The sequence below is a fragment of the Notolepis coatsorum genome (assembly GCF_963971535.1).
Source record: "Notolepis coatsorum genome assembly, chromosome: 8".
Lineage (NCBI taxonomy): Eukaryota > Metazoa > Chordata > Actinopteri > Aulopiformes > Paralepididae > Notolepis > Notolepis coatsorum.
The window spans coordinates 95,448,030-95,592,208 of NC_140172.1; the positions used below are offsets into that span (position 1 = coordinate 95,448,030).

Below are 144,179 nucleotides of genomic sequence, written 5' to 3' on the forward strand. Positions count from 1 at the left end.
GGTGCTGAATCTAAATCTGCTGTATACCAAGCTCAAAAATGTCAAATAAGGCCTCAAAATTGAGAAATCCAACATGGCCGCCAGCACCAGGCCCTCTCTCCACAAAAACAGGTGCTAAACCCACAGTTTTTATTCTACTGACATGAAACTTTGCACAGAACATCTGCACCTATGGAGGAAGAAAGTAGGAATATAGCGGGGGTGCAACCATGAGTAACAGGGTGTTTTTAACTGTCTAATTGTAATCTTTGTATAGGCGAGGATAAAAAAATGACATTTCTTCAGTGTTTGCAGGAATACTACAGCAATTTGGTAATAACTGTACAGTGTTGGACACCAACATTAGAATCCCCAAGTCTTAGCTTTCTTCAGGTACCAAGTTTATGCAAGTAGCTCTTATAAATCTGGATATATAAGCATTTGAATGTAAGCATGCTGTTTTAGGCGAATTTTCAAAAAATTATTGTGGGGCTTAACACTTTGATCGCCATGGGTTAAATTCATAATTTACCATCCCTCGCCAGCTCTATTTGTCTATGGAGAAGTTCCCCTTCTTTGCAGGGCTATAACTTTTTAAATTCTATTGCTAAATTGCCATTATTATGGCCCATTCAATGTCCTATATGTATTGTTCAGGGTGTAGCAACGTTAAACTTTTTCATTCACATATTCATACTAAAATATGGTCTAAAGTATAAGTATGTTTTTATCGTTTTCTGCAGCTTTCTCCAGAACTTGATTTATAGCTCCAAATGCATTATATTGATGATGAAATACAGTTTGATAGCAATCGGCGCGAGATAAAAAATTTCAACTGGACGTGGTTCTAGAAGTTACTACGTATCATCTGATGTTGACCGGATGGGCGGGGGATAGTTTATAATTCCGTGGGCAACGTTATACCATTCATCTAGTGTGGGTCATATGTTCATCAGATCAGTTAGTATAGAAGACGTTAGAAAATAACGTTGAAACTCACCGTGGCTTCCTCGCGCCGCTGGCAGATGAGCGTGGAATAGAATTTTTTCTATTATGAGATGGAGAAATGCCCGATCCATTTCCAGGTTGTATAATAGTATATACGTCCAAATCATGTTGTTTTTTCGAGTTATTTGCACCGATCGATGTTCACTGTGTAAAGACGGAGTCTCTCTAACGATAGCGAGTGCCCGGACCACATATGGATGAGACCTTCCGGTTCAAAGGGTGATTTCCGGTTGGCGATCTGCCGATCGGCCACCAGATGGCGCTCTTGAACCGCTAGAGAGTTGAGTGGAGCTTTGCAGTGTGTCTCAGGGCTGCGGAGGGGAAATATGATTTCGATCACAGATTTTTTAAATATTGATATCAAAGACGAGTTACGGCGTCTTCGGCAGAATGAGCATGGCTAGGAATGACGTGTAAACCCGTCATCGGCGATCATAGTGTTAATGAGTTAAGTGTGACTACACAAGGTACAAACCTGAATTAAATGTGCTTTTGTAAGTTTTCTTACATACATCAACAAGGACGTAGTCACACCGGAGATTCAAGAATCCATACTTGGCGCAGAACACTTTGGACAGGCACAACTGAACATGTCTGTGGACAAACGTTTGTGTGTGACCAGCACCTGAACCTGAAATCACCCATTCGAAAGAACAAAGCCAAGACATTTGCCTCTTTGTATGAAGTTGTGCAACTTTCCAAGAACAAGCAAAACACCATCAAAGTGGACAGGCTCATCACAGCTTACAGAGCAGGTCGTAAGGTAAACCTTGACAATATCCTCCAGCATGAGCTCATGCCCATCCCGCCATCTCTGGCCACAACTAACGGGAGTCTACATTCCACCAACAAGTCTGTGTTAGCAAATATACTGACGAAACAAGTTAAAACCCCTGCAGATCTCACCCTTCAGGGACCCAGCTGCCTGGTCATTGATGGCCAAGCTCTGGTAATGGCACTCGGAAAGCCACCTGACACTACAACATTTGGTGACTATGCCAACAAGTTCACTGACACCGTGTTGAAGATGGGAGCAAAATACCAGAGGGTAGATGTCGTCTTTGACAGATACCATGACCAATCCATCAAAACAGGCACAAGGGTGAAACGCAAACAGCGCCACAGACCAGTACATCGTGAAATCGTGTTAAACTTCAATATGAACAGGCTGACTCTAGAGCTATGTGGCAGGGCCTCAGAACGATGACCGATTACAAAGGCACCTCCCTCAAACTGAACAGTGACATCCAACTGGCAAATGATCTCAATACCTTCTATGCGAGGTTTGAGGCTGGGAATAACAGCACCAGCCTACAAACCACTGCAATGGAGGGGGGGGGGGGGGCACTGCTGATGGAGACTCAGTGTTCAGGATAACAGAACATGAGGTGAGGAGGACGTTTAAGAAAGTGAATATCAGGAAGGCAGCAGGACCGGATGGTATCCCCGGCCGCGTCCTAAAAGTCTATGCCGACCAACTGGCCCCGGTATTCACTGACATATATAACCTGTCCTTAGAACAGGCTGTCTTCCCCACCTGTCTGAAGAAGTCCACCATTATCCCTGTACCCAAAAAATCCAAGCCTGCTTGCCTCAACGACTACCGCCCTGTAGCTCTCACCTCCATAGCCATGAAGTGCTTTGAGAAGCTAGTGAAGGGCTACATCTGTTCCTCCCTCCCCATCAACCCAACAGGTCAACGGAGGACGCCATAGCCCATGTGCTGCACACAGCAGCATCACACCTGGACAAGAGGCAGGGGAACTATGTGAGAATGCTATTCATCGACTACAGCTCAGCATTCAATACCATAGTCTCCTCCAAACTCATAGCTAAGCTCAGGGACCTGGCCTTGAACTATGACCTCTGCCAGTGGGTCTTGGACTTCCTGACGGGCAGACCCCAGGTGGTGAGAGCAGGCAACTGCACCTCCTCATCCATCACTCTCAACATAGGGGCCCCCCAGGGCTGTGTCCTGAGTCCCCTCCTCCACTCCCTGTACACACATGACTGTGTGGCACAGCGGAACAACAACACAATCATCAAATTTGCTGACGACATAGTAGTGGTGGGCCTGATCTCTGCAAACGACGAGAGGGCCTACCTGGAAGAGGTTAAGGTTCTAGCGGGATGGTGTCAAGAGAACAGCCTCTCCCTGAACGTCAGCAAAACAAAGCAGATGATTGTGGACTTTAGGAGGTTGGGGTCAGGGACTACAGCCCCCTCAGCATCGATGGGGCACCGGTTGAGAGAGTGAACAGTTTTAAGTACCTCGGAGACATATCCGAGGACTTGACATGGACCACACACATTGACAGTGTTATCAAGAAGGCACGACAACGCCTCTACTTCCTTAGGCGCTTAAGGAAGTTCAACGTGAGTCAGAAGATCCTCAAGAACTTCTACTCATGCACAATAGAGAGCATCCTGACTGGCAATATCACCTCCTGGTTTGGGAATAGCACTGCACAAGACCACAGCAGACTACAGAGAGTGGCCCGTTCAGCCGAGCGCACAATTGAAGGTGGGCTTCCCACCCTCCAGAACATTTACAACAAGCAGTGCATGGGCAAGGCTAAGAGAATAATCAAAGACCCCAGCCACTCAAACAACTGCCTCTTTGAACTGCTGCAGTCAGGCAAGCGATATCGGAGTCTCATGGTAAGCACAGAGAGACTCAGAAGGAGCTTCTATCCCCAGGCCATCAGGATGCTCAATGAATGAACAATGAACAATAAGCAAACCATCAACACACCCACAGCGCACATACACTCACTTAAATAAACAACACACTGTAGCACCCACTTTACCACTTTAGATACACTTTACACTTTATATTTATATTATTGGTAAGGAAATTGCACATCATTCTCATTCCTTATTGCACCTCACCACTACAAGGTGGCACCACAAGCTAAGCTATACCTCACCATTTTTGTACCAGCTGTACATACTATATATATAGATACACTGAACAATTTTGTTGTTTACACTTGTTTACGTACTTGACTTCTTGACTTTCTATTTTATACTTATTATACTTATTTTATACTATCTTAATTATTATCTAGCACACTCAGGAGCAACACAGAAAGAAACATTTCATGCAAAGTATTCTGTATTATGTATGACGACTAATAAAGAAACGTGAACATTCACTTATATTGATATGGTAAAATCTTTTTATTTTATTATATTATAATCTATTCTATTCTATTCAGCATTGGATGAATCATGCAACTGCAAGACACCTGCGACACCTGCCTGAATACGATTGATGACTGACAATAAATTACTGTACCTAAGCTACTGTACGCATATTAAGGACTATCTAATTTGCATAAATGGCATGTTGATTAAAAAAATTCAAGAGAAAAGAGTTTGATGAATAAATCCATGGCCTGGGATCATCCTGCTTTTCTTCTTATTTGGTTGATGAGTTATGCATCAATAACGACCACCGTTTCTGCTATAAATATGAGTTTCAAGCAACATTTTCTCAACTGATCTAAAATCAGGATATGATTTTAAATTCCTCATGTATGCAAACATATAAAAACACATTTCATTCATGTTTCTACCTTGTTTAGTCAAAAAGATATGCACTTAAATAGATTTCAGCCTGGCACTGGCGGCCATGTTGGATTTTGAGGCCTTATTTGACATTTTTGAGCTTGGTATACAGCAGATTTGGATTCAGCACCCCTTAACACCCCTAGAAATGTTGTGTACCAAAAATAAACACGAAATGCCTTCAGGGTTATGATTTTCTGAAAATGAACCCTGTCTAAAAGAGATGTCCAAAACTTTTTCAGGGTATCTGCGGGGTATTAAAAAATATTAAATAATACTTTAATAATTCATTCTCAATTTAAGGCCTTGAAAGGTATTACAAAGTCTTATATTTCATTTGCACAGGTATTAATTTTTTTTGGGGGGGCAGTCTGGCTGTTGGGAAATGAAATAATAATAAATGATTATATAAATAATATATGAAATGTTTTTGTATCCAAGTTGTTGTTTTTTGCAGGGCTACCGGGAGCTTGGTGCGTGTTATGTACTAGAGGCCTAGTCACTCCTGTGTCACCAGGGCATACAGGTGAGGGCTGCCAATTAGCCAATTAGTGCTGATTGGTTACCTGCTGGGGAGCTTCAAAGGCAGACCCAGAAACACACATGCACGGTCTGTGCCTAGTGAAAGAGCTGTCAGGTTCTTACAGTCCTTGTCCGTTGGGTTACCAGTACATTAGCTTATAGTTATATTAGTAGTTCCTTGGTTTAGTAGCATTTTTGAGTTAGAGCACAGGGTTTTGGTGTTGATTACACATGGGTTGCGTACCCATGAGCCAGGGTCGTAACAGTTGGGCGCTCATCCGGGATCTTTTACCCCTAGAACTTTGTTTGGTGATTTTTTTTTGTGTTGCACGGGGTGTCATCGTATTATGGTTTGGGTGGTGTTCGTTACATATGGTGTAACGTGGGGGCTGAGCCATTTTCATCAAACAGGTGAGTATGCCGTATTTGTTTGTAATTTGATGTGACTACTTATGCTGTTAAAATATATAGTTTAGTAGGCACCACATGTAGATAGGGATATTATTTTCTGGTTGTTGGTTAGCGTCCGGTGCACCACGTACTCCTGGGGCGGTCAATGAAATGATTGTATATGATCTTTGACTGGTAGCAGGTGTGGTTGAAGAAAGTTAGGTCTACAGGGCATTAGTTTAAGGGTAGGTAGATTAGGGCGGCCAGGAAACACAGGTAGTGTGGTAGGGCTTGGTTTAGTGTTTCTTAGGGTAGACATGTGGTAGGCCGGTGTTTTCTGCAGTTTAGATGTAGAAGCATATGTGGTCACATCAGGTTAGAAGGCGCACCTGTTTGGAATATTTTGTTGGATTTATTTTGTTTGTTTGAGTGTTTGGTGAGCATACCTGGTAGCACCTAACACCCTGAGTGTATGACACGTCTATTTGGGGTGGGTGTTGTTTTTTTTATTTATGTTTTTTTTTGCGTCCTTGAAATGTGCGCTCCGTAGCACACATTGCCACCGCGTCCCTTTATTATTAGTGGCTTTGGCATTCTGTATGGTTCTTCAGTGGTTTAGTGTTTCTTTGGTGGCTCGTTAGGTGGATTGTGTGTGTGCTAGGGTGCTTTTTGCAGCTTTTTGGTGACTCTAAGGTGAACGGGTTGTGGCGCTGGTGCAGAAAAGATGGCTTCCGTTAGGGATTTTGTGGATCACCCTTCACATGACATATTGGAGAGGTTTTCAAAGGAACAGCTTCTCGAGCTTGCTGTGCACTACAAGGTCGAGCTTACTCCCAGTGAGAAACGTTTGAAGCCGTCTGCCTTGAGTGCTTTAAGGGTGTTACTCATTAGAGAGCAGGTGCTTGAGGAGAGGGTGGAGGAGCCTCCTTCATCTGGCGCGTCTCCGCTATTACCTGGTGTAGAGGGTGAGTGGAGGATTAGGGAGTTGGAGTTTAAAGAAAGGCAGCTAGAGCGAGAGCGTGAGGAGAGGAAAGAGGAGCGTGAGCTTAAGGAGAGAGAGAGGAAAGAGGAGCGTGAGCATGAGCGTGAGCGTGAGATTAAGGAGCGTGAGTTTAAGGAGAGACAAATGTTGCTGGAGCACGAGCGTGCGCAGAAGGAGCTTGAGTATAAGCATGCTGCCTTACAGGCGGGTGCTCTGCATCCAGAGTCACGTTCCGGGTTTGATGTAGGCAGGAATATCAGGATGGTGCCACCATTTTTTGAGAAAGACGTGGAAAGATATTTTCCCCTTTTCGAACGGGTGGCAACCACATTGAAGTGGCCTGATACCACCTGGACACTGCTGCTGCAATGTGTTTTGGTTGGTAGGGCACAAGAAGCCTACACTGCTCTGTCCCTTGAACAAAGCGCTGATTATGAGCTGGTTAAAGCTTCCATTTTGAGGGCTTATGAGTTGGTCCCTGAGGCCTATCGTCAGCGTTTTAGAGGTTATCGTAGGTCCGAGGGGCAGTCTTATGTTGAGTTTGGAAGGGAGAAGGAGAACCTGTTTGACAGGTGGTGCACTTCTCAGAAGGCAGAGTCAAGAGAGCAGTTTAGGCAGTTGATTCTCCTAGAGGAATTTAAAAGATGTGTTCCTGATACCGTTTCCACACATCTAAATGAGCGTGGGGTATCGAAGATAGGCGACGCCGCTGTCTTCGCCGATGAGTTTGTGTTGACACACAAGTCCGTGTTTTTGGAGGACTACCGTGTTGAGTCCGGGGATAGGCGTCCTGTTCAGGGGGGCCGTTTCCCAAAACCTGTGTCTGCTGGTCAATTAACTTCACCTCCTAGGCGGGGTGGTTCTGCTGGTGCATTCCCAGAAGGGATTATCTGTTTTTACTGTAAGGAACCTGGTCATATCGTTGCTGGATGCCCGGTGCTTGAGCAGAAAAATTTCAGAACCGTGGCTCTGGTAGAAACCATATGCAGGACGCCTATGCCAACGTTAGATGGGGATGGGGAAGGTATCAAACGTGTGGACAAAGAGCTCGAGGGTTCCTCAAGGTTTAGGATGAATGGATTTGTTTCCCTGACTAATGCACTAGAGTCCAAACAGGCTATAACAATTTGGAGAGATACCGGTGCTTTTCAGTCCCTCATTCTGGAGGGGGTTTTGCCATTTTCATCAAACTCTTCTTTGCATTCCGATGTCGTTGTTCAGGGCTTTGGGGGTGGATTTGTGGATGCACCTTTGCATGAGGTCACGCTCAATTCTCCCTTAGTATCAGGCAATGTTGTTGTGGGGGTATGTTCTCACATTCCCATAAAGGGGGTGTACTTCATTCTAGGGAATGATTTGGCTGGTGACAAAGTGTTGGCTACTCCGGTTGTAACTCCCATTCCTGTGGTTTCTGAGGTCTCTAATGAGCTGGCACAGAAACATCCAGGAGTGTTTCCGGTGTGTGCTGTGGCACGAGAAATGTCAAAGGACAAAAGTGATGTTGTTGATACTTCGACTTGGGACATTACACTTAGTGACACATTCTTTGTTGAATTAAAAGGTGCACCTGTTGAGAATTTTGGAAAGCACACTGTGGATGTACCTCTGCATAATTATTCTCTTGGTTGTGGTTTTGTGTTAGGCCCGGTGGTGAAACCAGAGTTGACAGGCGTGCCGGAGAAGCATGCGACAGGAGATGATATGGCAGCGCAATGTCTCAAGGTCTTCCCAGCCTGTACGGTGGCTGAGGCCACGAACGAATTGGAGGAGGAGTGTGGGAAGGATGCTATGAGAGGTGCTGTTTTTTCATGTGACACCGTTCTAGTTGGAGGGGCTACTAAGCTTGATTTAGGCTGCCAGCCTTCCCACAATAGCTCTATTGTCCCTAATGTTTCACTTGTGGGCAGGGATGGTCCCAGTATGTCAGTTGATGATTCTGACATTGATCCACATGTCCACACTGATTCTCTGCCATGCACTAGGTGTGATGGTCAACCTAGTTACCTGTGTCCTGTGGAGCAGAAGCCGCCTTCGCGACCTGGTCTGTTGAGTGGCAGCCATTTTGATTTTGATCAGGACAAAGTTATTTTGGGTGACGCCATTTTAGATGGTGTTCCAGACGTTATGCTGGCTGTCGTACTGCCAGGTTCCCGGTACACTGGGGCTGTACCTGAGGCGGTACAGCCTACTCTGGATGTTCACGGTGTGCAGTATCCTGAACTGCCAGTGCCAGGTGGGATGGATATGGGTGCGGTGGTGGTATCAGTGATTTATGGTTTTGTTGTGCTGTGGTCTGTTCTGTTAAGCGCAGTTCTCAGGTTGATTTTGGTTTGCAGTATAATTTTGACAGATCGGTATCGGTGGTCGTGTTCGACAGGGGCCGACCCGGTTCTTGCCTTGAACCATTTTTATGTTTACGTTGGATCCTCCAGTTTGCCCCTTGTTGTGTATACAGACCATAACCCTTTGGTTTTTCTTCGCAGCATGGTGAATTCGAACCATCGTTTGATGCGATGGAGTTTGTTCCTCCAGGCGTATAGCTTGGATATTCGCCACATTCGTGGGAGGGACAACGTGCTAGCAGACGCCCTCTCACGATCATAGTGCCAGTGTTTGTGGTACCCGTTATCGCTGTTGTGGTAGTGGCCCTGACAACTAAGGGGTCACAGTTGGTTTTTGTTTTGTTTATGGGTTGTTGTGTAGTGGTTGCCTCTTGGGCAACCAGTTTGGTGGGGGAGGTGTTATGTACTAGAGGCCTAGTCACTCCTGTGTCACCAGGGCATACAGGTGAGGGCTGCCAATTAGCCAATTAGTGCTGATTGGTTACCTGCTGGGGAGCTTCAAAGGCAGACCCAGTAACACACATGCACTGTCTGTGCCTAGTGAAAGAGCTGTCAGGTTCTTACAGTCCTTGTCCGTTGGGTTACCAGTACATTAGCTTATAGTTATATTAGTAGTTCCTTGGTTTAGTAGCATTTTTGAGTTAGAGCACAGGGTTTTGGTGTTGATTACACATAGGTTGCGTACCCATGAGCCAGGGTCGTAACAGTGCGTCTGACGAGAGCTTGTATGGAACACACGATAATTTAAATGGGCAGTGCAGCCAGTTCAGTGTTTATTGATTTTTTGCTAGTATGGTCGTGAAATTGGTATTAGATTTAGCTCTTAAGTGGTATTAAAAAGGTCTTAAAGTCTTAGGCCCCGTTTAGACGAGCGTTTTGTGAACAGAAACCGCAAAAGTCATCTTGCGGTTTCACTTTTAATTTTACGTTTAGACGAGCGTTTTGGAGTGGAATTCTCCGTCCAGACGACGCTGTAACGACGGAGACCCGCTGTCACACGATTGGCGCATATGTCACATGACGTGCTGTGAAGACCCGCCCTACTCTGCCTCTGATTCGCAGACTGTGGATGGGGAATGTGATTGCACCAAAGCAGAGTCACTCACAGACAGTGGGTCCACTCACGCCGCGGGACAGATTCTTGTGTATTTAACCCTTTCACTGCCACACGACAGCCGGTTGTGTGATAGTAAAGGGGTAACCTTCTGTCGTGTGGCAGTGAAAGGGTTAAAAGTACTGCCAATGTAGCCTTCAGGTGATCTCCGTTGATATAAGTCAGACATACTTGCTTTGTTTACGTCTCGGCTACTGGCGCATACCTGCTACCTGTGACGTAAGCAGTACGCGCGACCAGAGCCGTGACAAACCTTTCGTCATCGTTTTAACAGATTTATACGGTTTGACAGTTTAGACGAAAGCGTAAAGCTTTTGCGTTTCTAGGAATTCCACCCTGGAAGGTAGTCTCACTTTTTTGCGGTTTCACCCCGTAAAAACGCCGTTTCCGTATAAACGAAAGGCACATCCGTAAAAATATTTTTGCGGATTCACCTGCTAGCGTTTCCGTCTAAACGGGGCCTTAAATTGAACTTGTTGAAACCTGCAGACACCCTGATTTTGAATCATCACTATCATGTTTGAAAAGCACAGTGCAAGGTTCCCACAGACATTGCTAAATGAAATTCAAGGACTTTCAAGTACTTTCCTAAGCACTATTTTCATTTTAAAATGATACAATTCACTTTTAAATGCTGTTTTTTATATTAAAAAAAATCTGATCCAATATTTTTTTTTTTTTTATATTTTTTTTTTATTATTGCAAAACAAAAAATTATTAAAAGTCAGTACTCAACACACAATGCATAATGAAACTTTCAGTAAAGGTGGTTATAATATATGCAAGTACAGAAACAGGATAAAACAAAAATAGTCTATAATAACATTTTAGCCGTATACAGTGTATATCCAACGAAATTACAATTATATAAATGTTAGTATATAATATACCCCTAATACCTATTTTCTAAAACCCTACACACATATGCTCCAGCTCAAACCCCCCCCTCCCAGACCCCCTCTTGGATAGTACCTCCATTATCCCTCACTCCTAACCAGACACCACCATTATAAGCTAGCTTTTATTCTCTCCACCACTTCTAACCACATTGATATTTTGGATTCATTGAGCCCCAGAATTCTTGCTGTAGATATTTCTTGATATATCACATCAAGATATGTAAGAAACCACACTTTTCGGCACATTTTTTCCGGTTGAAACCAACGTGATGCGATCAGTTTATGGCTTAAAACCAATTTCCGACAATTAGTTACACTTTAAATAAAAACAATTCTATTTCTTGATTTCAGAACAATTTGATCATGGAAGAACAAAACTTTCAATGTGAATGGTTGATTTTAATTTCAAGGACTTTTTAAGCACCTTGTTAAAACATTTGCTGTTTTCAAGGAATTCCAGGAATTTAAATCAAGCACTTTAATTAAGCACTTCAAGGACCTTGTGCGAACCCTGACAGTGCTACATACTGGGCATTGTGTTATGTACCAAGAACAAGTACATTGATGTGAATTGTTCCCACAAGCCATAAAACAGCTCTTTAGTTGCTCGTCTCTTGCAGTTGAAGTTCACTGGACTGAAGTGTGGATCCTCGTGCTGTTTATGTCTCTGGTTTGTGGGCTGATTAGAGTTTATTTACACACAGTATAACCTTTAAGTAAATAGGCGGGTCAATTAATAACAATGGCAGCAATTATAGCTTCTGTCGGGCTACAAAAAGCTATACCCTGCAGAATCAGGTTTGGGTTTGGACAGAGTGGTTTTTGGGTTGGGTTGGGTTGGGTGAGGTTAACATGTTCAGGCCTGCGTCAATCTCTTGCGTCAAAGTGTTCTGAGCAGCTTCTTCTTCTGCAATAAATAGGTATGAAGCTCCATCGCTTCTTCTGCGTCCAGCTCAGATGAAGGTGAGGTGTGTATCTTTGTCCACACCATAGTTCTCCTTGTGCTCGTCAAACAGCGTGCTGAGCGCATCCATGTACCGTTGGTGGAGGATGTTGAGGTCCTCTACTGTAGGCTTCTCGTTCTTCACCACCTTGATTGGTTTTCCCACTGCCAAGAAGGTCAAAGGGCAGGATATTAGGGTCAACATCATTGTACTTTTATGATTCTCAATATCTTAACAATTTGTTTTGGTTGTATGCCTACTGCTTATCTAAGCGATGAGGATGTTTATCGGTGTGTGCTAGCAAAAAACCCAGACAGACTATGTCCTTTTTATAGGGTGTTGGTTGCAGCAGACTGATGATGCAAGACTCAACCCAGAGTTCACTCTCTCCCTCCCTTTGGCCTTTTAACAAATGGACAAATTCTGCTCTCTCTGGCCAATACAACTCTCATTTACAGTTTATTGACATTAAATAGTTTTGCCAAAACCAACAGTTGGTTGTGAAATACATACATATTGATCTCTTTTAGTTTCCCAGCGGAACTAAAGCAAGATAGCCAGGCTCTGGGAAGAACAGAATTGTAACTGGCATTACATAATCATGTAATGATTTCAGCCGTGCTGAAATACAACTGTATTTCAATAGTTACAGAAAACAATTTGGGTGGGACTCTATTACAAATTTTAATCGAATTAATTCGAGACTTTATAATGAATCAAAATTAATCGCATATCAATATTTGATGCGAAAAGCAACACTTTTCAATTAAAATGAATTTTGGTATACGAGTAAATCAATGAATATACATTATACATATATTTAAGCAGCAAAATCCTGTATTAGCTACTACACAGACCAACAGATCAATGACATTTTTAACAACGTTTTTAAACAATTTTAGGAAATAATATATATTATAGCGCAAAGGACCTTTTGTAAACTCAAGCACTTTCGAGGTAAAAGTTAAACACAGTACTTTCAAGTACATTCCAGAACAGTTGACCATTGGGAAAAAAAACTCTTGATTGATCTCAATTTCTCTTATTTTTTATAATTTTTTTATGAACAAACCAGACTAAGAAAAAAAGTAATTTGCAATTTATTATACTTTATACTTATAGCACATGAGTCTGGTCTCCTTTGAAAGGTAACATTCTTACACAATAAAGAAAAATCATCATGCGATTAAATGCATAATTTTTTTTTACTTTTTAATTCTTTCTGTAGTTAATTAATCTAAATTAATGCGATAAAGTCCCAGCCCTAAAAAAATGCATCTACCGGGGACAGATTACCGATAAAACATGGATTATTTTGAAGGATTACATTTTTTATTAAAGAATATAAAATAAATAGTTTATATTTTATTATATTAACAAGTTTGAATAAGAGTAGGGTAAAGGCTTTGTGAAAACACCCAACGTCTAGTAACGTCGCCGACCGACTTTCCTGAAGGAGGGCGAAATAACTGAAAACTTAAAGGACAAACAGAACCCAACTGCTCCTTCAGATCCCCGTTTCCAGACAGCACAGAGCATGATTTAACCCTTTCACTACTGTTGTGAAGGGCCAGATTAAACCGAATATATATATTTATTTATATATATATATTTAATTGTATTTGTATATTCTCTAATATTCCCTGATATCCCTTGTATATTCCTTGTACAATATGCATTGAATAAGGCCAAGTTCGCCTACCATCGGTATTGAGACATCGTGTATATTAATATTTGAATAGTCATATTTGGCACTATATCGTCGAGTTGGACGTAGTCTATTAAGCTAATAATAGTCTGTTAATATATAGTGCTTCGTGCGGTGAGAATACTACCGTAGTCAGTACACCATCGTTTCGGGCAGAGAACTGGCTGCTTACCCAGGGTGGTTGACCCCATGTGAAGCTGCACCCGAGGAGCCCCAGAGCCGACGAGCGAGTGGACCTGTATACCGGATTATTCTACCGACGACAGCCCGCCTTCCCAGGCACGGATTATGCTTTGTATACTTTGATTATTCCATGGATAAAGACCCCCGACACTGCCGTGTGTTGGAACCCCCCCCCCCCCTGGAGAGGACGCAAGGTGAGGAGACGCTCTGCAAGACGAGGTCGCTTCACGTCTCTCCCCCGTGGACCGGAGAGAGCCGGCCCACAAAGAGTCCACCTGCTTTCATCTGTGGTCCAAGGATCGCCGGCGCATTGAACGGCACTACAGTGGGTTCACCTGGGATACCCTTGGCCGGACGAGGCAGCCGGATTCTACCCCCCCCCCCCCTCCTACTCCTGTCGGCTTACAAGCGACCGGATTAACCCCCCCTTAGTGTATCTAGTATATAATCATTAAAGTATCATTGCTGTTATTCCTTAACTATTCCAGGTCGTATATTTACCACCTGCGCCATCAGAGATTGGACATTCTCTATTGATATACCGACGAATACTCTTTGCCATAAAAGTGCATACTATTTCAATTCATAAATGTAATTAAGTGATTAAGTGCTTGCTCTACACACCATTGCTGTGTAGTAATAAACGCATACTTCGACTTCGTACATTTGTGTTGGATCCGTTTCATCTACGTGAGAGTGTTTATGATAATATATTTATGCCGTGTACTGGGTGGCCGAATATTAAGTACAAAGGTAGTGGTAGTAAGTATCATATCTAGTAATACAGTCAGGGAATTGTACCCCTCAGTTACAATTGGTCCTTCGAGCCGGAGGGTAATCAGTGTAATATTAATATAGTGTTATTAATATTGAAATGGCCTATGATGAACACTCCACGAAACGATCCTCCTAACCAACGCCCGCAGCGCGAACGACGGCTCCCTCAGTACTTAGAGGCTTACGCTGTCAGTCAACAACCTAGTCCTCTACTAACAGTAAACGCGGTAAAACTAGAAAGTAAAAGTATGTCTAACCCCAACGCCCAGACTACCCCGACCATAGAGGCCCCTACGGGCTCTAATGTAACTGACCAAGTTCACGGTGGGGACCAGTGGGAACCAGACATGACTTCACACCCCGCCAGTACTGAAGAAGTAGTCCCCGATGAGTCCCGGGAGGAATACAACGCTACCGAGAGAGAACTCGGCACGGAAGAAGACGGGGAGAGCACCGTGGAGATAGAGCTCCAAGGCTCCGCAAGGAGTACCCCGAGGGAAGGCTCCCCTATACAACCGCCTTCTCCCAGCGAGGCAGAGAGGACCCTACAGCAGGCCTTCCTCATCAGCCTGAACGCCGCTGCTGAACGCGACCGACTGCAGATCCAGCAGCGAAGCGAACACGAGCAGATACGTCTAGAAATAAGACGCATTCAGATGGAAGAGAATGTGGCCCGAGAACGAGCCGGTGCTCAACGGGACGCAGCGCGCGACAGACAGCAGTCGCAACTAATAGAACAGCTGATCAGACGGACAACACCCTCTCCCTCCGCCAGAGGCTCCAGGAACTCGTCTAGACACACCTCCAGGGCGGCATCCCCTAGCCGAGTAAACAACCCTGAACTTGACCAACAGACGAGGTCTATACCCCCCACAGACCACCTCCCCCCACCGGTCCAAGCGAGACCTAGCAACCGGGAAGGAGCAGCATATCCTGTGGAGAGGCTAAACCAGAGACTACAAGCACTGGATGACCTAACTGAAGACGAAGAGGAAGAGGAGGAGAACCACGCCCGAAGACAGCACAGTACTCTACCGGACCAGGAGGTCCGGTACAGCCCAGGCTATACTCCCGCGGAGCTGCGCTACAGACCCCCGACTCTATACACGGGTGAGCACGACGCACGACCCGCACCGAGGAACAGCACCTGGACAAGCGGGCCATGGTACACTGCCGGTACCAGCCCATACCAAGGAGCGGGAGGAGACTCGCCTAGGAGGCCTCTCCCCCAACGCTCGCCGATGTATCCACAGTCAGCGTCATACATTGGCACGCCTATGGTACCCGACTTCACCCAAGAGAACCGGGCCCAGTATACAGAACTCCGCATGTGTCTGGAGACCATGTTGGTGGATGTATTGGATGAACTCCACAAATACGCCATCCTACTGAAGCACTTAAAGGTGCCCCGCGCACATAATATAGCGCTCGCCTACGCGACTTCCACCACCCCATACACAGCAGCGCTGGTAGCACTGGACCAGAGGTATGGGCGCATATGGGATTACGTGATCCAGGAGATCCGACACATCGACCGCTTACCCCCAGCAATAGACAATCGAGCACTGGACGACCTGTCCATCAGAGTGCAGTCCCTGGTAGGGATGTTGGGAGCGCAAAGAGAGAAGGGGAGGCATGAACTTTACGCCAACTCAAATGTGGAAAGGATTCTGGAAAAGCTGCCGCCCGCTCGTCAGGAGCGCTTTAGGCGGCAGAGGGACCACAGAGACCCGAATGGCCCCGAACCGAACCTCCTCGATCTAGCAGACTTCCTGGCGAGAGAAGTCAGCAGCCTACGGCTAGATACATTCGGACGGAGCACCCCTGGCTCCAGAGAAGGAACCAGACGACTAAATGATGGAAGAAGATCGGTGACTGTGATGCACCAATCGGAGTCAGTACCGAGCAGCAGGAGCCACAGTACCCCCTCCAGAACGGAGAAGTGGAAGATAGTGTGCCCCTACTGTGAGAAAGAACACTGGCTAGCGCAATGTGACTCCTTCCCCAAGCTGAACGCGGAGGAAGCAGGTCAATGGATAAAGTCCAACAAGCGCTGTTTTCGCTGTGCGCGCTCACACATGGCAGCCGAATGCCGCTTAAAGAAAAGGTGCACCAAGTGCGATGGAGCCCATCTGGACATACTTCACGACAGTAACAGACGGCGCCCTTCACCCGCACCATCCAGCCGCAAAGCGAGCGTCATGTACATCGATCCCGCCAGCAGCAGTGGAGCCCGAGTACTCCTAAAAGTAGTGCGTGTGACACTAAGCTACCAGAATAAAGTCCTGGACACTTACGCCGTCCTCGATGACGGGTCAGAGAAGACCCTGCTACTCGCCTCCGCTGCGGCCCAGCTAGGGCTGCGGGGAAGCGAAACCCAAATGACAATTCGGACAATAAGACGAGATTTGAAGACGATAAAGGGCGAGAATGTCTCATTCTCTATCGCAGCAAGCGGCCAGCCTGAGCGACGGTACCAGATTGCAGACGCTTTCACCAGCCAAGAAATAGGACTGTCGCGGTACACATACCCCGTCGCCAAGCTGATGGAGAAATATGTACATCTGCGCAAGTTACCGATCCCGCTCATAGACAATGCTATGCCGACCCTGTTGATAGGCTCCGACCATGCAGACCTCATTGTCCCGATAGACCGGGTTCATACCGGACCCCGAGGCTGTCCTGCAGCAGTCGAGACCCGTTTGGGATGGACTCTCCAAGGCCCGCTCGCCAAATCTCTCAACCGAAGTACAGCCACTAGATGTCTCCACTCCCGAGTCACAGAGGGAGAAACCGCACTCCTGCAACACGTAGAGCGGCTATGGACCTTGGAACAAATGCCCTTTAAGAACGGAAAGAAAGACATTCGCTCTAAAGATGACATTTACGCCATTCACCTCCTCGAGACAGGGACCAAGAGAGTCCCGGTCAACGGCGTGTTGAGATACGCCACGCCACTCCTGCGGCGAGAAGGAATGCCTACTTTCCACGCCAAGACAGACGCCACAGAACGGTACCTGCTGAACACGGAGCGGCGCTTAGCCAAGAACCCCGCCCAAGAGAGTGTATACCGCGCTGAGATTGAGAAGCTCATCACAGCGGGACACGTCACAAAGATGGACATTAAAGAGGCTGACCAGACCACTGAATCGTGGTACGTGCCCCACCACAAGGTCCATCACAACGGTAAAGACCGCATAGTATTTAACTGCAGCTACCAGATCGGATCCCAAAATCTAAATAAAGAGTTACTGCCCGGTCCCACACTCGGCCCCTCCCTACTCGGCGTTCTACTCCGCTTCCGCCAGGAAAAGGTGGCCATCAGCGGGGACATTAAAGGAATGTTCCTGCAGGTGAGATTAGTAGAGGCGGACAAGCCCCTGTTACGGTTCCTATGGAGAGAGAAGCCAGGAGATGAGCACCCAGCCATCTACCAATGGGAAGTCCTCCCCTTCGGAACGACGTGCAGCCCCTGCTGTGCTACATTTGCACTACAGAAACATGTAGCAGAGGACCCAGCAGCGGACGAAGAGGTCCGACACAGCGTAAAGAACAGCTTCTACGTAGACAACTGTCTACAAAGCCTTTCAACCCAAGAAGAAGCCGAGGCTCTCCTGATTAAACTCTGCGCCTCATTGATCAAAGGCGGCTTTGATCTCAGGCAGTGGGCCAGCAGCGATCCGCTAGTACTGCGCAGCCTCTCCTCCGAGGACAAGGCAGCCAGCAGCGAGACCTGGATGGCTACAATCCCGGGAGAAGCCCAGGAGATGACCCTGGGATTGGTGTGGCGATTCAAAACAGATTCGCTTCACTACAGACACAAGCCCCTGACTACGGAGCAGGGAAGGCCGGCGGCGGCGCCGACCACCAGACGGAGTGTGTACACAACACTCGCCCGACAATATGACCCGCTAGGATGTATTCTACCGTACACCACCAGGGCAAAAATGATTGTACGAGCATTGTGGGACAAGGACCAGGGCTGGGACGACCCCATTTCCGCACACCTTGCATCCACCTGGAGAGAGTGGGAGATGGAGCTCCACTCACTCCCAGGCGTTAATATGCGCCGAAGCTACTTCCCACCCACGGTGAGGCCAGAGACATGTAAAATGGACTTACACGTCTTCAGTGACGCCTCAGAGGTCGCATACGGATCAGTAGCCTACTTACGGGCCCAAGACCAGGGGGGAGAGATCTACACAGCATTTGTCCTCGCCCGCTCGAGAATAGCCCCACGCAAGCAACAATCTATCCCACGTCTAGAGCTCTGCGCAGCCCTAGCCGGAGCGCACCTAGCCACGCTCATCCAACGTGAGCTCACCATACCGGTGTCTAGAACAATCCTGTGGTCAGATTCCACGACGGTACTCGCCTGGATCAAATCGGACTCATGCAAGTACAAAGTCTTCGTGGGAGTCAGAGTCACCGAGATTCAAGACTTAACCGAAGAGTTAACCGGAGAAACAGAGTGGCGCTACGTTGATACAAAACAGAACCCAGCTGACGTCATCACCCGGGGGATCCCCCTGGATGACCTCACCCGTCGCAATGTCTACAGTGACGGCCCCGCATTCCTAAGACTCCCGGAAGGACAGTGGCCCATGCCTATCCCGAGGGAAGCAAGTCCAGAGGAGGTGGAAAATAAGAAGTCTGTGTTCTGTGGATTGAGCACCGTAGCCTCCACCGACCCTAACATAGACGATTGCACGTCCATAGAGAGTGCACAACAAAGAACATTCCTGCGGTACCACCCGGAGTGCAAGTCCCCCGCTGATATGTCAGCAGCTAACTACGAGGAAGCAGAATTGCTTCTACTGCAGCGAGCCCAGAGAGACTCGTTCCCCGATGAATTGGCCTGTCTACAGGGAGGAAAGCCCGTCCCATCCGACAGCAGATTAATTCATCTGGCCCCCGAGAGCGACGCTCATACCCTCATCAGAGTGGGTGGTCGCCTACGCAGAGCCCCCAATCTACCGGATGACATTAAATACCCGATCGTATTGAACAGCCGACACAAGGTCACAGAGCTGATTATAAAGAAATACGATGAGGATGTACATCACGCAGGAGCAGAAAGAGTCTTCGCGGAAATCAGACGTCGTTACTGGATCCTACAAGGAAGAGAGGCGGTACGACGCTTCCAGCGAACATGTCTAGACTGCCGCAAGTGGCGCGCGCAGCCCAGCATACCAAGGATGGCTGACCTTCCTCCATGTCGCCTCCGAATCGGTGACAAGCCATTCCACTCAACGGGTATGGACTGCTTTGGCCCGCTGCACATAAAGAAAGGAAGAGGAACCGAGAAGCGGTGGGGTATTGTATTCAAATGCATGACCACCAGAGCGATACACATCGAGCTTCTCCCGACCATGAGCACAGACTCATTCCTTATGGCCTTCCGAAGATTCACATCACGGAAAGGAAGACCGTCTACCCTATTGTCCGATCATGGGACAAACTTCAAAGGCGGCGAAAGAGAGCTGAGAGAGAGCTTCCAAGCTATGGGCCCAGAACTTAAGACCCATCTCGCTCCGGCACAGGTTGATTTCCAATTCAACCCCCCAAACGCACCCCACTTCGGTGGCACTTGGGAACGAGAAGTGCGCTCCATAAAGACAGCCCTGTACGCAGTACTTGGGGCCCAGACTGTGGCGGAAGAAGTCCTAATGACAGTCCTCACGGAGATTGAGGGAGTACTTAACTCGAAGCCCCTCGGATATGTCTCCAGTGATGTGGCGGATATCGACCCAGTTACCCCCAACACACTCCTGATGGGGCGGCTAGATCCTGCATTACCCCAGACAATGTACCGGCCTGAAGAAGCGAACGGCCGACGAATGTGGAGGTACAGCCAAGTATTAGCCGACAAGTTTTGGAACAGTTTCCTACTGCACTACCTACCGTCTCTACAGACCCGCCAGAAGTGGGTAAAGGAGAGAGACAATTTGACAGAAGGAACAGTCGTCATGATTATTGATCAATCACTGCCCAGAGCTATGTGGCCGGCCGGCCGCGTAAGCAAAGTGATCACCGGTGCCGACGGCAAGGTCCGAGCAGCTGAAGTGCTCGTCCAGGGTCGCACTTACACCCGTCCCGTGGCGAGGCTCATAGAACTGCCTCGACTCCCAGACACAATCGATGATGACCATGACCCTACAACCCTATGACTTTGTGAAGTTGACTGACCCCTACAGCAAACCCTTATGTGTAAATAGACAACGCGATTAATCTGTCTCTGTTTAACTGATTAGGTCTGGGACCTATTCAGGGGGTGGCTGTTGTGAAGGGCCAGATTAAACCGAATATATATATTTATTTATATATATATATTTAATTGTATTTGTATATTCTCTAATATTCCCTGATATCCCTTGTATATTCCTTGTACAATATGCATTGAATATCCATTCTAGCCTACTGAACATCCCATAATAGTCTCCATTCTACTATTGGTCGAGACCTTGGTGCCAGGCTGCCATACCCCTCAGACCCAGTTCAAACGTACCGCTCCACATGTACGAACAAGTCCTAGTTCCGCGTAGGAATCTGGCTACCGCACCACTAATGGGACTATTTGTTCATAGTGCGTATATATACTGCGCTACTAAAGTAGGACTTTCTTTTCAGTCCAGTTTCTTACCCTCCAATAGAGTCACAGACGTAAAGCCTCCCCGCGACGCCACGTGTGGGAGTAAGGCCAAGTTCGCCTACCATCGGTATTGAGACATCGTGTATATTAATATTTGAATAGTCATATTTGGCACTATATCGTCGAGTTGGACGTAGTCTATTAAGCTAATAATAGTCTGTTAATATATAGTGCTTCGTGCGGTGAGAATACTACCGTAGTCAGTACACCATCGTTTCGGGCAGAGAACTGGCTGCTTACCCAGGGTGGTTGACCCCATGTGAAGCTGCACCCGAGGAGCCCCAGAGCCGACGAGCGAGTGGACCTGTATACCGGATTATTCTACCGACGACAGCCCGCCTTCCCAGGCACGGATTATGCTTTGTATACTTTGATTATTCCATGGATAAAGACCCCCGACACTGCCGTGTGTTGGAACCCCCCCCCCTGGAGAGGACGCAAGGTGAGGAGACGCTCTGCAAGACGAGGTCGCTTCACGTCTCTCCCCCGTGGACCGGAGAGAGCCGGCCCACAAAGAGTCCACCTGCTTTCATCTGTGGTCCAAGGATCGCCGGCGCATTGAACGGCACTACAGTGGGTTCACCTGGGATACCCTTGGCCGGACGAGGCAGCCGGATTCTACCCCCCCCCCCCCTCCTACTCCTGTCGGCTTACAAGCGACCGGATTAACCCCCCCTTAGTGTATCTAGTATATAATCATTAAAGTATCATTGCTGTTATTCCTTAACTATTCCAGGTCGTATATTTACCACCTGCGCCATCAGAGATTGGACATTCTCTCATAAAAGTGCATACTATTTCAATTCATAAATGTAATTAAGTGATTAAGTGCTTGCTCTACACACCATTGCTGTGTAGTAATAAACGCATACTTCGACTTCGTACATTTGTGTTGGATCCGTTTCATCTACGTGAGAGTGTTTATGATAATATATTTATGCCGTGTACTGGGTGGCCGAATATTAAGTACAAAGGTAGTGGTAGTAAGTATCATATCTAGTAATACAGTCAGGGAATTGTACCCCTCAGTTACAACTACCACACTACAGACGGTTAACCCTTTCACTACCACACTACAGAAGGTTAACCATCTGTAGTGTGGCAGTGAAAGGGTTAACCTTCTGTAGCGTGGTTGTGAAAGGGTTAACCCTTTGTCGCGTGGCAGTGAAAGGGTTATTAACTTTCTGTATTGTCGCAGTGAAAGGGTTAACCATTTTGGTAGTGTGGTAGTGAAAGGGTTAAAAAAACATTGTGTTGCAGGCGTGTCACAAATTTCACTGAATGGGGTAAGTCCAATGTGTATCCTCCTGCTAATCGTTTACAGGCTAATGTACTTTTGTACATTGTGTGTGTGTGTGTGTGTGTGTGTGTGTGTGTGTGTGTGTGTGTGTGTGTGTGTGTCCGCCTGCCTGCCTGCCTGCCTGCCTGCCACCCACCCACCCACCCACCCACCCACCTGGGGGAGAGAGAATCTAAAGCTGCAGTTATGGACTTTGTGGTGTCAAAGGCTCTGTATCTTCTACATTATTCTATTTCTATGGTTATGGGCTTTAGGCTACTACAGCAGTTTTGGACTTTGATTGATTGATTGAAAACTTTATTAACAGATTGCAGAATGGGTACAGTACAGCTCAATACATACAATTGTTAAGGGGATGCAGACCAGAGAAAGACTTTCGTCTTGTTTACATCAGGGTCCCCCATTTTCAATTCATCATAACCAGGGCCGCCTCAGGGGGTGTGCGAGCAGTGCGGTCGCACAGGGCCTCGCGGGAAGGGGGGCCTTGCAAAATAATATTAAAAAAAAAATTTATTTATTTTTTTTATTTTTTTTTTTTTTTATTTTTTTGCGAGGCCCCCCTTCCCGCGAGGCCCTTTTTCATCACAGACCTAAAATCTAGTTTTGCTTATATGCTTATATATTTCACATTAGACACGTTTGTAGAATGTGTCTGACTTCCTGCCTCTGCGGCTCTGCAGACTGCAGTTTTCCGGTTTCTGCGGATTTGCTGCTCTACAGATTTTAGGATAGTGTTTCCGGCCCGTCCGCCGTAATACCAAATAGAAGAAGAAGACACGACACGAGGTAGATAATTCAGCGCTATTCAGAGGAGCGAGGCGAGTGGATGTCTTTTCAAAAGCCGCATGGATCAGAAGAAATTACACCGTGGGCCAAGAAAGTCTCCTTCCAACTTTACCATTGGCGCCGGATTGATACTGCGTTATGGTGAGTCAACCTATGATTATATTCCCGCCGTGGACCTATGCTCTCTTTCTCTCTCTCTGGAGCCAAACTGGTCGACTAGCTAATATAGTACTACTAGTAGCTAACTGTGTGTGCCTGGTGTCAGCGCCTGTATTGCTTTTCTCATGTTGTAGTTTCAGTGGTAGTGCGTTAGCTCATGGTTAGCGACAGCCGGGTTGAGCTAACTGGCTAACTGATAGCATCAAAGTAACGTGCGCAGCCAGCAGCTAACGTCGTAGCTAGCTGCCGGCTAGCTGCCGGCTGCGCACGTTACTTTGATGCCATCAGTTAGCCTAGGCTAGAGTTAGCTGTTAGCTTGTGCTACGAGTCGACCATTGACATTAGCCGTGAGAATAGCAGGGGGTTCTGGCTTATTTTGTCCCGCCAGCGAGAGGCCTTTCGTCAACGTGGAGACCTGTGTTGCGGCCTTTCGCCCTGCGTTCCTTTTGTGCAGGTAAGATTAATGAAAATGTCATGACATTACCCCACTCTTCCTTCCTTCCCCTCCCGAATGTTTTGTTAATAACGATGTTTTTTTCCAGGCAAAACATATGCTACTTCACAACATTTGGAGATACGACATGTGCTGTGTGTGAATGTCTTGGTCGCTTGTGTAGCTTGGGTAGCGTTGGGCCGTTGGCCAAAGCTGTGTGTGGCCTGGTGTCACAGTACCTGGCTAGCCTATTTAGCTGATGTCGGCCATTGGCTCCTTGCTGCTTTGGTTTCTCTGGTATAGACCCTCTTCTTGTTGGATTTAAGTGTTGATCTTTGTCCTTTTGGATCTCTCATACATGCTCTAGTCTCTCTCTAACACACACACACATGACAAACACACATGTTCTCTCTCTCTCTCTCTCTCTTTCTAACACACACAGTCTGCCTATGGTGGCCTTTCTCGATGGCTAGGCTGTGCTCAAGGATCTTCAGTCACAGTGCTCAGGTATTCTGCCACTGTGTACTCTCTGTTTAGGGCCAAATAGCATTTAAATTTCTTTCCAATGTGTCTCTCTCTCTCTCTCTCTCTCTCTCTCTCTCTCTTGGATTTAAGTGTTGATCTTTGTCCTTTTGAATCTCTCATACATGCTCTAGTCTCTCTCTAACACACACACACATGACAAACACACATGTTCTCTCTCTCTCTCTCTCTTTCTAACACACACAGTCTGCCTATGGCGGCCTTTCTCGATGGCTAGGCTGTGCTCAAGGATCTTCAGTCACAGTGCTCAGGTATTCTGCCACTGTGTACTCTCTGTTTAGGGCCAAATAGCATTTCAATTTCTTTCCAATGTCTCTCTCTCTCTCTCTCTCTGTACACTGTATATTGACTGTAGAACGGGAGCTCTCTCTCGCTCTCTCTTTTGCTATATGTTGACTGTATCATGCCCCGCCTCGGGCAGCGCTATTATTTAAGAATATGTTGACTGTATAAAAAAAATATATATATATATATATATATATATATATATATATATATATATATATATATATATATATATATATATATATATATATATTTTTTTTTAACCTTTTTTTGGGGGGGGGGGGGGGGGGGGCTCGCGTTAAATCTCGCACAGGGCATCGCATTTCTCCCAGGCGGCCCTGATCATAACATATATGATGGTATCGCGGTACCCGGTATCGCTATCAGCTCTATCGTGAATTTTTCTAAATGTTCAGTTGCTATTGCATGCACTCATCTGTGTTTCACTACACACATGAGTGCATGCTTACCAACTGTCAGTCTGCAACACTACTATCACCGACATCTAAGAAGGGAGATCCCCCCTTGAATGGCCCTTCTAAGGTTTCTCTCCTCCACACTGCCTGTGGGGTTGGGTAGGAGGGGTGGGTGGGGGACACTGTACAACTGTACTCTGTACATTGGGATATTGACAAAACCATACTTGGTAATTTACTGTACATTGGAGGGGGTTGGGTTAGGACATTTACAGGGTCCAGTTTCGAATTGCAGTCTCCCGTAGGTGTTCTTTGAAAGTGATTCACATTCCTTTACAGCTTTGGGTAGGGCGTTCCACATTGATGTGGCATAATTGCGAAACGTGTTTAGTCCCTTGTTTGAGCCGAATCTGGGTTTAACATGATTTGTGGAGCTCCCTCTGGTGTTGTGATCGTGGTATTCACTGACCTTTGGGAAGTATTTTGACATGTACATGGGTACCTTGGTCGTGTAGTGTATCTTGTAGACCAGGCCCATTGCAAGTTGTCGTCTACTCTAAGCCATCCTAGGCTGTCAAAGTGGGCAGGGGTGAGGTGGGTTCTAGGAGTAAGGTCAAGCAGTAGTCTGACCAGTTTGTTTTGAGATGTTTGTAATTTTGTTTTTAGTGCCTTTGAGGTGCTTTGGTACCATGAGGTGCAAGCATAGTCGTAGTACCCTTGAATGAGTGCTCCTGCCAGAGTCTTAAGGGTATTCTTGTTTACCAGAGAGGAGATCCGGTACAAGAATCGAGTTTGTTGACTTTTTTTATTACATTGGATGCCATTTTGTCACAGGAAAGATTTGCCTCTAGGATAGAACCCAGGTAGGTAATTTCCTCTTTCCTTGTGACAATTTTGCTCTATACATGGACTTTATGCTGATGGGCAACTACAAGGTCACTTGAGGGATTTTGAAATGCCCGGGGAAACTATTAACTCTTACAAGTCTCCTGGCCTATCAGTTTGTGATAGATTATTAGTTACTGGGTATTTCAAAGTACCTCATATTTGGTACCATTTTGAAGCTAACAACTAGGGCTTTCCAATGATATAAAATAAGTGTATGATTATCATCATTTGTATTATTATGATTCATATGTAGTTGCACTTGAACTTGTTGAAATTAAACTTTGAAGATAAACATTTTCAAGCACTTTCCTTACTTGTTTGAAATGTATGTGAATGGAATGTAGACAATCTTGTTGGCAATATAGAACAGCTGACAGATTAGAAATAGCATCTATTGAATTAATTAATGACAACTATACACTACTTGTGATTTTGCCATGTGTATTAATAGTTGTCTTATTATGTATAGGTTACTAATAATTATTTAATAAATATGAATGAACCCCAATCCCAGTTTTTACAGTGTACTTACCCACTGTATGGATGGGTTTCCTATAGGGCATAAGGCCAAAGGAGTACTGGAAAATGCCACGTGCGTGGAAGAGAGGCAGGGAGATACCCATGATGCTCTGCAGCCTTTCCTGTACCGATCGAAGCCATGTGCCTTTTGGGTTGTCCACTTGGTCATACACCTCGTTCTCTCCAAAGGAAAAGGCTGGCACCAGATGAGCACTGAGAAGAAGATTTGTTTTTCATTTTAGCGACATGACCCAGTGTTTCTATTCCTCATGTCAAAAACATCCTTAGCACCTGTGTCTACTTATAACTATCTGTAAAGAAGAAAAAAATAACTTTGTTTTAACATGTATTTCCAAGAGACGCACAAGTGTAGTTTAGATTATCTACAAACTACAACTTGTAGCCACATCATAGACGGAGCTATTTATTAACAATAAAGGGTAATAAATGGCTCTGGTCGTAGCGTCATATACGTCATCATAGGTACCTAGCCAACCAACCATCATGCTAACATATTGCTGCTAGCGTAGTGTTAAATGAAAATAAGCTAAGGTAGCTAGCGGTTAGTTGTATGCTTGAAGGGGACTAGTGACTTCTCTGGAAATGTAGTTTCATAAAATATGAGTAGAATATCCTAATTTCAGCCTTAAATGAATACATGATTATCACAATTTCTTTTTTTGTATTATTATTTTATTATTATTTATTTTGAAAACATACTTTATTTTTTACGGATATAGGGTTGGGTACTGAATTCGGTACTTTTAGAGGTACCGACCGAATTACGTCGGTACTACCGAGTAGCAGGGACGTGCACAGGACTTTAGAGGGGCAGGTGCTCAAAGGCTGAAAAGGGCACTACACTTGTGTGTATATATTAACCGAGCGTGCGTAGCGCGCAAGCACGATTTTTAAGGGCCCTTTTCGGGCGGGGGACCCCCTTTTTATGCTTTTTGGGGGGTTTTGGTGATCAAATATTGAATATTGAACTATAATAATCAGTGCAGGAGCTCACTTATCCTTGAAAGACACTTTTATCACTAACTTAAAAGGCCCATACATCTCCATAAATGTTCAGGGGGGAGGGAATAAGTGCTTACCCTACAGACCCCAAGAAGTGCTGTATATTCTGTATTGTTTAATATAAATGCATTTTTTATTCCAATCCCGATTTGTATTTGAGATTCCCAAATCCCATCGGACTTGACTTCTTCGTGTCCCTCAATGAGTGTAATACCAGCATTCAACTGTATGCGCCACAGCGGTTTTATCATCATTATCATCACCACCCACGCTATGCATAAAATATATAGGTCCGCAGAGAGGCACGCTGAGGAGGCCGTGCAAACTGCAATGGAATATGGGGCATCTCTCTCTCTTTACCTAATATTTTGATTCTATCCTGACATTTTTCAGTTGGAAAGGCAGTCTATATGCGTAACGGTAAAAAAAAAAAATAACATGGCCTCTACAGTATGTGTGCACGTGCCTGCCGAGTAGCGATTCACGTTAGATCAATCGGTGCCACATTTCGGTACCTAAGACTCACCCAGTTAGAAAATAATCCGAATTCCAATGACGTGCAATTGTCATTTCATAAGACACAGACCAGCGCGAGCAACGGGCCCAATGTTTCTAACATGCTTGGCATCCTCGCCATTCCTGTATGTCCACATCGCGGCAAAACCTTAACTAACGTTAGCCGCTAACTAACGTTAGCCGCTAACCCTGGAAACGCTCACGGCGGAGTGACTCCACAACACCAGTTCCATTAGACGAGGAAGGGGGGTGGGGGGGTGTTATATTGACAAGGCTTGACAACCGAGGTTCAAAGATAACTTCACATTATTGGCCTGTTCGTTTGTATATCAACAAGCTTGGCAACGCAAACTAATGACATATTAGTCTAATCAACGCAAGCGAAAGTCTGAGAAAGTCATCAGCAGCTTGGGGGATCAGCACCTTGGACAGTTCCGGGGGTTGGACCATGCACAGGCCTTCTGAGCTCAAAATACCACTGTCGACTTGGTGGTGTTGATTTCATTGCAGCTTTTCTCCGGCACGTCCAGTTAGTCTTTCATTGGATTGGCATGTCTAATAATGCTGTTTTGAATACCGGTAGATGTAGGCCCGTCCTCTTTATCTATCCACTCGTTTATGGTTAACGGGTACGTTAAATCAAACATAACGTTGTCCGCGGAGTAGGTCATGTTGACACAGTTTCCGTTTGATGAATGGCAGTTAAAACTTTCTACAACATTCTAAAGCCAGCGCAGTGGTATGTATATTCATGGTGATTTAACCGTGAGTGTATCATGAATATACTCACGGTTTAGAACGCTCTCGACCAATCACAATGCGTGGTCGGAACTACCTGTTATAACAACATTTAATTTCATTATCTGAAATATTCTAAAATCATTAAGTCATTAATGCCTTTCTCCCTTTGTGTGTGTGTGCGCGCACGTCCCATCTCTGGTCTTAGGAAAGACCAGATGAGGTCAGAGGAGTTTGATAGTATTTACTGAGGATGGCCAGATAATGTTGATATTTAAACTTAAAAAATAATAATACATAATAATGATCATGCAACATAAAAAAATCATTGTAGGAACGGTTTGGGAGAGGAAGGTAGGGAGGGGTTTTAGTTTGTGTGGTGTGATAACAATGTTGAAATTGAGAAGTTTAGACTTTTAGTTTAGTTTTACAAAAAAGATATATATATATAATAATGAAAGTACTGAAAAAGGTACCATTGGGTAGGGCTGTACCGAATAGTTCGAAGCTTCATTCATAACGTTGACATTTGAATTCTAAATCAACATTCTAAATATTTTTCTGTTTTTTTTTTTTTTTATGTGTATTCATTCTGTTTAAACCAATGGGGGTTTTCTTCACAGTTGCAGATACAGATTATGCTACACTAATATTATACTATTATAGTATATGACTTGTCATAAAAATGTAAATAAAACATTTGTAATAAATGATGTAGCCTATCTGCCGAGCTTGGCGCTCGGCGCTCCATCAAGACCAAGATCAAGACCAACCGTGCCCTTATTGGATTATTTATGTTGATGAAACTGACGAGTTATATTCATTAAATAAAGTTGATTTAATAAAAAAAATTACAAATTTTATCAGATTAATCACTTTATTCAAAATGAGGATTTTGTTTGAGGATATTTAAAATGATTAGTATTATTATTTTTTATGATTACATCATAAAATATGATGACAGACATTCAAAGCTTCATTTGAAAACTTAAATGTAAAAAAAATGATATTCGGTACAGCCCTACCATCGGGTACCGGTATCGATTCCAAATGTGAACGGTACCCAACCGGCCAACCCTACCGTTTACTGTAAAGTTCTCCGAGGCACATTGGTGCAATGTTAAAGTGAAGGTATTTTCAACCAGGGGGTGTGACTATAATGGAATAACACTTCTACGGTGTAGAGATACATATCTGGCTGCATGTTCGTATGGGAACTCCCATGTGAGGACCTTGAACGAGGCTCTGTTTCAGGAGGCTATACGAGTAGACATTAAAATCTAAATGCTGAATAGATAAGACACAGTATACTGAGATAAGCCACAAAGGGAGAGATTACACACCATCTCTACCAGGAAAAAACATCCTGCCATCTTCTGACCCTTACCCAGTTTCCATGGCCAATTTGATGAAACCCTTCTTATTGGCTAAAAGCACATTGTAGGTCCCGGGGTGGGCGTCGAGGGCCTCCGGGGCTCCGCCCACTGCTATCGTCACAGCTTGGCCTCCACTTCTTTGACGGAGCAGATAAGCGGCACTGTCTTTGTCAGAGGGGCACAAACCTGGAACACACGCAGTCAGGCATATTTAACACTATGACAGTGGATTGATTAACCCTTTCACTGCGACAATACAGAAGGTTAACCCTTTCACTGCCACACGACAATGCCAAAAAGCCTCCCTAATAATTACAGCCGTCTCGGCATTTTAATTCAGTGATGTGTTTGGATTTACACTTCTCCTAAATCCTGAATTCAGTGATGTGTTTGGATTTACACTTCTCCTAAGTCCTGAATTCAGTGATGTGTTTGGATTTACACTTCTCCTAAGTCCTGAATTCAGTGATGCGTTTGGATTTACACTTCTCCTAAGTCCTGAATTCAGTGATGTGTTTGGATTTACACTTCTCCTAAGTCCTGAATTCAGTGATGCGTTTGGATTTACACTTCTCCTAAGTCCCACAGCATTCTACCAACAACATTATATATAACATATAAGGTGTGCTGAACTTACTTTAACCCTTTCACTACCACACTACAGAAGGTTAACCTTTCACTACCACTACAGACAACCGTCTGTAGTGTGGTAGTGAAAGGGTTAAAGAGCAAGTTCAGAATTTTGGACCCCTATTTCCTATTCTATGACATTTCATTGTCAATGTCTTTTTGTTTTGTTTTTGTAGTATTTATAATATGCACTACATTGTCTAAAATCTCTACAGGTTTTTTCCCCCCCTCTGGTGTTTTTGTCTGTATTTGTCAATTGTGTCTTTGTAGAGTGACACTTAAACATAAACGTCTCTTCTCTTCTCTACTCTACCCTCTGGTGAGTAGGAAATGGTGGTGGTCCAGAATTCTGAACATACCCTTTTAATATATAATATATTGAACTACTATACATCATAGTCGCTTCATAGTATGAAATTGAATGAACTAATACTGACAATATTATGTGACCTTGGAAATACAAGGTTCTATTTGACATTTTGGTAAAAACTGAGTTATTTGTATAACGTAGCTCTACATCCAGGTCTCTGGGATGTGAGCACTTTCAAGCTCAATATATCAAAGTGACTGTGAACATACAGTAGAATAGATAGAACCTTGCTAAGGAACAGCTTGGAGTACATTTGATTTCCTGTTCCGGTGTTGTTCACTAACATCAATAAACTTAAATCTAATTATTTTTGGTCAAGTTGAAACCATCTATATAGAATCTTTCAGAAGAATTCCATTGTTAATAATAATAATAATAATAATAATAATAATAATAATAATAATAATAATAATAATAATAATAATAATAATAATAATAATAATAATAATAATAATAATAATAATAATAATAATAATAATAATAATAATAATTCATTACATTTATATAGCGCTTTTCTAGACACTCAAAGCACTCCCCACAATGTAGGGTGGAAATTGCCTCCTTCACCACCACTGGTACATTACATTTACATTTACATTTTGTCATTTAGCTGATGCTTTTATCCAAAGCGACTTACAAGTTCTGTACGACAAGTCAACAGGAAGGGCACAACTCTATCAGCTGAGTAACAATGTTCATCAAAGTGTTGAGTGCTACAGTGTAGGTTAGTATATTAGGACAAGTGCATGACAGTAAGGTTAGTTAGGGTTAGACTTTTTTTTCATATATTTTTTTCATTTCAGATAACAGTTGAAGAAGTGCGTCTTTAGTCGATGGCGAAAGATTGGACTGGTTTCGGCTGTCCTAACTGGTGGGCAGTTCGTTCCACCATTGTGGGGCAAGGACACTAGTAGCACCCAACCTTGGGCTACGCAGGCTCAATGGCTACCATACACTGGCACCAGGCACACATCACACTACACAATGGCTGAACAGCCTGGTCCCAAGTGCATTTCAGTTATTATATTAGCAAATACATTGCAACAGAAAACGTTTGCCCTTTTCTCCCAATTTCTCCCCAATTTGTTGTTGTTATGCCAATTCCCTGTGTGTGTGACGGTCCTGGTCATTGTGTCACCCTCTGTCTGGTCTGGGGATGGTGTAGACTACCACACATGTCTCCTCCAATACCAACCGCTATCAAGCATTTGGGAGAGAGCGTAATGCGAATGGAGGTTCACGCTATATCCCCCAGCCCCCCCTCCCTGCTGAACAGGTGACAGTATGAGTCGCTAATGCAAAGACCACAGGACTAATACCCACTTCCCACGAACACTGCCAGAAATTCTGAACCCGGGTCTCTGCGGTGGTAGGCAAGTGCTTTTACCTATACACTGGGGTGTAAAGTACTTGAGTAATTGTACTTCGTTACAATACTTAATTAAGTACTATTTTGGGGGATTTGTACTTTACTCAAGTATTATTAGGTTTGTATACTTGTACTTTTACTTTACATTACATTTCAGAGAAAAACTTTTTACCCCTTACATTTAAAATGCAGACCTACAAAGTACAAAGTACAAACCTCACAGGTCCAACCATTTTAATTAGTATATTTGTTTCTCTGGCCTAACTAACGTTAACGCTATTAATCCTGCGGCCGCGCTTTATTTAAAAACAGCCAATCAAATCCCCATCAATGGAAAATTAACCCGCCCATACCCCTGCTGATTGGTCCTTGTGCAAGACTAGAAAGCAGGGATATTTGATTAAACACCTGCTATCAGAAGAATAGACAAGTCAGAAAAAAGGTTTTAACTTTTACTTTTTAGTACTTAAGTACATTTAAAAGTAGAAACTTTTTTACTTTTACTCAAGTGTGTTTTTAGCCAGATACTCTGACTTTTACTTGAATAGGATTTTGAGACGGTAGGCTACCCATACTTTCACTTAAGTATCATTTCTGGGTACTTTCTACTACCCAGATGCCCACCCCAAAAAGGTCTATAGTTTGACTCGGTACACAGTTGTGATTAAATCAGTTGCCCTGACCTGCCCACATGATGTAGTCCCTGAAGAACGGGGCTCTGAACCACAGGGGCAGCATGAGCAGGTAGCTGGTGAGGCCGGGGAACAGCTTGTCGTAGCCCGTGGCGGGGGTACAGAAGTTGGTGAAGGCTCCTGCCACCAGGACCCCGTGAGGGTGGAAACCAACCACATAGTTGTTCCTGGGGTCTAGGTCGGCCGTCTTGATCAACTGGGGATGGGGGGGACAGAATGTCAAAGTCAACTTTATTGTCATTTCCCAGAATGTGCAAGACATACAGAAACATTTAATTACGTTCCCCCCTTCCCATGGTGTATATAAAAACATCTAATATAAACATAAAGTAACATATAGGACACTATATAAACATAAAGTAACATATAGGACACAATGTACACACGCAATATACAGGACTATATACAATATAAACGGTAGCAATTATTTTTTTATAAATATAGAGGTAAAAGAGAACTTAGTGCAAATCTTCTAGCAGCAGCGGTACATTTAAGCATTACATCACGCACAGGAGTGTGTTATACGAATTAGATCATGCCTAGGGGTGGTTGTTAGGCCCGACGCGCAGCGGAGGGTCGTTAGACCCCCCTAGGCATGATCTAATTTGTATAACACACGACTTCAAGTGATGTAATGTTTTTTATACAATGGCCGAATTCACCCAACCTTATTGCTATAGAATAAACACACAGTAATTGAAGCATAATGAAGATTTATTCACAAAACCATCAGCAGAAAAAGTAGGTAAAAAAATTTAATAATTGCCTCCATGTCTAGAAGCAGAGGGAGGTTGCTTCAAAGCATGCCATCTAACAACAAACTTCATATAAATCCTGCAATGTATTATTGTTTTGACAATGGGTCATGACAAACCAATTACATAATCCAACATTGTGTAAACAACTAACATATTCCAGTTAACTATCTTTTTTATTATTATTTGTTACGAATATATCCATACAAAAAAAATGTTTTCGGTTGTGGGCGGGTTCTGGAGTCACGTGGAGTGTGTTATACGAAATAACAACCGGTAACTTCACTGTTTCAGCCAATCAGAATCAAGAAATTTGCATACCATTGTATAAAGTAAATATAAATAATGGCAGTAAAATAAAATAATGGCAGTAAAGTGGCCAATCGCTTTGTGACGTCCTTTTGCAGAGGGAGGTTGCTACAAAGCATGCCATCTAACAACAAACTTCATATAAAATGACTCTGCTATAGAGCCACACTCCGTTATGCACAAGTTTACAGACATACATGACATACAGATAGACAGTACTGCTACATCTATACATTTATGACATACCAGATTTACAAATACAGTACTGTTTTTGTAGGGTGATTATGGTTTATTTACATTGAGGTTCTGGGGTCACATGGAGTGTGTTATACGAAATACCTCCACCCCACCTACCAATCATCTCCTACCTACCAACCTCCTCCAATGTACAGTTTCTTCGTCAAATGTATATACTCTCTTTTTTAGACTCTTCTTGTATCACAAACAGTACTGTATTTGTAAATCTGGTATGTCATAAATGTATAGATGTAGCAGTACTGTATCTGTATGTCATGTATGTCTGTAAACTTGTGCATAACGAAGTGTGGCTCTATAGCAGAGTCATTTTATATGAAGTTTGTTGTTAGATGGCATATATGTTATGATGAATTGAAAATGGGGGATCCTGATGTAAACAAGACGAAAGTCTCTCTGGTCTGCATCCCCTTAACAATTGTGTGTATTGAGTGTATTGAGCTGTATTGTACCCATTCTGCAATCTGTTAATAAAATATTCAATCAAACAATCAAATAACAACCGGTAACTTCACTGTGCTTCTTAAACAATGATTGGTGTAAATCGTGTCGGTGCCCGCGGCTTTACATATTCGGAGTAACATCATACATGTACATAGATCAAAATGTACAATGATAAGTTCGTTTTCGTCAATGTCCGCATGTCTTTTTTCCTTCTCCGGCTTCACCTGCTGTATAAGTTTACACACTTATATTATTCAATGAGACTGCCAGCCAGCTTTTGCGCGACGGACACCGACACAGAGAGCACTCAGCCTCAGAACCCCCCCCCCCGCGATTTATATTTTGTTTTACAATGGGTCATGACAAACCAATTACATAATCCAACATTGTGTAAAAAACTAACATATTCCAGGTGGCTGTATCGTTTTTGAATGAGTCGTTATGACGAAATCAATACATCCATTCATAAAGATTATTGTCCGCCATCTTGGTTTCATTCAGAAAATAATGAACGGCTGATTAATTCGGAAAAAATAGTTATTCGGTTGTGGGCGGGTTCTGGGGTCACGTGGAGTGTGTTATACGAAATAACAACCGGTAACTTTACTGTTTCAGCCAATCAGAATCAAGAAATGTGCATGCCATTGTATAAAGTAAATATAAATATTGGCAGTCAAATAAAATAATGGCAGTAAAGTGGCAGTGAGTTAGTAAAGTAAAATGGCAGTGTGTGTCTGTGTGATTGTGTGTGTGTCAGTGGGGGGGGGGGGGGTTCTTAGTCCAGAGTCTGTGGGGGCAGAGTAAGAGGGGGGGGGGGGGGGGGGTGTGTGTGTCCGTGTGGGGAGGGGGTTCTAAAGGCCCTCCCATAGTCGAGCGGAACGTACGCGGACCGGACTCCGTGGAGGTCCGCGCGGACTCCAAGTGCGAAGCTCCAATTTTCTAACCGTGCGGACGTCCGCTCACTTGGTGTCACACAAAACGCTGCTCGCCGTTGACATCGACCTGCTTTTAATGTGACACCGATCTGCATTTTACTCTGAACACTCACTCCGTGCCAAGTGAGAGTAGGGCAGGATCATGATTAAATGGGTAGGATTGGTCCAGTAAAATGATGGCAGGTAGATGACGCTAAATTTAGTTTTACTATCGCTAATCGTCATCCGTTCCAATTCAAATACATTTGGATCATGTCTTTTTTCATCTGAAGAAACTTGAGAAGTTTGAATGGCTTTTCTAAATGAAGTGTGTAAAACTGCCAGTTTTATTTAGAAATATTGGAAACGGAGATAACCTAGACTCTTTATTTTGACCTCGGATGACGACAACATGACAGAAGTCTAAACAGCAATGGAAAGATTGTGTAAACTGGCGCGAGACATGCAGGAAATTGGTACGCGGAGGTACGCTCGACTATGAAAGCTCAAAGAGTCCACACGGACTATGGGAGGGCCTTTAGTCCAGAGTCTGTGGGGGCAGAGTAAGAGAGGGGGGAGAGCTGGGAGAGAGTTCAGCTTCCTGACAGCCTGATGGATGAAGCTGTCTTTCAGTCTGCTAGTCCTAGCTCGGAGGCTCCTCATTCTTCTCCCGGAGGGCAGGAGAGTGAAGAAGCGTTGTGAGGAGTGGGCGATGTCGCCCGCGATGCGTAGTGCTTTGCGGGCCAGGCGTGTAATAAATGTCCTGGAGGGAGGGCAGGGGGGCACCAACGATCCTCTCAGCTGTTCTGACCGTGCGCTGCAGGGTCTTGCGGCAGGATGCTGTGCAGCTGCCGTACCACGCGGTTATGCAGCTGGTCAGGAGGCACTCGATGGTGCCCTGGTAGAAGGAGCACAGGATGGGAATTGAGGCTCCAGCTCTCCTCAGTTTGTGGAGGAAGTAGAGGTGCTGTTGAGCTTTCTTGACCAGTGTTGCCGTGTTGGTGTTCCAGGAGAGGTCCTCTGTGATGTGCACACCCAGGAATTTGGTGCTGCTCACTCTCTCCGCCACTGCACCGTTGATGGTCAGTGGGGGGTGCGTGGTGAGAATGAGGTTGTTGCACATGTTGTTGGCTCACCTCGTCCCTGTAGTGAGACTCATCATTGTTTTTAATGAGCCCCACCACAGTTGTGTCGTCCGCAAACTTGACGAAGAGGTTGGTGTTGTGTGTTGGTGTGCAGTCGTGAGTCAGTAGTGTGAAGAGTAGGGGGCTGAGCATGCATCCTTGGGGGGTCCCAGTGTTCAGGATGATGGTGCTGGATGTGTTGTTGCCAACCCGAACTGCCCTAGCAGGTCCAGTTTCACTATCAGCTGTTGGGGGATGATAGTGTTGAATGCTGAACTAAAATCTATAAACAGCATCCTGGCGTATGAGTCCTTAGTGTCCAGATGGGTGAGAGCTGAGTGGAGGGCAGTGGAAATTGCATCATCGGTGGACCGGTTGGCCCGATATGCAAACTGGAAGGGGTCCAGGGAGGGAGCGTGGATTTAATGTGTTGCATCACTAGCCGTTCAAAGCACTTCATGATGATGGGTGTCAGAGCAACGGGACGGTAGTCATTGTAGCAGGCTGGAGAAGCCTTCTTTGGGACCAGGATGATGGTGGTGTCTTTGAAGCATGTGGGGACAGCGGCTTGGCTCAGGGAGGTGTTAAATATGTCTGTGAAGACATCAGTGAGCTCCACTGCACAGTATTTCAGCACCCGCCCAGGTATGTTGTCTGGGCCCCCAGCTTTGCGAGCATTGATCCTGGAGCTGGCTGGGGACAGGGACAGCAGCACCTGGTCGCCTAGGGCGGGTGTTGTCTTCTGAGCAGGAGTGCTGTTGAGGGCTTCAAAGCGAGCATAGAAGTCGTTCAGGTTGTTCAGCAGAGTGGTGTCACTGTTGTGATGGTCTGAATCCCCTGCCACAGGCTCCTGGTGTCTCTGCTTTCACTGAAACGGTGCTCTATCCTCTTTGTGTATTGCCTTTTGGCATTTTTGATGCCACGGCCCAAGTTGGCCCTGGCTGTTCTCAGGCCAGCCTCGTCGCCTGCTCTAAGGCGGCATTCCTGGCCCTCAGTAACCCATGGACTTCCCCTATCAGCCATGGTTTCTGATTGGCCCGTACTGTGATGGTATTGGTCTCCGTGACATCATCGATGCATTTACTGAGAGAATGACCTGTTCAGCAGCGCCCCGTTTCACACCCACACATTTCCACACATTCACACCTGGGATGTGCCAAGTATAACAGCAATCCTCTACTATTGACCACTGAACTTCAGCAGTTGGGGGGTTACTCAAGGGCACCTCAATAGTTGTCAGATTTTCTCAGCTGATTTGAGGATTTGAACCAGTGGATTTGTGTACACTGTGAACTGCTTTCGAATGTGCATCTCTGATAAACCAGGTGTAAGCTATTGTGCCATGTTTGACAGAAGAGGTAAGTGCATTTATATATATTTTTTTTTCTATCCTTCAGAAAGCTTTACAACATGCCTCACATTCACTAACACACACAAACACAAACAGGCAGCGAAGGCAGCCATTGGAAGGGACCAACCAGCTCATTGGGAGCTGTTAGGAGTTAATTGTCTCACTCAAGGACACTTTGACATGAAGTTGGGAAGAACCAGGATCAAACTGGGAACCTTCAGATTACCAGACAACCCACTCTACCCCCCCGAGCCAACTCAGCCAAGATACATAATTTCCCAACCAGAGGATGAGGATCCCATGTGGGGTCCCTAATATGAAAATGGGGTTCCTAAAAAAAAGATTACTGTAACAATATCTGAAAGTTATTTTCAAATTGAAAAACCTTTGATGAGACTTTTGGTCAAGCCAAGCAGACTTACACATCTCATTGATGATCCACTCACAAAAGCAGCTCAATTTCTTTCTGCCTGGGGTATGATTGTTTATGCACCTTTTCTGATCTCAAGTGTCCACTGCAGGTATCTGGCCAAAGGAAAAAGGAGAACATCTGGTATAGCATACACACTCACTTAAGGTTGGGTACCGTTCCCATTTGAATCGGTACCCAGTGGTACCTTTTTCAGTACTTTAGTCTCTACAAACATCACAAAACAAACTGGTCAGACTTCTACTTGACCTTACCCCTAGAACCCACTTCACCCCTGCCCACTTTGACTACCTAGGATGGCTTAGAGTAGACAACAGAGTACAGCAACTTGCAATGGGCCTGGTCTACAAGATACACTATTTACATTTAGTCATTTAGTCACTATATACGACTAAGATACCCATGTACATGTCAAAATACTTCCCAAAGGTCAGTGAATACCACGACCACAACACCAGAGGAAGCTCAACAAATCATGTTAAACCCAGATTCGGCTCAAACAAAGGACTAAACACGTTTCGCAATTATGCCACATCAATGTGGAACGCCCTACCCAAAGCTGTAAAGGAATGTGAATCCCTACCAACATTCGAAACCGCTCTTAAAGAGCACCTACGGGAGGCTGCAATTCGAAACTGGCCACCGTAAATGTCCAAACCCCCCACCCCCACCCCCTCCTAATAGTCAGTCTCCTCCCCACCGCATGTATATAATCTCTCCCCACCCTATGTATATTTCTCTCCCACCCACCCACCCCCTCCTAATATACAGTCTCCTCCCCGCCGTATGTATATATTCTCTCCCCACCGTATGTATATTTCTCTCCCACCCACCCACCCACCCCCTCCTAATGCACAGTCCCCTCCCCATCCATCATATGTATATACTCTGTCAGGATCTATGGGTAACAGTACTGCATATTTGCATATCGTATAGGTCACAAATGTAATTTACTAAATACCTGTATGTCATGTATCATGATGTATGTCCCTATGCCATAAATGTCATGTATGTCATAAATGTCACTATGAATTGAAAATGGGGGGCCCTGATGTAAACAAGACGAAAGTCTTTCTCTGGTCTGCATCCCCTTAACAATTGTGTGTATTGAGCCGTACTGTATTGTACCCATTCTGCAATCTGTTAAATAAAGTTTTAATTTAATTTTATTTCATTTCATTTCAACATTTCATCTACCTACCTCAGTTGTAAAAAATGTGTCCAAACTTCAAATGATTTATTATCATCATTATTTATTTCGAACAATTTGTTAACCTCTTCCACCCGTGCGGTCCATCGGCGGACCGCAAATGACATCACGTCATAAATCAATCTCTCCAGACTGTTTGACAAAAGTATCGTTTTATTTTTCAAACGTATTCAAGTATAAACATCATAACCATGTCACAACAGCATTTATAATGTATATCAATACGTTAGTTTACCAATAGGTTAAAGTGTTATTAAATAGATTTTCATTTTCGTTTTGGTGTTATTTAGTTCGTAAAAGTCGCCATTTTGGAAAATTTGAACGTCGGGAATTGTAGTTTTCGTTGACAGTTGGAATTTTTCCGAACTACACTTCCCAAGGGCCTCTATGGGGTTTCAAGCACATTACTTCTGTATGCATTTTTTTAATATCTTATTATTCGGGATAATAAACCACACAACTTAACGTTATTGATATATATTGAAGTGCAGTTAGTTTCTCTTCCCTATTTTTAGCATGTAGCAACAATTAGATTTGAATTTTTTTCCAAAGTGGTGCCACCCTGATAGATTTCATTATCTGTTCTTATGCACGCCTGGCAGTGATGGGAGTAACAGCGCTATAAATAACGGTGTTACTAACGGCGTTTGTTTTTTCAGTAACGAGTAATCTATCGGATTACTCTTCCAATCTTAATAACGCTGTTACCGTTACTGCCAAAAAATGCGGCGCGTTACTATGATTGAAGCTTTTTTTTTCATCAGACAGATCTCTGCGCCGAGAGGCATTCTGTCCTTCCTTGGTTAGTGGGCAGCGCGCGATTGGCTGAGGTTGAGTAAAATGTCATGGTAAGCCAATCAGAGGTAGAGGTAGAGGTGGGCGGGTGCCTCCAGAGTCTGACACATAGCGACACAACACAAGCGACTCAGTCAACGTGAGACCACGGGTCCGTGTACGTTTTGATAGTTGGTTTGGCGAGCCCAAATAATCCAAAACAAATCCAACAAACAACGCAAGCGAGCAGTCAATGACATGAGCGTTTTTTGTTCACTCTTCTGTTAGTTGTGTTGCAGCGCAGGACACTGCTCAGTAGTGGAGGCTACAGCCTTATCAACATAGTGCTGCCCTTCCTGGTTTAATAGCACAGTCTTCAGGTGCTCAGACTCAGAGATATACATATCTGTATGTCATGCATGTATTAAATGTCATGATTCGATTCGTTTAGATGATTAGATTAGATTCTTATATCTGTATGTTGTGTATGTCATAAATGTCATGAATTGAAAATGGGGGACCCTGATGTTAACAAGATGAAAGTATTTCTCTGGTCTGCATCCCCTTAACAATTGTGTGTATTGAGCTGTACTGTACCCATTCTGAAATCTGTTAATTAAAATGTTCAATCAATCAGTATATATTTGTTATTTATTTTTGGTATAGTGCTTAACAAGCATCATTTAATGTTGCCCAGTTGTGGCCTGTTGAGGGGCAATACATATCAAAAGTTCCAAAACATCTATTGTGTTTGTATTTGTATGATCCACTATATAAACATAGTAATTATAATATCTACATACATGGCATTTGATTGGAGGCTAATCTCACTTTGTCCCACAGCAACATTAAAATAGTTTAGATTTGTGTATGTTGTTTATGTAAAAAGATTACTTTAAAGTAACGCAATAGTTACTTTCTGAAGTAACTAGTTACTTTTATAATTTGTAACTGAGTAAGTAATTTAGTTACATTTTGGAAGAAGTAACTAGTAACTGTAACTAGTTACTTTTTAAAAGTAACTTGCCCAACACTGACGCCTGGTGATACTAAATCCAAATTGAACTCGGGCATTTGAAAGATAATATATGTATATATATAAATGTGCGAATTGGCTATAATAAGGTAATTTATAAGCCTGCTTTTCTATATTCTATAATAATATTTCAAATTGCATTGGTCCGGATGGGAGAATTCACTACTGTATCTACAAAACCTTCTGTTTAATCATCTTCCCTTTATTAGTTTCCTTAGATTTTTTGTACACATGATCTCAAGAAGGTACTGCACGAGCTCATTGGCAGTTTTTCATGTCTGGTTATTCACTGTCGAAGATGTAAAGAAAAATCATAATTCATATTTTCCTTTTGTTTCATCACAATTTAAGCAAGCCTAGTAATGGACACAATATTTCTGACACTGGGAATACATTCACTGAGGTCCATAGATGTCCCTAGATACCAAGAATATGCAAATGGACTTGTAGAAGTGGAGCAATATTCCATTTACTTAGGTATGTATTTTAGGCGGATTTTCAGAAAATAGGGCTCCGGGCTTAAGAGGCGAGCGTTGTCTGCATCTAGCTTTGTAAAGTGTAACCACACTTGGGACCGTTTTCGGCTTGCCATTGCCCCGACTGCTTTGTTGTTGTTGAATCAAGTCAAATCCTAGGTACTGTAAGCGTGTATTGTGCGCTTGAACGTTGACATGAACGTGTGGCACACTCATAGGTTTTGTTTCACGGTAAACCAAAGGTCGACGTCATCGGACTTAAAAAAAATTATAATAAATTCAAAAAATACTATATATATATATCTTTTTTTTTTTAATGTGGCACCGGTGGATCTCACCGGTGGTATTCGGTAGTACCGACGTGATTCGGTCGATACCCTTAAAAGTACCGGATTCGGTACCCATCCCTACACTCACTGCCAGGGAACGTCTGGTATAGGGAGGTGTAGTCTGACGTCACTTTAGTTTCCCACGCAGTTCACCCGTATAGGGATTTATCATTGGGAAAATGTATTATCAGCTATTGTAACAATTCTGCCTCATGAACATTGGCAAGCTTTCCATTTTTGAACAAAATGAGTTCCCTTCTATCACTAACATTATTGTTTAAGCATTTTTGGTTGAAATAAAATTATACGTAATTATTTTACGATTAATTGCGAATTGTTTCATGTTGAGCTATAGATTGTGGATGAATACACACAGAAAGGTACAACATGCCAATGTTCATGCTTTATTTGTTTTAAACGAGACGATTTAGAAATGTGTCCATTGGGAAATACATTGCAATTTCCAGCAAGGTGGACCGGCCGGAAAACAACAATGACGTAACCACTACACCTCCCTATAGCATTACACACTACACTGATGGCATTTTAGGTTATGTTGTAAATACTTATTTATCATGAACCATAAAATCTCTCGGATAGCATATCTCACCTGTTGAGATTTGTTTACACCTGTACCAACCGGAACGGTCTCTGAAACAGAGATAAGGTCACTGACTGTCATGTAGTATAGGTTGTTTTGCTGAGTCAAGCGAGGATTACGACCTTGTGTCAAAACAAACCCGTCCCCTATTAGTATCTGTGTTTGAGATCTGGTCTTTCAAGGCCAACATGACCCTGTAACCACCATCCACCCCCACCGCCTGAGAGTTATGCTAAGGGTTAGCTTGATCCATAAGGGAATTTAAATTTAAAAGAAATCCTGATCTTTGTTGTAATTTGTTTCCTCTTATTTTCGGGGGGGGGGGGGGGGGGGGGGGGGGGGGGGTGAATCACTTCCTTTTTTCCCTTGAGATCAAATACCTTTTTAAAATTAGTTCAATTGCACAATGTTAAGTATGTGATTTAACAGATTTTCGTGTCGGTTGGTTAGTGTGGGGCACTGGTGCTGGACTTTCATCAAGGGGGGAACACTGGTATATTGTTCAGTGACCACATTGTTGGAGTTGGTGTGGTTCTTAATCCCTATACTGGTGGCAGCTCACCGTTCGCAGAGTTAATCATTGGCTCCTTGCTCTTCTGTTGAGCAGCCACTGTTTACAAACAAAAGACCTTCTTCTTGACCATGCTGTCCTCTTGGTTGTCCACCAGGGTGGTTTCTAGATGGATACAGGAGATTGCAGGAAGTGATCTCTAGTAAATGGTAAATGGCTGCATTTATATAACGCCTTTATCCAAAGCGCTTTACAAGTTGTTCCTCACATTTTACCTGTTCACTCACACATTCACACACCGACGGCGGAGGCAGCCATGCAAGGTGCCAACCTGCTTATTGGGAGCAGTTAGGGGTTGAGTGTCTTGCTCAGTACACTTCGACACGCTGCCCCGGGAGGAGCGGGAATCGAACCGGGAACCTCCGGATTACCAGACGACTGCTCTACCTCCTGAGCCACTGTCGCCCGTGGCGCTCCCACTCTAGTAAGTGCAGCTCACTGAAAATTGCACTTTGACCTTTTATTCTTAATTCTTTGACTTTTTAATGCTCTTTGTGATCTCCTTGTATTTCTTTTCATCCATGTTATTCCTTATGTAAAAGCATTTTAATTGCCTATGTGTATGACATGTGCTCAGGGGTGTAAAAAGTACCCAGAAATTATACTTGTGAAAGTATGGGTACCGTCTCAAAATCGTACTCAAGTAAAAGTCAGAGTATCTGGCTAAAAACACACTTGAGTAAAAGTAAAAAAGTTTCTACTTTTAAATGTACTTAAGTACTACTAAAAAGTAAAAGTACATTTTTTTTTATTCCAGGGCAATGAAAGGTTCCGTTTCGTCCTCTTCATCACTCGTACTATAGTTTGTGGCCATCTTCTGTAGCTTGTCACTCTGACTGTCTATTCTTCTGATAGCAGGTGTTTAATCTAAGATCCCCGCTTTCTAGTCTTGCACAAGGACCAATCAGCATGGATATGGGCGGGTTCATTTTTAAACAAAGAGTTGAATTAGAATGGGAAACCAACAGGCTGATCCAAGATCCATCGCAACCAGGATAAGAGTCCTGTGTCCCCGACGTACCCACTCCAACAACTGGTGTATCAGATGGATGAGGGAAACGCATACAGTATTCCATGTGGTCACGGGTATACAGAGACAGAGAGGGGGGTTGTCCTTCTGACTGCAAACCACAGGGGGCACTGGTGGGACTGACTGCTCGCAAACAGGTCCACTGTGGCCTTCCTGAACTGATTCCAGATCAGTCTGCCTATGTCTGGGTCCAGTCTCCACTCGTCTGGGTGGGGACCTTCTCATGACAGTAAGTCTGCTCTCACATTTTCTTTGCCAGAAATGTGGAGAGCCCTCAGGCTGCGCAGATTGCGACATGCCCATAGCTAGAGCTTGACTGCCACCTGGTGGAGCCGGGGGGGGGGGGGGGAGCGCACCCCTCCATGTCTGTTCACATAAGCCGCCGTTATGCTGTCTGTCCTGACCAGGACGTGCTTGTCCCCCACCAGAGTGATAAGCTCCCTGAGGACCAAATGCACTGCCTTAGTGCCTTCAGTTCCAATACATTGATGTGTAGGGTAGACAGAGCAGGCCAACTGCCCCCTACTGCGTTGGTCTGATATGTAGACCCACCCCATGAGGGAGGTGTCGGAGAAGACGTGAGACGTGCCGCTGCCCATGGGGACACCTCTGGTGAGGGTCCCCGGCTTCCTCCAGTGGTTGAGGTCCCCTATCACCGATAGAGGGACTCTCAGGCGCCTCCACCTGCCTCTCACAGGGACGATTCTCATGCTGGGAAACCACCTCTGTATTTTCCTCATAAAGAGGAGGCCAGCGGGACCACGGAGTGGGCAGACGCCATCCTGCCGAGCAGGTGCATTACGGACCAAGCCGTAACTGACCTGCGAGGATGAAACTCCCTGAGTGCACCAAGGATATCTCCCTGGCGCCGCTCCGAGAGAGTTGCCCTCATAGACCTTGAGTTTAGGATTAAACCCAAATATTCCACCTGCTGGCAGGGAAGAATGGTACACTTCTTCCAGTTCACAGCGAAGCCCAGACTGGACCGGTGTTCCACCACCCACATGGTCTGGGACCTGGCGGCCTCCTCCGACTGGCTGAGGACCAGTATGTCATCTGGGTAGAATAAAATCATTATCCCCTGCCGACGTAGTGGTCCTAGTGCTGTCTCCAAGCACTTGGTGAAAGTGCGAGGGGCCAGAGAATAGCCGAACAGCATCCTCTGGTATTCGTACGCTACTCTCTGAAAGAGAACGCGCAGGAATTTCCTGTGAGGAAAAATCGGGATGTGAAAATATGCATTGATTGATTGATTGATCCTTCAGGTCTATGGATGTGAACCAGTCTCCCACCCTGACTGCATGCAGCAGGTGTTTGACGGTCAACGGTTTGACGGTTTCACCACAATCACCGATTGAACGGAGATAGGTCCAGTATGGGTCTGATTCCCCCCGTTTTCTTGGGTACCAGAAAATATCGGGAGTAGACGGTACACCGCATCACGTCCTTAGCTGGAGCTGAGGATGCTGAAAAGATTAAAATAAACTAAACATGAAAAAAAATTATAATAATTACCATTAAAATGCACAATAACGTTAATATAGTATATAAATCATTGTTTTGTGCATGCTATTCTTTCTCCCCCCTCGTTTGTGATTGACGTCACTCTCAGAAATCTACCTACCTCCAAACCTGGGCGCTAGTCCTTAACGCACGTTGACTCTGCGTCACTGCGCGCAAGCGGCCAATGTAAATGATTCAAGCAAATAAATGTAGCCTATCAAGGGTCATAAATATGATGTCTGGGGGCACGGCTTTCTAGCGCTCCAAGCAAGCAGGGTCACTGGTGTGTTGTCACTCCCTCCACACAGAACGGAGAGTTTGCTAGCTTACTAGTAGCTACCATGGATCATGGAGGCAGAAAATGTCAACCTCGAAAATTCAGGTAAATCCCTCAAAACAATACCTTTTGAGAGATGAACACTGGAGTGAAAGAGTTTCGACCTTATCAGCCTGATATCTCAATTCAGAAACAATCAACAGACAGAGAAAGACAATATACTCTGTCGTTTTCTAGCTGGTGGTAAGAAGTGTTGGCTACTTGGCTAACAAGAAGCTATATGCTAGCTGGATGCAGTCATGTAAATGCCGTATGTTGCTTTCCATTCCTGCTTTTTAAAACGATGGGGACAGATACAACATGCCCATGGACTGTTACTGGAGTTTCTTTTTGAGTGGATTTTTTTTTAAGTGGATTAAGGCTTGTGGACAGCTGAATATCTCGCCCCCTTCAACTCTTCTGATGGTAAGTCTATGTTTAATTTAGCAAGCCAGCCTTAGCTCTTTTAACAATATGCAAAATATGCTGTACTCATACTGAAGTTATTCTTGGTATATACTGTATACTACTAGGTCTGATCCTTTGCAGTTCCTTCTAATTTGTGTAACGATAGTGCTTGGGATTCCACGTCATGCTGTGTGTGTGTGAGAGAGAGAGAGAGAGAGAGATAGAGAGATAGAGGAGGGGGATACTAATGAATTTCGCCGCAGGGGGCATAACCCACGGGACAATATATTGGTAACTTGTTTCAAATGACAAGATATACTTCTGTGATTATTATTGTACGGATCTGAATACGGGCGTGCGCGTGGGAGCATGCACAAAGATATTACAGTGATAATATGCTGCTCCCGAGTCTGAGAGAGAGAGAGAGCAAGAGAGAGAGAGAGCAAGAGAGAGAGCGAGAGAGAGAGAGTTTTGAGATCTGGGCGTGCGTGTTTGTGTAGGCGGCGGCGCTATTGGAAACGTGGCTGCATTGACTGTGATCATATATTGATTGATGGCAATGGTGATAGTTGTACTGTACCTACTTAAATATTCGTACCTTGTGGTTTCGCCGAAGCTCTGACGTGCACAGTAGGCTACTCAGTGTGTGGTTTCGCCAATGCGTGCATGCGCGTGTTTGTGTGTGTGACATTGTGATACCTCGGTACATGTTTGAAAAATGTTTGGTATAGCACCCCCCTTGGAGAAGAATTCACCTGCCGCCACTGTCCTGACCTCTGACAAGTCCAAGATCTCCAATAAAGGGGTTATAGCATGCGGGTTAAGTGATCATTATATGATATTCTGTACCTGTACAAGATACACTACACGACCAAGGTACCCATGTACATGTCAAAATACTTCCCAAAGGTCAGTGAATACCACGATCACAACACCAGAGGGAGCTCCATAAATCATGTTAAACCCAGATTCGGCTCAAACAAGGGACTAAACACGTTTCGCAATTATGCCACATCAATGTGGAACGCCCTACCCAAAGCTGTAAAGGAATGTGAATCACTACCCACTTTCAAAACCACTCTCAAAGAACACCTACGGGAGACTGCAATTCAAAACTGGCCCCTGTAAATGTCCTAACTGTTGGATTCTGGCAAACCACAATCAGCCACTTATCACCTCCTCATCTGTAGTTTCTGCGTTGTGTTTATTTCTCCGACGTCTTCTCATACTGGCTGTACATCGTGGTCATTCCCCTTTAATGCAATCCGTAATCATAATAATTCACCACCGTCAGACATGTTACCTTTCTTGGAAAACGTTGTTTATTACATAAACAAAAGCCTCAGATGTTACCCATTTCGTATTGTCCTTGAAAAGTCTTTGATGGAACACTAAATTCATTATTCTATCGTCTCTTCTGCTGTTAGTCCAATGGTGGTTGAGGCCTCGTCGTTAGCCAAAACCCATCTTTGTTAGCCGAAGCTAGCCTCCTCGAGGCATAGGACACCCTCTAGTCTCTCTCTCTACGTCTGCTCGTATCAGCCTTGCGTCCTGTTCTAACTTACACCCGGAAGGAAACTCACATTTATAATATTCATCATCAACATCATTATCATCTCGGCATAGCAATGACAGGCCCGCCCCTCTCCTCGTTCCTATGTGACGTGTGACGCGCTGTCTTTGACCACAGCTATTTGACCCAGATCACTATAGCAACCGCTCAATTGTTGATATTATCACCCCCTAGTTCTCTCTCACCAAACCTGCACTTTCAATGCTTATCAAGATGACGAATGACCTTCAAGCCACTCACCCTGCTCGCCGTGGAGACACACTGCCTGCTAACACACTCTCTCTCTGCCTGTGGTGCTCTCAGATGGCTATAAGCAGTGCTGTCATTATATACATTTTGTTTACATTATATACACTGAAAAACCTCGAGATCCTTCATAACCCAGCCCCCTCCAATGTACAGTAAATTACCAAGTATGTAGAAAGGGGGGGTTAGAACCTGGGGAAACGCCACACATCACATCAGCCTCAGAGAGGAGATGACACTGGTCCCCATATGAGCTAGGTCCGCTAACAGAAAACTGGGGATCACTAGCTCTGCAGCCCAACACAGTGTAATTGTTACTCAGATTATCCTGAAACTGTAGCCCTGTGATGGTATCGTCACCATCTATATTACAGGCACCCCGCACTCTACAGCCACTGTTAGGACCTGAGGTCTGGGCCAGGGTTTAAAAAAGAAAATTGGATTGTTTAGAGCCTAGAGGCCTCAATGAGGAAATTTTTTTGACCTGTTTCATTTGATTATTTATAAAGAATTGTTAATATATTAAAAAAAAATTGTTTCCCTATTTTTTATGTTAGTATCAGAGGTTACAGCACCCAGTGTCAAGTGAGGTGAGTGCGTTCTACTATACTTTTCTCACCTATTTTAATGAATGGGTAATGCCGTTTGGCCAAATGGACTTTCTCAACTTTATTGCCAAATATGATTTTATATTTAGTCAAAAAGGTTACTCACACATTCGTATCGCCACCGTTGCCCAGGTGTGCCGAGCGGAGAGGTGCTCTTGGTGCTGCTGGTCGAGAGACAGCCGCTCTCGTTCCCTTGGATGGGGCGGTAAAGCTCTCTGGAAGCCTGGAGGCGCATCCGACGCTTCGTTGGATTACAAGTAGGGATGTCCGATATTATTGGCCGCTATTGGCATTCAAATGTAATATCGGAAATTATCGGTATCAGTTAAAAAAAAATATATATATTCCTTTTTATAAAAAAAAATCTTTTTAACATTTATTTAACCTTTATTTACCCAGGCAAGCAAGTAAGAACAAATTCTTATTTTATTTATTGTCAACAGTATGCATAATGTTGTGTTAATTCCACAACAAGATATATGTAATGTTAATTACCTGAAATTATTCCGTTTTTCTTCCGGGGGGGGGGGGGGGGGGGGGGGGCCCGCATATATCGGTATCGGTTGATATCGGTATAGGAAATTAAGAGTTGGACAATATCGGTATATCGGATATCGGTAAAAAAGCCAATATCGAACATCCCTAATTACAAGTCGCCGCTACAGTACCTCCTCCATGGACATGCCAAAAAAGGCCATCCTAAGAGGGGAGGTGGGCTTTGAAGAGAGGAACCTTCCTCACCTCCTCCAGGGATAACTGCTCTCTGAAACATCGTGGGTCATCGTCTTCCCCGCGTTCTCGGCATTTCGGAGATCAAAGACCGCATCGCCCACCACCACCTTTGATAAATACGATGTATCACTGGACGCATCTCTTCTCTCTGATGAATACGTCCAATGATACATACGCGCAGCGGCAGTGTAGGCTTTATCCGCCAGCCTGCCACTTTACGTGCTCGTTCACCCCTAGGTAAAGGCTTCTGATCAGAGCTCACCTCATCTCGGGCAAAAGACAGAGGCGAGAGGCTTATCAAAGAGCGCCCACCGGTCTAAAGTCTCCAGACCCAGCCTCCCACCTGCGCCTTTTTAAAAAGGACAGGTAGGGCTCTTTTTATTATTTTTTTTTTTTTTACTCCTCACATTTGACACAATCTCATGGCTACATGAGGGTCAAATGCACACAGCTCCTAGGGCGGTCGGGTGGCGTAGTGGAGATTGCGCTCGTCACCAATGCAAGAGGCTGCGGTCTCGACTCCCGGAGTCAGCATTGCCTGCGGCTTGGGCCGATCGTCATACTAACTCGTTTGGCTGAGTTAGAGGGGGGGAAGTCGTGGGTGGTAATCTGGCGTTGTGGACAGCGACACCTACAGGTCAGGTCTGGGCGCCTGCTCAGCGAAAGGCAGGAAGTGGTGAAGGCAGCGTGACCTCCCACGCGTTACACTTCACCAATGAAAGTCGTCGCTGCCAGGTGAAAAGTGTCGGAGGAAGCATGTGGTAGACTTCAGGGTTCCCTTGTACACACTAAAAACAGATGGGTCAATTCTATAACCCAATTTCTTGGTTAATCGTGTTGGGTTAAAATTATGGGTTAATTCTCTGAGCATAACCATTATTTGGGTTATTGAGATTTAATTTTCACCCAATTTTCACCCAATTTGTGAGTTATAATAATTATGGGTCAATTTTATGAGACATAACCCATGTGTTGGGTCAGAGAGCTGGGTGTTTCCGCCGGGATCTGCAAAGCTACACCCCTCCCCCACTGGGAACTATCGTACACGCCTTTTGTTCCAGTCAGTCAGAGGGTCATGTTCACGTTCACAGTCAACGCGGTCCAACAAACCCTCTTCACGGAAAAGACTTCACTGACTCAAGGTAAGATCTCGTTTCGTTAGCACAGTATTTATATCTCAACCCATCCATTGTGCCTATTGCGTCGTGTTAACCATGCACTGTGAACGTTGTGGAACTAAATTAGCTAGCTCTTCACAGCTAGTCTGTCGTGTCATCAGCTAGTGGCTAGCTGGGAGAGCTAGCCACAGCAAGTTGCAACTTAGCTACTCATTTCTATAATCGGTTCATCTCTAACCTTGTAAAAATATGTGGTAACCTCAATTAATAAATAAGCCACACGACACAACACGACACATAAATCATTACCGTTCAAGCATGCTACCGAAAGTGACCAAGTCTATGAGTATTACAAAGGTTCTGGCTAGTAGCTAGGCCTAGTTAGCCAGTACTAGTAACGTTACTGTTATTGCTAATTTTACCGTGTTTTGGGTTGTAATGATACCAGATTAACTGGAGACTATCTATAGCTGTGTAACGTTATATGATTGATATCTTTATTAACCATATGTGTGTAATAAAGCTGTTGTCCTCTCAATGCGGTGACATAGCTGGTTGGCTAGCTAGCTACATACTGTGATTTAGTGCCATTTTGCGCCATTTTGAGGTCTACATTTTCCATCATCTCTCTAATGTCCCGCGATTCGGGCATCAATTTACAACATCCTATACTAAATTAAGCAGTAGACTGCGGAAGCCAGACATGTGGTGAGACTTTTTACACCTGAATTCAGTACTAAATATTCTAGGCTGCTATGTCAGCTACTTGGCCTATCGTTCACACGTGGCTGAGTACTTGGGCATGAGGCATTAATTAATTGCAGATGTGTTCATTTCCACATTGCTTTCTGTTTTGTTTCAGGCCAGTCTTGATGGACAGCTTTGTCACAGAACAATTAATTGAGTGGCAATTGCCAGAGCTCACAGACAGTTTTAAAGGTGAGCATTTTTACTTTCTTGACCATGAAAATGTTTCCATGACTAAGCAGTATAGGGTTTCAACACACATGCACACACATTATTCTGTTCTTCATCTTGGTTCTCATCCTGTTATTGTCCTGGTCTCTGGTCCTGTGTTAGAGTTTGCTGCCTGGACTGTAAAAGTCTCTTTGTTTTCTGTCTTTTGTCTTTCAGATAAAGATATCGATGAGGAGGCGTTTCAACTTTTAGATGACGAAACAATCCGGAACCTCATCCCCAAAATAGGCCCCCGGCTCAAGTTCTCAAAACTTTACAGAGAATTTGTAAGTGATCACTAAGTTAAGAGTTCTAACATATCAAGGCAGATGGCATATACATGCTTTAAATGCAAAAGGCTAATTCCTGGTGATGCCAAGTCTCTCTTTTCACATTTACGAGTAGCACACAATATAAACGCTTCATCCACTTATATCCAATGTTGTGAGGGAGTTTGTAGCAGAACATTTTCTTTCATTCGGTCTTACAGAAAGCACTTGCAAGGAGAACATAACGACAACCAGGCCCTGGCCTAGCCACCTAATGTACCAAATCAGGCTGCTAATATTTTCAATGCTGAAGAGCTAGTACTTTCTTGACCATGAAAATGTTTCCATGACTAAGCAGTATTGTTCAGTAGGGTTTCAACACACATGCATGCACATACAAATTATTCTGTTCTTCATCTTGGTTCTCATCCTGTTCTTGTCCTGGTCTCTGGTCCTGCCAGCCTGGTCCTGTGTTGGAGTTTGCTGCCACTGGATGGCACTGAAATTACTGTAAAAGTCTTTCTTTGTTTTCTGTCTTTGTCTTTCAGATCAAGATATCGATGAGGAGGCACCACCAGTACCCCCCTCACCAGAACCAGCAGTACCTCCCCTCACCAGAACCAGCAGTACCTCCCCTCACCAGAACCAGCACCTCCCTTCACCAGAACCAGCAGTACCTCCCCTCACCAGAACCAGCAGTACCTCCCCTCACCAGAACCAGCAGTACCTCCCCTCACCAGAACCACCAGTACCTCCCCTCACCAGAACCAGCAGTACCTCCCCTCACCAGAACCAGCAGTAGCTCCCCTCACCGGAACCAGTACCTCCCCTCACCAGAACCACCAGTACCTCCCCTCACCAGAACCAGCAGTACCGCTTTTGGAGTCCGCAAAAGAGGGGTGGAGTTCTAGAGGAAGCAAGGTAAGCAAAAAAAGCAATATAATGCGCAGCTCCTCCCCCTCAGGGAATGCTACACCCATTTGCAAGGAGGCAGAACAGGAAGCACAGCCCCCCTCGTCCTTCGCATTGGCTTAGCGGGGCAGGCAAAGCAGCAAGCTGTAGAGAGCCTATCTGCTGCTTCAGAGAGCCTAACTGCTGCTTCAGAGAGCCTATCTGCTGTAGAGAGCCTATCTGCTGCTTCAGAGAGCCTAACTGCTGCTTCAGAGAGCCTATCTGCTGTAGAGAGCCTATCTGCTGCTTCAGAGAGCCTAGCTGCTGCTTCAGAGAGCCTAACTGCTGCTTCAGAGAGCCTAGCTGCTGCTTCAGAGAGCCTATCTGCTGCTTCAGAGAGCCTATCTGCTGCTTCAGAGAGCCTATCTGCTGCTTCAGAGAGCCTATCTGCTGCTTCAGAGAGCCTATCTGCTGCTTCAGAGAGCCTGTCTGCTGCTTCAGAGAGCCTGTCTGCTGCTTTAAAGAGCCTAACTGCTGCTTCAGAGAGCCTAACTGCTGCTTCAGAGAGCCTAACTGCTGCTTCAAAGAGCCTAACTGCTGCTTCAGAGAGCATATCTGCTGCTTCAGAGAGCCTAACTTCTGCTTCAAATAGCCTATCTGCTGCTTCAGAGAGCCTATCTGCTGCTTCAGAGAGCCTATCTGCTGCTTCAGAGAGCCTATCTGCTACTTCAGAGAGCCTATCTGCGTCTTCAGAGAGCCTATCTGCGTCTTCAGGGAGCCTATCTGCGTCTTCAGGGAGCCTATCTGCTGCTTCAGAGAGCCTATCTGCTGCTTCAGAGAGCCTATCTGCTACTTCAGAGAGCCTAACTGCTTCAGAGAGCCTATCTGCGTCTTCAGGGAGCCTATCTGCGTCTTCAGGGAGCCTATCTGCTGCTTCAGAGAGCCTATCTGCTGCTTCAGAGAGCCTATCTGCTGCTTCAGAGAGCCTAACTGCTGCTTCAGAGAGCCTAACTGCTGCTTCAGAGAGCCTATCTGCTGCTTCAGAGAGCCTACCTATCTGCTGCTTCAGAGAGCCTACCTATCTGCTGCTTCAGAGAGCCTATCTGCTGCTTCAGAGAGCCTATCTGCTGCTTCAGAGAGCCTAACTGCTGCTTCAGAGAGCCTATCTGCTGTAGAGAGCCTAACTGCTGCTTCAGAGAGCCTATCTGCTGCTTCAGAGAGCCTATCTGCTGCTTCAGAGAGCCTATCTGCTGCTTCAGAGAGCCTATAGATTGCACCCACAGAGTTTGGTTGCACCACCACCAAGCCAAGGTCTGACAACCAAAGTCCCCCAGGCCCCCATAACCTCTATTTAAACTCGAAAAGGCATTGAGGTTTCCCTCATTTACAAAGACGAGTTAAAACCACTGTTTTGAGCACTCCAAAATGTCATTGCACGTTCCATTGGCATGAGAAAAAAAAACTTGATTTAATTTAGCTCCCTTATATAGTTGGTATAAACCTGTTATCTTGCTTATGATTTGCTGTCAACCCAAGATTCACCTGTATTTAACATTCTTTCTTTGCTTATGTGCTTGTTTTAGGTTGGGACAAATATGGTGGAGTACCTCCAGCAGGCAAGACCCTCTCCCTCGGTTTTGGTGCTGCAGAGAACCACACACATGTTGTGCTCAGGCATTCGTGATCTATGCAGGTCGGGCACACCCTGAAAGCACAATGCTTGGGGCAGTTGTTTTAAAGCATTTTATGTATTTGACATAAAGTACCCCAGGCAGTGAGTGTGTTCATGCATGGGAGTTTCTTCAGCACGTTATATATAATATTGAGGGACCAGAGTCCAAGCATGTAGCATTCTTAAGGACAGCCGTACGTAACGCAAAACGTACAAATGAGGAGGAGGTGGAATAGGTGAAGTAGCAGGAGGGAAGGTGGAGGAGGAGTATAAGGAGAGGAGGTGGCGTAGTGTGGAGGTGAAGTAGGAGGAGGGAAGGTGGGGGAAGAGATGGAGGAGGAGGGAGATGGGTAGACGCTAAGTCCCGTATTTCTATATGTATATATTAGTGCTGTCAATCTATTAAAATATTTAACACGATTAATCGCATGATTTTCCATAGTTAACTCGCGATTAATCACAAATTAATCGAATTCTTTTCTTTTTTTCTACCTTTTTTTCTACCTTAAACGGATCTTTTTCAAGTTCCAAGTTTTAATACTCTCTTATCAACATGCGAGTCAACAAATGCTTTCGTTATGCAGCCATTTAACACAAAAGGATGACCATCATGCATTGCAAATTTGCATCAAATTCAAAACAGAGTGATGCACAAAATAACTTAAAAGAAAGAAAATTCATTAAAACAATGAATAAAGTGTACATGAAATAATAGGGGAAAGAAAACGTTAGGAACTTGTTACATTCACCCACACGAGGGCTGAGTAATCACACACACCCCCCCCTCTCTCTCTCACACACACTCTCCCAGCTCTACACACACACTTCAGAAACAAACATAGTATCAATGAAAGCATCAATAATACACCTGAGTATAGTCTAGTAAAAAAAAATCTTAAAAGTTAATCGTGAGTTAAAAAAAATAGTGGCGTTAATAGAATCGGGCGATAACGTGTTAATACCGCGTTAACTTTGACAGCCTTAGTATATATGTGTTTTGATCTATCAATATCTGGGGGAGTGTTCCAACAGGGCAGTAAAGCAGTACAAAACCATACCGATATGTATTATTTATTATTTATTATTTAAACAGGAAATCAGTTTGACATGATGTGTTTCATGGGCACTATAGCAGCACAAGCACTTTTTGATGTCCACACGCCGTGACATGTATGCAACAAGTGTAATACATTTTGAAGTTAAATGTATTCTATGCCTTGGTCTGTTCTTTTCATTGATTTCAGCACATTTAGACTGTTATACCTTTCAATCAAGCATCTGTGCCAACCTAATGTAGTGTACTAACTATAGCAGTTGTGTTAATAGGCCCTTTTCACAGCAGCCATCTTGACACAGCAGGGTAACCCTACATCCTGTGAACCAGACTGACACATGTGTAACTAATCATGTTGCTGTGTCCATCTGTTGGTCAATCGTTGTCAATCTGGCTCACACGATGGCTGCTGTGAATAGGTTCTATTTGACCCTTTTGATGTAACCCAAGATTCAGTCAAAGCAACTATTTTGACCCTTAAAATGGGTCGTTTGTATAACCCAATACGGGGTCAAATCAACTAGGAGGTTGGGTTATTTTTACCCTTAAAATGGGTCGTTTGTATAACCCAATATGGAGTCAAATCAACTTAGAAGTTGGGTTATTTTGACCCTTAAAATGGGTCGTTGGTATAACCCAATATGGGGTCAAATCAACTTGGAAGTTGGGTTATTTTGACCCTTAAAATGGGTCGTTGGTATAACCCAATATGGGGTCAAATCAACTTGGAGGTTGGGTTATTTTGACCCTTAAAATGTACTTAAATACTTAATACTTAAAATACTAAAAGTATTCGTTTATTTGACCCAAGTTATGGGTCAAATTAAATAACCAATAATAATGGGTCAAATTAACCCACACACTGGTCGGGCCCTTTTTGACCAGAATTGGGTAAAAATAACCCAAATTGGGTCAAATTTGACCAATCTGTTTTTAGTGTGTACCGACCAGTAGGGGGAACATGCGCACAACTACCAGGTAGGGGAGGGGGGGAATTGGCATAACGACTAAATTGGGATGGGAGGAAAAGCATAGAAAATCAGGTGGAGAAAAAGAGGATTAAAAAAAAATTCACACAGCTCCTGATCAGGGCGCCGAGAGTGAGCCTGAGGTCGTCAGCCATCAAGGGAACTGAAGTCGAGAGGCCCGGAGAATAAACCCGCTTTGTCCCCAAGACAACGCTGGAACCAGGGCCATGCCTCACACTCGTATCCCCCCGCTACATCTACTCTGGACACCTGCGAGCGCTCGTGAGAGCACACCGGTCCAAAGATTCCCCACAATGGCAAGGATGCTGGTGGTGACGTAGCCCCAAAGGGACTGTTGTGGTGGAAGAGAGAGCATGCACCTGATTGGATAAATGATAATGCTGGTGCTCTAGTGCGACATTTAGTGGCTGTCTTGTATTCGTATCTCCATCACTCTTAGTAGCCTATACATGTGCTGTTGGAATTGTTTTGTTGTTGATGTTCACTGGCTTATCAGCACAGTCCAAAGTGTAGGAGTTGCACAAGGGAAAGATATAGACCCAGCTAATGTGTTGCATGTTGTCAACAAAGGACCTGTCCACCTTAAACACGGATATACTATTCTGGATTCTGTAGCATGAAGAAGAAAAGAAAAACAGATTACAAAGATCAAAGGTGGTTCTTGAATATGAGGTTGTTATTTCATAATCTTATTTCAACACTCAAATGAAGCACAGGTAAATATACACAGGTAACTGCTAATATAAACCACAGTGAAGGCAAACAACTAACTACTGTATATACAGTGAGTGTATGTGTATGTAAGTATGTGTATAGGGCGGCGACAGTGGCTCAGGAGGTAGAGCAGTCGTCTGGCAATCCGGAGGTTCCCGGTTCGATTCCCGCTCCTGGGCAGCGTGTCGATGTGTCCTTGAGCAAGACACTTAACCCCTAATTGCTCCCGATGAGCAGGTTGGCACCTTGCATGGTTGCCTCCACCGTCGGTGTGTGAATGGGTAATATGTAAGTAACAAATTGTAAAGCGCTTTGGATAAAAGCGCTATATAAAAAAGCAGCCATTTACCATTTATGTATAGGGAGGTGTAGTGGTTACATCATTGTTGTTTCCAGCCGGTCCACCTCGCTTGAAATTGATTGATTGATTGATTGAAAAGTTTATTAACAGATTGCAGAATGGGTACAGTACAGCTCAGTACATACAATTGTTAAGGGGATGCAGACCAGAGAAAGACTTTCGTCTTGTTTACATCAGGGTCCCCCATTTTCAATTCATCATAACATATATGACATACATGACATACAGATAGACAGTACTGCTACATCTATACATTTATGACATATCAGATTTGCAAATACAGTACTGTTTGTGATACAAAAGTGTCCAGAAAAAGAGTGTATATACATTTGGCATATAAACTGTACATTGGAGGAGGTTGGGTGGGTGGGGTGGGGTTGGGTGGGTGGGTGAGGGCTGTACATTGGAGGTGGGGGGGGGGGGGGGGGTTGGGTAGGGGACACACACACATTTTACACTGTACATTGGAATACTGACAAAGCCTTACTTGGTAATTTACTGTACAACTAGGTTAGGACATTTGTAGGGGCCAGTTTCGAATTGCAGTCTCACGTAGGTGTTTTTTGAGAGTGTTTTTGAAAGTGGGTAGTGATTCACATTCCTTTACAGCTTTAGGTAGGGCGTTCCACATTGATGTGGCATAATTGCGAAACGTGTTTAGTCCCTTGTTTGAGCCGAATCTGGGTTTTACATGATTTGTGGAGCTCCCTCTGGTGTTGTGATCGTGGTATTCACTGACCTTTGGGAAGTATTTTGACATGTACATGGGTACCTTGGTCGCGTAGTGTATCTTGTAGACCAGGCCCATTGCAAGTTGCTGTACTCTGTCGTCTACTCTAATCCATCCTAGGTTGTCAAAGTGGGCAGGGGTGAGGTGGGTTCTAGGAGTCAGGTCAAGCAGTAGTCTGACTAGCTTGTTTTGAGATGTTTGTAATTTGTTTTTTAGTGCCTTTGAGGTGCTTTGGTACCATGAGGTGCAAGCATAGTCGTAGTACCCTTGAATGAGTGCTCCTGCTAGTCTTCAGGGTATTCTTGTTTACCAGAGAGGAGATCCGGTACAAGAATCGCGTTCGTTGGTTGACTTTTTTTATTACATTGGATGCCATTTTGTCACAGGAAAGATTAGCCTCTAGGATGGAACCCAGGTAGGTAATTTCATCTTTCCTTGTGATAATATTGTCACCCACTGTAACCGAGAAGCCGTCGGTCTTGCTGAGTTTGTTTTTTGAACCGAAGAGAATGGACTCTGTTTTGCCCATGTGTAATGATAGTTTGTTGTCGGCGAGCCATATGCAGATTTTGCCTAGTTCCGAGCTGAGGGCTTTTTCAACCTGTAACTTGTTCTTGTCAGAGACCAGCAGGGCTGAGTCGTCCGCAAACAGGAACAAGTTGCAGTCACAAGCTGACGACATGTCATTTGCATAAATTAGGAATAGTAGCGGTCCTAGTATGCTTCCTTGTGGAACACCACAGCTCACTGTGAGGGGGGGGGATAGGGTACCGTTTACCTCCACCATCTGTTCCCTCCCCTCCAGGTAGGATTGTATCCAGCTCACTGATAAACTATCAAAACCAATTGCTTTTAGCTTGTCAATCAGAATGGTGTGATTGACAGTGTCGAAGGCCTTTTGTAGGTCCAGCATGACCATGCCGCAGTATTTGCCCGCGTCCACCTCTTGTTTGATGTGGTCGTTCAAGTAGAGAAGGCATGTGTCAGTGGAGTGGGATGTTCTGAAGCCAGATTGGAATTCGTAGATTAGATTTTTTTCCGCGAGGTACTTTTCGATCTGTTCGTATACTATTTTTTCCATGACTTTCGAGATGGATGTAAGGATAGAAACAGGGCGGTAGTTGCCCGGGTCTAATTTGCTGCCCTTTTTGTGCAGGGGTGTTACTCTCGCAATTTTGAAGTCCTTGGGGACGTGTCCCTGTTTTATGGAGAGGTTTATTATGTGTGTGATGACTGGGGTGATGGCTGCTGCCGAGTCTCTGAGGAATTTGGAGGGGATGTTGTCATGGCCAGTGGCCTTGTTTGGTTGGAGGGCGCTCAGCTTTTTGAGTACCTCATCTGTAGTTACCATTTCCAGTTTGAAGTCGTCTTTGTGGACGCCTAGGTTCTTGTAGTATGCTACTATGTGTTCTACCCCATACTGCCCTGAGTGGGAGGGTAGTTTGTTTACCAGTGTTGTGGCTATGTTTGTGAAGAAAGTGTTTAAGTAATTGGCTACATCCAGCTTGTCTGTGATGAGCGTGTTGTCCGTTTTTATGTTTATGTTTGAGAACCTGGTTTTAAGTTTTTTACTGCAGCCTAGTTGATTGTTGAGTAATTTCCAAAGTTCACGTGGTTTATTTTTGTTTTCCTCGGTTTTGTCGTTGAATTTTTTTTTAGCAGTTTTGATCATGGAGTTTACGTCATTTCTTAGTCTGTTTCTTTCTAGTTTGAGTTCAGTCACGTGGTCTTGGAGTTCACTGCTCGTGCTTTTGGTAAGCTTTGACTGGCTTTTACGAAACTCAGAGCATTTTTTGTCTCTGGCTTTCATAGCGGTCAGTATTTCAGCGTGCATCCATGGCTCATGTGTTGCAATGTATTGCAATGTATTTCCAATGGACACATTTCTAAATCGTCTCGTTTAAAACGAATAAAGCATGAACATTGTACCTTTCTGTGTGTATTCATCCACAATATATAGCTCAACATGAAACTATTTGCAATTAATTGTAAAATAATTACGTATCATTTTATTTCAACCAAAAATGCTTAAACAATAATGTTAGTGATAGAAGGGAACTAATTTTGTGCAAAAATGGAAAGCTTGCCAATGTTCATGAGGCAGAATTATTACAATAGCCGATAATCAGGCCTTGCCTGCCAGTTAATGCTGCAATGATGTTTCTGCATTCAATGATTTTCTCACACATCAGAGTACTGTTTTATCAACTGGTGTCTTATGTCACTCTTACACCAATAGAACTACTCTACAAAAAAAGCCATAAAGGTATTTGATAGGAAACCAATTTAATTTCATCACTGTAATGTTTTGGAAAAATATAACATGCTAAGTTTCGAGAATTTCCACGTTTTCAAATATACTTGTTTCATGTACTGTATAAGGTTCTGCATGGACTTGCCCCTCCCCCATTGAATGAGTTCATCCAACCGAAAGCAGACATTACCACCAGGGCCATCAGTAGAGGGGACTGTGAGGTGCCTTTTCGGTATACTACCTTTGCAAAAACTGTGTTCTCTGTAAAAGGTGATAACTACTAGAATAGCCTATGTTGTGATTAGAGAGTGCCCTACATACCCAATGTTCAAGACCCATCTTAAACTGCATCTTAAGGCAAACCATAACTGTGATCATTTTTTATCTGATTTAGTTTATATAACTTGTTTCTTGCTTTTATTATTGATTGTTACAATGCTTTTACCTTAAGCAGGATAATTATTTGAAAGATTTTTGCTGTATCCTGCTTAGGGACTACGGGTGTAAATGAGCATTTCTGCTACAATCCGGCATGTTTACATTTTGTATTTTTTGTGCTTGATGTTCATTAACATGTGCTGTCCCTATCAAATAAACTAAACTCAAATACATTTTCCCAATGATAAATCCCTATACGGGTGGACCGCCGCGCGGGAAACTAAAGTGACGTCAGACTACACCTCTAAGAGAGAATTGTTTTATTTTCTTGAAAAGACCCTATCCATTTTCATGTTATGTACCTATTCTACTACTTTAAAGTATAGTATGAATTTAAATAATAAAAAAAAATAAAAAAATGTCAAGCTTTGAAAAGGTAGATAAATAAAAAGGTAGTTACGCTGAGTACCTACAGGTTAACCCTCCTCCACATTCATGGCGATACGCATACATGACCACAAGGTGGAGACAACAGCCAGCATATGCAGAGGACTGCATCCAAAAGTAGCTCAATGCCCCAGGGATATCACCAACGCTATCGCTCTAGTACTCAATTAACACTTTTATACCACGTGGCCATGTAGGGATTCTCAGAGCCACGGTCAGCTTAAAATACTTATAACACCAGCTCATGAATGAGTTCCCCGCTTGGCCCTGTAATAGGTCATGATCATCATCACATGCTACATCAACAGCCTCTACCAGAGCCAGTGTATTCTATCACAAACACACGTCACACTCGCATGTGTGGTCACTGGTTACTGTCTGGCACTTTGCTCTCTACCTGTCCCATTCAACCTGTCACTTGAAAAGGACTCATCTCCACTGGTAAAACAGGGATATTTCAGTTGAGGAAATAGTATACACAGGCAACACTTAATATTGATAATATATTGAATGGAACAAAACAACCCTGAATCTCCCCCCACCAATTTAATTGAAAAAGAGAAAATGATGATTTGCACTGCAGCTTTCTCTAGTGGGCAGTTAGTATTAAAGCTGCTTGTTTTTTTTTATAAATGACTGGAAGGCATAACAAAGTTAATGGGTTACAAGAGTATGTAATACATTCATCCTGGAGGATATATTCTGGATTTTGGGGGGGGGGGGGGGTCATAATTGAATTCCCAAATCATATAAATGTTATCTCAGTGCTTGTATTGAGTACACACAATTGTAACCACTTCCTGTTAAAGCTCATTATCTAATTGACATATATCAGGCTCCGCCCTCTTTTCTTCATCCTCCAATAACAACTGTTGCTTCCCTCGGACAAACAAAGTGAAGTTTGTCGCAGGAGGGAAGCAGCAGTTGTAATTGGAGGATCTAGGTGACTCTGTCATTTTCACTTTCTAATACACACCACCTCCAATCTACCTTTACCTCCAGTCCACCTCCATTTTTTAGATTTGCTGTCACCACTGGCATTTTTTTTCTAGCTCTTCCAACCAAAGCTGGGGTACAACATCTAAAATGGCCAATTGAGGACCACTTGGAAGCACATGGCATTTTCAGCCCGGCCCTATCGAGGCCAGGAGCCTCACACTACTTAACCATTTGGTAGTGTGGTAGTGAAAGGGTTAACAGAGATTATAATTATCTTATAATTCTTCCGAAAATAACCCGTTCACTAACAAAGTCTTAGGTGACCAAACCCACCAATCAATGAACTAAAGAGAGAGCTAGTGCTCTTCTCACAGCAAACAACATGCGTGGAGATCATCGGGACAGATGGATGGACCCGCAGATCAACCTGTAACAGCTCGCCTCTAATGGCTTCATGTGATTCCAGTATTCCTCCCCTCGAGGAGGCATCTATACCCTCGAATAACGCTAGCAGATCTGAGTAATGCCAGCAGATCTGAGTAATGCCAGCAGATCTGAGTGACTAGCAGATCTGAGTAACTAGCAGATCTGAGTAACTAGCAGATCTGAGTAACGCTAGCAGATCTGAGTAACTAGCAGATCTGAGTAACGCTAGCAGATCTGAGTAACGCTAGCAGATATTTCTTTTTTATAAGTATTTTTATTGCACATTATTTTAGTTACATTCCATATTGATGCACACATGCAATCTTATTTTTTTCTTGTTCAAATACAATTGTCCAGCGGCATATAACAAAAAATATTCAAAGTAAGAATAAACATTCTCTTTCTTTTGGCGGGTCCATACATGCATATAAACAGGATAGTTAAATAAGCTAGATTTTTGCTGAAAAAAAAAAAAAAAGAGACAAAAAAATAAAAATAAAAAACAGAGCATTAGAAAAAGGCCAAAAGCCAAGACACAACAGCGACTATACCTTCAGTTCAGACATTACTGTAATATGAGTGACCTTTTGAACTTATATTTCATTTTATATATCATTAGAAAAAGGCCAAAAGCCAAGACACCACAGAGATTATACCTTCAGACATTGCTGTAATACGAGTAACATTTTGAACTTATATATCCTCTTCATCCTCCCTCAGACCCTTTATGTAGTCCAACACCGGTCCCCATGTCGTATCAAACACCTTTCTCCGTCCTGTATTTTTAAATCTAAGCCTCTCTAAGTAGAGGGTCTCCCCCAGCTCTCTCATCCACATTTCAAATGAAGGTGCTGCATCCGACTTCCAAAGTCTCAAAATGAGCTTTTTAGCCAACACAGCACCTAGATATATCGGCCTTTTTTCATTTTCAGAGTACTTAGTGACATCGTCACTATATCCCAAAATGGCCACTAAGGGGCAGGGTTCCCACTGTTTATTAAAAACTTTTGAATAAAAGTCAAATATATCAGACCAGAACGTGTGTAAGTTGGGACAAGACCAGAGTTGATGTGTAAGGGTACCATCTTGATTTTTACATTTGTTACACAGTGGTGATACGCTAGGATACATCTTATTCACTTTCACCTTTGAGTAGTGCAACCTGTGTATCACTTTAAATTGAATCAAGTTGATTCTAACATTTACAGAGCACCGGTGAATATTTGTAAGACATGTTTCCCAGAATTCCTCATTGAGGGGTATCCCCAGTTCTGACTCCCACTCAGTCCTATATCTTTCTGTGCTAACTATTACCTGATTGAAAAGTGTCTGGTATATTATTGTCACCGCCCCTTTACTACCTGGTCTAACATTAATTATATTTTCCAGTGCTTGATGCTGAGGAATGTCTGACCATGTATCTACATGAGTCCTTACGAAGTTCCGTATCTGTAGATAGCGGAAAAAATGTGTTGACGGTAAATCGTGTTTGACCTTCAGTTGCTCGAATGATAGGAACTGGCCCTCTTGGTACAAGTCCTTCAAGCTCCCTAGCGCAGATCTGAGTAATGCTTGCAGTTCTGGCACTTTTATCCATAGATATAAAGACTAGATGGCGCAAGGCGGAGTATTGTATTGTTTAGATTAGGTGTTGTTTATGTTTGAACTCTAGGGGGCTCACAATCTAGGGGGCTCACAATCATCAAATTTGCTGATGACACAGTAGTGGTGGGCCTGATCTCTGCCAACAACGAGAGGGCCTACCTGGAAGAGGTAGAGAATCTGTCACAGTGGTGTCAGGAGAACTGCCTCTCCCTGAACGTCAGCAAAACAAAAGAGATGATTGTGGACTTCAGGAGGTCGGGGGTCAAGGACTACAGCCCCCTCAGCATCGACGGGTCACCGGTTGAGAGAGTGAACAGTTTCAAGTACCTCGGAGCCCACATATCCGAGGACTTGACATGGACCACATACATTGACAGTGTTGTGAAGAAGGCACGACAACGCCTCTACTTCCTCAGGCGCCTAAGGAAGTTCCAAGTCAGTCAGAAGATCCTTAGGAACTTCTACTCATGTACAATAGAGAGCATCCTGACTGGCAACATCACCTCCTGGTTTGGGAATAGCACTGCACAAGACCGTAGCAGACTACAAAGAGTGACACGTTCAGCCGAACGCACAATTGGAGGGGGGCTTCCCACCCTCCAGAACATTTACAACAAGCGGTGCAGGGGGAAGGCTAAGAGAATTATTAAGGACTCGAGCCACCCGAACAACTGCCTCTTTGAACTGCTGCGGTCAGGCAAGCGATACCGGAGTCTTAAGGCGAGCACAGAAAGACTCAGAAGAAGCTTCTATCCCCAGGCCATCAGGCTGCTAAACGAACAATAAACACTATGCATATGCAACAACCATCAAATGCACACAGCACACACACCCACACGCACACACTCACTTAAACCACACAAACACACTTTATATTTATTGATAAAGGATTTGCACTACAACTCGTACACCCACTGTAAATTGTACCTAAATTGCACCTCATCCCATTTCTGCCTTGCACTATATAGTATTGTATTAGTACACTGCACAGTATTGTATATTATATGGTAACTCAGTTACGTCTATTCTGCATCGAACATTGTACATATGTCTATACTGAACACTGTGACCTCATCTTTTTTACTTCTAATTTACATGCTATACTATGTTATTTTATTTCATACTTATCTTGTCTTGCACAGTCTCTGGAGCGTAACAGTAAGACGCATTTTGTATAAAAGTATTCTGTACTTCTGTATGACAACTATTAAAGAAACTTGAAACTTGAAACTCTATAAGTAACCTAGCTGATCACTGTAATTCATGCACCTGTTATGGAGATACGTTTTCCTACCTGTTTCACTGTTTGGAACTGACTAATAGAGCAATTGACAACTGTTCTGATTTAACCTTTCATTCACTATCATTCACTTTTGGACAATAAAACCCTGCAAACTGTACCAGCCGCAACTTGGACATTCTTCTATATTTACATCACAAACTTTGTTACTGAGTAGAGAACTAATTATGGGTGCATCGTGACGCCTGTCAGCACAATCGGGGAGTGACAGTCGGCCACTACTAAGTAGGAAAACTCCTCACGAAAGAGGGACGTGTGAGTATAAAGTTGGACAACCAACCTCTCACCAAAGAAAGCCAGAGGTAAGAAGATTTATGAATAACACCTCTGTTAATGAAGACCTGGATAAAGGATTTGAAGGACGTGAAGAGCTGTAATGGCCTACCGCAATGTGGAATTGTTTGGAGGACGCTGCTAGGGATGGGTACCGAATTCGGCACTTTTAAAGGTACTTACCGAAACACGTCGGTACTACCGAGTATCGATTCACGTGAGATACCAAAAAATATATATATATATATTATTTTTTTTACTTTTTTAATAATTTTTTTTACTTTTTTCTTTTCATGTCAACGTTCACACGCACAATATACGCTTACCTAGGATTTGACTTGATTCAACAACAAAGCAGTCGGGGCAATGGCAAGCCGAAAACGGTCAAAGTTTGGATTATTTTTTTCATGACTGAGGTAGGTAGATTACATTTTTAGAGACTAAAGTACAGAAAAAAGGTACCGTTGGGTACCGGTATCGATTCACAGGTACCGATACCGGTACTGTATCGGTTCAAATGTGAAAGGTACCCATCCCTAGACGCTGCTGTATTTATGAATGAAACTGACTGACCTTGCGAACGCTGTGGAGCATTCTAGCGTCAGACTAATTGAATTGCGATGCTGTGGATAATGGAACGGACTATGCGCTGTTATAATATGTGGAACCATCACAATTAATGTTGTCTGGACGTGCGGAAACTGGAAACTAAATGACGCAATGGACTGTCTGATTGAATTCCGATGCAGCAGTGGACTATATGGAATGGAGAATGTGCGCCGTATTACGTGGAACCAACGTAATTATTAGTGTTATTTATTTGTGTTATATGTAATGCTGCGCTGAAACCTGGCTGCGTGCTGTGGCCTATATATATGCCTACCAAGTGAATGTAACATTTAAGCTACAAAAGAATATATATATAAAAAAACAGTAACGAAATGTCTGAAGCAATGGAAGAAGATGGAGCTATTTGGACCAGCCCAGGAAGGCCAACTTCTAATTGAGGCAAGTGGAAATGGAGCAACAGGCCCTGTGGAACAAGAATGCTAGATTTAAAAGGGTAAAAAGCTCACAAGAAAGGCCCTCCAAGCTCATATAACCCAACTTCAAAAGACGAGAGTAAAAGGAATGAAAACATTGACAGGAATGCAATAGAAGAATTAATGATTGATTATGGAAATGAGTTACTTGTTAAAGAAAGTTTTGCTGTATTAAGAGCCATTGAAGAGGAAGTTATAGAAAAGCATTCAACCATTCAGAATCTCATTGACGAAGAGGATAAAGTACAAGACAACCTAGAATGGCACCCTTCCATGTTTGCTTGTAAAATGTTCCATGATATTGTAAATAATTGGATGTGTAAAGCTGCCTCCCTTCCTCAGGAGCAAGAAAAGGCACCATCCAGTTACAAAAGTAGCAAAAAGGGGTCAAACAGTCATAGAAGTAGTGTGAGCTCAACAACCTCATCTATGCTTAAAAAGACTGAAGCTGAAAAATTTGCCATGATGGCACGCCATGCCAATTTAAAGAAAAAACAAGAGCTTGAGAAACAACAAAGAGATTTGAAATATGAATTGGAAACCAGGCTTGAAAATCAACAAAGAGATTTGAAATATGAATTGGAAACCAGGCTTGAGAAACAACAAAGTGATTTGAAATATGAATTGGAAACCAGACAAGCAGCTATAAATACCTTACAAGAGGAGCTTTGAATGAATGAATGAATGAATTTATTCACACACACACACACACACACACACACACACACACACACACACACACACACACACACACACACACACGATACATTACATGTAAGTATCCTCATGTGATATAACAATGTCGCAATTGTTGAGCACAAAACTGACATGGAAGCTGCAGATGCAAAGCTAAGGACACTATCAAGTTTTGAGGAACAAGTATATGGTCAAGAGTCAAGACAAAGAGGCATGTTCAATTAAACACCATGACAATGGAAGACTGAAAGATAAACTGTATAGTCAACCTGATGAAGATGAGGAGGAGGACAGTGATGAAGACGAGGAGGAGTACAGTGATAAAGAAGAGGAAGACGATAGAGTAGAAGAGGTGGACCAGTTGCCAAGCCATACCACTAAAACAAGATGTGCTGCCCCTGCTGGTCGAAGCCGGCATGTGCTGCCCACTTCCTCTCAAACCCAAGCCCCTCAGTCTCGCACTGATCTACATCAAACAAGCGGAAGCAGCATCCTGGCAAAGGTGATGAAAAGGCAGAACAAAATAACTGAAATGCTAATAAAAGAACAACGTCACTCATTACTTCCTACCAGCCAGATACCCATGTTTAAAGGAGATCCACTACAATACCTGTCATTCATCCAAGTCTTTGAGCATTCAATTGAAGAGAAAACTGACAACTACAAAGACCGCCTTTTCTTTCTCGAACAGTTTACCGAAGGCCAGGCCAAAGAGCTTGTAAGAAGTTGTCGGTATACAAACCACAAGAAGGGTTACAACGAAGCCAAAAGACTGCTTGAAGAAAACTTTGGAAATCAACTCCTAATCGCATCGGCATGTATGGAGAAAGTTTCCGAATGGAATACTATCAAAAGTGAGGACAAAGAGGCACTGCGTGCTTATTAAATTGCTCTTCGTGGATGTCTAAACACAATGCAAGACATTGAATTTTTGGATGAGATGAGCACCCCATCTCAAATGAAGCTGGTGATCCTAAAATGACCATACAAGCTCAGGGAGAGGTGGCGAGCTACTGCTTATGACTTTTATGAACGTAAAAGAAAAAGGGCAAAGTTTCCTGAACTTGTTGCTTTCATAGAGCGACATGCTAGAATAGCAACAGATCCTCTTTTTGGGGACATACAAGACCCTGCACCCAAAAAGGAACAAAGAGGAAGCAAACCGTTCAATGCAAAGTTCAATTCAGATTACAAGCGAAGTAGCTTTGCAACTATTACAACTATTACAGAACCGTGTGTATTCTGTGCGGGAGAACATGCAGACTAATCATGTAAAATGAACAAAATACCTCACAAGGAAAAAATGTAATGCTTGATGTCCAAAGGAGTATGCTTTGGCTGTTTAAATAAGGGACATAGAAGCAAAGATTGTCCGAACAGATTGAATTGTGATGTGTGCTCCCAAAAACATCCAACCATTCTACACATAAAGGAAAAGATGAAGGACAAAATACTGGTGAAACAAGTACGACAATAAGCAGTGGAATGGTTTCTCTGGAAGCCCATGGTGTTACCGTGGCCGGTGATGGCCAAACACTTTCAATCATACCAGTACAAGTGAAAATGTCCAAATCAACTAAGATCATCCAAACGTATGCTTTCATGGATTCGGGGAGTACAGCAAGTTTTTGTACTGAAGCATTAAGACGGCAGTTAAATACAAAGGTAAAGAAAACACTAATCCTGCTGAGGACGATGGGCCAAGAGCAAGCTGTTAGCACTTCATTTATCCCTGCTGGTCGACTTGAAGTAAGCAACATTGACAGTTCTGAGTTCTACGAGCTACCAAAGCTGTACATCCAAGATGAAGAAGATTCACTTGACGGAAGTTAATGCGCCTGTTGGACTGCTCATTGGAACCAATGCGCCACAACTAATGGAACCGTGGAAGGTCATTAACAGTCAGAATGAGGGACCTTATGCTGTTAAAACAGTGTTAGGATGGATAGTGAATGGACCACTAAACAATGATGGAGACGGACTGCACTCATCTGTCACCGCTAATCAGATTTCCGCTAACGATCTTCTCATTGGACGATGCAACCATGATTTCCCAGAAAGGAAATATGAGGAAAAGAAGGAAATGTCTGTTGAAGACAAAAGATTTGTGGAGATTATGTCGAACTCTGCTGTGAAAAGAGATGGACATTATCAACTTGCACTTTCATTCAAGCAAAGGGATACCAGTTATGCTCTACTAAAGTCTGCAGAGGACAACACAGAAGCATTCTCAGCTGAGGCAGTTGACACTGTTCGAAGCAATGTAGATGATTGTTTAAAGTCTGTTTCCACAGAAGAAGAAGCAGTGACAGAGGAAATCACTGTGTCAGACATTGAAAAGGGGAAATACAGTGTGGCAGCTGTGGAGGAGAGTGCTGCAAATGAAATGCAAGAAGAACCTGAAACAGCACCAGCAAAACCAACCATTAACTCTGCTACATGTACACCTGATGAAGACGAGGAGGAAAATGATGATGAGAGAGAGGCATCAGATGATTCCACAGATGAAGAGTGTACTGGGGAACCAGATGATGTGCCCGACTGCAGCTCCTCAGAGAATGAAGCAGAGGAAGAGGAAGATGCACATAACAAAATCACTGCTGAACTTCCAGTGTTTGAAGCAAGAGCTCTAAGAAGCAGGACAACAGCAGTCACAGCCAGTCCAAAAAGGCTAACCAAGCGGCACCGTCCTGAAGAGGAGAAAGACGGCAGCATAAAAGAAGTGCATCTCCCAAAACGTAGCTCTACTCGGCAAAGACCTGCTGAGGATAAGAGTCTTGGAGAAGACGACAGGAGATACACCATAGAAAAACGAAATAACCATGTTTCCAAGAGAAGGAACTACAAGAGGAAACGGCGTAAAGAAACCTGGGAAAGAATGGCTGAGACCTCCTGACCGACTTACCGCAGACAGTCCTGATTAACCCTGATGGAGAGTCACAACACAACACAACCAATGAACATTGAACATTGAATAGACATTGAATAGACATTGGCTATATGCCTATCAGAGCTATGGCTCTGTTGTGAAAAAAGCATTATTTTTCTTTGGCTCGAATAGATTTTGTTTGTTTATATTTTTAGAACAGTACCCATAATAATGGAACCAGTTGTTGGACCAAAGTCTGACCAACAGCCCAATGCTTTGAAATACTTTGAATGTTATTGAAATACCTTAACTGTTATTTGAATCACTAACTCATTTGTTCTTCCCATGCACAGGGACAAGTGGAAACCAGGACCCAGTCAAGCTTATTTGTGTTTAGAACTATGATTTGAAATTGGTTATGTCGGTAGCTTCTTTGATATATATATATATATATATATATATATATATATATATATATATATATATATATATATATTTGTAATTGTGTTTTAATGCACAATTAAGGGCCCGGTATGTAGAAGCAGAAACCGACTTGGTGGATTTGTATTGTTAGAATATTAGAATTTGTATTGTTTAGACTAGGTGTCGTTTATGTTTGAACTCTAGGGGGCACACCTCCTCTATAAGTAACCTAGCTGATCACTGTAATTCATGCACCTGTTATGGAGATACGTTTTCCTACCTGTTTCACTGTTTGGAACTGACAAATAGAGCAATTGACAACTGTTCTGATTTAACCTTTCATTCACTAGCATTCACTTTTGGACAATAAAACCCTGCAAACTGTACCAGCCGCAACTTGGACATTCTTCTATATTTACATCACAAACTTTGTTACTGAGTAGAGAACTAATTATGGGTGCATTGTGACGCCTGTCAGCACAATCGGGGAGTGACAATCGGCCACTACACTATGGTTATTTCAATAGTACATGCACTATAGACATTAATGTTGTGAGTGGGCGTGCTACCCTGTGGCAAAAACGTCAGTGTCGTTTGGCCAGCAGCGCGGGTAAGTCATCTAGTCTTTATATATATCTATGACTTTTATCCACCAGTCATTTCTTTGAAGCTGCCCTTCTATTCAAGATCAGACAGTAGAAATGCCTCCAAATGAGACCGAAGGGTCTGGAGATGGATATATGTGATATACGTTATATATGTGATATACGTTATATATGTGATATACATTATATATGTGATATACATTATATGTGTGATATACGTTATTATATGTGTGATATACGTTATATGTGTGATATGCGTTATTATATGTGTGATATACGTGGTCTTGGGACAGGGAACACAGGGACCTCATTCCATAATTGGCATTATCAGTGGTCCTGTTGTGTTTCTGCCTGCACTAACCAAAATATACTGGCTTAACACTTTGACTGCCACGCATATTGCTTATCTTTACCCTTAGAATGCCAGCCTTCTAGTAGTTTCCGTGGTCGTTGCACTATGTTTGCGAAGCTGTGTATGTGTTCTGTATTATGGCCTTTGATGTTCATATTGGGAACCTACTGAGAAAACTTAGACCTAAACTGGGCTTTTTCTTCCGGTTAAAGAAATGTTTCCCGTCTGAAGCCAGGAAGAGAATTGTGCAGAGTTCCTTTCTGCCTGTATTAGACTATGGCGATGTGATCTATATGCATGCTCCTTCCTCCCTGCTTAAAAAGCTGGATTCTGCGTACCATACTGCCATACGTTTTGTAACGGGTGCAGGCTCTCGCACCCACCACTGCACTTTGTATCAGTCCTTAGGATGGTCCTCTCTGTACCAAAGAAGACAATCACACATGTTGATTTTTATCCTTAAGTCATTGCTAGGTAAGCTGCCCTTATATATCTCCAGACTTCTGTCCTTTTATACTTGCTTTTTTAATACCAGACGAGCAGCAAATGGGATGCTTTTAAATGTTCCTTTGATCCAGTCAGAGCTTGGTAAAGCTGCATTCTCCCACTATGCTCCCTTTTTATGGAATACGCTGCAAGTAAAACTTTGTCTAGAGGCACTTCCTACTGTAAATGCTTTTAACGGTATGCTACGACAAGCCCTTCATGAAACATGTAACTGTTTTACCTGATGCTATTGCTGATGTGATTATGCTCCTTGCCACTGCACAAATGGCCTTCTGTATTTATATTTGAATTGTATGTTTTTTTTGTTTAATGCCCTGTTTTATGTTGAAACTTGTTGTGTGCCGTGTTGGTCAGGACTCCCTGGAAGAAGAGATCTTGTATCTCAATGGGACATTCCTGGATAAATAAAGGATAAATAAATATAAAAAAATTAAAAATTATAGCTGTAGAGACACGGTGTGGCTCATTTGTTTTTGTACATTACTTACAAAACATTACTTGTAGTCCAGCATGGGAATAATAGTTTGTTTCCACATGCAGTAGTTTGTAGTTTATTACACGCTAAACATCGCGCATTTCCAAGATAATACAGTCTTTTTTCATAGATCGCGAGATAAAACACGTTATGTGCAATAAGCCCAAACCGTTCTGGCTGAAACCCTGAATACTCCCAAATCAAAGGTATATGATATGTATATATACCATCACAAAATCATCAGATCACCTGTTATGGAGATATGTTTTCCTACCTGTTTCACTGTTTGGAACTGACGAATAGAGCAATTGACAACTGTTCTGATTTAACCTTTCATTCACTATCATTCACTTTTGGACAATAAAACCCTGCAAACTGTACCAGCCGCAACTTGGACATTCTTCTATATTTACATCACAAACTTTGTTACTGAGTAGAGAACTAATTATGGGTGCATTGTGACGCCTGTCAGCACAATCGGGGAGTGACAGTCGGCCACTACACTATGGTTATTTCAATAGTACATGCACTATAGACATTAATGTTGTGAGTGGGCGTGCTACCCTGTGGCAAAAACGTCGGTGTCGTTTGGCCAGCAGCGCGGGTAAGTCATCTAGTCTTTATATATATCTATGACTTTTATCCACCAGTCATTTCTTTGAAGCTGCCCTTCTATTCAAGATCAGACAGTAGAAATGCCTCCAAATGAGACCGAAGGGTCTGGAGATGGATATATGTGATATACGTTATATATGTGATATATGTTATATATGTGATATACATTATATATGTGATATACATTATATGTGTGATATACGTTATTATATGTGTGATATACGTTATATGTGTGATATGCGTTATTATATGTGTGATATATGTGGTCTTGGGACAGGGAACACAGGGACCTCATTCCATAATTGGCATTATCAGTGGTCCTGTTGTGTTTCTGCCTGCACTAACCAAAATATACTGGCTTAACACTTTGACTGCCACGCATATTGCTTATCTTTACCCTTAGAATGCCAGCCTTCTAGTCGTTTCCGTGGTCGTTGCACTATGTTTGCGAAGCTGTGTATGTGTTCTGTATTATGGCCTTTGATGTTCATATTGGGAACCTACTGAGAAAACTTAGACCTAAACTGGGCTTTTTCTTCCGGTTAAAGAAATGTTTCCCGTCTGAAGCCAGGAAGAGAATTGTGCAGAGTTCCTTTCTGCCTGTATTAGACTATGGCGATGTGATCTATATGCATGCTCCTTCCTCCCTGCTTAAAAAGCTGGATTCTGCGTACCATACTGCCATACGTTTTGTAACGGGTGCAGGCTCTCGCACCCACCACTGCACTTTGTATCAGTCCTTAGGATGGTCCTCTCTGTACCAAAGAAGACAATCACACATGTTGATTTTTATCCTTAAGTCATTGCTAGGTAAGCTGCCCTTATATATCTCCAGACTTCTGTCCTTTTATACTTGCTTTTTTAATACCAGACGAGCAGCAAATGGGATGCTTTTAAATGTTCCTTTGATCCAGTCAGAGCTTGGTAAAGCTGCATTCTCCCACTATGCTCCTTTTTTATGGAATACGCTGCAAGTAAAACTTTGTCTAGAGGCACTTCCTACTGTAAATGCTTTTAACGGTATGCTACGACTAGCCCTTCATGAAACATGTAACTGTTTTACCTGATGCTATTGCTGATGTGATTATGCTCCTTGCCACTGCACAAATGGCCTTCTGTATTTATATTTGAATTGTATGTTTTTTTTGTTTAATGCCCTGTTTTATGTTGAAACTTGTTGTGTGCCGTGTTGGTCAGGACTCCCTGGAAGAAGAGATCTTGTATCTCAATGGGACATTCCTGGATAAATAAAGGATAAATAAATATAAAAAAATTTAAAATTATAGCTGTAGAGACACGGTGTGGCTCATTTGTTTTTGTACATTACTTACAAAACATTACTTGTAGTCCAGCATGGGAATAATAGTTTGTTTCCACATGCTGTAGTTTGTAGTTTATTACACGCTAAACATCGCGCATTTCCAAGATAATACAGTCTTTTTTCATAGATCGCGAGATAAAACACGTTATGTGCAATAAGCCCAAACCGTTCTGGCTGAAACCCTGAATACTCCCAAATCAAAGGTATATGATATGTATATATACCATCACAAAATCATCAAGGGGGGGGGGGGTCGTTTTAACTCAAAACTATGATCGCGTTTGCTGAGCATTTTTTTCGTTTGGTGAAACACAGAACTGTGATAGTTAGAAAAACACGTTTCAAATTCGGTAAAATAGACATAGAATGTACCTTACCTTAGCCAGAATAATTCCAAGTGATCGCATTGCGATTACCAGTGTATATGTCTATACACGTTTCGATGGTCAAATACGCTTAGGCGACGGAATTTCTAGGCGATCAATGTGAATCTATGTCCCGGCAGGAGGAGTGGCCACTGGCCAAGCAGAAATGCAAGTTAGAGTGTGATTCAACCCAAGCCATCGCAGTTCAGACACGGACGATACCGCCACCTGGTAATAGTCGATCGGCATTGCAGTTCTAATGTGTGGGGATGGTCGAAAATAATGCAGATCGTCTGGGCAAGTCTGTAGAGCGGGGATCAAAGTAAAAAGATCAAACGATCCAAAAACGACTTTTTACGTTTTTGGCACTCAACCGTCGGTGCCCAATAACGACTTTACGTTTTTGGCACAGACTGTGTTAAGAGCCCCTGCTATACGGGGAGAATAGAATAGAATATAAGTACTTTATTAATCCTGAGGGAAATTCAGCACCAGGGATCGCTCACAATTAACATTTTAGTTAGTCAAAGGTCAAAAATAAGAATAGGAATAAGAATAAGAATAAAATACAAATAAAAATACACGTCAGAGATATACATTCTAAAATATGTATACATTCTAAAATTCTGAAATATACAGTCCGACAATATACAGTAATATACTGTACAGTCAAATGTAAAATTTAAATGTAAATGTCCAGGAAGATGTACCTATAGTCAAATGTAAATGTACAGGATGATATGCAGGGTTTTACTCAGTGCTCAGTGAGCCTGTTTAGATTCTCCCTGACCTCCACAAATGGAGTCGACTTGCATTCACCACCAGAACATGAGGATGATGGTTTTCAGTCTGTAGCACACATTCATATTAACTTAACCAGTTTTTGGGCAGCCCTATAAAACTCTTTATATACCCTGTAATATCATGTAGTATCCTGTAGTAAAAAAGTTATATTTATTTATAGACTATGTGCATTTACTTTAATCATTGTCACATGAAAACATGTTTGCACCAGATTTAGCAGAAGCTAAACTGACTGACTGACTGTGTGGCACAGCGGAACAATAACACAATCATCAAATTTGCTGATGACACAGTAGTGGTGGGCCTGATCTCTGCCAACGACGAGAGGGCCTACCTGGAAGAGGTAGAGAATCTGTCGCAGTGGTGTCATCATCGACGGGGCACCGGTTGAGAGAGTGAACAGTTTCAAGTACCTCGGAGTCCACATATCCGAGGACTTGACATGGACCACACACATTGACAGTGTTGTGAAGAAGGCACGGCAACGCCTCTACTTCCTCAGGCGCCTAAGATCCTTAAGAACTTCTACTCATGCACAATATAGAGAGCATCCTGACTGGCAATATCACCTCCTGCTCCTGGTTTGGAAATAGCACCGCACAAGACCGTAGCAGACTACAGAGAGTGGCCCGTTCAGCCGAACGCACAATTGGAGGGGGGCTTCCCACTCTCCAGGACATTTACAACAAGCGGTGCATGGGTAAGGCTAAGAGAATTATCAAAGACTCCAGCCACCCAAACAACTGCCTCTTTGAACTGCTGCGGTCAGGCAAGCGATACCGGAGTCTCATGGCAAGCACAGAGAGACTCAGAAGAAGCTTCTATCCCCAGGCCATCAGGATGCTCAACGAACAATAACACTATGTAACAACCATCAAATGCACTCACAGCACACACATCCACACGCACACACTCACTTTAAACAAACAACTCACTGCAGCACCCACTTTACCCACTTTAGAACACCTAAACACACTTTATATTAATTGGTAAAGAATTTGCACTACAACTGTATGGCGACTATCCAAACATTTATGGAGTCACCGAGAGACTAAACCGGGGAAATAATTCTACCTGCCAGACACACCGATTGTCATGAAATCACTGCTCCAGGATACTGCGTTTGGTTACTTTATTGCGATTAAAAGCAGTTGATATAGTAACGTCATTAAAAGCAAATCACAGCTTGATTTAATATTGTGTAACGTGCGGTTAGCAAAGTATGACTTCCCCGTTCACTCCCTCATCATTCCAATACCTGAAACCCCGCCGGTGCACAGCTGACTTTTACTCATACTACAACACCACGTGACCCATTTGTGAATGACGTGACCATAACAACCCGTCTTGTCTATACCTGTCACCAACAACAACCCATACCTCATTACACCTTACTGTAAATTGTACCTCATCCCATTTCTGCTTTGTACTGTATAGTATATTGTATTGTAACTCAGTTACTTCTACTCTGCATTGTACATTGTATATATGTATATACTGAACACTTTTGTCTACGTACTTGACTTCTATTTTATACTGCTATACTTATTTTATACTTATCTATTTTTGTCTAGCACAGTCCCTGGAAAGTAACAGAAAGAAGCATTTTGTATAAAAGTATTCTGTACTTCTGTATGACAACTAATAAAAAAACTTGAAACTTGAAACTTGAAGCAAATTTTCATCTGTAGTATATACAAAAAACATGAAATACAAACCGTGCACGAGTTCAAAATATACATACACGTAAAATGCCACACAACATGCACAGGACACACAGCATAAAGAGTGCAAGATTTCAAAATACATACACATATAAATGCAAAACAACATGCACATACACACAGCACAAAGCCAAACATACTCAACTATTCTTGACGCTTAAAATACAAGACAGAATTAAAAAATACAAAGTAAAAATAACTGAGTCCCTTGTGTAATCATCTATCAACTATTTACATCTTCCTGTATTTAGTACCCTGTATCACCCTGTGGTACAATGTAGTACCATGTAATACCCTGTAATATCATGTAGTATTCTGTAGTATCATTGTAGTAACCTGTAGTACCATGTAGCCCATTGATTGATTGATTGATTGAAAAGTTTATTAACAGATTGCAGAATGGGTACAGTACAGTACAGCTCAATACATACAATTGTTAAGGGGATGCAGACCAGAGAAAGACTTTCGTCTTGTTTACATCAGGGTCCCCCATTTTAAATTCATCATATGACACACACGACATACAGATAGACAGTACTGCTACATCTATACATTTATGACATACCAGATTTGCAAATACAGTACTGTTTGTGATACTAAAATAAATCCAGAAAAAGGGTGTATATACATTTGACATAGAAACTGTACATTGGAGGAGGTTGGGTAGGTGGGGTGGGGTTGGGTGGGGCTGTACATTGGAATACTGACAAGGCCATACTTGGTCTTTACTGTACAACTGGGTTAGGACATTTGTAGGGGCCAGTTTCGAATTGCAGTCTCCCGTAGGTGTTTTTTGAGAGTGTTTTTGAAAGTGGGTAGTGATTCACATTCCTTTACAGCTTTGGGTAGGGCGTTCCACATTGATGTGGCATAATTGCGAAACGTGTTTAGTCCCTTGTTTGAGCCGAATCTGGGTTTTACATGATTTGTGGAGCTCCCTCTGGTGTTGTGATCGTGGTATTCACTGACCTTTGGGAAGTATTTTGAGAATACCCTGTAGTTAGTACTTTGCTTGATTATAGTATCACGCATTAATTTTCTATGGCTGCCCAGAGTTAAGTTGTTATTAAGTTTGAATAAAACACCTACTGTTGTGAAGGGCCAGATTAAACCGAATATATATATTTATTTATATATATATATTTAATTGTATTTGTATATTCTCTAATATTCCCTGATATCCCTTGTATATTCCTTGTACAATATGCATTGAATATCCATTCTAGCCTACTGAACATCCCATAATAGTCTCCATTCTACTATTGGTCGAGACCTTGGTGCCAGGCTGCCATACCCCTCAGACCCAGTTCAAACGTACCGCTCGACATGTTCGAACAAGTCCTAGTTCCGCGTAGGAATTTGGCTACCGCACCACTAATGGGACTATTTGTTCACAGTGCGTATATATACTGCGCTACTAAAGTAGGACTTTCTTTTCAGTCCAGTTTCTTACCCTCCAATAGAGTCACAGACGTAAAGCCTCCCCGCGATGCCACGTGTGGGAGTAAGGCCAAGTTCGCCTACCATCGGTATTGAGACATCGTGTATATTAATATTTGAATAGTCATATTTGGCACTATATCGTCGAGTTGGACGTAGTCTATTAAAGCTAATAATAGTCTGTTAATATATAGTGCTTCGTGCGGTGAGAATACTACCGTAGTCAGTACCCCATCGTTTCGGGCAGAGAACTGGCTGCTTACCCAGGGTGGTTGACCCTATGTGAAGCTGCACCCGAGGAGCCCCAGAGCCGACGAGCGAGTGGACCTGTATACCGGATTATTCTACCGACGACAGCCCGCCTTCCCAGGCACGGATTATGCTTTGGATACTTTGATTATTCTATGGATAAAGACCCCCGACACTACCGTGTGTTGGAACCCCCCCCCTGGAGAGGACACAAGGTGAGGAGACGCTCTGCAAGACGAGGTCTCTCCACATCTCTCCCCCGTGGACCGGAGAGAGCCGGCCCACAAAGAGTCCACCTGCTTTCATCTGTGGTCCAAGGATCGCCGGCGCATTGAACGGCACTACAGTGGGTTCTCCTGGGATACCCTTGGCCGGACGAGGCAGCTGGATTCTACCCCCCCCCCCCCCCCTCCTACTCCTGTCGGCTTACAATCGACCGGATTAACCCCCTCTAGTGTATCCAGCCTATAATCATTAAAGTATCATTGCTGTTATTCCTTAACTATTCCAGGTCGTATATTTACCACCTACGCCTTCAGAGATTGGACATTATCTATTGATATACCGACGAATACTCCTTGCCATAAAAGTGCATACTATTTCAATTCATAAATGTAATTAAGTGATTAAGTGTTTAGTCTACACACCATCGCTGTGTAGGCAATAAAGACTTGTTTCTAATTCGTACATTTGTGTTGGATCCGTTTCATCTACGTGAGAGTGTTCATGATAATATATTTATGCCGTGTACTGGGTGGCCGAATATTAAGTACAAAGGTAGTGGTAGTAAGTATCATATCTAGTAATACAGTCAGGGAATTGTACCCCTCAGTTACAATTGGTCCTTCGAGCCGGATGGTAATTAGTGTAATATTAATATAGTGTTATTAATATTGAAATGGCCTATGATGAACACTCCACGAAACGATCCTCCTAACCAACGCCCGCAGCGCGAACGACGGCTCCCTCAGTACTTAGAGGCTTACGCTGTCAGTCAACAACCTAGTCTTCTACTAACAGTAAACGCGGTAAAACTAGAAAGTAAAAGTATGTCTAACCCCAACGCCCAGACTACCCCGACCATAGAGGCCCCTACGGGCTCTAATGTAACTGACCAAGTTCACGGTGGGGACCAGTGGGAACCAGACATGACTTCACACCCCGCCAGTACTGAAGAAGTAGTCCCTGATGAGTCCCGGGAGGAATACAACACTACCGAGAGAGAACTCGGCACGGAAGAAGACGGGGAGAGCACCGTGGAGATAGAGCTCCAAGGCTCCGCAAGGAGTACCCCGAGGGAAGGCTCCCCTATACAACCGCCTTCTCCCAGCGAGGCAGAGAGGACCCTACAGCAGGCCTTCCTCATCAGCCTGAACGCCGCTGCTGAACGCGACCGACTGCAGATCCAGCAGCGGAGCGAAGAAGAGCAGATACGTCTAGAAATAAGACGCATTCAGATGGAAGAGAATGTGGCCCGAGAACGAGCCGGTGCTCAACGGGACGCAGAGCGCGACAGACAGCAAGCGCAACTAATAGAACAGTTGATCAGATGGACAACACCCTCTCCCTCCGCCAGAGGCTCCAGGAACTCGTCTAGACACACCTCCAGGGCGGCATCCCCTAGCCGAGTAAACAACCCTGAACTTGACCAACAGACGAGGTCTATACCCCCCACAGACCACCTCCCCCCACCGGTCCAAGCGAGACCTAGCAACCGGGAAGGAGCAGCATATCCTGTGGAGAGGCTAAACCAGAGACTACAAGCACTGGATGACCTAACTGAAGACGAAGAGGAAGAGGAGGAGAACCACGCCCGAAGACAGCACAGTACTCTACCGGACCAGGAGGTCCGGTACAGCCCAGGCTATACTCCCGCGGAGCTGCGCTACAGACCCCCGACTCTATACACGGGTGAGCACGACGCACGACCCGCACCGAGGAACAGCACCTGGACAAGCGGGCCATGGTACACTGCCGGTACCAGCCCATACCAAGAAGCGGGAGGAGACTCGCCTAGGAGGCCTCTCCCCCAACGCTCGCCGATGTATCCACAGTCAGCGTCATACATTGGCACGCCTATGGTACCCGACTTCACCCAAGAGAACCGGGCCCAGTATACAGAACTCTGCATGTGTCTGGAGACCATGTTGGTGGATGTATTGGATGAACGCCACAAATACGCCATCCTACTGCAGCACTTAAAGGTGCCCCGCGCACATAATATAGCGCTCGCCTACGCGACTTCCACCACCCCATACACAGCAGCGCTGGTAGCATTGGACCAGAGGTATGGGCGCATATGGGATTACGTGATCCAGGAGATCCGACACATCGACCGCTTACCCCCAGCAATAGACAATCGAGCACTGGACGACCTGTCCATCAGAGTGCAGTCCCTGGTAGGGATGTTGGGAGCGCAAAGAGAGAAGGGGAAGTATGAACTTTACGCCAACTCAAATGTGGAAAGGATCCTGGAGAAGCTGCCGCCCGCTCGTCAGGAGCGCTTTAGGCGGCAGAGGGACCACAGAGACCCGAATGGCCCCGAACCGAACCTCCTCGATCTAGCAGACTTCCTGGCGAGAGAAGTCAGCAGCCTACGGCTAGATACATTCGGACGGAGCACCCCTGGCTCCAGAGAAGGAACCAGACGACTAAATGATGGAAGAAGATCGGTGACTGTGATGCACCAATCGGAGTCAGTACCGAGCAGCAGGAGCCACAGTACCCCCTCCAGAACGGAGAAGTGGAAGATAGTGTGCCCCTACTGTGAGAAAGAACACTGGCTAGCGCAATGTGACTCCTTCCCCAAGCTGAACGCGGAGGAAGCAGGTCAATGGATAAAGTCCAACAAGCGCTGTTTTCGCTGTGCGCGCTCACACATGGCAGCCGAATGCCGCTTAAAGAAAAGGTGCACCAAGTGCGATGGAGCCCATCTGGACATACTTCACGACAGTAACAGACGGCGCCCTTCACCTGCACCATCCAGCCGCAAAGCGAGCGTCATGTACATCGATCCCGCCAGCAGCAGTGGAGCCCGAGTACTCCTAAAAGTAGTGCGTGTGACACTAAGCTACCAGAATAAAGTCCTGGACACTTACGCCGTCCTCGATGACGGGTCAGAGAAGACCCTGCTGCTCGCCTCCGCTGCGGCCCAGCTAGGGCTGCGGGGGAGCGAAACCCAAATGACAATTCGGACAATAAGACGAGATTTGAAGACGATAAAGGGCGAGAATGTCTCATTCTCTATCGCAGCAAGCGGCCAGCCTGAGCGACGGTACCAGATTGCAGACGCTTTCACCAGCCAAGAAATAGGACTGTCGCGGTACACATACCCCGTCGCCAAGCTGATGGAGAAATATGCACATCTGCGCAAGTTACCGATCCCGCTCATAGACAATGCTATGCCGACCCTGTTGATAGGCTCCGACCATGCAGACCTCATTGTCCCGATAGACCGGGTTCATACCGGACCCCGAGGCTGTCCTGCAGCAGTCGAGACCCATTTGGGATGGACTCTCCAAGGCCCGCTCGCCAAATCTCTCAACCGAAGTACAGCCACTAGATGTCTCCACTCCCGAGTCACAGAGGGAGAAACCGCACTCCTGCAACACGTAGAGCGGCTATGGAGCTTGGAACAAATGCCCTTTAAGAATGGAAAGAAAGACATTCGCTCTAAAGATGACATTTACGCCATTCACCTCCTCGAGACAGGGACCAAGAGAGTCCCGGTCAACGGCGTGTTGAGATACGCCACGCCACTCCTGCGGCGAGAAGGAATGCCTACTTTCCACGCCAAGACAGACGCCATAGAACGGTACCTGCTGAACACGGAGCGGCGCTTAGCCAAGAACCCCGCCCAAGAGAGTGTATACCGCGCTGAGATTGAGAAGCTCATCACAGCGGGACACGTCACAAAGATGGACATTAAAGAGGCTGACCAGACCACTGAATCGTGGTACGTGCCCCACCACAAGGTCCATCACAACGGTAAAGACCGCATAGTATTTAACTGCAGCTACCAGATCGGATCCCAAAATCTGAATAAAGAGTTACTGCCCGGTCCCACACTCGGCCCCTCCCTACTCGGCGTTCTACTCCGCTTCCGCCAGGAAAAGGTGGCCATCAGCGGGGACATTAAAGGAATGTTCCTGCAGGTGAGATTAGTAGAGGCGGACAAGCCCCTGTTACGGTTCCTATGGAGAGAGAAGCCAGGAGATGAGCACCCAGCCATCTACCAATGGGAAGTCCTCCCCTTCGGAACGACGTGCAGCCCCTGCTGTGCGACATTTGCACTACAGAAACATGTAGCAGAGGACCCAGCAGCGGACGAAGAGGTCCGACACAGCGTAAAGAACAGCTTCTACGTAGACAACTGTCTACAAAGCCTTTCAACCCAGGAAGAAGCCGAGGCTCTCCTGATTAAACTCCGCGCCTCATTGATCAAAGGCGGCTTTGATCTCAGGCAGTGGGCCAGCAGCGATCCGCAAGTACTGCGCAGCCTCTCCTCCGAGGACAAGGCAGCCAGCAGCGAGACCTGGATGGCTACAATCCCGGGAGAAGCCCAGGAGATGACCCTGGGATTGGTGTGGCGATTCAAAACAGATTCGCTTCACTACAGACACAAGCCCCTGACTACGGAGCAGGGAAGGCCGGCGGCGGCGCCGACCACCAGACGGAGTGTGTACACAACACTCGCCCGACAATATGACCCGCTAGGATGTATTCTACCGTACACCACCAGGGCAAAAATGATTGTACGAGCATTGTGGGACAAGGACCAGGGCTGGGACGACCCCATTCCCGCACACCTTGCATCCACCTGGAGAGAGTGGGAGATGGAGCTCCACTCACTCCCAGGCGTTAATATGCGCCGAAGCTACTTCCCACCCAAGGTGAGGCCAGAGACATGTAAAATGGACTTGCACGTCTTCAGTGACGCCTCAGAGGTCGCATACGGATCAGTGGCCTACTTGCGGGCCCAAGACCAAGGGGGAGAGATCTACACAGCATTTGTCCTCGCCCGCTCGAGAGTAGCCCCACGCAAGCAACAATCTATCCCACGTCTAGAGCTCTGCGCAGCCCTAGCCGGAGCGCACCTAGCCACGCTCATCCAACGTGAGCTCACCATACCGGTGTCTAGAACAATCCTGTGGTCAGATTCCACGACGGTACTCGCCTGGATCAAATCGGACTCATGCAAGTACAAAGTCTTCGTGGGAGTCAGAGTCACCGAGATTCAAGACTTAACCGAAGAGTTAACCGGAGAAACAGAGTGGCGCTACGTTGATACAAAACAGAACCCAGCTGACGTCATCACCCGGGGGATGCCCCTGGATGACCTCACCCGTCGCAATGTCTACAGTGACGGCCCCGCATTCCTAAGACTCCCGGAAGGACAGTGGCCCATGCCTATCCCGAGGGAAGCCAGTCCAGAGGAGGTGGAAATTAAGAAGTCTGTGTTCTGTGGATTGAGCACCGTAGCCTCCACCGACCCTAACATAAACGATTGCACGTCCATAGAGAGTGCACAACAAAGAACATTCCTGCGGTACCACCCGGAGTGCAAGTCCCCCGCTGATATGTCAGCAGCTAACTACGAGGAAGCAGAATTGCTTCTACTGCAGCGAGCCCAGAGAGACTCGTTCCCCGATGAATTGGCCTGTCTACAGGGAGGAAAGCCCGTCCCATCCGACAGCAGATTAATTCATCTGGCCCCCGAGAGCGACGCTCACACCCTCATCAGAGTGGGTGGTCGCCTACGCAGAGCCCCCAATCTACCGGATGACATTAAATACCCGATCGTATTGAACAGCCGACACAAGGTCACAGAGCTGATTATAAAGAAATACGATGAGGATGTACATCACGCAGGAGCAGAAAGAGTCTTCGCGGAAATCAGACGTCGTTACTGGATCCTACAAGGAAGAGAGGCGGTACGACGCTTCCAACGAACATGTCTAGACTGCCGCAAGTGGCGCGCGCAGCCCAGCATACCAAGGATGGCTGACCTTCCTCCATGTCGCCTCCGAATCGGTGACAAGCCATTCCACTCAACGGGTATGGACTGCTTTGGCCCGCTGCACATAAAGAAAGGAAGAGGAACCGAGAAGCGGTGGGGTATTGTATTCAAATGCATGACCACCAGAGCGATACACATCGAGCTTCTCCCGACCATGAGCACAGACTCATTCCTTATGGCCTTCCGTAGATTCACATCACGGAAAGGAAGACCGTCTACCCTATTGTCCGATCATGGGACAAACTTCAAAGGCGGCGAAAGAGAGCTGAGAGAGAGCTTCCAAGCTATGGGCCCAGAACTTAAGACCCACCTCGCTCCAGCACAGGTTGATTTCCAATTCAACCCCCCAAACGCACCCCACTTCGGTGGCACTTGGGAACGAGAAGTGCGCTCCATAAAGACAGCCCTGTACGCAGTACTTGGGGCCCAGACTGTGGCGGAAGAAGTCCTAATGACAGTCCTCACGGAGATTGAGGGAGTACTTAACTCGAAGCCCCTCGGATATGTCTCCAGTGATGTGGCGGATATCGACCCAGTTACCCCCAACACACTCCTGATGGGGCGGCTAGATCCCACATTACCCCAGACAATGTACCGGCCTGAAGAAGCGAACGGCCGACGAATGTGGAGGTACAGCCAAGTATTAGCCGACAAGTTTTGGAACAGTTTCCTACTGCACTACCTACCGTCTCTACAGACCCGCCAGAAGTGGGTAAAGGAGAGAGACAATTTGACAGAAGGAACAGTCGTCATGATTATTGATCAATCACTGCCCAGAGCTATGTGGCCGGCCGGCCGCGTAAGCAAAGTGATCACCGGTGCCGACGGCAAGGTCCGAGCAGCTGAAGTGCTCGTCCAGGGTCGCACTTACACCCGTCCCGTGGCAAGGCTCATAGAACTGCCTCGACTCCCAGACACAATCGATGATGACCATGACCCTACAACCCTATGACTTTGTGAAGTTGACTGACCCCTACAGCAAACCCTTATGTGTAAATAGACAACGCGATTAATCTGTCTCCGTTTAACTGATTAGGTCCGGGACCTATTCAGGGGGTGGCTGTTGTGAAGGGCCAGATTAAACCGAATATATATATTTATTTATATATATATATTTAATTGTATTTGTATATTCTCTAATATTCCCTGATATCCCTTGTATATTCCTTGTACAATATGCATTGAATATCCATTCTAGCCTACTGAACATCCCATAATAGTCTCCATTCTACTATTGGTCGAGACCTTGGGGCCAGGCTGCCATACCCCTCAGACCCAGTTCAAACGTACCGCTCGACATGTACGAACAAGTCCTAGTTCCGCGTAGGAATTTGGCTACCGCACCACTAATGGGACTATTTGTTCACAGTGCGTATATATACTGCGCTACTAAAGTAGGACTTTCTTTTCAGTCCAGTTTCTTACCCTCCAATAGAGTCACAGACGTAAAGCCTCCCCGCGATGCCACGTGTGGGAGTAAGGCCAAGTTCGCCTACCATCGGTATTGAGACATCGTGTATATTAATATTTGAATAGTCATATTTGGCACTATATCGTCGAGTTGGACGTAGTCTATTAAAGCTAATAATAGTCTGTTAATATATAGTGCTTCGTGCGGTGAGAATACTACCGTAGTCAGTACCCCATCGTTTCGGGCAGAGAACTGGCTGCTTACCCAGGGTGGTTGACCCTATGTGAAGCTGCACCCGAGGAGCCCCAGAGCCGACGAGCGAGTGGACCTGTATACCGGATTATTCTACCGACGACAGCCCGCCTTCCCAGGCACGGATTATGCTTTGGATACTTTGATTATTCTATGGATAAAGACCACCGACACTACCGTGTGTTGGAACCCCCCCCCTGGAGAGGACACAAGGTGAGGAGACGCTCTGCAAGACGAGGTCTCTCCACATCTCTCCCCCGTGGACCGGAGAGAGCCGGCCCACAAAGAGTCCACCTGCTTTCATCTGTGGTCCAAGGATCGCCGGCGCATTGAACGGCACTACAGTGGGTTCTCCTGGGATACCCTTGGCCGGACGAGGCAGCTGGATTCTACCCCCCCCCCCCCCCTCCTACTCCTGTCGGCTTACAATCGACCGGATTAACCCCCTCTAGTGTATCCAGCCTATAATCATTAAAGTATCATTGCTGTTATTCCTTAACTATTCCAGGTCGTATATTTACCACCTACGCCTTCAGAGATTGGACATTATCTATTGATATACCGACGAATACTCCTTGCCATAAAAGTGCATACTATTTCAATTCATAAATGTAATTAAGTGATTAAGTGTTTAGTCTACACACCATCGCTGTGTAGGCAATAAAGACTTGTTTCTAATTCGTACATTTGTGTTGGATCCGTTTCATCTACGTGAGAGTGTTCATGATAATATATTTATGCCGTGTACTGGGTGGCCGAATATTAAGTACAAAGGTAGTGGTAGTAAGTATCATATCTAGTAATACAGTCAGGGAATTGTACCCCTCAGTTACACCTACCCTTCACTAAAAGTTGTGAACATTGTTTTTTGTGTGTGTTCTGATGCCTAGAGCGGAGGATATCTTGAAGCCTTATGGCAATCAGGATGAAAGAAATAAACCATCAGAAAGGTGTACACTGGTCAGATTTGACCGTAACACAACAGGAGGGTTAATGTAAATGTAGCCGGTGTGATCTTGTCTGCGTTGTGTTTTTTTAGTCGATTCGACCCCTGTTAAGGGATCGCCCTGAGTGGGAGTTGAACCCCGGACGCCCGCGTCGCGGGCGGCATCACAGACCACTAAGCAAGAAGTGAATTCACTTCTTGCTTCCGGGTTTGGATGCCTCTGGGGAGTGAGTTTACTTGCAGTACCGCTTACCATCCACAGCCACGTCACTACTTGTACCCGTGACTGTGGATATACTGCGGTACCTCCGTTACATAAAGTTATCATTATCATAGACATAGACATATATAAAGGCTAAGATGACTCACCCGCGCTGGAGACCGACGTTGCCACATGGTGGCCATCTTGCCACAGGCAGCACGCCCACTCATAACATGAATGTCTATGGTGCATGTACTATTGAAATAACCATAGCTTGCAAAATTTTCAAACGGTTTGGTTTGTTATAAACGTCAGAGATGTAGTTATCATACTGCATACTTATAATGGACTTTCATATGAAAATATTTTCAACATGTCCAAGCATCATAGCCACGTTAATAACGTTTGTAATAAACCAGACCGTTTGTAAATTGGTTGAAAATTTTGCAAGCTATAGTTATTTCAATAGTACATGAGCTTTTACTAATTTGGCTGACATTTTTGAATAACTGGAACAATATTCGCATAAATGCTCTGTGCATTCATATAATACTAAATGTTCTGTGCAATATAACAACATTTTCTCATATATTTTTTCATCTTTTATATATATTTTACTTATCTTTGACACTAAGGACTCCAAAAATGCCATGTCACGTCAACCACCCATGTACTATTGAAATAACTATAGCTTGCTCAATTTTCAACCAATTTGTTGACAGAACTGGCTATGGGGCGACAATAATATGTTCATGAGGCATGGTTTCTACCTTTAGCCTTTAATCGGCATGGTTTATTATTTACATTTCACAACAGCAGCACATGAGATCTCCTCTCCGTGAGAGGTAGGTGGGAAGAGACAGAGGGGGAGTCGGCATCAGTTTATATACCCTCTACCTGGCGGTAACGTTAACAGCTCCGCCTATAGCGCCCTCCAGTGGAAACAGTTATGCATAGTTAGACAGTTACTCAGTTACTAGCAATCATATATAACCTCTAACTTTAACACAATTTACAAACTGTCTGGTTTATTACAAACGTTATTAACGTGGCTATGATGCTTCGACATGTTGAAAATATTTTCATATGAAAGTCCATTATAAGTATGCAGTATGATAACTACATCTGACGTTTATAACAAACCAAACCGTTTGAAAATCGGTTGAAAATTTTGCAAGCTATGGTTATTTCAATAGTGCACCAATGCCATAGACATTCATGTTATGAGTGGGCGTGCTGCCTGTGAAATTTGAAATTTATTAGAAGGATAAGCCCCTTGAGATATGCTATCTCGTTTTCGAGGGGGTCCTTAAGATGTGACAAGATGGCCACCGGTGAACTACGCTGGAGACTCCGCCTTGCACCATCTAGTTATATATATCTATGATCATTATCATCTCACCTTGACAGGGAAGTAGTCCCTCATGTAGACCCACAGTTTGAGGCTGCACAGGTACGGCACCTTGCGGCCACCCTGCCAGGGCGTGTCATAGTCAAAGAACCACCACACAGCGTACAGGACGCTGATCAGCCAAAAGCGTGTGAAAAGGAGGTAGATGAACAAGACAATGCAGGTCGGCGCTGGGGGAGAGAGAGGTCAATCGGGTCAAAGAGATGACATTACATCCGCAGACGACTCCTCGTAATAGTCATACTTAAGAAGGTTGATATCTGTATGAGGATGAATCAATTGCACACGTACTGTAGTAGCACCACATAGCTGGATTAACCAGTTCACTACCACACTACAGAAGGTTAACCAGGGTTAACCTTCTGTTTTGTGGTTGTGAAAGGCTTAACCCTTTGTCGTGTGGCAGTGAAATTGTTAACCTTCTGTATTGTCGCAGTGAAAGGCTTAACCATTTGGTAGAGTGGTAGTGAAAGGGTTAAGGCGAGGCACCACAGGTGAAAAGGATGATTTTGGGGTAGGTGGGTAGGTCCGTTTTGGGATATTACAGTAGTTGTAGTTTCATAAAACATATAATGCCAGTGGCGGCCTGCCGATAGGGGGCGCTGGGGCGCCGCCCCCCCTGGTAAAGAGAGCAGGAGAAGAAGAAAATGTTTTATTTTTATTTAAATTTTAGACCCCTAAAAATAAAATAAACATGTTTAAAATGAATAATATTTACTAATTTTAAGTGTTTGTGTTTCAAATGCACAATAACGTTAATATATCAAATATAAATCATTGTTTTGTGATTCACATGACGTCACTGTCTGATATGGTATAGAGTACCTCTAAAGCTGGGTGAGACGTAGCGCGCACACAGTGGGCGTGCACTGGTATCATCGCAGCCAATTAAATAGGTCAAGCAAATACATTTCGCCTATCAGTGCGTTCAAATATAATGTAATATGATGTAATCGGAGCGTGTTTTTCTAGCGCTCCAAGCAAGCAGGGTCCTTCCTGCTGTGTTGTCACTCCCCCAGTCCGGATAGTTTGCTAGCTTACTAGTAGCTACCATGGATCATGAAGGCAGGACATTACAACCTTGAATGCAGGTAAATCCCTCAAAACAATACATTTTGAGAGATGAACACTGGAGTGAAAGAGTTTCGACCTCATCAGCCTGATATCTCCTCAATTCAGAAACAATCAACATGAACAGACAGAGGAAGGATATACTCTGTCGTTTTCTAGCTGGTGGTACTTGTGATGGCTAACAAGAAGCTATATGGCTAGCTGGATGCAGCTACCAGCTACCCATGGTATGGACTTTTACTGGAGTTTCTTTTTGAGTGAATAAAAAAAAAAAAAAAGGCGCTATTGGAAACGTGGCTGCATTGACTGTGATCATATATTGATTGATGGCAATGGTGATAGTTGTACTCTACCTACTTAAATATTTGTACCTTGTGGTTTCGCCGAAGCTCTGACGTGCACAGTAGGCTACTCAGTGTGTGGTTTCACCAATACGTGCACGCGTGTGTGTGTGTGACATTGTGATACCTCGCTACATGTTTGCAAAATGTTTGGTATAGCGCCTCCCCTCACCAGCCACCACTGTATAATGCGATCATCTAAAACAACTATAAAAGGTTACTAAGCTATGTATAGTTTTAATACCAGCTGCATATGTAAACAAAGCTACTGAAAGAGATTTAACAGCCATGTTCTCAAAATGACTACTCCCTGTACGCTAAATGCTTTTTTGTGTGTATGTTGTTCAACTAACTCATAGATATAGCCACCAAATTTGATATGTTGCTTCTTAACAAGAACATTTAAATCTTAATCTAACAAATGTTCTTCTGACAACACATGGTTTTTCAAACACAACAAAGTAGACCCAAGTAATATTTAATTATATATTTTGCCTGTTGTAAATATTTAATATTGACACTGAGCTATAGGGGGATAAGCCTGAATGCAAATGATGAGTGCATCCCCACCGTGACAACATGGCTCCTCTCTGCATTCTTCCACTGGCATCAGATTGCCCGTGGTCAAACCTGGCTGCCACACTCACTAATGCTCATACAGTAATTCACATGATGGTTCATCAGACTCACATTGCTGTCCTCTCTGAACTAACTAAGTAAACAGAATAAGTAAACATATTCAAAAATAAGCTAAAAACGTACGTCTTCACCATAGCCTTTTAATACACTCCGCTGTTGATTGTACTGTAGCACTATTTTACTCTGTCCATTCTATTTTATTGCACTTCTATTTTACTTTACTTTGTATTGCATTGCACTATTGCATACTTTTACAGTCTGTATTCTACTATTTTATTGCACTGCACTATTTTACTCTGTCTATTACTTTTTATTACAGATTCAAAACTGTCAGGTATTAAACGGTGTGGGTATCAAACAAGAAAGACTGTCAGGCTTTAAAACTGTGTAGGACCCAGGCCTAGAACTGCGCCCTGAGAGAGGGGACTGTGCCCTGAGAGAGGGGACTGTGCCCTGAGAGGGAGGTTTGTCCTGGGTGGGAGGTTTGAAGGGTCAAAGTACAGGAGGGAATACTGTCAGGTTTTAAACTGTGGATACCAAACAGAGAAAGTAAAGACGACTTTGAACTGTTAAACCGTAATCCAGAACAATTTTATTGCACTGTAAAAAGTGTCTGCACTTTATGTGTTCATTTCATGTGTATTCTATTCTACTATACTTATTACACTGCACTATTGCACTATTTTACTCTGTTCTATCTTACTCTTTCTATTATTGTATATTTTTAAAACTGAATCAAACCATAAACAATGTGGCCTGTTGGGATGTTAGATCCTAATATGAAAAACTGTGATTTTATATGTCTGCAATTTATGTGCTCATTTTATGCCTGTCTTTTTTCTGTTGTGAAGCACTTTGAGCTGCAGTTTATGTATAAAAGGTGGTATATAATGTGACGACCCCCACTTTACCTGCAATGGGGAGTCTTCTGACTCAAAGAGCATGGTAGAGTGGGTAGGTCGTTACCCCAATTTGAAGCACCTGTGCAGTGCAGAGAACTGCCTGCAGCACCCTTATATACGTTCCCCTGTCTAATCCCTTCTGTCTGCTTTCCCATCTCCCAGGACAGGTTGTAGCAACACCAACTTTGAATTCTTTGACTATGGCACTTTGATTGTGACATATGGGGGCTCGTGCCATTTGTAGGACCTTTTGTAGAAATTTGGAAATTGACTGTTTGTAATTTGACCTAGTGTGGTTAAATTTTGCTTGGTAATTTGGCTAGCATTTGGAATTTGGAATTTCACTGGCATTTGTATTTGAGTTCATGTGGGGACAATTAGTTTGGGCTCTGTCTAAATATAGAAGGGTTATTTAAAAAAAAAAAAAAAAAAGTTAGTTGGTTGTACTAGTGTCTGTGACCTGAGGGTTTGGAGCTAGTATTTGTAGCCTGTTGGCTAGAATTTGTTTGTAGCCTAATTATTTGTATGCCAGAGTTGGAGAGTAACATGTGATTTGGTCTTTGTCTTGGGTGTTTGATTGTTTGGGATTTGGGGAAAGTAGCAGTTTGTTTTTTTGCAGATTTCTTGTCAAGAGATTTGTTAATTTGTTTGGTTTCAGTTTGTTATTGCTCGTGTTGAGGCTTTGAAGTTTGATACCTTATTGACACTCTCTGTCAATACAGGCTGGACAGTCTGTGTGTTTTGGGAACCATTAATCCCCGGTTAGGCAAAGATGGCAGGTTCCCAATAGGGGGGCTTGTCTTGGTGTGACCTTTAGGCGGCTACAAACGTGGGTAGAGACAGGAACTTGTGTCCTCTCGGGAGCATGTCTCTGGCACAGAGGAGTGGCTGTATAACAACCTCTCAACCTCTGATGGGCCTTCCCCTTGACTTTGAATCCAGCCATACACTATGCTGCTTTGAAAACGTCTCACTTAGTGCCCTCTCTAAATTGGTTGGCGCGGCTAAACCCACAACCTGTCTGTTTGACCCTCTTCCAGCAACTCTCATCAAAAAAACTCTTCCCAACTCTAGGCCCTGCCCTACTCAATATCTTCAACACCTCCTTGTCTACTGGCGTGGTGCCCCTGGCCTTTAAATCAGCCGTCATTAAACCACTACTTAAAAAACCGAACCTCGACCCTCTAATCTTGAAAAATTACAGACCCATCTCCAATCTTCCGTTCCTATCCAAAGTGTTAGAACGGATTGTCGCAACGCAATTTACTGACCATTTATCTAACAATAATCTTAATGAATCTTTTCAATCTGGCTTTAGAGCCTTACACTCCACCGAAACGGCAGTTACCAAAGTCACAAATGACTTACTGCTCTCTCTTGACTCAAACCTAACTTCTGTGCTCTTATTGCTTGATCTCAGTGCAGCCTTTGACACTATCGATCATTCGATTCTTCTAGGTCGGCTCGAGAATCATGTTGGCATTCGGGGTCAAACACTTGCTTGGTTTAAATCTTATTTAACTGATAGAACTGAAGAATAATGAAGAATAATGATTTAACATCTGAGACCCTCCCAGTGCAATGTGGTGTCCCACAAGGCTCTGTCCTGGGCCCTTTGCTATTTTTGATTTACATGCTACCCCTCGGCAATATTATACGCAAATTTGGCATAAACTTAAATTCTTACGCTGATGACACCCAATTATATATACCTATTAAGCCAAATGATTCCTCCCAATTACAAAATCTTGAGGCCTGCCTGCTTGCCATCAAAAAGTGGATGTCGCAAAACGTTCTACTCCTTAATGCAGATAAAACTGAGATGTTAATTGTTGGCCCCCCAAACCACAGAGGCCTGTTTCAGGACATCTCCCTCAACTTTGATACTTGTCATGTATCCCAGAGCTCCACCATAAAAAAACTCAGAGTAATTTTTTATTCCTCCCTCTCATTTAATGCACATATAAAAAAATTCACCAAAATTGCCTTCTTCCATCTTTGTAATATCGCAAAAATTCGCCCCATTTTAACTCTGGCTGATGCTGAAACCCTGATTCATGCTTTTGTCACGTCTGGACTACTGTAATGCACTTTTTTCAGGCCTACCTAATTCAAGCATCAAAAATCTTCAACTAGTACAAAATGCGGCTGCACGGATACTAACTAAAACTAGAAAATGTTATCACATCACACCAGTTTTGTCCGCCCTACACTGGCTTCCTATTCAAGCCCGATCTGACTTTAAAGTGCTACTCCTCACCTACAAAATTTTAAATGGGCTTGCACCGCTCTATCTATCCGATCTCATCTCCTGATACTCGCCCGCTCGTGCTCTGCGCTCACAAAATGCGGGGCTTCTATCGATTCCTAGGGTTAAAAATAAATCCGCCGGCCACAGAGCCTTTGTCTACCGCGCTCCCTACCTGTGGAACAAATTACCTGCCGTCGTTAGGGGCGCCTGCTCTGTCGAAGCTTTTAAATCCCTGCTTAAGACCCATCTTTTCTCTCGCTCTCCTTCAACCTACCCTGATCTCACCTGGTCGGCGACTGACCTTTAGATTAATCTGTCTAGTTTAGTTAGGATGTCTATCCTTTTGGCCTCTGTCTCTGTCTCGGCCGGTCCCGTGGAACGGCTTCGTGCCGTCTTCTGTCTGGCCTGCAGTGCTGAACCTTCTGAGTGGCTCCTCCTGCCCCCACGGGGCGTGTGGCCCTGGGCTGTTGTCTCGTATCTCACCCTGTGTCCATGCGCTTGCAGTGGTTCTATCTATTGCTCTATTTCACAATTTTCTTGTATACTGTGGTTCTGCCGTTGCCATGTGTGCATGAGCTCACTGCATGTATCTGCTCCATCTCCACCCACTACAAACATGGGAACTCTCTAACCCCCCCCCCACCCAAGATTGCCAAGATTGCAGTGACTGCTCTACGTGCACCACCGAGGCCATGGATCAGCTTCTTATCGTCTTCTGTCCGTGGTCTGTCAACATGGTTTGTGGTCTGTCAACGTGGTTTCATTGCTGGGTTAAGTACTTCTATTCTATTCACATAATATGCTTACTTCATATTGTGGCAACCCCAAGCCACCACTGGGCTTGGTGATTGAAGGACGCTACGTAGCGACCCAATGGCTGGGAGCTGTCCATATTTGGGCGTCCGCTTCCGGACGCACCTGTCGCTAGAAGGTCATCAAGAGCGATTATCGAATCACGGCGTGGTGCGCCTGTTGAGGAGGGGGAACTTAATGGAGCCGAAGAGCACCCTCTCACTCTCTCGTAGCAGCGCAAGGAGACAGGCCACGGAGCGGAGACGCCGCCCGGCCGACAGATTAATTGCTATAAAGCCAGTGAGACGTGTGAAACGTTTATTGTTTATTAGAAAATAAAGAAGAGTATGATTTTGGGAACTGCAACCTGTCTGTGTGTTGTTTATTCTGCCACCCCTACACCTGGAATTGCCACAATATATCTATTATATTCACATATATGCTTACCACTTGTATCTATTGCTATGTCCGCCCATTACAATCACGCGAGCTGTCTAACGCCTGTCCCGTCTCCCTGTCTCCCTGTGAGTTGCTGTCCCGGAGTGATGACCGGAGTGTCGGACGTCCCGCGATGAAGACTGGGAGGATGCGACCCTCGCTGCGTGCCCTCCTGTCTCCCTGTCTCCGGCTGTCCCGTAGTGATGACCGGAGTGCTGGACGTCCCGCGATGATGACGGGGAGGTTGCGACCCTCTCTGCGCCGCCCCCTATCTCCCTGTCTCCGGCTGTCTCGGAGCGATGATCGGAGTGTTGAACGTCCCATGATTAAGACGGGGAGGATGCGACCCTCTTTGCGCCGCTCCTGTGCCTCAAATAGATCCGCTATCAGCTCTATCTTTAATCTTTCAAAATGTTCAGTTGCTATCAGCTCTATCTTACATTTTTCAAAATGTTCAATTGCTATTGCATGCACTCATCTGTGTTTCACTACACACATGAGTGCATGCTTACCAACTGTCCGTCTGCAACACTACTATCACCGACATCTAAGAAGGGAGATCCCCCCTTGAATGGCCCTTCTAAGGTTTCTCTCCTCCACACTGCCTGTGGTGCATTTTTTCCTATTGCTAGGTTTTAGTGAGTTTTTCCTTACCTTCGCGTGGGGTATGTCTGGGAGTGCATTCATTCATTTATTTTGCATTTATTTTAAATTGGTTGGACCTTATGGTGTTCTTGTTTTGTTCTTGACCTATTGTTATGTTTCTTCTTGACTTGTTTAAAGAAGACGTGTCCGGCCCATGGGGACATTAACGTGTGTTGTCGGGCCTTACAAATAAATTTTATTTGATTTGATTACTTCTTCCTCCCAGAGAGTTTTAGTGCATAAGTACCCCCTGCATGTAGCAGCACGAAGATTAGGGTTTGAGGTAGTTAGGTCGTTAGTTAGGCTCTGTAGTTAGTCAGGGTGGGGAGGTTTCATTTGATCAGACTGTTTTGTCCTTGGTATTCACACTTCATTGTCCCAACATAAGTTTGTTTTGTTTGTTTGTAAGCCAATAGTGCACTATGGCACTCAGTTTTGAACAACAGAAGGAACTGCTGCTTATAGAGTTGAAAGAGGAGGAACAAGCGTTGGCTTTAGAGGACATTAGGCAAAAGACTAGATCCACAAAGAATGGATTGCACGGAGCAAGTTGCACCCTTACTTACAATTCATTATGAATTGAAAATGGGGGACCCTGATGTAAACAAGACGAAAGTCTTTCCCTGGTCTGCATCCCCTTAACAATTGTGTGTATTGAGCCGCACTGTATTGTACCCATTCTGCAATCTGTTAATACAATTTTCATTCAATCAATCACTGTGCAGATTGATTGATTGAATGAAAATGTTATTAACAGATTGCAGAATGGGTACAATACAGTACGACTCAATACACACAACTGTTAAGGGGATGCAGACCAGAGAAAGACTTTAGTCTTTTTTAACATCAGGGTCCCCCATTTTCAATTCATAATGAGTTGTAAGTAAGTGCAACTTGCTCCGTGCAATCCATTCTTTGTGGATCTAGCCCTGAGCTTGCCAAATTAGATCTGCAGCATAGGGAGCTAGACTTTTTTTTTCTCCTCGTACAAGGTTCCCTGTGTTCCCTGTACGTAAAATGTTTCTCATTTCAGGTTTGGGAAGTGGTGTTGTGCAAAGAGGTGTGCGCGCTGAGTTGCCTGTTGATGGTGTGGACATCATACTGGGTAACAATCTTGCCGGGGTGCGGGTGTGGGCCTAGGGGCCTCTCCAAAATGTAGTCACCCAAGACTCTCCTAGTCCTATGTTAGACGACATATCAGATGTTGTCATTGAGCATCCAGCCTGTGCAGTGAATCGGATCCGACTGTGCGAAGAGGGTTTAGCAACTCAAACGCACAGATCGTGAGCAGATTGTGGGACTTACCTTCCCACAGAAGAACCCACGACTACACAGGCGCGCAACCCACATGCCACTAGGGAACGAACGGGAAGAAGAAAAAAACGTTACAATCCCTAATATCATGAGGTCAAGGTCAAGAACCCAACCCGTGGCAAGGCCGTAGCAGCGGAGCGCAAAGGAGGACCCAGCCCCAGGAAGGGTCAGGACCCCCCGGAAAAGGGGGCCTGGTGAGGCCAACGACGCCGCAGCATCGAGACCAATGTTCCCTCTAAGCTGCGCCCGTGCCCGCGCACATGGCCAAACGCTCCCGCACACATCTGAAATCTGTCGCGCACAGAAACATTTGTGTACAAAAAAAATATATACGTTTGTTTGGATGCACGTAATTCACACGTTCTGGGTTGGCTAGCTCTTCGATACGATCCAACCTATTGCGTGGCACCACAGAGAGATGTTTTAGTATCTGCGTCTGTGATTTGCCTAAACGTTTGGCGCTTCCTGAATCCGCAGCAGCCGTACAGTACGAGACAGTAAAATAATAATTACGACTAGTCAGTCAGCCTCCTACACGACTCACACCGCCACCGCCAACCCAGCCAAAGTAAGGAGGAGACTGAATGGCTGACGCAGTTTGTGCAAATAGATGGCCAACATGTGCAACTGGGAGATGTTTTTTCTTTTTCGGAGGAGAAAGGAGTTCTCTGCAAAACATGTTGCGAGGCAAAAGTTTCAGGTGACTTTTCTGAAGGGAAAAAATGGGACGAATGGAAAATGGACTACATTTCAAGCGTCCAGTGCAGACTGTGAAAGAGGGTTTAGCTTGATGAATCGTATTAAAACAACATCAAGAAATCGTCTTGAAGTGGAACATCTAGACGAGTTGATGCGAATCAAGTCAAGGCTGCAAGCAGACACAGACGGTGCCACCACCATCAGCCTGGACAAGGTGTACAACCACTGGAGAACTGAGAAAGACAGACAGGAAAGATAAGGTAACATATTAGTTCCTGATCAGATATGTGTGTGTTATACTGTCTGTCACTCATTAGGAATTATCATCTAAATCATTAAGAGCTTGTTTTTATCAGTTGTAGAACTGCTAATATTAACATAATGTTGTTTAGTCGTGTTTGTATTTTCTAGACCAAGACAGTTTCAAGACTACAGTATTAACAGTAACACAAACATGTGTGTTTTGAACTTGGCAAAAATCTGATGTTAGAAGATTAATTACTAATTACTCTATTCTATTCTACTCTGTTTCCCAGAAGAAGCGGACCAGACCAGAGGAGAAGTGGTTTCTGCTGACTTTGGATAACTTTATTTATTCTTAAATTTTTTTGAGGAGCAGAGAGTAAACAAGTGACTATTTTCTGATGTGCAGTGTGCACACAGACTAACAGAAAGGACTAAAGGTGCTCCCATAGTCGAGCGGACCGTACACGGAGCAGACTCCCGCGGGCTCAAAGCTGACCCAAAGGGTACTCAAAGCAGACCCAACGCAGAGTCCAAGTGCGAAGCTCCTATTTTCTGACGCGCGGACATCCGCGGCGCCCACTTGGTGTCACACAAACTGGCGCGAGGTGTAAACTGGTGTAAACTGGCGCGAGACATGTAGGAAATTGGTCCGCGGAAATCCGCTCGACGATGAAAGCTCAAAGAGTCCAGTGGACCTCCGCAGAGTCCAGTCCGTGTACAGTCCGCTCGACTATGGGAGCACCTTAAGAGCTAAAGAGCCTATAAGACCAGACCAGAAGAGAAGAGCTGCCTTTGGATTATTCTATTTATTATTTTATTTAACAAGTTACTCTTTTCTGATGTACAGTGTTCTGATGTGCAGTGTTCTGAATGTGCAGGTGTTCTGATGTGCAGTATACACACAGACTAACAGAAAGGACTAAGTAAGAACTAAGACCAGACCAGAGGAGAAGAGCTGCCTTTGGATTTTTTTTTTGAGGAACAGAGGAGTAAACAAGTGAGTCACTTGTTTACTCCTCTGTTCCTCAAAAAATTATAAAATAATAAATACAATAATCCAAAGGCAGCTCTTCTCCTCTGGTCTGGTCTTAGCTCTTACTTAGTCCTTTCTGTTAGTCTATGTGCACACTGCACATCAGAACACCTGCACATCAGAACACTGCACATCAGAACACTGCACATCAGAACACTGCACATCAGAAAAGAGTCACTTGAAGTGACTCTTTTCTGATCTGCAGTGTTCTGATGTGCAGGTGTTCTGATGTGCAGTGTGCATACAGACTAACAGAAAGGACTAAGTAAGAGCTAAGACCAGACCAGAGGAATCTGGAAACAAGTGACTTTTTTTCTGATGTGTATCTGAATAACAGAAAGGAGGAATGAAGCAGAGGGGAAGGTGAGAGGTTTAGAGGGAGAGAGAGAAGAGGGAGGGAGGACGTTGCTCTGTATCGTCAATGGTCAAATAAATATTTTCTTAAGGAATATAATATGCCTTTTTGTATTATTTCTGAGTATCAGCTAAATGTATCGATTTTTATGTTAGACATTGAGGTAAATAATTTTTTACAAACCGCCGCTTATCAACCAACCGGTTAATCAGAAGGTGACGTATGTTGCTCAGTAGTTGCTGATGTCTGCTCAGGAGGTTTGAGTGTTTGCTCAGACCGAAAAAAATTTGAGGGAACATTGATCGAGACCCCACCAGGCGGTCACTAGTGACACCACCCCCCACATCGCCAGCATATCGGACAGGGCCCATCCAAGAGCAGGCCCTTCCCCCCTACAGCACGCCGCCCTGAAGCACTCAAAGAGGCTACACCCCCACAGTGGGACCAGGCAGCGCACCGGGGAGACAACCCCCAAAGAGGTTGATCCCTCAATCCAGGCAACAGGTCAAAAGGACTCGACCTGTGCCTGGAGCACTGCAGACTAGACAGGCGCCTAAGGGGTCTGCTGAAAACAGCACCCCGGCGGAAGGGTGGTTCGCTATGCTGTGCACCATGTCGCAGCCTCCACAAAAAAACCCAGACCCTCTAGAGAGGCCGAGGCAGAGAAGGCTGACACGATTGGCAGACGTCATGAAAGGTGCGGGGGTACACTCGCAGGCAGACGGGGTCAAGCCCGGCCTAACCCGAGAGTCGACTCCGCTACCAACACACCTGGAAACCAACCACCACCCTATGTCTAGTTTAACAGGAGGCGGTTGTTCCTATAACCCCCCCAAGAAAAAACTCCAAAACACAACTGCGGGTATACACCGGCTATACAGCAGTACAAGTGTTTCAGTTATCAAGAAGGGGTTAACCCAGGCCAACAGGTAGACGAGAACGAGTCCGGACCTGGGCCCGGTGGACCGGGACGTACACAGGGATGCCAGAAGGGTACAAGAACCACCTCGACAGCCCCCTCTCAGCCCCGCCAAGCAGGAGAAAAGAAGGGCGAAAAAAGAATGGAGAAGGACCAGGCTCCTTTAGCACAGTGCAAGGTACAACACAATATGGACCAAGCAACAGTGAAGGATAATACGCAGTGACATAACCATGAACACCTCCATAACATCAACCCCTGCAACGCCCGGGCCAACCCGGCATTTTCCCCCCGAAAAAGCACAAGTCCTTCAGGGTACCAGAACAGCAGATCTGCGCCCTGGCGGACAACAGGTTAACTGACCTGGTCCGGCGTGACCAGAACCAGTCCTGTGTCCTAATCACGCCACCATCCCCAGTCCTAAGAGGGGGGGTAGGTACGCGTGTCGATCTAAAACATCACAGAGGGCGCCACCAAGACGGTCAGAACATAAAAGCACCGCGCCCGGTGGCCCACCCCAAAAGCGTGAGACCTGCTTGATCTATTCCGTTATCTCCCCCCAGAGATGAATGAGAATTCATCGAGACTAACCTAGTACACTGGCGCTCGGAAGAGACAAACTCCATCCTAGTTGCCCGATAAAAACGCTGTTTCCATGATGAGCAACCAAGGCGCGCAAGCCCATGCGTGGTTCCACACAGAAGCACCCAGGGCCAGCACTATGTACACGTCGAGACCCAAAACATATCAATGGTAATTCTAACAAGAACCCAGATAACGTTCCCTCCAAGCCGCCTGGGAGAGCGGCAGGAAGCCGGCCAAGAGACACAGATATGGTTCCAATATGACGTGTCCGAGGGAAAACACCCCTGTCAACCCTGCTCTGTATAAAAGAGAGGAGACAGGGAACCCCCAGAGAGACTTCCCACGTGAGTAATAATTGAAAAGATATATGTAACATTGAGCTACGTGACCAAAAGCTCAAGACATATGCAACAGAGCGCAGAGCAGAAAACATAACACAACATGGAGCCTGAAAATAACTCACGGAAGTCTCACAACCAATAGAAACGCGCCCAGTGACGTACTCTATGGCGGGGGGAATTCTGTGACCCACCTGCCCAAATATGGCGTGGGACCAGGGAACTCCCCCCCCCCCCCCCCCCCCTCTCCCTACCTGTGACGCGCTGACCCAACAGCGTGACAGGAAGCCCAGAGGACAGGAGGTCCAACCCCCTTACCAATCAGAAAAAAAGGGGAGAGAGGTTTATCAGTTCACCCCCTCATGACCCCACACCCCGGATACGATGAAAAACAATCAGCAGCGATGATACCCGTGTACCTAGCATGCTACATGAAAAGCGTATATCCACTAGGATAAGCTAAACCAATGCACGCCAGCCACAGACGACAACTCGTTTGCGAACAGGTTTTATATACAAGGCTTTAGGCTTATGTCACCCGTGTTTTATGTCTAAAGAAAAACAGACGTTTAAGAGAGGGTCAAGACATCGGTACAAGCTACATATATGAGCACTTCTGTAGGCTAACACTCTAACCAAGTTGTGGACTCGATGCCATGTTTCCAACGTAACAGAATACACACAACCCCCTCAGATAAAAAACAGTAAAATTTACCATTACAAGAAGAACACAGTCTTCTTCATGATGAGGGAAGACAAGTTTTTCGACCAAGTGCTAGCCACAGGCCTTGCCAAGCACACATATATATAGCGACCAGAACGATTTACAAGAAACTGTATACTCTCCTAAACAAACACACAACCCCACAGCTAGGTGAGGGTTTACACATCGTATCCCCAATATATAACAGTGAATAAACACACAGTTTGTAACAAAAAACAGTCCCCCACCAGGAGGGACCTTTTATTTAGTAACAAAATTATATGTTGGGGAGGGGAAAGGGACAGGGGTAAACAGGGGAGAGTCACTAGCGGCGCCTGCCGCATGCAGCGCGGTGCTGTGGAGCCTGGTCACGTCGATCCTTACCGTCACCTCCGGGCATGGCACGGCTGGCTGCGGCGGACGAGGCACTCCCTCCACTCCTGGCCTTCTTGGACGAAGGCCCAGCAGCGGCGGTGGTGGTGGCGGAGGCAACGGTAGCGGTCCTCTGCCAGCGTGCTTTCGTCGGCCATCACCGGTGGCATCAGGTCGGGGGAAATGGGGTTGGAGCACAGAGCGCTCCTCCTCCATCTCTCCGTCATCTGCTGCATGGCCGACCCAAACAGCCCAGCATCGGAGAGGGGGGCCGTGAGCAGGGGAATCATCTTCTGTTCCGGCACCCTCGCCTGCTCCAGCCAAAGGTGGCGCTGGGACAGAGTGGCCAGGGCGCGCCCCTTCCCGGCGGCTATCGCCTGCAGCTGGGTAAGGTGCAGGATGGCTCCAGCTGCTTGGGCGTGAAGATATTGATCGTGGTCATCCAATACCGACCCGCCCGCCATCATCCCGGACATGTAGTGCGCTAGCTGCGCGATGTTAGACGTCGCAGCTAGGCTCTGAGTCGCGGCGATGTACGCCTGGTCAATCCAATTAGCCATCTGCTTAGCCGATTTCCCTTGGGGAACCGGCTTCCGCAACGGCTCCCACACCACTTCGGGACAAAGTATGGATGTCATCGGGCTATCAAGCCGAGGCATCCCGTCCTTTAGTCCCTGGACCAAACCCACCACCCGTGTGACTGGCACGTAGGCGGGGGTAAGGCCAGCGATGCGGGAGATTACCTGTCCCTGTTTCACGTAGGCCTCCATTGAAGGGAAGAATGGACAGACAACACCCGTCTCTCTCACAGGATGACGTTGCCAGAGATGACCCATCATGTCATCAGGGACAGGTGCAGGCAGAGGCTGCGGCAACGCCACGCCATTAGCGGCTGCGGCGGCCGCCATGAGCTTGGGGAACAAGGCAAGCAACTCCCCTTGCGTACCTCCCTCCACGTCACTCGCGTCCCTCACGTACGGGAGGCTGCCATGTTGGGCGCCACCATCCGAAGCGGCAGATAGCTGGGCATCTTGTCTCAGGGTCGGAGGTTCTACCCCAACACCAGAGAACAAGGGACCCCAAGGAGACGCAACACTCCCTGCCACACCCCGAGGGGGAGAATGATATGAATCCATTGGGGCATCAAACAAGAGCGCTCTCGCCCCCTCCATGTGATCCTCAGTTTCCATCGGAAACAGAGACAGGGCAATAGCACTCTCGTTCGGCTCCAGCACAACCCCAAAGCCAGGCCGTTCGCCCCTGCAGCTCGTCGCCCTACGACGGGAGCGAGCAGAGGCGAAGAGCCTGCGTCGCAAATCCCCAGCCACCAGAGGAGCTGTCGGCCTATCGGCCGACCGTCCACTGGCGGGGGTACCAGGGCCGGAACCAGGCCATCTCATGGGAGACGGCGGCTCAACGGCCCCTCGGAGAGGCAGACTCACCACCGGGCGCCGCTCGGGGCGTATCTGACTGCCACGACCGTGGAGTCAGAGCAGCCCCACGACGCACGGCGGACGCGGCAATGGAGAAGCGCTGGTGAAGGGTGACGTTGTGAGCGCTCGAACCCCCCGAAGGTGCAGACATTATGACTTAGCTTTTCTCGTAAATTGGCGAGAGAGAGAAAAAATAAGATACAATGTCCACGTAGCTCCTTTCCAACAACTATTTCGGCACTAAACTCAAGTGGTGTATACAGACACTTGTCGGTGGTGAAAATAGGGAAGGAACTGCTAGTATGGCCACATCCCTGCTTATGTAGAGGAGCGGATGAGGGTGTGGCCAGGCGGATGGGTGTGTACATGTGAATAAATGTATTCAGTATTAGACTGATATGGGATATGTTCCACTACGAGCAGAGCATAAGCTATTTTACGATATATAACTTAAATTATGGCTATGTGTCTAATATGGCCGTCGCTTATCAATGACTTGTTTGCAGTCAACATTGTCGAAATGGATTGTTTTTTAATCGGTTAATTTCCGTTTTATACCATTTTGAAAAACGCTCGTTTTTTGAAAGTTTCCGAAAAAAATTAAGATTCTGTGATAAACGGCCCTTTACTGGAATACACTGGAATACACAAAACACGTTGTCATTTTTCGGCCTATGTATGAATAGTTTTCAAATAAACGCTAGATTATCGATAGTATATGTGTATTTATGCCCGCTATAGAAGCGGGCTGAAATATCGATTATCTTATTTCCTGATCGCACACACACACAGACACACACATACATACATATGGCACACGCTGATATATAGGTGAAAATAGCTCTGATTATCCCAAGACTGGTAAAATAGATTCCTTACCTCAGATCAGATGTTCTCCAAAAAGATTATTCCAATTCCTGATTGCCATTCCAAATATCGATTGTGTTTATTGATCCAACGCTGGGTACTGGAAACACATATTCTCTGCTGTTCTGGTGGTGGCAATTACTTGGATCGTCTCCGGTTACTTGTCTGACAAGTAAAATGTGGAAGCAGGACTTTTTTTTCTCCATGCGTTTCATTCAATCCAATCCAAAGGGGTGCAGTACCATCCGGAGAGACGATAGGGGGCGGTATTTTCCCTGTTCGAGTTCAGACAGATCCCCACTGGTAATGTGAGGCTAGATTGATGAAAAATTTATGGAAATCGATAATAAAAAAAATAACGATTAAAAACAAGATCTCTTGTCGGCTGGCACTCAACGGTTGGCATGAACTAACGAGAAACCTCGTTGTTGGCACTGAAAGTGTTAAATTGCTTCCTAGGGCCCTATGTTGCAGAGAGCGGAGGCAGGATGGTGAGGGGAATGGATGAAAGGGTTAAAGAGGTTTTGATTTGTATTTAGGGTTAGAACAACTGTTTATTATTTAAATATTATTGTTACATTTGGGTTAGCTTGTTTGTCAAATAAAATTTAACTTGTTAATAGGGTAGAACCCTTTTCTTTAGGGGGAGGGTGTGACGACCCCCACTTTACCTGCAATGGGGAATCTTCTGACTCAAAGAGCATGGTAGAGTGGTGAAGGAATCTATGTTTTTCAATGTGTATATAATGTATATATATCGGTGGGTGACAGCATCTACTCAGACGGATCTATAGATCTTAAAAGTAGCCGGCAGTCAGTGTGTGTCAGCAGCAGATGAGGATTCGGGCTGTGCTGTTAACATCAACAGCTGATAGCCACAGCATCAAGGTTACTCGATCTGGAGAAAGTGCCACAGCGTTTGTTTGGGGTAAGAGAGGCGGTAATATCAACATCGCCGTTGCTATAGTGATTTGGGTCAAAGAGCCGTTGTCAAAGACTGCGTGTCACGTAGTAACAAGAAGAGGGGGCGGGCCTGTTGTTAAGGGGAGAATGTTATGAGGTGTGAGTTCCTTCCGGGGTAAGTTAGACTGAGATACGAAGCACAGACGAGCAGACGCGTTGATCAGAGACTTTCATCCCTCCTCACCCCCGCCGGGTGGGGGAGGGGAAATATGCCACATCATCACATCATGCATGGCTACAACGAGGCCCAGAACCAGTGGACTCGTGAGAGAAGAGATGGTGGAGAATAATGAATTTAGTTTTCCTTCAAAGACTGGTCAAGGACATTACAGAACGGTGTTTCCATCTGGTACAGAGGCTATGTTTATGAAAATAAACATGAGGATCTAAGGAAATAGATCACGTTGCAGTGTCGTTTCTTATGACTAACGGATGTACTAACAGGGGTTGATACAGTTGGTGACAGCCAACGTGAAGTATTGAAACAAACACAACGCAGAACAGGGAGAGTCACGAAGGAGATGACGAGATGAGATTGGCTGATTACCGAAGAATCCAACAGTGGGTAGGTCGTTACCCCAATTTGAAGCACCTGTGCAGTGCAGAGAGCTGCCTGCAGCACCCTTATATATGTTCCCCTGTCTAATCCCTTCTGTCTGCTTTCCCATATCCCAGGACAGGTTGTATCAGCAACACTCAACTGGGAATCCCTTGACAATTCTGGTACCTACATTTGTTGTTTATTCAATTATTGTTTGTTTAGATTATTATTAACGAAAAATTATTAACTTGGCATCACGTGTGGACTCCCTATTTGTCAGAAACCTCCTGTTTGTGACGATAAATAAAGTTGTATTATTATATTATTATCCCAGAGTGAAATATATCAAATCATAATTCACGTAAAAACAAGAGCTCAACCTTTGTGGTGAGCTGGGGCTACTGCATTATGTCCAGGATGCATTTATTCTTTGGCTCCACCTTGTGGCTATATATTGTTAGTGCTACCAACATCAACTGAGGAGCGCCCACTTAATTCTAGGGGTCTCCAGCTAGCCAAATCTTTGAATAATGATTTGTTACTCACTTCTTAAACATTTATTAATTTGTGTTTAGATAGGTCCACTGATGGAAGGCCAGACGAGGCCAGCTGTAGGTGGATGCTGCTGTTGTTGGCAGCAGAGAGGGTTTACTTTACTGAAAGTTGTTAATTATTGTTAACAAATACTTAAAGGGGCACATCACCAAAAATCAATGCTGATTTATTTTGCACATAATTTCACACGCATCCAAAAACTCTTAGTTAGACAGTTATTGAGAGTAGTAATAACTCTCACAATTACAATACATTTGAACTATTTATTGTAGGGAAAATATAACTGAGAGGGCATACATACCCTCATCTCGCACCTTGTTGCCCATATGCACATGTCCAAAGTTAATTATATTGATTTGTTATATTGTTTACACTGCTTTTTTACTACCTGTACCTCCCCTCCTCCCTCCCCATGCTGCTATGATGCCTGAATTTCCCCAAGGGGATCAATAAAGGAATATCTTATCTTATATCTTATATCTTATCTTATCTTAAATGAGTTTGAATATGGCCACCACCAGTGATGTCATCGGGGACATTGAATCCTTCAGCATTGTTCATGATCTATTAATTATTTATAAGGCACGGTTTTAAATCATTAACCAACTATTAAAAAACATTTAACAAGTCATTCATAACTCATCAACTAACAGTTTGTGAATGATCTATTAACTACTCACATTATGTGATTTAATCATGTCTACCGAATACCGATAGATCTGCTGCTGTTGCAGTCAAACTTATATCAGTTTATTGATGGCTTGATAAATGCACACTGACACATGTGTTGCATGGCTTTAAAACATGGCTGTAACCCATTTTGTGTGTTCTGTTTTTAAAAAGCACCTATTGTTGGGTTGCTTCAGATGACTTCAAATGATGGCATATAGACAATAGAAGTCATGACCATGTATACCGGCTCTCATTGTGACTGTGTAAACTTACTACGCAACATAATTCATCATCTGATTGGTCATGCACTCACATCGTACATGAGGTGGACGGTTGTGTTTGATAATGTAATAGAACTATTTGGTTCGACTATATAGGTCACATCTACCAGTAGCAGTTTTTTTGGCACGAGCATTAAGCATTACATTAACACGCGTATAGTGATATAACATATCCAATGGAGCAAAAAATTTGAATGTAGAATGTTTTAAACATTGAAAAGGAACAGTACAGGATCTGGAAAAAGCCAATGTTTCACATTATTATGTATATCATGCAAAGAACTATAATCTGACACACATGGCACTGTAATGGAATACTGTAGCAGCTAGCTCCATTAACCCTTTCACTATCACACTACCAGAGGGTTAACCCTTTCACTACGACAATACAGAAGGTTAACCCTTTCACTGCCACACGACAAAGGGCTAACCCTTTCACAACCACACTACAGAAGGTTAACCCTTTCACTGCCACACTACAGAAGGTTAACCCTTTCACTGCCACATGACAAAGGGTTAACCCTTTCACAACCGTCTGTAGTGTGGTAGTGAAAGGTTAACCTTCTGTAGTGTGGTAGTGAAAAGGTTAACACCACTACCATGACACACACACAAGTGGTACACGCGTGAATGCATGCACGTGCATGCACACACATACACATACACACACTCACACTCACACTCACCCATGGCCAGGAAACAGAAGACCCAGTGCATCACGGCGGCCGTCTGCAGTCTCCTCTGCAGGGGAACATCCCTTGGGGCAAAAGCAATTTTCATGGTCGCAACAGAGAGCGAGAGAGAGAGAGAGACCAGAGAGAGACCAGAACACTGCAACAAGTGACTGGAAAGAAGAGTAAGAGACTATAAGGGGTCCAAAGAAAGAGAGAGAGACCAGAACACTGCAACAGGTGACGGGAAAGAAGAGTAAGAGACTATAAGGGGGTCCAAAGTCTGTCCTTCCTCTTTTCTAAACCATCTTCATTTAGCAGCCCTTATCTCAGGAACACGGTCAATGATTTCATTAGTCGACCCTGTATCTCTTGCGTCAGCATTTTGAACCTGCTGGGAATTAGTTGCTTGAGAATGTAGCCACTGTGCAAATAGCAAATATTAGCAAATTATTTCTTTCACCATAGGATCGAGGCCTCTGCCAAGAACTTTCACAAACTGCATGCTACTATGTCCTCCCTCCTCACTCCCCCCCACCCTCTCATCTCTCTCTGCCAAAGACTTTGCAATCTTCTTTGAGGAAAAAGTGGAGAACATCCGCACCTCATTCTCCCAACCCCCACTATTACGTTACCATTGACTGAAGGAGTGCTTGTTGTCTTGTCAATGTAACATAATGAGGAGACGGTAGCCAAAGTAACCAACTAAAGATATTTAATGAATAATTACCATGGTTTTTGTAATTAAGGAGTAACATAAAATAATGACAAACAAAACACAGAACTGTACAAACAGGATCAGCACCTCACACAGGGGAGAACAGAACAGTTATACAGGAGGGGATGACGAGACAAGACACACCTGGGTTGATTGCAAATGGATACACCTGGGAGGGAAAGCGATAAGGACTACAAGACCAGGGCAGGGAACTACAACTAGACATAAGCCACATAACACATCACACACTGGGAACACCTGATCAGGGTACAGACACACCCCACACGTAACACCCACCCATTCCAAATACTGAATCGAGAACCTCATCCTTCACTGTCATCTTTCTCTCCCATTACAGACGCAGAGACCCTGACACTGGTAACGTCGAACCGTCCCACTACATGCCAGCTGGACCAGACACCCTCCCCACTCCTCCAGACCATAGCACCAGACATTCTCCCATTCCTTTTTTGATCCACTTTTTCTCCCATTTTCTATTTTTCTCCCATCCCAATTTCGTATCGTCCAATTCAACCCTCCCCTGTCTTTGAACGCTGTTTCATGCCTCCCACAAGCCGGCTGCAATGTGGACTAAGTCATACATAGCACGAGTCCCCTCCGATACTCGAGGTAACAGCAGTCGCATCTTTCCACCTGCGCGGCTCGATCTTTCAGCGTCGGGGGTCTGGGCTTTGGAGGGGCCCCGCCCCCGTCGCTTCCTGATTCTACTGCGCAGGCGCACCAACCGACCTGTAGGAGTCGCTGTCCACAACGCCCGACTAACACGGCAGCCAGAGTGGTGAGTCTACTCACAAACCCTCCGGCGCACGACAAATATGGCACGCTGAAGGCACACTTGTTGAAGTGTTTTGAACTGTCTGAGGTGGAATGAGCTAACCGGCTGTTTTCATTGCAAGGTCTGGGCGACAGTAAACCGTCTGAGCTTATGGATAGGATGTTGGCGTTGATGGGAGAGCATGAGCCCAACCACTTTCTCTTCAGACAGCTGTTCTTACGCCAGTTACCGGCTCAGGTAAGGGCCGCCTTGGCAAACACAACAATAAATGACTGCCGTATGTTAGCCGCGGAGGCGGATAAGTTATTTTTGGCCAGCCAGCAGCAACACTGTACGGCCGTGTTCTACCATGACCAACCCTCTTCCTCTCACCATGGGGATTATACCGTCGCTGCTGCGGTGGCAGCCCCTTGCCAGCGAGGGAGAGACACTGGCTGGTGTTGCTTTCACACCAAGTATGGAGCCAGGGCTAACCAATGCCGTCCCCCATGTACTTACAAGGGGCCGGGAAACGCCTGGGCCGGCGCTCAACAGTGGCCATGAGCGTTGGTGGGGCCGACAGGCTACTGTTTATTTTCCACCCACCTGGCCCGGAAACTCATATTTTCAAAAATAGATTTAGTTCGAGGTTACCACCAGGTGCCGGTCCACCCAGCGAACATCCCTAAGACGGCGGTGATTACTCCCTTTGGTTTGTTTGAGTTCTTGCGCATGCCATTTGGGCTTAAAAACGCAGCACAGACATTCCAGCGCTTGATGGACTCTGTGTTACGGGACCTGCCTTTTTTGTTTGTCTACCTAGATGACATCTTAGTCGCCAGTACCACCAAGGCAGAGCACTTGTCCCATCTCAGGACCCTTTTCCACCGACTCAGTCAGCATGGGCTCATAGTTAACCCAGCTAAATGTCAGTTTGGGCTGTCTAGGATCGATTTCCTCGGGCACCACGTCACCAAAGATGGGGCAGTTCCCCTCCCATCTAAGGTTGACGCCATAGCAAATTTTCCACTGCCACCCACCATCAAGGCTCTGCAAGAGTTCCTTGGCATGGTACATTTTTACCATCGGTTTGTCCCCCAGGCTGCTCAGCTAATGCGACCTCTGTACGAGGCTCTCAGGGGTAAAATCGCCAAACATGTGGTGGACTGGACGGACGAGAGATGCAAGGCGTTTGTCGATACTAAAACCGCCCTGGCTAATGCAACCAGGCTGGCACACCCACTTCCCAACGCCCCTGTTGCCATCACCACTGATGCTTCAGACTATGCTGTTGGAGCGGTATACGAACAGTGGGTGAGTGGGGCTTGGCAGCCACTGGCGTTTTTTAGCCGACAGCTTCGTCCTAATGAGTGCAAATATAGCACTTTTGATAGGGAGCTCCTCGCCCTCTATCTGGCCGTGCGGCATTTCCGTTCCCTGCTGGAGGCTCGTTCGTTCACGGCATTTGTAGACCACAAGCCACTCACTTTTGCTATGGCTAAAGTAAGTGAGCCATGGTCTGCCCGTCAGCAGAGGCACCTGTCATATATCTCAGAGTTTACCACGGATATTCAGCACGTCGCAGGCAGGGACAATCTAGTGGCAGACTGTCTCTCTCTGGCCTTGGTCGGGGCCGTCCATGTTGGTTTGGACTATGCACGCATGGCCTCAGACCAGGTTTCCGACCTGGACGTTCAGGCCTACAGGACGGCCATCACAGCACTCAGGCTGGAGGATGTGGCATTTAATGAGGCTAACGGCACACTCCTGTGCGACGTTTCCACGGGACGGCCGCGACCGGTGGTGCCCAGCAGTTGGAGACATCATGTTTTTGACATCATACATGGTCTCTCTCACCCCGGAAACAGGGCGTCTCAAAAACAGGTGGCAGCCAAGTTCATTTGGCACGGGCTGAAAAAGGATGTGAGCGGGTGGGTTAAGACCTGTGTAATGTGCCAGCGCGCTAAGGTACACCGCCACATTAAAGCTCCTTTGGCCCAGTTCTCCGTCCCCGAAAGGAGGTTTGACCATGTGAATGTGGACATTGTGGGTCCATTGCCCCCATCGCATGGTTTCACATACCTCCTCACGATGGTGGACAGAACCACTTGGTGGCCAGAGGCCGTTCCGCTCATCCACAACGTCCACTGATGTGGCTCGGGTGTTTATATATACGTGGGTGGCCCGGTTCGGTGCTCCGTCTGACCTTTCGTCGGACCGCGGACCTCAGTTCACCTCAGAGCTTTGGTCCAAGATTGCCAGAAACTTAGGCGTGAGACTGCACCGCAATAATTGTGATTTGGGTGGATGATTTAATCATCGCAGCAGGTGAAAGGTATGCTCTCCACCAGATTCAAAATGAAAGACCTAGGTAGGTTAAAAAAATTTCTAGGCATGGACTTCGAACAGTCTGCCAGTTGTGTAAAAATATCCCAGAAGAAGGGCGGTCAGGTGGCACTCGTCACCAACGCAGGAGATGCTGGGTTCGAGCCCAGCTCTCGGCGGTGCTACCAGCTTGGCTGGTCGTTCATACTAATACAATTGGCAGTATTAGGGGGTGGGAAGCTGGTGGGTGGGAATCTGGCGTTGTGGACAGGTCAGGTCTCTGCGCTTGCTCAGCGGGGGCAGGACTTGGTGGAGATAGCGTGCTCTCCCACGCGTTACACTTCACCAATGAGAGTCCTCGCTGCCAAGTGAAAAGACGTCACTGGCAGTCGCCGCACGTATCGGAGGAAGCGTGCGATCGGCTTCGGGACGCCCTTGTACCGACTCGTAGGAGAACATGCATACAACGACCAGGTAGGGGAGGGGGGGGGGGGGGGGATTAGCACAACGACTAAAATTGGGACGGGGAGAAAAACAGAGAAAAATTGGAGAAAGAGAAGGTTAAAAAAATATATATATATATCCCCGAAGAGATATGTGGAGAAGATCCTGAATCGTTTTGACATGCAAGAATGTAGAACTAGGGAAACACCATGTGATCAAAAGCTAGACTACAAAGAGGATGCTCAGAAATTGACAGATGTAAAAATGTACAGAGAAGCTGTAGGCAGCCTCATTTATTTGACAACATGTACTCGCCCTGACCTATGTTTTGTAGTGAGTAAATTATCACAGCATTTTGCTGATCCCACAGAAGAGCACTGGATTACAGCAAAACATGTTTTTCGTTATCTCAAAGGCACAGCAGATAAACAGCTTTGTTTCAGAAAGAGCAGCGAGGAGGCGGTTAGGTGGTCGAGCGGAGATTGCGTTCGTCACCAGCCCCGGAGCTGTGAGCTTGGTTCGCCTGTTCGAATCCAGCTCACAGCTCCGGGGTTGTCACCAGCTTGGCTGGCCGTCTGCACTGATACAATTGGCTGTATCAGAGGGTGGGAGAAGCTGGCGGGGTGGGTCCGGGTCGTTGTAAACAGCGACTCCTACAGTTCGGTCGGGGCGCCTGCTAAGCGCGGATTGGACGTGAGGGGGATAGTGTGGTCCTCCCACACGCTACGCCCTCTCAATGAGAATCCGCGCTGCCAGGTGAAAAGAAGCGGTGATTGGCTGGACGTGTGTCGGAGGAAGCACGTGGTAGCCTCCACTCTCCCAAATGATCTGACTGTGGGGGGTAAAGCGCAGCGACCAGGAAGGGACTGGGAATTGGCATACGACTAACATTGGGATGGGAGAAAATCGGAGGAAAATGGAGGGGAAAAAGACCAAAAAGAAAAAAAAAAAGAAAGAGCAGCGAGGGCTTAGGGCTTCAAGCCTATAGTGATGCAGATGGGGGCGGCAGACGCCACAGACAGGAGAAGTACCACAGGGTATTGTGTGAGTATGGGTACAGACAGCTCACTGGTTTCATGGAAAACAAAGAAACAGCCCACAGTGGCACTATCAATTTGTGAAGCCGAATATATGGCTCTAGCTTTGACAATACAGGAATGTATTTATCTAGAACAACTGCTCGAAGGAATGGATAAGAAAACTATTGTTTATGAAGACAACCAGGGAACCATTGCACTTGCCAGAAACCCTGTGTGCCGACAGAGGTGTAAACATGTGGATATAAAATATCACTTCATTAGATCTGTCATCAGAGAAGAAAAGATGACACTCGTTTACTGTCCTACAGATGACATGGTTGCAGACACTATGACCAAGCCTGTCTCCAAACTGAAATTGAAAAGATTTGCAGGGGTCATGTTTGGTGTGTAAAATATTGCCTGTTATGTAATATTGACTGCCATGTTCTTTTGATGTTTTGAACTGTATTTTTTCTTGGAAAAGTTGTACAGTATACACGTCATTCATAAGTGGGAGTGTTAAATGTAAGTAATAATATGATTGAATATAACTGCACTTTAACTGTTCCACAAGAGGGCGCTGTAGGCGTAAGGAGACGCAGCTATAGCAGCTGACGTCAGGTAGCAGGTATAAGGGAATGTTCCCTCCCCCTCTGTCTCTGTCTCTCTAGCTCTCACAGAGAGCAGGTCTCGTGGTGGAAATGTACATATGAAATAAACCACGCCAGTTAAGGCTAAAGAGGACCTCGTTGTCATGACCAGTTATTTTGCTCCCCAGGTGACTCTGTCAACACATATGATCGAGGGCTGAGTTCCTCTCTTAGCTTGTTATTCCTTACTTGAGGGTAATAATGAAAATAACAAGTGGCAGGTATTTTCACACATAAGCAGAGCTGTGGGAAACCTGTTTCGGCTGTGCTTGCGTGCATGATGTAACGTTTTTACTCTACACATTGGGGTCGTATCAGGGGTAAGGTGGTGAGGGGTGGGTGAAATTATTCCCCGGTTTGCCCCTGCCCCCCCCCCCCCCCCCCCCTCCCCTCAAATATGATTTTGTTTAAAAAAGGTTGTTGATTCACTATATTTTTGGGGATACGGTGTAAATCCCTCAGCTTCTGCTGGGGTTGTGCTCTTGCTTAGAGGGAGGCAGTTTCTCTGAAAATTGTTTGGTCGCTGTCATGTAGACTTAGCAAGGTCTGTGACCAACACTTGATCGAGGGCTTATGTCTTCTCTCATCATAAAAAACGGCATTCCTCTTGCAGTAGTGAGAGTGAACTTTTGCCCTTTTTTGTTGTGATAGAGGGTTGTGTGTATCGTATTCACGTTTAAGGTCCACAACTGGGTTAGGTGTTGGCCTACAGAAGTTACATGTGTAGCTCTTGTACCAGGGCCCTTGGCCCCTCTCTTGGTCTGTGTTTTTCTTACTTTATGGTAAAGGTGTAAAAATTCAGGTGGCAAGTTCGCACATGAGCCTGAGGCCATGTATAAAACCTGTTTTTGCACAGACGAGGTTATCGTCTGTGGCTGGCATGCAGAATGTGAAGCTGTTACCCTAACAGGTATAATGCGCTTTTCATGTAGCACGCTATGACTGGTGTCATGGCTCTGCTTTGTCGTTGCATCGTATCAGGGGTGAGGGGTCATGAGGGGTGGGCTGATAACCCCCCCCCCCCCCCCCCCCCTTTACTGATTGGCCGGGAGGTGGGACCTCCTGCCTGTCAGTTTTTCCCTGTCGGCTGAGGGGCAGCGCGTCACAGGGAGGGGGAAGGGGGGGGGGGGTTCCTGGTTCCACTCCATGTTAGGATGGGTGGGTCACAGGATTTCCCCCTGGCCATGGGATATGTCACTGGGCGCGTTTCCTATTGGCCAGGAGACATCCGTGAGGTTACAGGCTCTGTGCTGCAGACCGCTGTCTTTGTCAAAGTTGGATGATGCGATGCATTCGAAAACTGTTCGTTTTCTGCTCTGCTCTCTGTTACAGTGTGTATTGGGCCATTGGTCACTTGGCCCAATTGTTATTGCATGTATCTTTTTCAATTGTACTCACATGGAGGTCTCTCTGGGGGAACTTCTGTCTTACCCTCTTATGTGAGGAGCAGAATTGATGGGGTTGCCCTCAGTCGCGTCATATAAGGCCTGTGTCTGTGTCTTATTGACCGGCTTCCTGCTGCTCGTCCCAGACACCATGGAGGGAACGTCGTCTGGTGTTCTTATTAGAATTCACCATTGATGTGTTTCGGGTTCTTGACGTGCATATAGCGCTGGCCCTGGGTGCTTCCAATGTGAACCACGTTATGGGCCAGCGCGCCTTGGTTGCCCAATTTATAGAAACTGCGTTTTTTATGCGGGCGACTAGGAAGGAGATTTTTTATCTCTACCGAGCGCCAGTGCAAGACTCGATGACTCACGTGCATCTCCGGGGGGAGATGACGGAGTAGATCATTACATTGGTGGAGGGGTCTCACGCCTGTGAGGTGGGCCGCCAGGAGCAGCGCGTTCACGTTCTGTCCATCTTGGTGGCGCCCTCTGTGATGTTTTTAGATCGACACGCGTACCTACCCCCCTCTTAGGACTGGGGATGGCGGCGTGACTAGGACGCGTGACTGGTTCTGGTCACGCCGGACCAGGTCAGTTAACCCGTTTGTCCACCGGGGCGCAGATCTGCTGTTCTGGTACCCCGAAGGACTTTGTGCTTTTCCAGGGGGAAAATGCCGGGTCGGTCCGGGCTTCACAGGGATTGATGTCGTGGATGTGTGTGTCATGTGTATGCCACTATGGCTTGCCCATAACAGTGACGTGCTTGGTCCATACTGTGTTGTACCTTGCTCTGTGTTAGGGGGCCTGGTCCTTCTCCATTGTTTCACTCCTCCCTCCCCCTGCTGGGCAGGGATGGGAGGGGGCTGTCGAGGTGGTTGCTGTCAACCCATCTAGGCATCCCTGTGTAGGTCCCGGTCCACCAGGCCCAGGTCCGTACTCGTTCCCGTCGACCTGTTGGCCTGGGTTAACCCTTTGGAAACTGAAACACTTTGTTTCTAGGTTTTTTCTTGGTGGGTTAACACTATGGCGACCGGCGGGGCTCTGCGATTTAGGCCTCAGAGGACAGCGGATTGTAAACAAACCAATGTACTTTCTAAGAGCTTTATATATCATTTATAGTATTGCTATCTGTCCATTCTCATTGTCACTTGAGTGCATAAACCGTGCCTTCATAATGGCTTAAAGAAAATAAAAATCCATCGGTTGGTTGTCATTTTATAGCGTCGTGAATATAAGGTATATCGCGCTTTTAGTCTAGGCTTTTCTGCAGGAGGCTGCAAAATAGGCTAAACGTTGGCGCCGTTATATCAAACGCCATTTCTGCTGTATATATAAGAATGAAATAAAACAAACTGCGTAGCATCCGGACTATTACAGAGCATCTATGGATGAAATGGGGGCGGCGGGGAACGGCGATTACTATTATTGATCAGCAATACAGTGTGCGTTCAATATAGCATTTTCATTGACCGATCACGTTACGTTATAAAACGATGTCCAATCCAGCTGTAATTTGGGGTAATATTATCCTACCGTCAGGCCATGTGATCGCCGGCAGCATTTCCTCACCAGTCATCGGATTCTGGTAGATCGATATGCACATTGGCTAATCATAAATCCCATTATTCCACGCTGAAAAAAACGCTTGCCAAGCTGATCCAAGATGGAGGATGTTCGGCTGGGATCAAGGATCTATGATCCGCCCACAGAACTGTACTTGATTTTTTTTTTAAATCACATAATGATACAGCAGTGGAGCGATGGCGCCCCTAAGCGGGTCTGGCCGGTACTGCATGTTTAGAAAATCAAATATGTGAAAAGATGCTGGTAGTGGATCGGGTACCTAAGAAGCGTTATAAATATGGAATAAAACAATAACAACTCGTCACGTATATACTCGTGGCTCTGGTCCACAACGCTCTTTTTCGAAACACGTATATACTCGTTCTCGGACGCCATAGTGTTAAGGGAACAACCGCCTCCTGTTAAACTAAACATAGGGAGGTGGTTGGTTCTCCGGTGTGTTGGTAGCAGAGTCGACTCTCGGGTTGAGGCCGGGCTTGACCCCGTCTGCCCGAGAGTGTGCCCCTGCATCTTTCATGACGTCTGCCAATTGTGTCGGCCTCTCCTTTGAACCTCGACCCCGCTGGAGGGGTCGGGTTTGTTGAGGTCATGACATGGTGCACAGCATACCGAACACCCCTTCCGCCGGTTACTGTTCTTACAGTAGACCCTTTAAGCGCCTGTCTAGTCTGCAGTGCTCCAGGCACAGGTCGAGTTCTGGCCTGTTGCCTGGATTGAGGGATCACCCCCCTTGGGGGTTGTCTCCCCGGCACGCCGTCTGGCCCCACAGTATTGTGGGGGGTTAGCCTCTTGGGGCTTACGGCCATGCCAACCTGGACACGCCCGATCTCATCAGATCTCGGAAACTAAGCAGGTTCGGCCCTGGTAGTTCTTGGATGGGGGACCCCCTGGGAATACCAGGTGCAGTAAGCTAGAGTGCTTCAGGGCGGCGTGCCAAAGGGGGGAAGGGCCTACTCTTGATTTGGGCCCTGTCCGATATGCTGGCGATGTGGGGGGGTGGTGTCATCAGTGACCGTCTGGTGGGGTCCCGATGCTACGGCATCATTGACCTCACCGGGCCCCCTTTTTCGGGGGGTCCTGGCCCTCATGCTGTTCCTGGGGCTGGGTCCTCCTCCACGCTCCGCTGCTACGGCCTTGCCACGGGGTTGGGTTCTTGACCTTTGACCCTGTGATGTTGGGGGCTGTAACAGGTTTTTTTTCTTCCCGTTCGTTCCCTAGTGGCATGTGGGATGCGCGCCTGAGTGGTCGCGGGTCCTTCTGTGAAGGTAAGTCCCACAATCTGCTCACCCTGTGCGTTGAGGTGCTAAACCCTCTTCGCACAGTCTGATCCGATTCCCTCCCGTCCCCCTCTAAGGGGGTCCGGGGGCTCGGGTCCTCCCCGGTTCTGATGGTTGTGGGGGGCCTCAGCGGGTACATTTGTCGAGCTTCCGCTCTGCTCAGCTCCTGTGTTCCACTAGAGTGCAGAGCGTAAGCTATACGATAATATAACATACGGTTATCCTATAACCATAGTTATATGAGTATAGCAAGCGCTCTGCACTGACTCACTGAGGACCCCGTGGTCTTCGCCTTCGGTGGTGAAAGACTTGGGAAGGAGCTGTTAGTGTGGCCACGACCCCGCTTATGTAGAGGAGCGGATGTGGGTGTGGGCAGGCGGATGGGTGTGTACATGTGGAGAAAAATTATTCAGTGCTAGATTGGATAAAGGGATAGTTCCACTAGAGTGCAGAGCGCTCGCTATACTCATATAACTATGGTTATAGGATACACATTAGGATCTATCCCAACAGGCCACCTTGTTTATGGTTTGATTCAGTTTTAAATAGACAATAATAAAAAGAGTAAGATAGAATAAACAGCGTGCAATAGTGCAGTGCAATAAAATTGTAGAATAGACATAAAATGAGCACACTGACATATAAAATCAGTTTTTTACAGTGCAATAAAATAGTTCTGGATGACTGTTTAACAGTTTAAAGTCGTCTGTACCTTCTCTGTTTGGTATCCACAGTTTAAAACCCGACAGTCTTCCCTCCTGGTGAACTGATAGCCTCACCTTTATCTTATGAATATAGAATGCAACCAATTCCTATACAGGAAGATTCCATACTGCAGTATGAAGCAAGTGGCAACGCGGCACAAACCATTACTCAAGAGGACCAACCTGCACAACAAGGCTATACCTCCAGCCTTGTGCATGAGTCCTGCTGCCCCAGTAGCCTGCAGAGCTGCCACTGTGTGTAGTGGCTATAGAGCTGTGTAGAGAGCTATGTAGCGGCTACTTAGAGCTGTGTAGTGGCTACTTAAGAGCTGTGTAGTGGCTACTTAGAGCTGTGTAGTGGTTACTTAGAGCTGTGTAGCCCATGTATTTCATGACTTTTGCAGCATAAGACAATGCCACTTTTAGATGGAAGATATGTTTAACAAGATAAGATAAGATATCCCTTTATTGATCCCCTTGGGGAAATTCGGGCATCATAGCAGCATGGGGGAGGTAGAAGACATACAGGTACAGGTCACAGAATTATAGTAACAGTGGAGAAGTAAAAATATAAATAGAATAAAAAGGCAGTGTAAACAATATACAATATAATTAACTCTAGACATGTGCATATGGGCAACAAGGTGCGAGATGAGGGTATGTATGCCCTCTCAGTTGAGATGAGGGTATGTATGCCCTCTCAGTAATTTTGCCCTACAATAAATATAGTTACAATATATAATCTAATGATCTAAATCTAATCTAATATATAATTTAAAAAAAACGAAATGCTAAAATGCTAAATATATGCAATATATAATCTAATAATAATCCAATAGTCTAAATCTAATCTAATATATAATCCAAAAATGCTAAATGCTAAATATAATATATAATGTAATAATCCAATAGTCTAAATCTAATCTAATTTATAATCTAAAAATGCTGAATGCTAAAATGCTAAATGCTAAATATATGCTCTGATGAAGTATACAGTATTCACATAAGGTGCGGTATGCATAAGGTATATTGTCCTTTTAGGTGGGAGTCAGCTACTAGGTTCCTATGTTGGATGTCTGGCAGCAGTCCCTGCCCACTGTTGTGGAGCCTGATGGCCGCTGGTATGAAAGACTGGCCGAGGCGGTTAGTTGGGGGTATGAGTCTGTGACTGAACGTGCTTCTCATCTTGACTAGCTCATCGTAGAGACTAATAGAACATTTTGTCACAGATGTAGCCATGTAGTCAAACCTGAGATGTAGCCATGTAGCCTACAGTGTTTCTAGTTTTTGGGGAGATAAGTGTGTGATTAGAGAAATTGTATCTAAATGATTGTGGTAAAAACTGGAGTCATGTCACAAGAGCTGCCAGTGCCGGATTTCTTTAACACTTTAATCGCCGGAAACGCAGACACTCGTCATTGCCCGCCATGCTCATTCTGCCGAAGACGCCGTAACACGTCTTTGATATCAATATTTCAAAAATCTGTGATCTGTGATCGCCCAACAGGAAGTCATGTGGATGAAGTGGTGCTCACCCATATTTCGTCCGGGCACTCGCTATCATTAGCAGGACTCCATCTTGACACAGTGAACACCGATCGGTGCACATAACTCGATAAACAACATGATTTGGACGTATATACTATTATACAACCTGGAAATGGATCGGATATTTCGACATCCCATAATAGAAAAAAATCTATTCCACGCTCATCCCCCAACGGCGTGAGGAAGATACGGTGAGTTTCAGCGTTATTTTCTAATGTCTGCTATACTAACTGCTCTGATGATCATATGACCCACACTAGATGAATGATATAACGTTGCCCACGGAATTATAAACGACCCCCCGCCCATCCGGTCAACATCAGATCATACGTAGTAACTTCTAGAAGTACCTCCAGTTGAAATGTTTTATCTGGCACCGATCACTACCAAACTGTATTTGATCATCAATATAATGCATTTGGGGCTATAAATCAAGTTCTGGAGAAAGCTGCAGAAAACGATAAAAACATACTTATACTTTAGACCGTATTTTAGTATGAATATGTGAATGAAAAGGTATAACGTTGCTACACCCTGAACAATAGATATAGGACATTGAATGGGCCATAATAATGTCAATTTAGCAATACAATTTAAAAAGTTATAGCCCTGCAAAGAAGGGGAACTTCTCCATAGACAAATAGAGCTGGCTAGGGATGGTAAATTATGAATTTAATCATGGCGATCAAAGTGTTAAAGCTCCTGTAAAATGATCCTAAAGAAATACTCCTTCATGAGGTAAACTCCACCCCACTGTATTTTTCCTGGTTATTTATTATTATTATTACTATTACTATTATTATTATTATTATTATTATTATTATTATTATTATTATTATTATTATTATTATTATTATTATTATTATTATTATTATTATTATTATTATTATTATTATTGTTATTATTATTATTGTTATTATTATTATTGTTATTATTATTATTATTATTATTATTATTATTATTATTATTATTATTATTATTATTATTATTATTATTATTATTATTATTATTATTATTATTATTATTATTATTATTATTATTATTATTATTATTATTATTATTATTATTATTATTATTATTGTTATTATTATTTCTTTTTTTTTTTACTTTCTTTTTGCCTGTTTTATCATGGTGATATGTTATATATTGATAATCAACCTTTGCTTCTATACCACCTATGTTGCACCAATAAAAGATATATATATATATAAAAAAAAAAAAAAACTCCTGTAAAATAGAAAGATAACTAATCTGGAGCATGCTTCTGTATGACCCTTTTCCATGTAGTACAGCTTAACAAAACGTCTGTAGTGTGGTAGTGAAAGGGTTAACCTTCTGTAGTGTGTTTGTGAATGGGTTAACCCTTTGTCGTGGTGCAGTGAACCTTCTGTATTGTCGCAGTGAAAGGGTTAACCCTTTGGTAGTGTGGTAGTGAAAGGGTTAAATCACATTATTAGCCTTTTTAAAGTTGTATGTAAAGCAGCCAACTGGAGTATAATGAGTTGGCATTATTCATCCAGGCTGTTCCCAACCACCATCTGTCCCCTTAGCCTCTAGGCCACAGGGGACCCTTGGTCAAAAAGGCCACATCCTGCATCATGAAGCTGAGCACAAATTTTGCATAAAACGTATAGAAATGCTGGCTTTCTTTTATTGCTTTGCTGTATCCTAAATCATAAGCAGGGTTTATTGGGCCTAATCCTACCATTACACTATTTACCATTTACATATATTTCTAAAACGTTGAGGCAATTTTATTATTATTATTTCTTTTTATATATTTATTTTTTATATTTCCAAAAATAATTAAATTACAGTGGCAAATGACCCACACAGCTGTTTTAAAGGTTGATAACAGCAGCCTACACATTGACATAAAACAGAGCGCGCTTTGGATGGATATAACTGCTGGTGTGATAATAGCAGCACGAAAGGAAACGTCCCTCCCACTTCAGACGCACTGTGCGTAATGATGGCGGAGCTCTGGTCCAATTCAGAGCATCTTTTTCCTGGATGCTGAGCTGGCGGGCGGGGCCGTTTTTCCTTGCAGTGCCTATAGTGCTGTGGTGTGCACGAGCACGACAGGACAGAGCGAACAGAGAGCAAGCAACGAATTGACATCGAATAGGTTGGCTTCTATCAAGCTGATTAGACTGCAATTTTAATACCGTTAGCCCGTCATGGATTTATTGAGTGACTGTGTATAATAATATTGGAACGCTCTACTCATCCGCGCGGACATTTTGTTTTTCACATACCAGGGTTTTGGGGGCCCCGGGACCAGAGGAGACAGCTAGGTTTCACCCCTGATACATTTAATTGTAGCGTATCGCGCAGTGGATAAGAAAATTCGATCATGGCGTGGCCCTGTATAACCAGGGCGTGCTGTATGGCCCGATTGTGGAACCAGTTGGACAAGGCTGACATTGCGGTGCCTTTGGTTTTCACCAAGTATACGGATGTCTCCGAGATGCAGCACCTCCAGGTGCAACCACCACCGCACCATCAAAAACAGCCGCACCCCCAGGCCCGGGTCGCCATAGAAACGCAGCCGTCCCACACCAGTGATAAACACGGCGCGGCGACCCGTGCGCCTCGGAGGAGCGTCTCTGAGGAGCGCGTGAGTAGCTCCGTGATGCGCCAGGACTTTAAGCACTGGAAGGTGCGCCCCGAACCAAGCTGTAAACCTAAGAACGAATACCACTGCCCCGAGACACCCTTTAACACCGAGACACAGTATCAGAAGGATTTCAAGCCATGGCCCATCCCGAAAAGGGGTGACCATCCTTGGATTCCTAAACCTACTCCCGCAACCTCCACTAGCGACGAGCGCATCGCAGACAGGCCCAAGCACTCCAAACACACCACGGACGCAGAGAGCGGAGTGGAGAAGAGCGCAATTGCTGATAAGGTGCAGGAGAAAGACATTCTTCAGGGCGAGAGAAAAAAGAAGCCAACTAAGAAAGTAGAGGGTGAGAAGAAAGTTGTCATTAAAATCGAGGGAGAGACTGCAGCTGAGGGCAGAGGGAGAGCGGCAGTTGATGCCCTAAACAGGCAGATAAAAGACGAAGTCACAGTTGGCAGCAGTTCCTACAGGTGAGCTTCCAGTCACTTCGCCTATAACTGCTGGCCTCATTTCTAAAGACGTTTTTACGCTTATAGGTTTTGGGTGTTAACTTCCATGGTCAGCGAGAAGGTTATGAGCCGCAGCAGGCCTCTGCTGTGACTTTTGATGCTTCCTTTTGGCTATAAAGGAAGCATCACAAGTTTAGACCACACAAATAATTCATTCATCATTCTATCATTGAAGAAACCCAGAAGAAGATCATTGAATCAACACGACATTAACTAGCGCCTCTCCAAAACGGACAGCTCTGATGTAGATTTAGCACGTAACTATAAGCATGAAAAACATACCAGCAAATTAACCTTTTCTCTCCATAACATTTCACTTAAATTAATGGAGAGGCCGGGAGAACGTATACTGCCGAAGTTTAGTGTTAATTTGAAAGTTCAGCAGTTTATTCCCAGTCCAGTTATGCAACGTCCATGATAAGAGGCTGGCTAATGATCTTTCTTTCTTTCTTTCTTTCTTTCTTTCTTTCTTTCTTTCTTTCTTTCTTTCTTTCTTTCTTTCTTTCTTTCTTTCTTTCTTTCTTTCTTTCTTTCTTTCTTTCTTTCTTTCTTTCTTTCTTTCTTTCTTTCTTTCTTTCTTTCTTTCTTTCTTTCTTTCTTTCTTTCTTTCTTTCTTTCTTTCTTTCTTTCTTTCTTTCTTTCTTTCTTTCTTTCTTTCTTTCTTTCAATCAATCAGATTTATTTATATAGCACATTTCACATGACACGTGTCAACCAAAGTGCTGTACAGAGGGTAGATACACATAGATACATATTGACAACAATCACACTCCGTTTTATGGGAGGGCACACAGGCAAACACATATAAAACAGGGCATGAGTCAGTGAACGGGAAAGGCTAGTATAGTAGTAGTATTGTCATTCTGTCATTCTGCTCGAAGCCATTGTTGTTTGGTTATTATTATTTATCTGAAGTCATGCGTCACATGATTCTCACATCCAATTGATAGCATCTTAGAGCGGCCAGCTTGAGGTATTACTATGGTTTGAATTTGTGAGTGTTTCCTTTGTTCATGGCAGTTTAAAGGTTTGTTTTGTTACATCATGCATTTAACTAAGGATATGTATTGTGTTTGTCATATGTGCTGTGTGTTGTCCCCATATGCAACACTTCAAGATAGTGCTATAAAACATAAAAACAAGAATATTCAGGGGGATTGTAGGACAAAAAAATTATCCATGGTCTTGAATTAAAGCAGGTTTAGGTGTTGGTGAGGTGATTCGGTCATGTTTGTCTCTGTTTTCATCCAACTGCATGCAGTGAATGGTGAGGATGAACTGAGTGAGCATGGATGGATGGATAGTATAGAGATGTGCTCTAACCAGAAGATAATTATGTCACTTAGAAGTGATATATTATAGTACAACTATAGGATGAACGATAATTCAAGTTGATCATATCCTATCGGAATCATATTGGGATACAATTATGATGTTGTGATATTGATTTGCATAATTCTGTCAACTAAATCAATAATAGTAATAACAACAACAACAACCACCACTATTAACACATTCGCGGACATTCGATTTCCCCATCTAGCTCTAGCTGGGCCAGGTTTCCATTACATAGTTTCACTGTGCATCACCTTGTTTGTAGAGCTAAATCTATATTTTATATTATAGCTATGGATACAATACCATGGTAATTTGACAGTAACTATCTTCCGTTCAAGATGCAAAAAAGAATGCATTTTTTCATGAATACGCTCATGCGTTATCCCGTGGTGAATATAAGTATAATTTCGGAATGATCCGGGCTAATTCCTGGGAGGCTGGTTATAGGGCGCAATGTGAATTCTACTAAAACCATTGGCTTTTCGTCCCTGGACACGCTACTATTTCCAAATCAAATCTATATAATAGGTATTATGTTTCATCATAAATGCATGAAAGGGGGGGGGGGGGGGGGGTCGCTTATTTATTTTTATTGATCTTTTTCCCCCTCCTTTTTCCTCCGATTTTCTCCCATCCCAATGTTAGTCGTTATGCCTATTCCCGATCCCCTTCCTGGTCGCTGCGCACTTACCCCCCACAGTCGGTCTGGGAGAGTGGAGGCTATCACGTGCTTCCTCCGACACACGTCTAGCCAATCAACCGCTTCTTTTCACCTGGCAGCGCGGACTCTCACTGAGAGGGCGTAGCGTGTGGAAGGATCACACTATCCCACTTAGATCCTATCCGTGCTTAGCAGGCGCCCCGACCGAACTGTAGGAGTCGCTGTTAACAACGACCCGGACCCACCCCGCCAGCTTCTCCCACCCTCTAATACTGCCAATTGTATTAGTGTGAACGGCCAGCCAAGCTGGTGACAACCCCGGAGCTGTGAGCTGGATTCGAACAGGCGAATCCAGCGTCTCCGGGGTTGGTGACGAACGCAATCTCCGTTACGCCACCTGACCGCCCGGGGGGGGGTCGTTTCTGATTATTTGATTGCCAGTAACAAATCACGGAGATGGCCAGTTAGCCCGCAGCATCCAAGTGCTACTATCATTAGCTCTCAGAATGGTAGCCAGAAGCCAGAAGCATCCTAGTACTACTAACGTTAGCTCTCAGAATGGTAGCCAGAAGCCTGCAGCACCCTAGTACTAGTAACGTTAGTATTGTGTATTCAAAAACGCACCGGACTGCGACATAACGTTTTGCCGTTTATTTGCTTGCTCCACCAGTGCACAACAACACACACTCTCGTTACCACAACGCTTTACGGTATTTTCACAGCACTGTCGCAACATTACCGTAAAGCGTGAACACCGTTGTGATCCACATACACAACAGTTAGCTCTCAGAATAGCCAGTTAGCCCGCAGCACCAGCAACAGTAAGTGTGTCTCATTTAATTTCCACCACTGAAGCGGGGTTTCCCCTCCTCCTGTGTGTAGAAGACAACCAGCTCTGCGTGTGCTCGCTCCACTAGTGAGGACTGGTCTCGCCCTCTGCTGGCACGTGTGTGCACTACAACCAACCACTGTCAAAACTCCGTTTCAGTGTAATATAAACTGAAACGCATCTGTGATTTTGACGGTATTGATTTTCTAAATACCCTGGTATACCGTAATACCGCCCAAGCCTAATACGTATACAGATGAAGCATTTCAGATTCAGTACCCTACTGCTGCGCTTCTGCCACTCTTCTACCACTTTAGAACTAGCACTCAGGTGTTAATTTTCGGGGGCTGGTGGCTGGGTCTAAATGTGAACAAAGGGAGGGTACTTAACTTAAGTGCTTCCCCAGGGAGGGGGTCGGGGGCTACTGCCCTCAGACTCCCAAGATAATTTTTATATGGGCAGTCTGACTTGGGGTACTGACCATATATTAGTGTTGCAATGCATGATAAGTAAACAGTGAAAAAAGCTAAGAAATCGGATGGGGCTAGGACATTTGGGACGAATAAAAATGTAAGATGAAAATCTCCCCAGCCTGTGGGAGGCAGTGGAGGTGTGAAATCTGGCCCGGTCCAGAACAATAGGAGTCACAAAATCAGTTTGGAGTGGAGTGGTGGAGTAGTGGTAGAGGAGCAGTAGAGGTTTGATTTTTCAGGGCTGTATCTGTATACGTTTTTGGCCGTTAACCGTTGGTGCCCAATAGCGTATATATACGTGGTTGGCCGCGAAAGTGTTAACTGTAATTTCTCTCAAAATTAGATCTTCAATATTTGAGGGGGAGTTTTGGTTTTACATTATGTGGATTATTTATCTTGTGAAAATATAGGCTAAGTGAACAGAATTCCAGATATCAATATCTAAAAATAATCTGTTTATTTTTATTAGATAGATTGATAGAGATCTGCAATAGGAGTCTGGCTCTGCACTCATCTTTCTGTTAAGCACATCTAGCTGCCCTTTCTCCCATTTCTCTGGTACTTAAAAATGGCTTCAAGCTCATCCATCTTGTTTGTCAGCAATCTCACATTGCCTATGATGATACTTGATACTCTTAGTTTTGCCCCTGTCCTGTCTCCTCTCCTGTCTCCTCTCCTGTCCTCTCTCCTGTCTCCTCTCCTGTCTCCTCTCCTCTCCTGTCTCCTCTCCTGTCTCCTCTCCTGTCTCCTCTCCTCTCCTGTCTCCTCTCCTGTCTCCTGTCTCCTCTCCTGTCTCCCCTCCTGTCTCCTGTCCTGTCTCCTCTCCTGTCTCCTCTCCTGTCTCCTCTCCTGTCTCCTCTCCTGTCTCCTCTCCTGTCTCCTGTCCTGTCTCCTCTCCTGTCTCCTCTCCTGTCTCCTGTCTCCTCTCCTGTCTCCTCTCCTGTCTCCTCTCCTGTCTCCTGTCCTGTCTCCTCTCCTGTCTCCTCTCCTGTCCTGTCTCCTATTCTGTCCTGTCTCCTCTCCTCTCCTGTCTCCTCTCCTGTCTCCTCTCCTGTCTCCTCTCCTGTCTCCTCTCCTCTCCTGTCTCCTCTCCTGTCTCCTGTCTCCTCTCCTGTCTCCCCTCCTGTCTCCTGTCCTGTCTCCTCTCCTGTCTCCTCTCCTGTCTCCTCTCCTGTCCTGTCTCCTCTCCTGTCTCCTCTCCTCTCCTGTCTCCTCTCCTGTCTCCTGTCTCCTCTCCTGTCTCCCCTCCTGTCTCCTGTCCTGTCTCCTCTCCTGTCTCCTCTCCTGTCTCCTCTCCTGTCCTGTCTCCTATTCTGTCCTGTCTCCTCTCCTGTCTCCTCTCCTGTCTCCTGTCTCCTCTTCTCTCCTGTCTCCTCTCCTGTCTCCTGTCTCCTCTCCTGTCTCCTCTCCTGTCTCCTCTCCTGTCTCCTGTCTCCTCTCCTGTCTCCTCTCCTGTCTCATCTCCTGTCTCCTGTCTCCTCTTCTCTCCTGTCTCCTCTCCTGTCTCCTCTCCTGTCTCCTCTCCTGTCTCCTCTCCTGTCTCCTCTCCTCTCCTGTCTCCTCTCCTCTCCTGTCTCCTCTCCTGTCCTGTCTCTTGTCCTGTCTCCTCTCCTGTCTCCTCTCCTGTCTCCTCTCCTGTCTCCTCTCCTGTCTCCTGTCCTGTCCTGTCTCCTGTCCTGTCCTGTCTCCTCTCCTGTCTCCTCTCCTGTCCTGTTTCCTCTCCTGTCCTGTCTCCTCTCCTGTCTCCTCTCCTGTCCTGTTTCCTCTCCTCTCCTGTCTCCTCTCCTGTCCTGTCTCCTCTCCTGTCTCCTCTCCTGTCCTGTTTCCTCTCCTGTCCTGTCTCCTCTCATCTCCTGTCTCCTGTCATGTCTCCTCTCCTGTCCTGTCTCATCTCCTCTCCTGTCTCATCTCCTGTCTCCTCTCCTGTCTTCTCTCCTGTCTCCTCTCCTGTCCTCTCTCCTGTCCTGTCCTCTCTCCTGTCTCCTCTCCTGTCTCCTGTCTCCTCTCCTGTCTCCTCTCCTCTCCTGTCTCCTCTCCTGTCTCCTGTCCTGTCTCCTCTCCTGTCTCCTCTCCTGTCTCCTCTCCTGTCTCCTCTCCTGTCTCCTCTCCTCTCCTGTCTCCTCTCCTGTCTCCTCTCCTGTCTCCTCTCCTGTCTCCTCTCCTGTCTCATGTCCTGTCTCCTGTTTCCTCTCCTGTTCTGTCTAATCTGCCGTCTCCTCTCCTCTCCTGTCTCCTGTCCTGTCTCCTCTCCTGTCTCCTCTCCTGTCTCCTCACCTGTCTCCTCTCCTGTCTCCTCTCCTCTCCTGTCTCCTCTCCTGTCTCATCTCCTGTCTCCTCTCCTCTCCTGTCTCCTCTCCTGTCTCCTCTCCTGTCTCCTCTCCTGTCTCATCTCCTGTCTCCTCTCCTCTCCTGTCTCCTCTCCTGTCTCATCTCCTGTCTCATCTCCTGTCTCCTGTCCTGTCTCCTCTCCTGTCTCCTCTTCTGTCTCCTCTCCTGTCTCCTCTCCTGTCCTGTCTCCTCTCCTGTCTCCTCTCCTGTCTCCTCTCCTGTCTCCTCTCCTGTCTCATCTCCTCTCCTGTCTCCTCTCCTGTCCTGTCTCCTCTCCTGTCTCCTCTCCTGTCTCCTCTCCTGTCTCCTCTCATGTCTCATCTCCTCTCCTGTCTCCTCTCCTGTCCTGTCTCCTCTCCTGTCTCCTCTTCTGTCTCCTCTCCTGTCTCCTGTCTCCTCTCCTGTCTCATCTCCTGTCTCATCTCCTCTCCTGTCTCCTCTCCTGTCCTGTCTCCTCTCCTGTCTCATCTCCTGTCTCATCTCCTGTCTCCTCTCCTGTCTCCTCTCCTGTCTCCTCTCCTGTCTCCTCTCCTGTCTCCTCTCCTGTCTCCTCTCCTGTCTCCTCTCATGTCTCCTGTCCTGTCTCCTCTCCTGTCTCCTCTCCTGTCTCCTCTCCTGTCTCCTCTCCTGTCTCCTCTCCTCTCCTGTCTCCTCTCCTGTCTCCTGTCCTGTCTCCTCTCCTGTCTCCTCTCCTGTCTCCTGTCCTGTCTCCTCTCCTGTCTCATCTCCTGTCTCCTCTCCTGTCTCCTCTCCTGTCTCCTCTCCTCTCCTGTCTCATGTCATGTCTCCTCTCCTGTCTCCTCTCCTGTCTCCTCTCCTGTCTCATGTCATGTCTCCTCTCCTGTCTCCTCTCCTGTCTCCTCTCCTCTCCTGTCTCTTCTCCTGTCTCCTCTCCTGTCCTCCTCTCCTCCTGTATCATGTCCTGTCTCCTGTCCTGTCTCCTGTCCTGTCTCCTCTCCTGTCTCATCTCCTGTCTCCTCTCCTGTCTCCTCTCCTGTCTCCTCTCCTGTCTCCTCTCCTGTCTCCTCTCCTGTCCTGTCTCCTCTCCTGTCTCCTCTTCTGTCTCCTCTCCTGTCTCCTCTCCTGTCTCCTCTCCTGTCTCCTCTCCTGTCTCATCTCCTGTCTCCTCTCCTGTCTCCTCTCCTGTCTCCTCTCCTGTCTCATCTCCTGTCTCCTCTCCTGTCTCCTCTCCTGTCTCCTCTCCTGTCTCCTCTCCTGTCTCCTCTCCTGTCTCATCTCCTGTCTCCTCTCCTGTCTCATCTCCTGTCTCCTCTCCTGTCTCCTCTCCTGTCTCCTCTCCTGTCTCCTCTCCTGTCTCCTCTCATGTCTCCTCTCATGTCTCCTGTCCTGTCTCATCTCCTCTCCTGTCTCCTCTCCTGTCCTGTCTCCTCTCCTGTCTCATCTCCTGTCTCCTCTCCTGTCTCATCTCCTGTCTCCTCTCCTGTCTCCTCTCCTGTCTCCTCTCCTGTCTCATCTCCTGTCTCCTCTCCTGTCTCCTCTCCTGTCTCCTCTCCTGTCTCCTCTCCTGTCTCCTCTCATGTCTCCTCTCATGTCTCCTGTCCTGTCTCCTCTCCTGTCTCCTCTCCTGTCTCCTCTCCTGTCTCCTCTCCTCTCCTGTCTCCTCTCCTGTCTCCTGTCCTGTCTCCTCTCCTGTCTCCTCTCCTGTCTCCTCTCCTGTCTCCTCTCCTGTCTCCTCTCCTTTCTCCTGTCCTGTCTCCTCTCCTGTCTCATCTCCTGTCTCCTCTCCTGTCTCCTCTCCTGTCTCCTCTCCTCTCCTGTCTCATGTCATGTCTCCTCTCCTGTCTCCTCTCCTGTCTCATGTCATGTCTCCTCTCCTGTCTCCTCTCCTGTCTCCTCTCCTCTCCTGTCTCTTCTCCTGTCTCCTCTCCTGTCCTCCTCTCCTCCTGTATCATGTCCTGTCTCCTGTCCTGTCTCCTGTCCTGTCTCCTCTCCTGTCTCATCTCCTGTCTCCTCTCCTGTCTCCTCTCCTGTCTCCTCTCCTGTCTCCTCTCCTGTCTCCTGTCCTGTCTCCTCTCCTGTCTCATCTCCTGTCTCCTCTCCTGTCTCCTCTCCTGTCTCCTCTCCTCTCCTGTCTCCTCTCCTGTCTCCTCTCCTCTCCTGTCTCCTCTCCTGTCTCCTCTCCTGTCTCCTCTCCTCTCCTGTCTCATGTCATGTCTCCTCTCCTGTCTCCTCTCCTCTCCTGTCTCATGTCATGTCTCCTCTCCTGTCTCCTCTCCTGTCTCATGTCATGTCTCCTCTCCTGTCTCCTCTCCTGTCTCATGTCCTGTCTCCTGTCCTGTCTCCTGTCTCTTCTCCTGTCTCCTCTCCTGTCCTCTCCTCCTGTATCATGTCCTGTCTCCTGTCCTGTCTCCTCTCCTGTCTCCTGTCTCCTCTCCTGTCCTGTCTCTCCTGTCTCCTGTCTCTTCTCCTGTCTCTTGTCTCTTCTCCTGTCCTTCTCTCCTCCTGTATCATGTCCTGTCTCCTGTCCTGTCTCTCCTGTCTCCTCTCCTGTCTCCTCTCCTGTCCTGTCTCCTCACATGCATGCATGGACCTCAAAGGGTGCTTGAGCACCTACTGTTTAGCCTCCTATAGAGAAAGTGCTCGTTTCTCTCTCTTTCTCTTTCTCTTTATTATTATTATTATTATTATTATTATTATTATTATTATTATTATTATTATTATTATTATTATTATTATTATTATTATTATTATTTATTATTAGTTTGTCAAATCCAGGGAGATGTCCTCTACAATCCCTCCCCCTGGTCTCCCGCTACTGTGAAAGTGAAAGCATATTGCGTGCATATAGCATCATGGGCACTCGACAGTCAGCATGAGTCAGTCAGTGTGATGAGTTACTTTGAGGCAGACAGCAGGGATGTGGCCAATTGGTATTGAAGTGCTTTAGGAATCGCTTGACACTATTTGCAAGTACTGTAGGGTCTATCTATGTACTGTAGGGTCTATCTATGTACTGTAGGGTATATCTATGTACTGTAGCGTCTATCTATGTACTGTATGGTCTATCTATGTACTGTAGTAGGTCTATCTACTGTATGCTTCAACTATTTAGCAGCTCGAAATGTGCCAACTAGCTATCTATAGCATTGGTACCTTTTGCAAGTAATGTGGGAAATCAGTGGTTGAGTCCTTGAGTGTTGCATCCACTAAACTTAGCTCTCTCTCTCTCTCTCTCTCTCTCTCTCTCTCTCTCTCTCTCTCTCTCTCTCTCTCTCTCTCTCTCTCTCTCTCTCTCTCTCTCTCTCTCTCTCTCACTCACTCACTCACTCACTCTCTCTCTCTCTCTCTCTCTCTCTCTCTCTCTTTCTCTCTCTCTCATAGCAGGTATGTGAAAAATGAACAGTGTATCTAAGTCCTTGTCGCCATCAGCTCATCTTCTATAGTGTGTGTGTGTGTGACTGTGTGTGTTTATGTGTGTGTGTTACGCACCCCAGTGTGGGGGCGCAACACAAGGCAACAGACATAGTAGGTGAGGGTGCAGCGACACAAAGTCAGGAAACAGTTTGCAAAATAATTGTATTTATTTATAAACACAGAGCAAGGAGTACTACCAGTGGCACCAAATCAAAACACAAAAAGGAAAAGAAAGCCCACCCCCCTTTACAGGCGCCAAGCGCCCAAAAGTACAGTGGGTGGTGCTCACTCTAAGCTGGTGTCTCTAACATCAGGTCACCTACGTGATGCAAAATGTAGACCCCAGGGTATCTTCCTGTCCTCAATTGTACCTGTGTGCAAAAACAAAATGTTAGAATACAGAAAGATAATCACCATAGGCTGGGTGACAAGGGAACAAACAAATATACAAAGGTTAGGGTTAACAGAAATGTGCAACAGCAAGGAACACCAAAAGATACAATGATTCACTAAACAATAGCACAAAGAACCAGGGCCCTCATTTATCAACGTTGCGTACGCACAGATATGTACGTAACCCGTGCGTATGATCGTTTCAAAGCAAAGTGTGGGACTTATCAATTTGAACATGTGCTTGACTTTGTGCGTATATCTACGCACAGCTCCGGCCGTGCGTACCTGGCGCCCGGTGGTAGAAATATATGAAGCCTGCATGTCTGCAACGCGGAAATAAGCTTCTGTGCATTAGTTTCAACACTGGCGTGTTCAACTTCTGTATGACCCATAATTCATTATAATTAATTGTAAAATAGTGACAGTGTAATTATAACGGGCTCACGCGCGAACAAGAGGTTGGCCTGCTTGTTTGGCATGGGGGGCAGACGCAGAACACCCACATTTACGCGATAAAATATTGTTTCAAATAAAAAGCTAAATACTATTATTTTGTGTGTCATGTTTCCAAATAAGATTGGTCACACAACGAAATTATTTCTACTTCAATTTGTTGGTTAGAATAGATGACCTCCGTTGAAACTTCACTGAGACTAACAGTCTATTTGTGAGCTCCCGCACAGACGTGATAATAATAATAACAATAATGATAATAATAGCTTCATTTTATATAGCGCCTTTCAAGAGACCCAAGGTCGCTTTACATAGATAGGGGGGGGAAATAAAAAAGTTACAAACATAGTGGACAGACACAACATATAAATATGATGATGGGATTCAAGTTTGCGTTTTTATTGATCACATAGGCAGGCTATACATAGGCTGCATGGCACGGTCCATCGTGATATTGGAGATGGATCGAGCAATAGACTGTTACTGTACCACCCATGTAGCTGTCAAAGCTCCATCACAAATGCAGTTATGTGAATAGAAAGGGATTCCACTCAGTGATGCGCATTTGCCTGATATGACGTTGCTGCCGGGAGGAAAGGCATGCTGCATGTTTTCAATTCATTAAATAAAACGGATACTTTTTGCAAGGGTTTACTGACTTCATACAAATAATCAACCAACTACATACTGTAACTTTTCAGTGCACGTTCTTATTTACATTGCTCCCGCAGACCCGCACACAGACATGATGGAATTCAAGTTCAAGTTTGTATTGATCAGGGGCGGCTACGTGGTGCAGTGGGCAAGGCGCTCACCACGAATACAGGAGACGCTGGGTTCGCCTGTTCGAGCCCAGCGCTCCACATTGCTTTCAGTTTAGCTGGTCGTCCGTACTAATACACATTGGCAGTATTAGGGGGTGGGAAACTGATGGGTGGGGATCGGGCGTTGTGGACAGCGACTCCTACAGGTCGGTTGGTGCGCCTGCGCAGTAGAATCAGGAAGCGATGGGGGCGGCGCCCCTCCAAAGCGCAGACCCCTGACGCTGAAAGATCGCGCCGCGCAGGTGAAAAGATGCGACTGCTGTTACCTCGAGTATCGGAGGGGACTCGTGCTATGTATGACTTAGTCCACATTGCAGCCGGCTTGTGGGAGGCAAGAAACAGCGTTCGAGACAGGGGAGGGTTGAATTGGATGATACGAAATTGGGATGGGAGAAAAATAGAAAATGGGAGAAAAAGTGGATAAAAAAAAAGGTTTGTATTGATCACATAATAGGCAGGCTACACATGGCGTATAGGCTACAACATGGCAGGAAGATTAATTGTTCCTGTATATGCTCTCGTATTATTGTTTATATAGGCTACCCAATACCGACATCAAAATAGATTGTATGCCTCTACAAATCATATGCAGGTAGAACATTGACGGAAAATCCATCGCGATTTGGAATAAAATTGAGGAGAACTTTAATCCCTGGGTATTAATAGAACAAAACGGGAAAAGGCAGTCATATTCCAGCACGGTCTTTATTAGTGTTTGCGCTGCCCAGGCAGCAATGGTTAATAGATATCATATCCGACATCACCATCGGCATCATGTACATGTCTGTCAGCCTGTCACGTATTTCTCCCATAACACGCTTCGCTCGGCTTAGTCCACTTTTCCACATTTCATGGGGGTGTTTCATGACCGTATATGGTTAATTACGGGCGGTGCTATATGCAAATACTTAAAACCGCGCACGAGTGCGGAGCGTAGAACTTAATGGTATTTATCAACACGAAGTGTGCGTACGACCCGTGTACACACGTGTGATGAATCCCGATTTTTCTGTGCGTACACACATTCTAAATTCTGTCCTTAGGAACAAAAATAGAACACTTTCTAAGAACTGTTGATAAATGAGGGCCCAGAGCTCTGCCACCAGCTCTACACCAAAGGTCCTACTCAAACAGCTCTACAATCACAATAATGCTCCAAAAACCACAGCTCTACAATAATGTCTAACACAAAATATATGTGACTCGACGTGACCAAACCCGACTTGTGGCGGTGAGATACAAGCATCAGAAAACGCGAAAATTTCTTGCAAAATCGAAATATTGCTTTTTTGACTGCTTTGAAATGTCATTGCTCTGTTCCCTTATTTGCAAAACTTAATACAACTTGTAAATTAGTTAATTATTGTTATTTGTCTGACAGTATTGTGTCTCAATGCTGGGGGAAAGACTACAAACGAGGGCTTAAGCTGGGTGTGGTCTGTTATTCATGCATTAACACTTTGATCGCCATGGGTTAAATTCATAATTTACCATCCCTCGCCATCTCTATTTGTCTATGGAGAAGTTCCCCTTCTTTGCAGGGCTATAACTTTTTAAATTCTATTGCTAAATTGCCATTATTATGGCCCATTCAATGTCCTATATGTATTGTTCAGGGTGTAGCAACGTTAAACTTTTTCATTCACATATTCATACTAAAATATGGTCTAAAGTATAAGTATGTTTTTATCGTTTTCTGCAGCTTTCTTCAGAACGTGATTTATAGCCCTAAATGCATTATATTGATGATCAAATACAGTTTGGTAGGAATCTGTGCGAGATAAAAAATTTCAACTGGATGTGCTTTTAGGAGTTACTACATATCATCTGATGATGACCGGATGGGCGGGGGATCGTTTATAATTCCGTGGGCAGCGTTAGATGATTCATCCAGAGTCGGTCATATGTTCATCATAGCAGTTTATATGGAACACGTTAGAATATAACGCTTAATCTTATCGTGGCTTCCTCGCGCCGCTGGCAGATGAGCGTGGAACAGAATATTTTCTATTATGGGATGGAGAAATGCCCGATCCATTTCCAGGTTGTATAATAGTATATACGTCCAAATCATGTTGTTTTTTCGAGTTATTTGCACCAATCGATGTTCACTGTATCAAGACGGAGTCTCTCTAACGATAGCGAGTGCCCGGACCACATATGGATGAGCACTACCGGTTCAAAGGCTCATTTCCGGTTGGCGATCTGCCGATCGGCCACCAGATGGCGCTCTTGAATCGCTAGAGAGTTGAGTGGAGCTTTGCAGTGTGTCTCAGGGCTCCGGAGGGGAAATATGATTTCGATGACAGATTTTTGAAATATTGACATCAAAGACGAGTTACGGCGTCTTCGGCAGAATGAGCATGGCTAGGAATGACGTCTTAACTCGTCCCCGGCGATCATAGTGTTAAGCAGGTACCTAGCGAGGTGTCATCCTCATCTAAACACACGTATATAAGGGGCTGTCTACACAAGCGCTGTGTTTAATGTAACCGTTATTGTATGTGCGCAGTTGCACTGTTCCTCCACACACAACCGGGGTTTTGCTACACTGCAACCGCGGTCTTTGAAAACCGGAGTCCAGGGTGAAGTTTTGCGCACATCCCGGTTACAGTGGGTGCGTGTGAGCATAGCAACCGAGGTTATTCCCAGTGTTTACAGCAGAGCTGTCGCAATTATTTCCCATGTTTACGGCAGACTGTCGCAAACAATAGCAAGTTAGCAACCGAACGCGGGGTTGAGAGAGATTAGAGCAGAGCCAGCTACACCAGTGTTTACAGCAGAGCTGTCCCAAGTAGCGTTATATGAAAATGATTGTAACAAAATTTTGTTCGAAACGTATCATCTGTGTTGAAGAGTGTTGTGATCAGGGGCGGATTTAGGATTGTAGGAGATCCGACACCACAACCTTTAACGTATACCACCACCTTAAAGCGGACAAAAGGCACTAGAGAACACTTAAATTCACACCCTTTAATTAATGAAGCAAACTATAATAATTTATAATAATAATAATAATAATAATAATAATAATAATAATAATAATAATAATAATAATAATAATAATAATAATAATAATAATAATAATAATAATAATAATAATAATAATAATAATAATAATAATAATAATACACTGTGTTTGTATAGCACCTTTCATACAAGAATTGCAGCTCAAAGTGCTTCACAGCAGTACAAAAAGACAGGCATAAAATGAGCACAACATTGGCAGATCAAGAGCAATGCATAAAGTGCAGACATAAAGCATAAAATAGATAGCAGTAAAATAGACAAAGTCAAGGTAAGACATAGAACATTAAATCACAAACCTTTTTTCATATTAGGATCTAAGATCTAGGGTTAACTTGCCGAACGTTGAGCGCCAGGACCCCCGAAAACCAGAGTATAGTCGGGTTTTCATCGTTGTTTCTTTTATTCGATATTTCCATTCATAAAGACATGCCGGCAGCCTGTGTTATCACTGGGGATGGGTCTGAGATCTCAAAAGTCCAATACCGCCGCCTAACACCTTGCGGCCGCTATTGCACTCCATTTGAAACGATGTGGCTTGGTGTCTGTCATTTTGGAAATGACACCAGACCACCCTGAAACTACCCTCATATTCACGACGGTATAAAACGGAAATGTATGGATGGAAAATGATCTGTTTTTTGCATCTTGACCGGAAGAAACTCAATGACAATCGACTATATTATTAGATCCATAGCTATAATATATAATATAGCTTTAGGCCTGCAAACACAGCCACATATCCCCATGTTAAAAGACGCTGGCCTTTCAACAGTAACAGTAAACAGCGCCATCTGGCACTGAAAGTGTTAATATGCGTCTTTGTTTACGGTTTGATTATCACTGATACAAAGTAAAATAGTGCAGTGCAATAAAATAGTTAGTAAAATAGAATAAAATAATGCAATAGTGCATTGCAATAAAATAGTTATCATCGTATTTTTTCGGGAGGCCGGTAAGGAGTGCATTACAGTAGTCAAGTCGGCTTGAGATAAAGGCATGGATCTGGCTCAAATACAGTTAGCAGCTGGATAGACTACAGATGGAAATGAGCTTCTGCTAAATCTGGTGCAAACATATTTTCATGTAACAATGATTCATTGTTAAATTAATTGTTAAAGCCATCATGAAACTGACAGAATAACTGAACAATAAAGTATAATATATTGTGTGGTACCCTGTCAATAACTTTGGCAGACAGAGAATATAATTAATTTTCAATACTCAAGTCCTCAACTATACTTTCTCTCTCGATGGATAACTTTTGTTGATGTGTTAAAAACGCATCAGTAGCAGGATTACTGTAATTTTGTAGCTGTTTTTGTTGTTGTAGTTTGCCTGGTATGTAGCCTTGGTTGGTGGCTGCCCCACCAATGTTTTACATATAAAAACGTCACTGTGCGTGCACGTGTGTGTGTGGGGGCCTCCACAAGAGTCTGGCCCAGAGACCTCTGAATTCTTAATCTGGGCTTGGCGATGTGCCAAGAAAAGAAAGAAACAAAGAGCCAGGAAGCAGCCAAGACAAATTAGTAAACTAGTAACAAAGGAAGGAAAGGAAGTACCAGATTTCAAAATATCTTTCAAGTTGAAGCTCTGTGGATTTTTCCAGTATTCTTTGGAAGTAAATAAAGTAACAAGCGAGTAGTAAGGAAGTATCTAAGGAAGAGATTTCCAAATATTTTTCAAGTTCAAGCCCTTTTTCAGTAGGAAGGAAGGGTAGGGATGAAGCAATTCTACCTGGAGAGGTGGTGAGCGACACATGTTCTCTTCTTGTTGGAGTGTCAACTTCTCTAATGCTTGGCAATGTATTGATGAAATTGTTTAATGAAACCCTGTAAGTGCGTCTGTTGCCGGGGTGCAGACGTATCTACTGCTCAGCCTGTGAGTTATTGATTGCTTTAATCCTTTCACTGCCACACTACCAAAAGGGTTAAACCTTTCACTGCGACAATACGGAAGGTTAACCCTTTCACTCCCACACGAAAAAGGGTTAACCCTTTAAAGTTTCACCTTTCACAATTATAGCTGAAGTGGATTCCCAAGCTGTTTCGGTTCTGCTCTGTTCAGAACCGGGTTGCTTAGTACTCTGCGTTGTGATTCAATAACTTTAAGCTTTGGGAATTACTTCTATCTTCTCAACGGGTGCAGGCAGAAGGAATTAGGAGGAAAAAGGTTATATAACAGCTGTTTAATCAAAGTTAAGAGTTGTATACAAATTACAATAAGAATGCTATAGTTGTGATCAAAAACACTATGCCGTAATTGAACAAAACTAGGCTAATATAACAGTAAAGAGAATGCTAGTTGATAAGTGGTTGAAAGTCTTTGTTCTCTTGCTGATAACAAAGCAGTTGGTTTTCCCTCCAAAAAGTTCCTTTGTTCCTTCCGACCTGTTTGTGGATGAGATGGTAGAGAGGTCTTGTCCTGGTGGTTGGGTTTTTCAGAGTCCCTCTCCCCCTCCCCACATCCCATTATATCCCCAAGGCCCAGTGTCTCGGAGTGATGACATCATCACATTCTTTCCTCCAATGCCAGGCCGGCTAAGCTTACATTTGAAATTAGGGGTTTGGCTTAATAGGCCAACCCTCTTCACTTTGTTTTTGCCCAGAGAATATTTTCCCTGTATTTTTACTTAAACACATTACTTGAATACTTTGATGAACCTCAAGATATATTGATTACATAAACACAGATAATCATACTTAAACACATTACTTGTACAAATTACAATAATACAGTTTTAGTATGACTTCATAATTATTACCACAATGTAAACACTTTTAATTATATTTTGTGTGTGTGTGTGTGTCCTCTGATTGTGTGAATGTGTGTATGTGTGTCTATGTGTGTGCATGTGTCCTCTGATTGTGTGAATGTGTGTATGTGTGTCTATGTGTGTCTGTGTGTCCTCTGATTGTGTGAATGTGTGTATGTGTGTCTATGTGTGTCTGTGTGTGTGTGTGTGTGTACGTGTGTCTATGTGTGTCTGTGTGTGTGTGTGTATGTGTGTCTATGTGTGTCTGTGTGTGTGTGTGTGTGTGTGTATGTGTGTCTATGTGTGTCTGTGTGTGTGTGTGTGTGTGTGTGTGTGTCTGTGTGTGTGTGTGTGTGTCTGTGTATGTGTGTGTGTGTATGTGAATGTGAGTGTGTGTGTGTGTGTGAATGGGTAACTAAAGCTTCCTGCCCCCCACCCCTGACGAGCCCAGGTGGCTGATTGCGTTTAGCTGTTTACCCACCCCCACATTGTAAACAGTTCCCACAGATCACACAGGATACAGGCTGTTGCCCACACTTTGTATGCAAATTCACCAAAAGGGCAGAGTAATCTAATCACCAGCCATATGTCTTTGGCTGACTTTACTATTGCAGCTGTTTTCTCTAAATATAACACATTCGTTCGATTTAATGAGATCTATGTTCCCAGAATCTACCACATAGCCTATATCAAGTCAAGTCAAGTCAAGAGTTTTATTTGTCACGGCATACAAGTATACAATGAAATGCGGGTGGTCTTGCCCGCAACGATGTGCAATACAGTAGTACAACATATAATAGAATCCAATAGACAACATTGTGCAATAAACAGGTAACATAGTGGGACATCACGGTATTTGTACATAGTTATTTACAGAGCATGAAGGACATGCTAGGTCCCTTGGTAGTGCAATACACTGTTACTATACTATTTTTAAAGTGACCTTTCTTTGTGGCCATAAGTGTGGGCGTGTGCAGCATGAGTGAGTGCTTTCTCATGTTAAAGTGGCTGCTAGTGTGCGAGCGTGCACAGCGTGTGTGTCGTGTGTGTGCTAATGTGTGCTTGTGTGTGTAGGGTTCAGTGTTCTGTGACCCTCAGTGTTAATTGTTCAAGGCTCTGATGGCCTGGGGGAAAGCTGAGCCAAAGCCTCTCTGTCCTAGTAGCTGGTGTTCGCAGGCGTCTGCCTGACCTCAGCAGCTGGAACAGGCTGTTATTGGGGTGGTGAGGGTCTTTCATTATTCTGCAGGCTCTGGATTTGCACATCTTGTTGTATAGAACCTGCAGGGGAGGTAGTGCAATACCCGTGGTACGCTCGGCAGAGCGCACCACTCTCTGTAGGGCCTTCTTGTCCTGTGCCGTGCTGTTGCCATACCAGGCAGTGATGTTTCCAGTCAAGATGCTCTCTACAGCTCCGGAGTAGAAGGACTGGAGTATCTTCCCCGATACTCTGAACTTCCTTAACTGTCTCAGGTGGTAGAGGTGCTGCTTCGCCTTTTTTACAACTGTGTCTATGTGTGTTGACCATGTCAGATCCTCTGAGATGTCAGATGTGAGATATATTGACTAATGCTTGGCCCAGTAGCATGTATGTGTACCAACTGTTATGACACTAGGTCAACCTGACAAGATAATTCTTTATTATCTGTTGGTACAGAAATTTGTTTTGTGTCAGAACACGCAGTACTGTGTTACAAAAGAAAAAACATATGACAACCATGTTACAGCGTAGACAGATATACAGACAAGACATCAAAGAAAAAAAGTAAAAGTATTATTTTACAGATTACTTCTGTTTTCCTACTTTAACACATTGACCGCCACAGCAGGAGGCGCTAATACCCCATTCATTGCCAGGTCTTTATTCAATGGATATAGTTTTAGACTGTGGCATTTGCGAGTGCTTAAAATATATCTTATATTATATCTATGGGTCTAATAACGCTGTCAGGTCTTAGTGAGCTGCTTCTAGTCAACATTGCAGAGACAGATTGTTTTTTCATTTGTACATTTCCGTTTTATACCGTTTTGAATAGAGTATGGTTTGGGTGTTTTTCAGTAATTCCAGGAAAAGTAGAGAAAAATGCATTTTACTGTAATCCAGTTATCACGTTGTAATTTTTCGGCTGATTATCTAATCATCCTGAAATCAACGCTAGATTATCACTATTATGTCTCCTCGTCCATACATGAAATTACTGTCGTAGCGTGGCGTGATAATGCCAGAGGCACGGGAAAGCAGCCTGGCACCATAGATCTCTTCTAGAGCTGGCAGGCTAGACCCGATTGTCTTGCGTGCAAGACGCACAATTCTAT

The 144,179-nt window shown here is 44.8% G+C and overlaps 2 protein-coding genes across 2 annotated transcripts in view; one reads left to right on the forward strand and one right to left on the reverse strand.

Annotated features, from left to right (window-relative positions):
- Window positions 1-11,762: 11,762 nt before the first annotated feature.
- mogat2 (monoacylglycerol O-acyltransferase 2) lies at window positions 11,763-109,952 on the reverse strand (the record flags this gene model as incomplete). Its single annotated transcript, XM_084319680.1, has 6 exons — window positions 11,763-11,917; window positions 26,416-26,615; window positions 30,067-30,241; window positions 33,108-33,312; window positions 90,209-90,387; window positions 109,859-109,952. The coding sequence occupies 6 exons, from the start codon at window positions 109,950-109,952 to the stop codon at window positions 11,763-11,765; spliced, it is 1,008 nt and encodes a 335-aa protein (XP_084175806.1).
- A 14,679-nt stretch (window positions 109,953-124,631) lies between these two features.
- The window catches only part of map6a (microtubule-associated protein 6a), a gene marked incomplete at both ends in the record, with an annotated part of 96,916 nt that continues 77,368 nt past the window's right edge, over window positions 124,632-144,179 (forward strand). Inside the window, one exon of the mRNA XM_084320477.1 lies at window positions 124,632-125,371. Coding sequence (XP_084176603.1) covers window positions 124,632-125,371 — 740 coding nt within the window. The remainder of the gene's footprint in view (window positions 125,372-144,179) is intronic.